This window comes from Loxodonta africana, chromosome 21 (genome assembly GCF_030014295.1).
Source record: "Loxodonta africana isolate mLoxAfr1 chromosome 21, mLoxAfr1.hap2, whole genome shotgun sequence".
Classification (NCBI taxonomy): Eukaryota; Metazoa; Chordata; class Mammalia; order Proboscidea; family Elephantidae; genus Loxodonta; species Loxodonta africana.
The window spans coordinates 71,082,097-71,226,275 of record NC_087362.1 but is presented as its reverse complement, the minus strand read 5'-3'; positions in this window follow the sequence as shown (position 1 = coordinate 71,226,275).

The following is a 144,179-nucleotide window of genomic DNA, read 5'->3' as shown; positions in this document are numbered from 1 at the left end:
TTGTCCTGCAGATTCCAAATTTGTGGTCAGCTTCTGCATCTGTGACCCCCCCCAGCGGTCTCTGGGGTAAGCTGGGGTGACTCACTCTTAGCTCTGAGTTCTGGGTGGGAGGCTCCCTGGCCACCCTGGTTATGACCCAGCTGGCTCTGAGCAAGCTTTGGCTTTTGAAGCCTTGGTCACACCTGTAACTCTGGACCTGTGGGCCAAGTTACCCAGGCTCTCCGCTACAGCCCAGCCTAGAGCCTACAGCATGCCAGATATTGCGGTACTAAGACGGTGAAGTGATTGCCGTGCAAGATAGATACTTGCTCTATTTGGGGCCATGGCCACTTCTAGCCTGTGCCCCAATATGGCTTAAACAAAAGCCGTACATGTTTCTCTTGTATGTCCACCCTTATGAGTGGCCCCCTACTGGGCCATTTGCACACATAATGTGGCCTTGAGGAATATTGACCTCATTTAACAGGCCTGCACTTTCCACTATAATGCAAGACCTCTCCTCTCCAGGGAGACCATCCTGTGTGGTGCTGGCCCTGCCTCACTGTGAAGCCTTTCTAATCTTTCAACAAAAGTCAAATGACAACCCGCTGTGTCCCTTCAACAAGACTGGGAGTTGGGGACGTCACAGAGTCCTGCTATCTTGAGGCCTATAGCTCATTGTAAGACAGACAACTAGGCATATTTTTTTAAAAAAGACCACCATTGGTAGTGAAAAGGTCCATGAAGGAAATAAGAGAGAGTAGTGGGAACTAGAAGGAACCCTGGTGACACAGGGGTTAAGTCCTTGGCTTTGGTGGTTCAAACCCACCAGCCCCTCCGCAGGAGAAGGATGTGGCAGTCAGCCTCTGTAAAGATTACAGCCTTGGAAACCCTATGGGGCAGTTCTACTCAATCCCGTAGGGTCATTATGGATCGGAATAGTCTTGATGTCAATTTTTTTTTGTTTGTTTTTTTTGATTAGTAGGAACTGGTATTGGGGGTGCAGACATCATCTGGGTGAGTAGGTAACACTAAGCAATGGGCAGGGGAAGCAGCTAGTACCAAGGTGGAAGGTGGGACTGGGAGTGGTCCCTGCGGTGGGTGCAGAGAGCTGGGGGAAGAGCCTCGGAGTTGGGGTCCGGAGGCAGGCAGAGGCCAGATCAGAGATCAAGGCAAGGGGACTGGACTGCCATGGGATGGCTGTGTAGTCATGACCTGCTTCACCGGGAGTGAACCCCGTCACAATTCGGAAAACACACATTTGGCCCAGGCCTGTGCCAGCAGGGACCAAACCCAAATTAAAGCTCATTGCCATCCTGTTGATTCTGACTCACAGCGGCCCTATAGAACAGAGTAGAACTGCCCCACAGTGTCTCCATGGAGTGGCCTGTGATTCAAGCTGCAGACCTTTTGGTTAGCAGCCGAGCTCTTAACCACTGCGCCAATGGGACTCCGCCAGCAGGGACCAGGGGAATATTATTTTCTCAGAAGGATAAGTTTTTAATTAACAGGTTTTGTTTACCAAAGCCGTGTTTTCTCTTGCTCACACAGTCCCACGTAAGAGCATTTTAAATTAGCAGCTTTTATTTATCACGAGACTGTCTCCCTGGCAGGGGCACCTCTGTGTTGTTCTCCACCCTGGCCAGAGGCAGCAGAGGGAAGGAGAAGCCTGCAGGTCAAACCAAGGTCCACTGCTACCCTGAGCCTGGGTCTTGGGAGACACAGCCCTGAACCTGGGCTTCCCTTCCAGATGGCCACAGGCTGTCTTCACCGCAACCCCCCCGCCACCTCTTCCTCCTGCAGATGGTGGGGCAGGGAGGGGACAGTCACCCTTTCGGATGTGGTTTGCCAAAGCAGTGTCTGAATTAAATCTACCAGTTAAATCCTCCCTACCGCGGTGCCTCTGGTCCAGAGAGCTAGGGTCGAGCAGGAGACATTGCGGGCTTTGGTGCCCTCGCTAATTCCATTCTGCTGCTTTCAGTGTCGCTCTGTTTAAATCCCTGTCAGAAAGCCCTTAAGGACAGCCAGTTTTATTTACTGTCAATATAACTGTTCCTTTGCTTAACACTAGCCTAAACGCCATCAGGGAAGGAACAGACTCCGCTCCTAAACTGGACGTCCACGCCGCTGAAGGGACAAAGTGGGCTGCCTCCTCTCCTTGGCATGTGTGCGTATTAAAGCATCAGTTGAGCACACTTTAACATTCTTTGACTAATGGGAGGATTTTAAGACCTTCCCGAGTATGGTAGTAGTCAATTCTGGTTCATATTTCACCCAAATATTCAAAAGAAAAATACCTGTTGATGGAGGGAGGAGAATCACCTGGCCCATACCTTCGGTTTCGGTGTCTCAATTCCCAGCAACAACAACAACAGAAAAAACTGCATTGTAGCGATCAGCCCCCTAATGAGCCTCTAACTTGGTTTCTACCTTATCCCAAAGGTAGAGGGAATGGCACTGCTTTTTTTTCTTTTTTTTTTTAAATATCAAGAAAACATCATTTGCTCTAAAATGTCCCTAAAAGCAGGTCTAAATTGCCAATAAAGGCTAGGTAATTGTATCAGCATGGATCAGAAAGCATTTCTCAGGCCCGATGAAAGAGTTGGCAGGGCTGAAGTACTGGAAAGCTATGCCGACTCCATCCTTGAGCAACAGCCCACCCCGGCCAGGCCAAGGGAGAGATTTTCAACCCAATGCAATTTCCCTCTTAAAGCCAAACTGCCTTCATGCCCCCTCTCCTCATCTTATTCTAATTTGTTAAATTTCATTTCTTCAGAGAAGTTGTCTGTAATCTCAGGTTAAATCAGAAAAACTTTCTGGCTGGTCATTCTTGAGAAGCTGACTTTTCTTCTTGCCCTCTTTTAAGCCTCCGGTTCTGAATCGTTAATTATTTCTCTCCTCATCCAGGTTAATGGCAAAGGCGCTGAAAACGCAGGATACCTGGGTGGTTTGGCTTCTTAGCAACAGGACCAGCCTCGCCCTCCACCTCAGAGCTCTATAATCACTTGACTAGCAAACACATATACAGTATAAATATTTAAGAAAAAGTAAATTCCATTAAGCTGCTGCGTGATAGATGCAGTGGTAGGTACTTATCTTTGAAATATTAAACTCGAGACATTTATATCCATACAAAAAAGAGTTTCCTGCCATTTGATGAGAATTATGTGCCTGGCACTAATAAAATATTAAACTCCAATTTAAAAGATAAGTATCTTATCCACGTTTTTCATAATAAAACATTTTACAGTGCTCACGAAAGCCAATATGCACCCGAATTTCCATACAATACTGTATTTACAAACTTTCATGAAAGTTTTGTGTCTGCATTTATCAGTGGCTAGTTAAAAAAAAAATTTTTTTTTTTTTCCTAGTTGTAATACTGGAATCCTGATTATCCTCCCTAATGACATGGTGCATTTCAATAATGCATGATAGGAGGTGTACAAACAGCCTTGGGTTTTGTGTACGGCAATTCCATATTTTTGGTTAGTGGCTCTCGCTGTCAGTTAATTAAATGGAGGTGGTCACTAAGATTGCATTATCCTTTTCGGTCCCCATTATATAAATTAATGTCAAACTGATGCAATGTTTCATGTTTAAAACAATAGCTACAAGTGTTAAAAATTACAGCCTGCAGTTTTCCTATCTGACAATGCATTATTTTCAGCAGCAAATGTCAGTTTCTAAGCCCTGCCAAGAATATTGTGGAGACGGCAATGAGTAATAAGTGTTAGTTATCAAATTTAGTGCCTTTTGAAATTTCCCCGGTGTCACCAGGGTGGGGGTGGGGAAGCAGTCAACACACATGTGTGAATTTATGGAGGTTTTTTTTTTCTCTACTCACACTCCTTTCCCGAGCCCCACGGAGTAAGACAGGGATTGAGCAGTCTCACTACCCTTTCCACAGCCAAGCGGTGCCTTCCACTACAGCGTCCTGGCTCTGGCAAAGGCCTGGGAGGGCCAGCCATGGGTGGTGTCCCAAGTGTTTCTGGGGCTAAGGATATTTCAAAGCATAGAATAGCTAAAATGAAGTGACTACCTGAAGCGTAAAATATCTTCAAATGGCCTCACCTAATTTAACTTCATAAGCCTCGGTCTTCTCATTAAAACATGGCATCGGTGACTGCCAATTTGAAATCTCCCCTTTAGCCTGGATGTTGTTGAGCTGGCCTTGACCATTGCTGGAATGTTCTTGACACCTCAACACCATCTTCTCCTAACATGGGAGTCAGATGTGGAAAAGTCCCTTTTCCTGTAGATTGACTTTGACAAAGGATTTCTGTTGGCAGCCTCCTCCTTTTCCCTCTTTGTTGTGATAGCTGTCAAAAGACAATTCTGCCTTAAGAAATGCAATTACTCAAGAGAATGATTGGAGGTAAAAACCCACGAGAGGTAAATAGCATGCTATTTTAAATAAACAAAAATCAATGTGAGGCAAACCTTGACCCTCAGGTTTGGGATTGAGAAGTGAAATGGACATGCCAAGGCTGTGTCAATAAGCTCACGAGCAAGGAAAATATTTGGGGTGATACGTGTAGAGTTACCAGTAACCAGTTGCCATGAAGTCGATTCTGACTCGTGGTGACTCCTGTGTGTCAGAGTAGAACTGGACTCCATACGGTTTTCCGTGGCTGATTTTTTGGAAGTATGTCTTTCTTCTGAGGTGCCTCTGACTGAACTGGAACTGCCGACTTTTTGGTTAGCAACTGAATGGGTTGATTGTTTGCACTACCCAGGGACTCCAAGTGTAGAACTAGTTAAGCGCTTCTAACGTACATCCAAAGACACTTTCAGTTCTCAGAGTGACATCCAATACCGGAAGCCATGTTCCACCAGAAGAGACCTTTGCTAATTGTGAACTCCAAGGTCTGAGGAAATATTGGCTGACAGAGGAAGGACAGCATGGGGCTGCTGCCCCTCTGCAGACCAATCTCTGCTTGATCAATGGTTGCCAAATTGTCCTAGGAACATCACCAATTCAATACCTCAGAGAAAAGCGCTGCCAAATTTTAGCAAAGAGAGCGGAGGTATCTATCCACAGAGATTTGAAAACAATAAACATCTCGTGGCCAAAAGGACAGCGAATTGCAAGGCTTCTTTTCATGGGTGTGCGTCCTGACGAAGTAGACTTGTTGTTAGTTACCACTGAGTAGAGTCACTCGTGGCAACCCCATGTGTGCACAATAGAGCTGCTTCCTGGGGTTCTCAAGGCTGTGGCCTTTCAGAAAGCAGGTCATCAGTCCTGCCTTCTGAGGCACCTCTGGATGAGCTGGCACTGCCAACCTTTCAGTTTGTCGTTGAGTGCTTCAACTTTTGCACCACCCAGAGACTCCACGATGAAGTAGGCAGAAGCATGTTTTATTTTGTCCTGAGAATGTTAGCCAGAGTGGTCATTTTTGCAGATGTGAGGGGCCGTTGGCAGCAGTGACGAGTGTTTGTCGCATTGTTTGGTTGTAGACAGCAGCCCATTCCTGAGCAGGAGCGGCTCCAACTCTCCCCTGCCCATCCAGGATATGAATGGCAGGAGAGTTCCTTTTTCTTCTGTAAATTCCTGTAGAAACAATGGGCTGCAATTATCATCACATGTGAAAAGCATCTACTAATTACACTCAGGATAAACTGCACTTAGCATCTATGATATCTATTATGAGCGAGTCAGTGTGATGTCCTAGCATGCACAGACCCCTTTATCTCCCAATATTTGGTTGAAGTAATTGCTCTGTGAAAATTCCTTAAAAGCCTGGCCTGCTGGGGTTCTCCTCTGCAAGTTGTTTCAAGGGCTAGAGTCTTGGAGGGGTGGCATGACTTACACCTCTTCTTTTTTTTGGTGGGGGGAGCTTCAGCACAGCAGTGTCCTACCTCCACTGCTCACTCGCTGTGTGGTCTCAGGTACGTTTTCTAACCTCTCTGTACCATACTGTGCCACTGTTTCCTTCTCCAAACTGGGGAAGAAACTAGTACTTATGTCATAGGTTATTATGTGGATTAAATATGTCAATACACCTAAAGCATTTAGAAGAGCGTGCAGTCCAGAGAAAATGCTCCAAAAATGTTAAATATTGTTATTCTGCTGTGTGACTTAGAGGCTCCTGGAGGCTTGGGCCTGGAACGTTTCCCTGAATAGCCTTTCGTACTAAGTGATGCTGTTGCGTGAAGGCAGTGCTGTCTGGGTTGGGATTTGGGGTCAGGTCAGACCCTCAGCAGCAGAGTAACTCTGGGCTCAGGGGCATCCTTTGGAAGACTGTGGCCATTTTTTTGCTCAGCCCAAGACTGTTTGGGAAAGAGACCTGGATTCTGTTGCTATGCCTTCCCATCTGTGATCTGTGGAGCTGGAATCAGGATGCTGCTCCCCAGCCTTACTGGGAGACTTGAATGATGCAAATCACATTCAAAAGGGTTAAAAAGTGAACTGCATGAAAAATGAGATACCTATAAAAAACACTGTATTATTAAAAATGGCCCGAATGTACTTCTTATTTAGCACCATATGTCTCCTTCTCTCCAGCCCACTGTCTTGGCCTTAGATGAGACCTGGCCCCAGGCTTCTAGCCGACCCTCTGAACTGTGTTCCGTCTCATGGAGAGAACAACCCTCCGACTATGAAAATGACCACACAGCACCTTGTGTGAAACTCTTAGTAGGTTCCTCATTGTCCCAGGATAAGTTTGAGCTCCTTGACACAGCTCCATTCTCTAGCCCTGACTATCTCTCCAGCCCCACTTCTACTCATTTAGCCTTTTCCCTTCATGTTCCAGCCAGGTGGAACCATTTTCAGCTCCTGGAAAATCCTCTCTCCCCTCCTGTCTTTGCAGGGCATTGAGTTGTTGAGGGCAAGAACTCTGGATAGAGACTCCTCAGGTCCAAATCCCTGTCCATCACTCAGAAACTGTGTGGCCTTGGACAAGTTACTCAACTTCCCTGAGCCTCACTTTTCCCATCAGTGGGAAATGAGAATTAGTTAGTTAAAAATATAAAAAGTGCTGGGGGCTTTGTTCTCCAGAGGCAGGTCCTAGGAAAGGGTGATTGCAGTGCGAGTTTTAAAGATTAGTCTTCGGAGCCTCCCTTACCGAGGCAACCAAGAGACTGGGGAGACCTCTCCCTTTTCTACACGTGGACCCTTGAAGGCTTAGGTTTACCCACTCGCCCCTTTCCCAGAAAGCCTCTTCTGTTCTCCATCCCACACTGACCTCTCCTCTCCCCCAAGCACCTGTCTTCAACCCCCACATGTTTTAGCTCTGCAGTGTTCACATTTGTCATCGCCTCCATCTGCCAAAGCCCCTGCCACCCCAGCCCCCTGTCCTGCAGGATATGCGCAGCAATGGCCCCTCCACCAGAGACTCTTCTCACATTTCCTAGCCTCCTTGAGAGCATCTCTGTCCTCTGCTCAAGTCGGCCAGACCCCCAGGCACAGAATTACCTAACAGCTAATGTTACAATCCTTGAACACTGGGGATGGAGGGACAGAGAGGCAAGAGATACCTGAGGGAAGGGTAGGACTGGGCCTTGCTGCAAAACCTGCCCATTTCAGAAGTCTACCCTGAGCTTCCCACAAGGTCATGTCTCCTAGGATGTGGTCCTTGTAGGGCTTTAAAAAGGCAGAGAAGCCCAAAGCAAAACTGGTGCGTGTAATTTCCAGGCCTGGTCTTTTTCATTACTGATGAACCATCATTGTATTTATTCAAATAACCTATTATGTGACTGGAGCATCGCCCTAAGAAATGTTTTGTCTTGCTCACATGCTCCTTTTGCTTGGAGAAAACATACGAAGTGGGGAGAAGGGGTATAGTTCTTTACAATATGACTCTTAATTAAGAAAAGTTACCTAGAAGAAGAGGAAGGTGAAGGAGAAGAAGGAGGAGAAGGAGAAAGAAGGAGAAATGCAAGAGAGAGAGAGAGGGAGGGAGAGAGAGAAAGGAAGGAAGGAAGAATAAGCGGTGGCCTCTCACATGGCTTTCCTGGACCCTAGGGTGCACAGGGAAGAGCCACCAGTTCACTCTCTTCCATGTAACTTGATGCTGATTTCATGGAAAATGTGATGCTTCGAATCTGAACTCTCTGTTCCATGTGACAGGGACGGGGTGGGCAGTTTCTGTCTGCAATTTAAGGTAAAATTAACCCATATGCTTCTTCAGTATTTTCACAGTATAAGACTTCCAGCCAAATGTGAGTGTTTCCACACACTTCCTTCTTGAGAAGGCAGATTCGCATATGCATTAAGACCATTTTATCAGAATGCGCACACAGAGGAATGACACATCTCATTGACAGCACCCAGGTGACGGAAAACTCCACACAAAACATACCTTTGAGAGAAAACTAGGAGAAGGAATAGAATTGAAGGCCAGTGTGCGAGCAGCATCACGCTTTGAGCAAGGAACCACAGACTGGATTGCCTGACTCACTTCCCCTTCTACATGAGTCAGGTGACAACAGGTGTTCCATATCTACTTGCTCTCTGAGGAGGGGCTGCTGCCTTGGATGTTGTCTGATCTCATTGCTGAGGTGCACAGTGGACCCTACTTGGCCTGTGGCACCCATGGTCTGGCCCCTGATAGCCTCTGCATCTCACCTCTTCCCTTGTCACATGGGCAGGGCCTCTGGACATGCTGAGCCCACTGCCCAGAATGTTCTTCCAACAAATTGTCACATGGCGGGCTCAGAGGAGAATTCACCTGAAGCTCATGCAGCTTAAGTTTTGGGACCCTCACTGGCTGGCAGGGTCTTGTGAGTACCAGGAGAGGTGGAGGCTGCAGGTGGGAGGGAGTCCAGCTTGCCTTCAGGAAGCATCTCCATATAAGCATTTCTGGTGAACACCCAAATAGCTCTCAGAAGGGCCCTGGTCTCCAAGGCCCTAGTAATTGCTTGTAATTTCTTTTCACGTTCTTAACAAATATTCATTTTCCATATGAATATTTTTCTTAAAGAAAACAAAAAACCAAACCCATTGCTGTCAAGTAGATTCCGACTCATAGCGACCCTATAGGACAGAGTAGAACTGCCCCACAGAGTTTCTAAGGAGCATCTGATGGATTTGAACTGCTGACCTTTTGGTCGGAAGCTATAGCACTTAATCAGCACACCACCAGGGTTTCCTTTCTTGAGGAGGGTCCCCAAATTGTGAAAACTTTAGGACATTTTTACCTTAACAAAAATGTCACCTTCTCGGAGAGACCTTTCATAATATTAATCCCACCCTGAGTGACTCAACCATTTCACAATGGTTTATAGAACTTAGAACTTCATTCATTCATTCACTCTTTCATTCATTCATACTTTTCTTGTTTGCCTCTGCTGCCCATTTAGACTGTCCATGAGCTCAGGGTCTGGTCGGGTTACTTAACGTAATGGCTCTACTCCTAGAACACCACCAGTAGGTATGTAGTATAAATGGTAGTTGGATGAATGAATGGCTGCCCAGCCTGCCCATAGCTTTCTCTGCTACTTCGTTTACTTCTCTGGAATTACATGCTTCCTTACGAAATTGATCAGTCCATGCCTTCTATGTCTCAGAAGCTGTGCCATGTCCTGTGATCCGGAACCTGGGGTGCAGTCTCTGTCTTCTTGGAGAATGCCATTTTATAGAAGACACAAATGCTGAACGGAAAGTCACAGTTATTTCACAAGAATTGTGATGGATGATTTGAAGACACAAGTGAGAGAGTATAAAAGGGAATCCAGGCAACATCAGCAATTCTGCTGAGGAACAGCTAGACGGTTGCCAAGGCCCTGTCCACACCTAGCATGTGCTCTTGGGGCTGTTGACCAACAATGGGCTGGAAAGTGGGCACACTCAGAGGGGGTACCATGCCCTTTTGGCTCAATGAGGGCCTCAACCTCTCCCTTCCCTGAGAGGTGGAAGAGGTTTCCTGGTACCCCATCACCTCTCTCATCACACACATCACAGAGTCCAAGTATCCTTGGAGCCCCCGCTCAGGCACCCATGTTACCAGATAAGGGAGGCATTTTCTTCTTTCATTTTCCAGCTGAGTGATCACTTCCAGCAATTATGAGAAAATGGGCATGAACAGGAAAGTGGGTGACCTATTGCCAAAAGTGGGGAATGTAAAGTTGGTTGTTAGAAACCTTGGTACCGACTTAGTCTTCACAGTTATAGTCATGTGGGATGATGATGACTCTTTTATTATTAAATCCCTACTCTGTGCCCTTCTCTCTTTCTCTCTTTGTATATACATGATATGGATATAGATATTGTTGTTGTTGTGTGCCATCGAGTTGCCTCTGACTCTTAGGTGCCTAAGAGACAGAGTAGAACTGCCCTGCAGGGTTTCCAAGGCTGTAATCTTGGAATCCGACTGCCACATCTTTCTCCTGTGGAGCAGCTAGTGGGTTTGAACCACTGACCTTTAGGTTAGTGGCTAGCGTTTAACCACTGAGCCACCAGGGAGCCTTAAATATAGACAGACAGTAGACAGATAGACAGAGAGACAGACAGATAGACAGACAGATAGACAGACAGATAGATAGATGATGGATGGATGGATAGATAGACAGACAGGTATAGTGTTGTTGACAACTCAGTCAACTGGACATGGTCCACATGTTAGTGAAGTGGATGGCTGGAAGTTTATGTCCACTATGGACATTTATTCAGCTTTTGATATTGAAATGCAGCTGCAGGCAGGCACAGCCATGCCCATACATACACTGTTCCTAAGTCAACCACTGTGGGAACAAATAATGCAATTTGGGGGGACACCTTAAAGAATTATATGCAATTAAGCAAATTGGCCTTCTAAGTAGTTATATAAGCCTGTATCAGGAATTACTATGACCCAGAACTCACCAATCCTTTTTAACTGTTTTCATGATGCAGATGCTGCCAGTCAGAGTCTGTGACTGTTTCCAATTCTGTCTCCGTCTTGCTCTTCAAGCCATCACTTGACTGAGGCATTTGGCTAACAGAAGTAAGACAGGAGCCCCCACAGATCTCCAAGGGTAATATGTGAGGGGGCAAAAGAGCTGAATGCATTTAACGCTATTGTCAGTGGTTAAGACTCATGAAATGACAGGTGTATCCAAAACACAAGATATCAGAACTGTTTGCTGTTGAATTCCCAGACTAGAACTCTATTATTTCACTAAGCATTTGTAGCAAACTCAAGATGTTCTCTATTAAGTGTCTCTCTGGGTGCTAAGTCTATCATTGTTGCAATATATTAATTTTTTTTTCTATTGAAGACATTGATGATGCCTCACATTTTCACTCTCTCCAACCTGATAGCTTCCCTGTATCTTTAGGAGAGAACCTGTAATTGTTGGAATATTCTTGGCCATCCTTCGTTTGGAATTTATGTGGTAATTTCAGCAAAATCGAGACCTGTGCAGCAGTTTTCATCTTTTTCAAGGCTGCCTCTATTTCTTGAGATGCTGGAGAGTTTCCAATTATTCCTTCTGGTCTCTTTGGATGTGAATTGTAACAGACCAGCTGAGAGTCACAGTTCAACATTGTTAAGTTTATCAATATAAATATAATGTTAAACCCCTTTTAGATAATTGGAGCTATGTGTGAAAATGTGACCAATCTGTGCATAAATTGGTCCTACACTTCTTTCTGGCAAAGACAGAGAGAGAGAGGGAAAGAGAGACCAGCCATATGTGAGGCCGGTTTGCTTCTTCTGAAGGACTTTTCTACACCTTGAATCCATGAGCTAGCTAGCTTCATGGCTGCTGACAGTTGAAAACCTGCACAGGTTGTGTAAAACCATAAGGTCCTTTGCCCTATTGAACCAAATTCTTCCATGCTGTGGGCTGTAGAGAGAATATCAACAAGGCACTTAACATTGCACCAGTGGGGAGGTTGCAAACAGTCTTGAGAAATAAGTGCCTCTGCTTGGACAGCTACCAAACTGAAACAACCAAATAGAAAGACTGACACCCATGGACAGGGGAAAGAGAGAGAGCCGGGGGAAACCCTGGAACTAACTCATCCCGTTTGCAAAACTTGCTGTCATGTCACTTAGGGATTCTGGAAAAGCTCGTATTCTTCTGGACTCTCTTTTCTGTCTAGGGCGAGAGGAGTCCGTTTCTCCAGTGACAGATCCCCCGGAGCAGGCTAGGAGGCATGAGATGGTTATTATAAAAGAGTCAACAGCATTTTATAGCTTAAGAAGAATGTTTAACAAAAGCAATCCTTCCAACAATTCCGAGCTAAACATTGTTATCCAAATTCTACTACAAATGAAGAAATTTAGGTTCTCAGAAGATTCAAAACCAAACCAAACCAAACCAAAAAAAAAAAAAAAAAAAAGCTGTTTAAGGATACACAGGACAACTTCTGAAATCTACTACGTAGTCTGTAAAGTTTTAGGACATTTGTTTCTTCACCTGCAAGGAAGCTGCCATAGAAGTAGAGAGAAGGGCAAGATAGTTGAGGCTCACCCAGTGTACTGAATCTCTTGGTGGGTTGGCTGGCCAGACCATGGAGATGGCAACTGGTCTCCATGAATTGACTGGCAAAGGTGGCACTGAAGCTGGAGGCATCCAGGTGGGGGCAGGGGCTCTACCCTTCTGATCTTGAGTTGTGTTCCGAGCCTCCTTTCAAGACCCAGAACAACACTCCCACTCAGATATAACAGAAGTGTGGGAAAAAAAGGAGCCAGGCTATCAGAAGCCTCTCCTGCCCCCACCCTCAGATACTGGAAAAGTCCCCTTTGCCTCCCCTGCTGAACAGAGCTGAACCTGGCAAGGAAACAGAGCTCTCATTCCTCTACCTCAGCTCACTGGGAAAACTCAGCACCTGCCTGCAAGCCCCATGGGTTTGACCTCTGACTCTTGGGATGCTCAGGGTGGGAGGGCCTAAAACTGTCTCCTGAAACCAGAAAAGTTCCCAAAGGCCCTTTACTCTGGAAAGACTTATTTCCTAAATAAACCAAAGACTGCTGTTTAAACCCATGATTTCCAAATGAACCCCAAGATTTAGTGATCACAAGGATTTCCTCTACTGCTCATCATGTCCTCTTAATTTAGGGAAAAGGGAGAGTGTAAAGGGGTTTCTTGGACATCAGATGCTCTGTTAAAGCAGCAAGATGAGTTAAGCAGACATGAATCAGAAAACATATGGATTCAATGTTGGTTTAAAAAATTAATAGGAACACACATTGTCATCAAACTCAAAACAATGAAAAATATTTTTTAAGCAGATGAGAAATCCAAAATACAGCTATATTTGCCCAGCTTTGCACAGGTTCCTAGAGCCCATGATCTTCTTCCCTGGTTTGCAAAAATCACAAGTTGAGCAGCAGGGTGTGGAGTAAATTAAGGCAGCCCAGGTTAGGCATTGGCTCCATCGGTGGACCACGCAGGACAAGGAACTTAGAGGGTATTGTTAATGTTTTACGACCCGACTCTCTGGTGGTGGGAACTGACTGGCAGGCCATGTGGATGGAAGAGGTACCCAGAAAGTACCAGAGTGAAGACAGCCCAGACTTGTCTGTAACAGATGAGTTAGGCTAATCCACTGACCAAGAGTCTCAGACAGCAGAAAAGAGAAAAACAAGCCAAAGTGAAGCTCACCTCTGTCATTCACTGGATGTGGCCTGGACCTAGGAGAACAATTTATCCACGGGGCACAATTCCAACCAATACTTCTTCCCCTGATAAAACTCACCTTTCTCCTTCCTACAGTCCTCCTCTTTGTGAAATCCTGGTCATTTTGAGTTGCCTCACTGGATGGCTCCTCTGGACTAAAGCTGTTCTGTAATGTTCTAGCAAGTCCTGCTAAAGGACCAAGAATGAGGCCGTCTATCAATGGAAAGGAAGGGCAATTAAGGTGAAGTCTAAAATGTCCCTCAATGGATATTCAGGCAACCTCGCTGGAGCTTCTAAGTTGTTTCCAGTCTTCCTGGCTGATGACCATCCTGCATTCCACTCTCCTCAAACTCCTGAGCCACCTCTCTCACCTCGTGCTTCCTTTCAGCAACAGAAGAAGATTGTGTTGCTTACTTTAAGGACAGAACAAAAGTTGCCATTTGAGAGCTCCCTGAACTTCTCTCCCCACACCTACCACTCACTCACATCAAAACCTATCCTTTTGCCTTCTCCCCTGTGTCACAGGAAGAGAGGGGACCCTCCACCTGTCCAAAGCTAATCCCTCCAGCTGTGTGCTGGGTCCCAGCCCTTTTGCCGTCTCTGGGACCCTGGTTGAAGTCCCTGGGGGACATAATTAAGAGTTTAACTACTAACTGAAAGGTTAGCTGTTTGAATCCACCCAGAGGTGTCTTGGAGGAAAGCCCTGATGATCTGCTTCTGAAAGGTCCCAGCTTTGAAAATCCTGTGGAGCATAGTTCTACTCTGACACACGTGAAGTCGCCATGAGTCAAAATCAACTGGATGACAGTTTGTTTGGTTTGGAACCCTGATTATCTCTACTCTGCTCTTAGAATGCTCACTTCCACTTGAGGGTGTCTTCGGCACGGCTTTTACATGCACTGCCTAAGAGCCAGACCACCTGGTGCTGTAATCTAGGGTGGCACCTTGCTCCCTGTGCCTATCGTCCCCATCTTTGAAATGGATTTAATAATATTTCCCACCTAATGGGCTTCTTTTGAAGATTAAAAGAGTTAATACATATGAAACACCTAGAGTAGTGGCTAGCACTTCATAAGCATAAAATAAATTTGGGGTATCTTATTTTTCCTGCTTCCTTGTTGCCAACATTTGAATGTGCTGAAGTCTCTCATATCTAAGAAGGAATTCTTCCTCAACCTCTTGCCCACCTCCAACTATTGTCCTCTCTGTAAATTCTCCTTTGCTGGCAAATCACTTGGAAGAGTCGCATACACATGTTTTCTCTTTATCAGCTCTTTCTCTCTCTGATTCCTAGAGTGGTCATGCTTCCTCAGTGCTCTTCACTAGAGCTGCTCTCACCACATACCTCCTTGACACTGAATCCAAAGGACAAGGTTTACTCATGTCACTCGACCTCTTTGCGCCTTTGGTGACCTTTCTGCCTTCCTCCAACACTACCCCCTTGGCTTTCATACCCCACCCTGAGGCAGATCCTCTTTAGCACCTCTTCCTTACTGATTATGTAAATATGGATGTCCTTTAGAAGCCCAATCTCATCCAGCCCCTGGTTGCAAACTCCCCTTGCACTCTCCAGCCCAGTCCTTTTTTCTGAGCCCCACTGAGAGTGCATACTCAGATGCCTCCCAGACATCTCCAATTCAGCCCCTCCCTTTTCCTCCACAAGATCATCCTCTCCAAGCGAACAAACAAACAAAAAAAACCAAACCGTTTGCCCTCAAGTCGATTCTGACTCACAGCAACCCTATAGGACAGAGTAGAACCACTGAACTTTCCTTTAGCAGCCAAGCACGTTAACCACTGCGCTCCAGGAGTCCCTGTATCTCTGAAGTGTGTCACCATGCACCCTTTGTACAAGCCAATGGTCTAGGGGGTTATTCTTAAGCCATTCCTCTTCCTCACATTGATGATGTTCAGATCCCTGGCATCCCTCCAGCTCCACAGCGATCGCTCTAACTCATACTACCACTATCCCTCCTCTGGATCCCTCCTCTGGATTACTCCAAGTTCCTATCAAATGCCTTATATCCTCCATCTATTCTCTCCTCCAATCCATTCTCCACACATTTATCAGGAAGGTCTCTCCTGGTGTTCCTTTTACTTCACTGCCCTACTGAAATCTCTTTAAGAGTTTCCCATAGTCCCTAGGATAAAGTCCAAACTCCTTAACTTGGTTTTGAAAGACCTTGATATCCTGGTGCTTGCCAAAATGGCTGGAGGAATTTCTCCACTTTTCCTTTTATACTGTAAGGTCTAGTCGTACAGAATTTAGTGGGCATTTGTCATGTATTGGTTGCTCAGCATCTTTGTTTTGGTTTGGGGAAATTCTCTAATATGAATCCACACTCATAATCCCTTTCCCTGCTCACTGGCAGGTAGTATGAGATCATGTGACTTAGGCTTGGTGAGTCAGGTCCCCAGTGATGGTGGCACCAGTGCCAATGTCCTAATAAGCCTTTTTTTTTATGGTGTAGTCTTGACTGGGATCTTGGCAACCCAGCTTCCCTTGGCTCTTGCCTGGTTCCTCAATCATCCTGCCCTTTGATAAGTATCTAATATTTTTCCAGTAAATTCCTTTCTCTGTGAAGTTATCCTGAGTCATTACAGGGGATTTCTTGCAGACTCTCAAGCATATGTATGTATGGTTCTGTCTTAGTCATCTAGTGCTGCTAGAACAGAAATACCAGAAGTGGGTGGCTTTAACAAAGAGAAATTTATTCCCTCATAGTCTAGTAGGCTAGAAGTCCAAATTCAGTGTACCAGCTCCAGGGAAAGACTTTCTCTCTCTTTCGGCTTGGAGGAAGGTGTTTCTCATCAATCTTACCCTGGACTAGGAGCTTCTCCGTGTAGGAAGCCCAGGTCCAAAGGATGTGCTCTGCTCCCAGTGCTGCTTATTCGTGGTATGAGGTCTCCCTCTCTGCTCGTTTCCCTCTCCTTTGATCTCTTGTAAGATAAAAGGTGGTGCAGTCCACACCCCAGGGAAACCTCCCTTACATTGGATCAGGAATGAAACCCGAGCAAGAGTGTTACATCTCACTCCAATTCTCTTCAACATTATCCAATCTTTCCTCATTAACCACAAGTGGAGATTAGGATTTACAACAAAGAGGAAAATTGTATCAATCACGAAATGGAAGACTTCCACATAATACTGGGAATCATGGCCTAATCAAGTTGACACAAAGTTTGGGGGGACACATTTCAATCCATGACAGGTATCCTCTGTACACACTTCATGTAGCTTACTCCTACTTGTTCCTCAGATTCCGATTTAAAAATAACTTCTCCCATGGACCTTTACCCAACCTTCCTCACTTAGACCAGGTTAATGACCCTTTGGAATATTCCTGCAATACCCTGCTTTTCCTCTATCATAGAGTGCATAACTCTTAAATGTGATTGTTGGCTAAGTCGTTACCCCCACTGGATGTCAAGGTGTTCAAGAACCTCACCTGAATTGCTTACTTTTGTTTTCCCAGGGCCGCAGTATCCCACATAGCATCTGTCACATAGTATTGATGTTGATGCTGATGGCAACCGATGTACTACACAATGAAACATTGTCTGGTCCCATGCTATTGCCACAATCATTGGCGGGCTTGAGCCTATTGTTGCCGCCATGTGTAGTACCTTCAAACTTAGAGGGCTCATCTTCCAACACTGCATCAGACAATATTCTTTTGTGATCCATAGGTTTTTCATTGTCTAATTATTGCAAGTATATCATCAGGCTTTTCTTTCTAGTCTGTCTTAGTCTACAAGCTCTGCTGCAACCTTTCTATCTTGTTAACCCTGCTAGTATTTGAAACACTGGTGGCATGGCTTCCAGCATCATAGCAGCATGAAAGTCACCACAATACAACAAACTGACAGATGGATGTTGGTATCACATAGTAGCTCTCAACAAATATTTGCTGAATAAGTGAAGGCCTTGCAGCCTCATTCCAGTCCCTGATGCTGTGTTCCCTGAATTGTCCTTTAAATTAAAAAGTCCTTGGAGGCCATAGCTCCTGACACTCTGGTGTGAACTGATTGCCCTACTCTTCTTTAAGTCCCTTTTCCTAGACCTCTCTACCCACTCTTCTTTGTATAAGCACACAACTGTGGTCACACTCACAAACATGGAATCTGTCCTTGAAGGAGCAGGATCTTTGGTATGTGTGCATGAGGTTCCACAAAGGCACTTCACTTAGAACTAGCTAGCATGAAACATTCTTCCAGAGGCATTGGAAGGAGAGGTGTTGTGTGGGGTCAGCAGGAGCATAGGAGAGAGGACTCATAAAAGGATCAAAGATGGACAGATATCAATCACCCCCACTAGAATGTTAGTTCTATGTGAACAGGGTCGTTTTTTTCCTCTACTGCTATATCCCCAGACCTAGAAGAGTGCACGATGAGTACTCAATAAACATTGGTTGACTGATTAAATGCATATTACTTACATAAAATGGTATCAAACATATATGCAATCATCTTATATAATTCAAGGTTAGGGGATTCCGAAAAGATTCCAGAAAGCAATGCATGTAAATGGCAAGGAATTGTCCAGTACCCATTATCACTAATTGAATATGAGCATATGTTTTTGTAATGATACTATTTAGATAATACCAGGAATATTGAGTATAAAAAAATTTATGTTTTCACTTAGGCACTTGGTGTTCTCTCTTTTTCCCCAGAAAGTTTTAATTCATTGTTCATAAATTCTCCTGATTTGGGGTTTATGTCTCACAGGCATGTTCTTCAGAGGAAACAATGGAGTACTGCACTCTTTCATCTCTATGCATAGTTCCCGTTCACGTAAACATCCTCTGCTGTTCCTTCCAGTCCCTTCTTCGTTCACTGCTTTCACTGCTGCTCTACCCAAATCCTACTCCAATGTTTCCCTCAAGTGGGATCTCTTCTGAGAAACTTCTCATTACTCCAGCCCATCCCAGTCTCCATTCTCTGGATTCTATATTATATTGACTAGCACTGCCCTGTGCTTGTCATTTGTGAGTTAAGCCTGTCAAAGACAAATCTAAATCTGAGACAAAATTAACAAAGTCTGTGTATTCGTAAACACGTGGCAAGGGAACCCATCTGCCGCCACTTTTATGGGCATGGGTTCAAGGGTGTTAGAAAGGAGAGTATGTTTTTTATGCAAAAAAGAGGAAATACTGAGATAGTCTCTGGGTTAGCAAATGTTTTATTAAGGTGGGATTTTTGAAGCCAGGGGAGACTTTCTAATTGGTCTTCAGATATGTTTGGCAGTCTTTGGTTGGCTGCAAGAGGGCATTCGAATAGTTTAGGTACATTTCAAGAGAGGAAGGATTGTTCAATATTGGGGTGAAGGATTTTCTATGGCTGGCCATGTCCTGGAATGAGAGGGGGCAAAGGAATTGGCTGCCATGGTGGGCAGTCTTTCAAGTCTGATGATGTAGCTATGGGCTGCCACAGGCAGAAATCATGTCTCACACGTTCCTTGTATGTGCTTCACATCTTGGCATACAGCCAGCATTCAGTCCTACTTCCAGATTTAACATGAGGACTTGTTGAATCGGCTTTGGGGAAGGAAAGGTAACTATAGAGTATTTGTGAAGCCCTGGTGGTACAGTGGCTAAGAGCTTTGGCAGCTAACCAAGAGGCTGGCAGTTCAAATCCACCAGCCACTCCTTGGAAGCCCTATGGGACAGTTCTACTCTGTCTTGCTGGGTTGCTATGAGTCGAAATCAACTCAACATCAATGATTTTTCCTTTGTTTGTTTCGTGTATTTGTGCCTGTGTGTGTGTAAATTCTCATATCTGGAAGATGTGGTGAAGACTGGTACAATGTCCCCCCCCAAAAAAAAAATTGATTATTGACTCTGTGTGTCCTCAGTGTCTTGCTGGTTTTGAGGGGACTGGGCATACTGAGGCTTTGAGAAAGCACCCACAGGAGACAAGTGACATCCTACAGAAGACCATCCTAAAGTTCCCTCCCCCAGGATATATGGAGCTAGTCAACATTTATCAGAAAGGAGGTGTTCCAATAGAGATGCGAGTTGAACGGAAGCTTCGGGTGACCAGAAATGATGCATAGACAGGCAGCATTTCCACAGGGCTGCTTGTGTTGGTGAAAAAGGAAATGTTACACTGGGAGTCTACAGCCCAATGCACTACTGCTCCATTGGAAACATTATCATGGAACGGAATTCGGGAGGTAGAACCCACAGAGAACAAGATGACTTTTGGAAAGTAGGTACTAGGAAGCATCATTGACTGATGTTAAATGAATGCGTATTCTGAAAGGTAAGTGTAGATCATTTCACTCTACCATCTCTGTGGCCACTGCTGCTGGCACCTCTGTGCATTTTGATCACACTCTTGGTGTGGGGAGTAATGACAGCATAGGGAGGACAAGTGAGGAATGGTCTGTGATGTCACATGGCCAGGCCTGGCAAAGCTCTGAGAACTCAGGGAGACAAGTCAACAGCTAACATAACTGAACTATCTCCTGTTTAATGACTTGGGGGTGGGAGGAGAGCACCCGTGGGCTTGGATGGCACTGAACTTGGCTGCCTCTGCAAAGAGAACACATACCCAGCAAAAAATCTCTGTAGTTACTGGCTATGATTTTGTATCTCTCTGTTGAACTTTTTGTCTCCAAAATTAAATGACAGAGTCATTGTGTGCTCAGAGTTTCCATTGTATAAAACCAGTGGTCAGTCTTTTGATAAATAGACTTTGAAATGCTCCACATATGCCTACAACAAGCTTTTATCCATTTGGCTAATTTTATTCTTTGTAAGCCACAGAAGATGGGAAAATGGCCCTGTGATTAGATCTGGCTCTTTGGCTAGGGAGGAGAAGGGGAATCTGAGCTGCCCTGCAAAGCTGAGCAAAGCATACCGTATACCAAAGGTGAAATTGAGCATCAGAGAATTTTGGGGCTGGCAGGATGTTACAGTCTTCCAGACCTGTGGTCCCAACACTACCCCTCCAGCCTGGCACTCAGGATTGGTTGGAGAAGTTTTGTAGTCCTCATATGGCTACTGGGCCACATTTATCAGAATCCCTGGTCAAGGGTCCTGGACACGTGTATTTTTAAAAGCTTCCCATGGGTTGGAGGTGGGTTGGGTGGGGAGTACCATAAAGCAGGCTTTGATGCTATAACACCAGGTTCAAATCTAAGCTCCACCCTTGATCTGTGTCTCTATTTCTCCTCTTATGAAATGATGGAAAGTAGTCTATATCTCATGGCTCATTGTGACTGGTACATGTGGTCATCCCTGTAGTGTTTGTAGAGCAGGGTCTAACAGTAAATGTAACCACTATAGAGATCAGGACATGGAGTAAGGGCAGAGTTGGTAAACCACTTTCCCAACCCAGCTGCTCTCCTAGTCCAGAAGTGCCTTCCTCCTTGTTTCTCGGGGTGTCACATTCTCTGGGAAATCTTGATATTAGAAATTGTATCCTGATCTGATGTTATCTAGCCTCTGGGGACAGTTGCTGGCTCATTCTGTTTTTGTTCTCATGGTGGCTGTTGTACAGGTCCTGAGTTGTCTTGGGCTTGGCTCTGGATCTTCCAGGCTCACTCACTGAATGCTCCCTAGGGGACTGTGACTGATGGTCTCACCACATTTCACTCTTCCCCTGAGGGAGAGCTCAGGCAGCAGGTCCTTCTGGACTACTGTGGACAGCAATTTGTTACAGCAAGGCCTAGTAGACCTCAGTGCCAAATTTTGCAGGGTCCTCTGAGAACAAACAAATCTATTTTGGAAGAAGTACAGCCGGAATGCTCATTAGAAGCAAGGATGGTAAGAGTCTGTCTCACATATTTCAGACATATTTCCGACATGTTATCAAGGGGCACCAGTCCCTGGAGAAGAATAGAGGGTAGTGAAAAAGAGGAAGACCCTCAACAAGGTGGATTGACACAATGGCTGCAATAATGGGCTCAAACATAGCAATGATTGTGAGGATGGCACAGGACTGGACGATGTTTTCTTCTGTTGTACATAGGGTCGCTATGAGTCGGAACTGACTTGATGGCACCTAACAACAACAACTCACGTTTACTGGTAAGGGCTCCTTCTCAGCCTGGTGGCTTAATCGGGGATCCTCTACCTCCCTGAGCTGCACTGGAGCAAGTGATGCCCCACGAGTTAGTGTGGATGAGCACTGACTGTGTGATGCAGGCCCCTGACCAGCAGTGTGCATGTCTGCTGCGAACTAAGACATGAAACAATGGCAAGGGTTTGATTAGAAGCACCATGCCAGTGCCTGTGATTGTTGGCTAATTCAACCAACAATTAAGATATGCACTGAGTACAAGCCACAGAGCTAGGCATGAGGGGGAGGCAGTGTTGGTGTGGCCAGCATAGATGGAGAAAACAGGGATCGCCATGGTGGTAGTGCTAGCAGAAGGGTTGAGGGTGAAGTTCCGTCATGGATTGGGTGTATCCTGGAGAGATTTAATCAGGGCCATCTACATGGGCCCCACATGTGCAGAGTCCCAGGCCTCAGGCTCGTTAGGACTAACACTTGGTTGAAAGCCCTGCTGTTTTTGTCCGTAGCCCTGGTGGCACAGTAGTTAAGCACTCAAGCCACCAACCAAAAGATTCACAGCTCAAATCCATCAGCTGCTCCTTAGAAACTCTATGAGGCAGTTCTACTCTGTCCTGCAGGGTTGCTGTGAGTCAGAATCGACTCAACAGCAACAGGTTTGTGTGCCTTTTTCTGGAAATTTTTAATAAATCTTGAACAATGGGTTCTGCATTTTCCTTTTGCACTGCAAATTATGTAGCTGGTCTTGAATTTAACTGTAAATGTACATGGCCCACCAAAACCAACAGTACAGTTCCCCCTTCTTCTTCCTTCCTATCGCCCAAGGCCTCATGTCCCGCCTGGCTCTGAGGATGGGTTAACAAGAGCACCTGACCATCCCTAGAACCTTAACCCCTCCCAGATCCTTGTTGTTAGAGGTATGCCATTTTACTGCACTCACCCCCAAATGGCCCAGGAAGATTTCCGAGTCCCATGTACACACACATGCACATGTGCACACCCCAATGTTAATGAGTTTCTTGCATAGCTCACGCAGTTCATACACTGGCCAGGAGGAGACTGTTTTTCCTGTGTCCTCAGCTACTCTAAGAGGGTCAGGAAGCTTTGTTCAGTACTTTTGGAGAAAAACCAGGATGAGTCAGCTGTTTCTCGAGTCTCACCTCCCTGAAGTCTAGTTGAAACCAGCTACTTGGTTGTGGCATACAGGAGCTTGGGCATGACTGTTCACCATTCAACAAGAATCTGTTCTTTGCTCTACAGGCAAGACAATATAATTATACACATTTTATGGAGTAGAAAACTGAGGCTTTGAAAATAAGTTATTGCTGACATTTCCCAGTACTTTCCTTGGCTGAAGTTTGAGTGAAAGGAATGAGAAACCCCATCCACAGTTTGTCATGGTTGTCTTTTTAATGCTATTCTCAGGTGGAGCACTATGCTACATATCCACCTCTGGAAGAAATCACCTGATTTTAAGTAGAAGTCTGCTCACTGCCAAGGGGGGTGGGGCATAGCTCTGGAAAAGAATGAGAAGACTCAGCCTCCTGCAAGGAATCTCTGTTGGAACATCTCTCCCACAGACTCTGGAAAGAAAAATGATTCTTAAAGTATCTTCAGGTCAGGATGCCTGGGATCACCAATCCTTTCCTTCACTCCTTCCTAACAAGCATGCTTTCCAAAGTTCTTAAATCATTAACAGACAAAACCAGACACCTCTAGGGACCATAGGAAAGGCAGAGGGAGTATTAGAATCTCATTGTCATAGAGATTCAAGGGGATGCTGGACCAAACACTCTCATCAACTCTGTGGTTGTACAGGTGAGCAGGCTGAGGCCTAGGGACAAGGCTGGGTGGGCCCCTTGACAACTCCCTGCCCACCCAAAGTGCACATGACCTGAAGGCTCTGCTGGAAGGTGGGTCCTGACTTCAACCAGTGCCCTGTGGCTTGTACTAGTCACATAATGCCTTATCCTAGCAGGCCTTCCACAGTCTTTCTCCAAGACTTTGAAATCAGAACCAGATTCCAGATGGTTGGTTAAAACTCTGAGACCATGAAAAGCGTAGCCTGACCCTCTTTCACCACATGCATGTTGAAGGAGACAAAAGTCATCTGCGAAGGGAAAAGATGGAAGCTAGAAGGAGAGCCTGTCGCCCCTGCAGAGGCAGAGAGTGCTCTGTCCTGGTTCCTTCTGCTTTGAGGTGTCTCATTCCACTGACCTATAGTCTCCCAGGCTGCTTGGGTACATACCATGCCTTGCACAAGCCCAGGGGGCACCAGCGGTGACTCAGCTCCTCTGGGCTTTTGCAACCTCACCTGCAACTTCCTGACTCCATTTTGTATTGCTCTGACCCAGACACTAAATTGAATTCATACCCTTTCATTAATTTCCACAACAAATTACTCACATAAGAACATTCTGCGTCACTGAATTGCTGAAATCATTTGGAAGAGTTAATATGTGGGCAGCGCAGGACAACACCAAGAGCAAAACGTTCAACGCTAATAGCCTTGTCCTTAAATGAGACATGACCATTTTATCAAGTACATCCCCACCACCCACCATCTCCCTCCCCCAGGTACCTGATTACCCAAGGTCAAAGGTGGAGATATCTTCCATGCTGTCTTTTTTCCCAGCACTCCAGCACCTCAGAGTCTCATCTTCCACACTGAGTTTTATCAAAGAACTTTGAACCTAATGGTTCAATCTAAGAGGAATTGCAACAGAGAGGGTGAGCCAGGCTGTTTTCACCCCAGCATCCCTGGCTGCTATGCAGCTCTCGTGTGCTGCTCTGCAACGCTGCTGCACAGAACCTCATTCAAAACCCCAAACCCCACAAAGCAGGCCCGGTGCCTGGCATCCAGCATATTGATATTTTCATTGTATCTGGATGCACTTTTTGTGCAGCTTGATTGAGATATAAAATACCACAAAATTTACCCATTTTAAGTGTACAGTTTCATGAGTTTTAGTACATATGTATAGTCATGCAACTATAACAATCAAGACTTTTAAAGCTTCCAGCACCCCCAAAGAGTTCCACTGGGTAACTTTGAAGTCAATCCCACCCTACCCCTGGCCCTGCACAACCACAGTCTGTTTTCTGTTGTTGTAGAGTTTCCTATAAACAAAATTAGACAGTATGTAGTGTTTTCTATCTGACTTCTGTCCCTCAGCATAATCCTTTTGAGGTTCAGCCATGTCATAGCATGGATGAGTACTTTTTTTTTGTTTTTTTAAATTTATTGCTGGATAGTATTCCATTGTATGGATATACCATAATTTATTTATTCATTCACAAGTTGGTGGACATTTGGGTTGTTTCCTGTGTTTGACTATTACGAATAAAACTACTAAGAAAGTTTATGTACAAGTCTTTGCATGGACACGTGTTTTCATTTCTCTTGGGTAGATAACCCGTGAGTGTATGTTCACTCTTATAAGAAACTGCCAATTTTTTTCCAAGTGGCTGTACCATTTTGCATTCCTACCCTCAATGACGTTGTGCTTGGTAAAGTAGAAGTTCAGTGAAAAAAGAGGAAGATGCTCAACTAGATGGATTGACCCAATGACTGCAACGATGGGCTCAAGTAAAACAATGATTGTGAGGATGGCACAGGACTGGGCAGTGTTTCATTCTGTTGTACAAGGGAAGGGATGGTTTTGAGTCAGAACCGACTCAACAGCACCTGACAATGACAACACCCTCAATATGTGAGAGCTACAGTTTTCCCACATTTTCATCATCACTTGGTATTGTCAGTCTTTTTAATGTTAGTGATTTTAGTGGGTATATAGTGGTATCTTATTCTGCTTTTAATTTGAACTTCCTGAGTAACCAGTGATGTTGAACCTTTTTTTTTCATGTCTTAATTTGCCTGTCTTTGTTGAATTGTTCAAATCTTTTGCCTATTTTTTTTAATAGAGTTATCTTTTCTTGAGTTGTAAGAGTTTTTTTTTTTTTTTTTTTTTTTTTACTAATGTATTTTTGCCTTTTACTTTCCTGATGGTGTTTTTCAATGAGAAAATATTTTAATTTTGAAAGAGTTGAATTTATCTTTTTTTTTTTCTTTTATAGTTTGTTCCTTTTGTGTCCTATCAAAGAATTCTTTGCCTGGCCCATGTCACAGAAATTTTCTCCCGTGGGTTTATTTACCTAATTTTGTTGTTGTTATTGGTAGATGTTTTATGGTTTTAGCCCTTACATTTAGGTCTATAATTCATTTTCAATTACTTTTTTATATGGTGCAAAGAAACAGTCAAGGCTCCATTTTTCCAGATAGCTAGCTATCCAGTTACTCAAGCACCATTTATTGAAAACAAGATCATTTCTCCATCAGTGAAAATAAGGGAAGGACTCAATGAAACGGATTGACACAAAAGCCTAAACAATGTATTCGAACATTGTAATGATCAAGAAGATGGTGTAGGACTGGGCAAAGTTTTGTTCTCTTATACTTGTGGTCACCGTGAGTCAGAGCCAACTCCACAGAAGCTAATAATACAACGATTTCTTCCATTGAATTACCCTGGTAGATGAATCTTAGTTAGTGGTCAATCGAAGCAGCCACAAAAGACCACCTTCCCCAAGGTAAATGGGAAGCGGGAGAGGGGAAATGAGACTTTCCTTCTGAAGTGGAGGCCAAGTGTCCATTACTTGGGGCCCAGGTCACAAATAGTCAGAGATACTTTTGCTAAAAATATTGCTTTCCACAGCTTGATATCATCTTGCCTTTCTTCTTCCTTCTTTTCCTCTTCTTTCATCCTTCTGAGGGCTCTTGTTGTCATGGTTAGAGGGTGAAATAATTTACAAGAGCCCAAGTAAAAAAACTTAGAATCTTTGAAAATCAGAACTAGAAGGAACCAATCATACTATGAAGCACAAACCCCGGTGTTGGTAGAATCAAGGAAGAGAGGTTCAGAAAGGTTGAGTGACTTTCCAATGCCACACAGCAAGGAAATGGTAGAGATGTGGCCAGATCCTAGGCTTCCCAACTGCCCACTGGTGCCTGCTGGTTGTCTTCCATATACCACTTTCTTCCTAGTGATTTCTCTGAAGACCGGTGGTTCATCATGTACTGGAACTTTTCAGATCCATCTGGAGGAGGAGTGTTCTCAAGCCAAGTTTGAAGACAAAAAGGCAGGAGGCTTCAGTTAATTGCACCAGCCCCTTTCCACCATGGTCATCTGAAACTGCTCAGATACCTTCTAATTGCACCCAAACTGTTCCATGTTTCAAGCTTCTGGGGCTTTCTCATTATCCAGATTTCAGCCAGCCCTGGACTAGCTGGTGGGCCAGTAGGTGGTCACCCTCAGGGTTAGAGTATGTAGCAGGTATGGACACATTGCAGCAGTAGGGGGGCTAGACACTGTCCCCACCGGCTTCAGAGTCTTCTTGGTCTGAAGAGCAAACATAAGGCTGGGCTTGCGGAGTCTCCCAGGGTGAAGGCAGCACACAATAGTCAATTCCAAATCATAGTGACTCTATAGGAGAGAGTAGAGCTGTGGCTGGTGGATTCAAACTGCTGACCCTTTGGTTAGCAGCTGAGCTCTTAAACACTGTGCCACCAGGGGTCCACTTGGAATATAGGACATGACAAACCATGGTGTCTACAACCTTCCTTTACAGATGGGGAAACTGAATCCTAGAGAGACTATGCTGTGTTTCCAACATTATACAGCAAAGTTGCATAGCACAGACTTTAACCTACTGAAACTCAACTCTATACACCATTAATTCTTTTCTTCTGTCTTATGAAACTTAAAACAAAAATTATATTTTGTATGTTTACTGTCTTTTATATTCCGCACGATAGTGTTGGCATTTATACATTCAAATTACCGAATACTGTTATCTCCACAAGTTCTTGCACATTATGCTTTATGGACAATTTATGGTATATGCACCCAAACTAACCCTTGGAATTTGATTTTCATCTTACATCGTATCTCAGAAGCTACCCAAAGATGCAACTTCAATGTGTAGCTATTTAATTTTGAGTGGAGAGGGGATCCCAACTCTGCTCCTGCTTAAACCCTCTTTTCCTAGCACAGCCCTGCCTTTACCTTTCAGGAATATGCCCAATTGTTGTCTGAGTTTGCCCTTCCCCCAAACAAAAGGTGGGTAGTAGTTTTGCCAGATGAAGGAAAATGTACACAGTAAATATCCGTGGAGCAGAGTTTCTAAGTGACTGAACAATAAGGTTTCAATTTGCAAAGTCCCCCTCCCACCACCTTGCAGCCCACCGTCTCTCAGCCTAGCTTCCTGGGGCTGAGAGCAGCCTGCTCCATGTCCCTGGAATGCTAGGTATACCTCTGGGTCCTTCGTCTTTCTGGAAGTGACTGTGTATAGGGAGAATGTAATTGGCAGGCTGTGACACTCCTGTCTGCAAGTGTCTCTCTAAGTAGAGCGCATTTCAGCCTTTATCTGGTGATGGCTGCTACCTGAGAAAAGCCCTGGGCCATCTCAAAGGGCTTGTAGCAGCTAATTGTGCCTGTTAGGACCAGCAATTAGCCGAGGATCTCTGGACTTCGAAGCTCCAACACCCACCAGCTTTCAGCTCATTCACTCCCTTTCACTTAACTAGCTGAGTCTAATAGCAGCAGTGAAGGACAGGCAGGTGAGGCACACACACGGCAAGGAAGGTGGAGGCTGCTGGGTCCTCTTCCCTAGCACCGTCTCTAGATCCAGCACCCCCTCTTCCCTGCCCAAGAGAAGCAGCAAAAAGTAAACAAGCACCAGATGCTGGCCACATACTGTAAATATACCCTGTTTATTGCAGGACCAAGGCTGAAGGCTTATTACTTGGTATTGGGAGTCAGGCTGCCCCTGTTTGCACATGGGGTTGGAAGATGACAATAAAAAACTAATTAGGCACAGGTCATAAAGGATATCACACATGCGCCATGTCTGCTGTTTACTATGGGCACACAATGGTTTCGGTGGAAACATGAGGCAGAACATCTGAAAATTAAGACAATAATTCAGTTCCATTGAACAAAAGCCATGCGTTTACCCATTAATTAAGGATAATGGTATCCTATAAGCTTTTGTGTACCATAAGTAATTTGTTACACTTTACCATAATAACATACGTTGGAAATGAACAATTCAGTATACCCAACGGTAATGAGTTAGTACTGCTCTTCCTCTAGTTCTAGAAAGAGCTAAAGGTTCATTTGTTAGCCTGGTTCAGGCTCACATGGTCTGTTTTTGTCCAGTGACTCAGTCTGAATTGTTCGGTGTTCCTCTCTCCTGGCTTCGCAATTAGAGCACCTTCCACAGCCAGAATGCTCAACAGAAGCAAGGATGGTGAGACTTCGTCTCACATACTGTGGACATATTATCAGGAGGTGCCAGTCTCTGGAGGGCATCATGCTGGGTAAAGTAGAGGGTCATCGAAAAAAGAGGAAGACCCTCAATGAGATGGAGCAACACAATGGCTACAACAATGGGCTCAAGCATAACAGCAATTGTGAGGGTGGCACGGGACAGAGCAGTCTTTCGTTCTGTTGTACATGGGGTCACTATGAGTTGGAACCAACTCGATGGCACTTAACATGCACTCATTTACTATCTATTCCTGGTTATCTTACTACTGTGGTTCTCAACTGGTGTGATTTCCCCCCAGGGAAGTTTGGTAATATCTAGAGACAATTTTGGTTGCCACAGTGAAGGAGGAGAACGATTGATAGTGATAACTAGTGGGCTGTTGTTAGCCACTGTTGAGTTGATGCCCAACTCATGGCAACCTCATGGACAATGGAATAAAATGCTGTGCAGTCCCAAGCCATCCCCGTGGTCTGTTGTACATTGGACCATTGTGATCCATAGAGTTTTCATTCCCTGATTTTCAGAAGTAGATCACCAGGCCTTTTTTTCTAGTCTAGCTTAGTGTGGAAGTTCCACTGAAACCTGTTCAGCATCACAGCACCACACGAGCCTCCACTGACAGATGGGTGGTGGCTGCACTTGAGGTGCATTGGCCAGGAATTAAACTCTGGTCTCCCACATGGAAGGCAAGAATTCTATCACTGAACCCCCAACTAGTGGACTGAGGCCAGGAATGCTGCTAAACATCCTACAGTATACGGCAAAGGCCCCTACAACAAATAATATATGGCCCAAAATGCCAACAGTGCTGATGCTGAGAAACCCTGCACCAGAGATTACCACTTGCAGCCTTGTCTTGCCAAAATCTAATGTCAGTTTGGTGACATTACACACTTTCCAGAAAATGCAATAGAACATTTTATCTCCTTTGCCTACTTCCAAATCCAATGGTCTTCAAGCCAGGCATTCTTGATACATTCTAACCCCCACAAGACATCCTTGTTACTGTTTGATGCTGGCAGTACTCACTTAGATTTATCGAGCACTCTTTATTCCTTCCTGCTTCTCTGACCTTCCATCTGAACTCTTTTCCTTCTGCTTAAAGAACTGCCTCATTTACCCTCTAGTGCGGGTCTGCTGGGGACAGAAGACCTCAGTTTTTGCTTGGCTGAAATGTCTGTTTCACTTCATTTTTGTTTTGTTCAGATTAAAGTATGTTTATTGACAGCTATATGGAAAACCCTGCTCCCCTAAGAATAAAAGCATTCTTCTACACAACCACAATGCCACTATCTACTTAAGAGAATCACCACTGATTCAATGATATCAGAGTCAATATTGGAATTTGCACAGTTGCCCCCAATATGGCTCTTACAGCTGAATCCTTTAAAAAAATAATTCACCTAGTTGTTACAGCCTTTTAGTCTTTTTCAGCCTAGACTACCTTCTATTCTTTTAAAAATTGTTTTCATTTCTTTTGTTCTTTCATGAATGACAACCTTGCTTGCTGAAAGTGAAGAGGACTTGAAGTACTTGCTAATGAAGATCAAACACCACAGCCTTCTGTATGGATTGCACCTCAACATAAAAAAAAACGAAAATCCTCACAACTGGACCAATAAGCAACATCATGATAAATGGAGAAAAGATTGAAGTTGTGAAGGGTTTCATTTTACTTGGATCCACGATCAACACCCATAGAAGCAGCAGTCAAGAGATCAAACAATGCATTGCATTGGGTAAATCTGCTGCAAAGGACCTCTTTAAAGTGTTGAAGAGCAAAGATGTCACCTTGAAGACTAAGGTGCGCCTGACCCAAGCCATGGTATTTTCAATCGCATCATATGCACGTGAAAGCTGGACAATGAACGAGGAAGACCAAAGAAGAGTTGACACCTTTGAAATGCAGTGTTGGTGAAGAATATTGAACATACCATGGACTGCCAAAAGAACAAACAAATCTGTCTTGGAAGAACTGCAAACAGAATGCTCCTTAGAAGCAAGGATGGTGAGACTGCGTCTTACATACTTTGGACATATTGTCAGGAGGGATCAGTCCCTGGAGAAGGACACCGGGGACTTTTCAGGGGAAAAGAGGAAGACCCTCAACGATGTGGATTGACACAGTGGTTGCAACAATGAGCTCAAGCATAACAATGATGTAAGGATGTTGCAGGACCAGGCAGTGTTTCGTTCTGTTGTGCATAGCGTTGCTATGAGTCGGAACCAACTTGACAGCACCTAACAACAAGAACAACAGGCCAGTTTTCTGGCAGAATATCTCACATGCTGTCAGATTTTTCTGATTCTTTCCTCTTGATTCGATTTTGGTTCAATACTTTTGGAAAGAATATTACATGTGGGATGTATATGCTTCTGATTGTCATATATCAGGAGACACATCATATCAGGTTGCCCTACTACAGACAGTCACCTGGTTAAGGCGGTGACTGCCTCATCTCTTCGGTGCAAAGGTACAATTCCCTTTAGTAGTATGGTATAGCAGGAAATACGTTCCCTTGTGTAATTGGTGAAAGACCTCCCACATTGAGAATGTGACACATCACCATCCCCGGCTATGTTTCCCCCAGGGTTTTCAGAATCCATTGATGATTCTTTCATGAAACAGTTATTGCACCAAGAATTGCAAATGGTGGTTGTTATGGATTGAATTATGTCCCCCCAAAATGTGTGTCAACTTGGTTAGGCCATGATTCCCAGTATTGTATGGCTACCCACCACCATTTGGTGATCACATGTGACTATCCTATGTGTTGTAAATCCTAACCTCTATGATGTTAATTGACCATCATGATAAATGGAGAAAAGATTGAGGTTGTCAAGGGTTTCATTTTACTTGGATCCACAATCAATGCCCATGGAAGCAGCAGTCAAAAAATCAAAAGACACTTTGCATTGGGCAAATCAGCAACAAAAGGCCTCTTTAAATAAGCGTTGAAAAGCAAAGATGTCACCTTGGGCACTAAGGTGCATCTGACCCAAGCCATGGTGATTTCTATCGCCTCAAAGGCATGCAAAAGCCTATGAGGCGATAGAAAGGAAGACCGAAGAATTGATGCCTTTGAATTTTGGTGTTGGTGAAGAATTTTGAATATACCATGGACTGCCAGAAGACGAACAAATCTGTCTTGGAAGAAGTACAACCAGAATGCTCCTTAGAAGCATGGATGATGAGACTACATCTCGCATAATTTGGGCATGTTATCAGGAGGGATTATTCCCTGGAGTAGGACATCACCCCTGGTAAGACAGAAGGTCAGCAAAGAAGAGGAAGACCCTCAACAAGATGGATTGACACAGTGGCTGCAACAATGGGCTCAAGCATAGCAACAGTTGTGAGGACCAGGCAGTGTTTCATTCTGTTGTGCGTAGAGTCACTATGAGTTGGAACCAACTCAACGGCACTTAACAACAACATGATGTTAATGAGGCAGAATTAGAGGCAGCTATGCGTTTATGAGGCAGGACTCACTCCACAGGATTAGGTTGTATCTTGAGTCAATGTATCTTGAGATATAAAAGAGAGAATCAAGCAGAGAGGAGATAGGGATCTCCTATCATCAAAAATGAAGAACCAGGAGGGGAGTGCATACTTTGGACCTGGGATCCCTATGCTAAGAAGCTCCTAAGACCAGGGGAAGATTGATAAAAAGGACATTCCCCCAAAGCCGACAGAGAGAGAAAGACTTCTCTGGGAGTTGTCACCCTGAATTTGGACTTCTAGCTTCCTAGACTGTGAGAGAATACATTTCTTTTTGTTGAAGCCATCCACTTGTGGTATTTCTGTTATAGCAGCACTAGCTACCTAAGATAGTGGTTTTCTAATTTTATTATCCTGTCTGTATTGATTAATTAGCATTTTACTTGTAAATATGAAGTTTGAGCACTATCTTGATTTCTGGAAAAACAAAATATTCCACTTTGTACTTTCCATGTACCAGATCTGTAATCAGCCACTTTTGAATGGTTTCTGAAAATTTCTTTAGTGAGAATGGTGTCTAGAAACCAAGATCTGGGCTCTAGATGTTTCTCATATTACCTGGACGTCATTGCTTCAAATCTCTTCTAAGGGAAAGAATTAGGATTTTTTTAAAATCCTGCATTCATATAAGTAACCTCCAATTCAATGGCAAATTGATTCTGTATTTTTATTTTTTTCACACAGTAAGAACCCTAGTTCATAGCAACATATTTACACATTATTCTTATTTCACAATGTACAAAATAGTTTTAGAATTGCAGAATACCACTACCAACAGCAAACCTCCTAAATAAAGGTTGAGATTTCTTCGCAGTTTTTTTTTTTTTTAACTTTAGAATACGTTTATGTAGAAATGAGTGATTACTGTGTTCAAAAGTTACTTAACTCTTCTCTCTGTGGCTGTGTTATCAATTTGAAGTACAATTTGATTCATTTGCTTCTGTGCTTATATATATTATTACATTTGATTTTTACCCTTTTTGATGTAATTTTATTTTTGCATATGTTAAAAATTTACATGGTTCGATATTCAAAGCTATACAAAAAGAGATACTTAGGAAAGTCTCACTCATATAACCATGCCTTATCCCATTTCTGGAAACCCTGGTGGCATAGTGGTTAAGTGCTACAGCTGCTAACCCAAGGGTCGGAGCTCCTTGGAAACTCTATGGGGCAGTTCTACTCTGTCTTATAGGGTCGCTATGAGTCAGAATTGACTCGACGGCGCTGGGTTTGGTTTTGGTTTTATTCCACTTCTACCCAACACCATAGAAAAAAATCTTCATTAGTTTCTGGGCATATTCTTTCCCTCTGTGCATACATATGTGTATATATATATATATAGAGAGAGAGAGATCGCTTTTTCAGTTAATAAAATATTCAGAAAAATCACTCCAGAGTTTATAGAGATATTCCTCATTGCTTTTTTTTAATAGCTGAATATTATTATTCTATTTGTGGATACATAGAAGTTTATTCAAACAGTCTTCAGTAGATAAGTGCTTGGGTTGTTATTGCTTTGTATTACTTGGGGGTAAATTCCTAACAGTGGGATTGCATTGCTTTTATTTTCCTATTTTCACAAGTTTATTTTTCCATACAAACTTTAAAAGCCTTATCCAGGTCCTGGAAAAAAAAAAGTATTGGTATTTTTATTGAGACCTTTACACATTTATGTATTAACTTCAGCAGAGGACTTCTTTATGATGTTAATATGTTCCGTACAAGAACAAAAAAGACATTTCCGTTTGTTCAGGTCTACTTTTGAGTTTCAGAGTGTTTTCACATTTTCGTCATGTAGGATTTGCACATTTTTTGTTACATTTATTTGCAACCATTTGCCTTTTTTTGTTGTTACTGTAACCAGTTTTCTCTTCCATTACATCTTCTAATTGGTTACTGCTTGTATATGTAGAGGCTACTGATTTTTATACTAATTTTATTTCCTTCTACCTTACTGAATTCCGTGTATTTGTATGTCTCTCTGCGTGTAAGCTGGTTTTAGCATTAATTTATTGGATTTTCTAGGTACACTATTATATCATATACAAATAGAGAAAATTTTACTTCTTTTCCAGTTCTTCTGCTTCTTAGGAAACCCGGGTGACATAGTGGTTAAGAGCTACATCTGCTAACCAAAAGGTTGGCAGTTTGAATCCACCAGGTGCTCCTTGGGAACTCTATGGGGGAGCTCTACTCTGTCCTATAGGGTTGCCATGGATCAGAATTGACTCTACGGCAATGGGTTTGGTTTTTGGTTTGGTATTCCTCTTATTACTTAAAGTATTAGTCAGTCAAATCAAACAAGAGAAAAAAGGCACATAGCAATAGTAGAAGGGACAATGACAATCACTGCCTTTTTCTGGGTCTTCCAGGGAATGCTTCTAATGTTAATCCATTAAATAAAATTCTAATTTGGGGGCTGAATAATAAACATTTTATCATTAAGATGGTATCCATAAATTCTAGTTTTATTAAATGTTTCAGCAGGAATAAATGCTGACTTTTTGCTGCTAAATTTACCCTATGTTTGGATAATAGACACAACTAGAAACTCATTGTGAGATTTTTTTTCTGACATATTCTCATTCTTCTTTTGAGTGTTTCCATCTTTTTTAATTGTGTTCACCTTATATTTTTTTTCACCTTATATATTTTCCATCCTTTTACATTCAACTTATCTGTGTCTTTATATTTTAAGAGCATCTGTTATAGACTATATATTGTTTATTCTTACTTTTTTGTCCTTTATGAAAATCCCTGAATTTTATTTGGAGTGTTTAGTCCTTTACATTTAATGTAATTTATAAATTCACTTGGATGACTAGTAATTTTAGATCTTCTTTTATTTGTTTTTTGGATTTTCCCTTCTGCTTTTCGTTTCATGGGTTCTGTTTTTCCTGACTTCTTTTGGTTTAGTTGAATATTTTTGATTTATTCATTGGGTTATTAGGTACATTTCTTCAATTTTGTTTGTAATAGTTGCTCTACGTATTAAGATATGCATTCTTAATTTGTCATGGTTTACTTAGAGTTAGGTCAGTTTGCCCCCACCTCCCCCATCCTTCATGTTATAGTTGTCATATTTATTACAGTTATGTAATTTATAAATCCCACAGTATAATGTATTATGTGTATGTATATATTGCTTTAAATAGTCTTATGAGTTTTTTTTAAAGAGAAAATTTTGCATTTACCCACATATTTACTATTTATGGACTCTTCATTCTTTCCTGAAAATCCAGATTTCCATCTGGTGTGATTTACCTTTGACCTGAAGAACTGAAGAATTTCTCTTAGCATCCTTGAATTGTTGGTCTTCAGTTAACCAATTATTTTAGTTTTAATTTATCTAAAAATATTTTTATTCCACTTCCACGATTGAAGGATATTTTTATTGGTTATAGAATTCTCCACTGACTTTTTTTTTTTTTTGTCTTTTCAGTATTTTAGAGATGTCATTCAACTGTCTTCTGGCTTATATCACTTTTTCTCCTGGCTGCTTTCAAGATTTTCTCTTTATTTTAGGTTTGCAGCAGTTTAAGTATGGTGTGCATACATGGGGTTTTCTTTGTATTGCTCTTGCTTTGGGTTTGGTGGGCTCCTAGAATCTACAAATCTGTTTTTGACTAAATTTGGAAAATCCGAGGGTATTATTTTTTAAAATATATTTCCTGTCACATTTTCTGTCTCCTCTTCTTCTGGCATTCTGATTATGTATATTACACCTTTTGGCATGGTTCCACAAATCAATGAGCCTCTGTTATTTTAAGTCCTTTTATTCTTGTCCTTTAGATTAGATAATTTCTATTGACATAGATCTTCAAGTTCAATGGCTCTCTCATCTGGTGTTACTTGCATGCTGTCCAGCATTATTATTTTTTTTTTTAATTTTCTCTGTTTTTCTTTATAGATGTTATTTATGAGAAAATTCGTCCAATAGAAATTACTCCACCATTAAAACCGAAAACCAAACCCACTGCCGTTGAGTTGATTCCGACTCATAGCGACCATATAGCGCAGAGTAGAATTACCCCATAGGGTTTCCAAGGAGCACTTGGTGTATTTGAACTGCCAGAGTTTTAGTTAGCAGCTGTAGCTCTTAGCCACTATGCCACCAGGGTTTCCACTCCACCATTGGTAGGATCGATGTTCTTCTGAAAACTCTGATGTATTATTTTTAATGCATTACTCTTTTACCCTGAAGGATATTTTGAGGATAGGATTCTTGTTTGACAGTTACTATCTTCCAGCACACACAAATTATGTATATTATTTTACTGTCTTTTGGTTCCCATTTTTTTCTATTCAGAAATCAGTCTATCCTATACTAGTTAGCCCCATTGCTGCTCCTCTGAAGATAATCTGTTGTTTTATATGGCTTTTAAAGTTTTTTTTCCTCCCTTTGGCTTTATTATTAGGTTCATAAGTATGAATTTCTTTTTTATTTATCCCCTCTGGCATTTCTTTGGCTTCTTCAACCTGTGTTTGATGTCTGCCATCAGTTCTAGAAAATTCTCAGCCATTATCTTTTCTCTCTTCTTTCTTTTTGAAACACCAATTAAATGTTTATTAGACTTCTCACTGTATCATCTTTCTCTTACCTCCCTTCTACTTTTTTTTAAAATTTCCTATCATTTTGTTTCTCCATGCTTCATTCTGTTTATTTCTTTTGATATATCCTTCATTGTACTAATTTTCTTTTTTGCTGTAAATGATTTTCTGTAAAAACCTACTCAGAGTTCTTAATTTCAGTTGTATTTACAGTTCTAGATGTCCTTTTTAAAATCTTTTTTTTAAAGAAATTCCTACTTTAAAAAAAAATTCAATCTTGTTTTTTTTTCTTTGAACATAGAAAGTATAATTATTTTCAATAACTATTTTAAAGTCTGTGTCTGATGTTTTCATTATCTAGGGTTTCAGTGGATCAGTTTTGACTGTCTTGTTTCTGTTACTTTTTTTCATCTTGTTTTGCCCAGCAATAAAACACAACCAATCTCTTCTCTCTTCCCTATGCTAGGCACCCTACTGGACAATACTCATTATCACATTTGATATCCACTTCAACTGTATTAACACCCCCATTTTGCAAATGAGAAAACTGATGCTCAAAGACTTTGAGTAGCTTCTCAAAACTACAGATACAAGTAGATTCCCTGGAATTCAAACCCATATATGTTTGCCTTTAAAGTCAAAGGTTCAGCCTTCAGACCTGACTACTTGGGAGAGGTTGAGCTGATGAGACTGCACTGTCCCAAATTACAAACTAAATCGTTGACAAGGCTGGATGTAGCAATCAACTCCAATGCTATCTCCTATCTCTTCTCCCAACTTCCCTTTCACACTGAGTCTGCAAAAGTGTCCTGGCTGTGAGCTGTCTTTAGTCTGTGACCTGGACACATTCTTATATGCCTTGTTTCCTCACTTGGAGAAAAAAAAATATATATATATATGTATACATAAATATAGCTACCAGCATCACAGCAACACACAAGTGTCTGTCAGTTTGTCGAACTGTGAGGGCTTGTGTGTTGTTGTGATGCTGGAAGCTATGCCACCAGTATTCAGATACCAGCAGGGTCACCCATGGAGGACAGATTTCAGCTGAGCTTCCAGACTAAGACAGACTAGGAAGAAGGACCTGGCAGTCTACTTCTGAAAAGCATTAGCCAGTGAAAACCTTATGAATAGCAGCGGAATATTGTCTGATATAGTGCTGGAAGATGAGCCCCCCAGGTTGGAAGGCGCTCAAAAGATGACTGGGGAAGAGCTGCCTCCTCAAAGTAGAGTCGACCTTAATGACGTGGATGGAGTAAAGCTTTCGGGATCTTCATTTGCTCATGTGGCACAACTCAAAATGAGGAGAAACAGCTGCAAACATCCATTAATAATCAGAACCTGGAATGTATGAAGTATGAATCTAGGAAAATTGGAAATCATCTAAAATGAAATGGAACACATAAACATCAATATCCTAGGCATTAGTGAGCTGAAATGGACTGGTATTGGCCATTTTGAATCAGACAGTCATATAGCCTACTATTCTGGGAATGACAACTGGAAGAGGAATGGTGTTGCATTCATTGTCAGAAAGAACATTTCAAGATCTATCCTGAAGTACAGTGCTGTCAGTGATAGGATAATATCCATACGCCTACAAGAAAGATCAGTAAATACGAATATTATTCAAATTTACACACCAACCACTAGGACCAAAGATGAAGAAATTGAAGATTTTTATCAGCTTCTGCAGTCTGAAATTGATACAACATGCAATCAAGATGCATTGATAATTACTGGTGATTGGAATGTGAAAGTTTGAAACAAAGAAGAAGGATCAGTAGTTGGAAAATATGGCCTTGGTGATAGAAACAATGCTGGAGATTGAATGATAGAATTTTGCAAGACCAACTACTTCTTCATTGCAAATATATTCTTTCACCAACATAAACGGTGACTATACACATGGACCTCGCCAGAAGGAACACACAGAAATCAAATCGACTACATCTGTGGAAAGAGATGATGGAAAAGCTCAATATCATCAGTCAGAACAAGGCCGGGGGCTGACTGGAACAGACCATCAATTCCTCGTATGCAAGTTCAAGCTGAAACTGAAGAAAATCAGAGCAAGTCCACAAGAGCCAAAATATGACCTTGAGTATATCCCACCTGAATTTAGAGACCATCTTAAGAATAGACTTGACCCATTGAACACTAGTGACTGAAGACCAGACGAGTTGTGGAATGACATCAAGGACATCATCCATGAAGAAAACAAGAGGTCACTGAAAAGACAGGAAAGAAAGAAAAGGCCAGGATGGATGTCAGAGGAGACTCTGAAACTTGCTCTTGAGCATCGAGCAGCTAAAGCAAAAGGAAAAATTGATGAAGTGAAAGAACTGAAGATTTCAAAGGGCCTCTCGAGAAGACAAAATAAAGTATTATAATGACATGCGCAAAGAGCTGGAGATGGAAAACCAAAAGGGAAGAACACACTCGGTGTTTCTCAAGCTGAAAGAACTGAAGAAAAATTCAAGCCTCAAGTTGAAATAGTGAAGGATTCCATGGGGAAAATATTAAATGACGCAGGAAGCATCCAAAGAAGATGGAAGGAATACACAGAGTCATTATACCAAAAAGAATTAGTCGATGTTCAACCATTTCAAGAGGTGGCATATGATCAGGAACCGATGGTACTGAAGGAAGAAATCCAAGCTGCTCTGAAGGCACTGGCGAAAAACAAGTCTCCAGGAAGTGATGGAATATCAATTGAGATGTTTCAACAAACGGATGCAGTGCTGGAGGTACTTACTCGTCTATGCCAAGAAATATGGGAGACAGCTTCCTGGGCAACTGACTGGAAGAGATCCATATTTATGCCCATTCCCAACAAAGGTGATCTAACTGAATGTGGAAATTATAGAACAATATCGTTAATATCACATGCAAGGAAAATTTTGCTAAAGATCACTCAAAAACGGCTGTAGCAGTATATTGACAGGGAATTGCTAGAAATTCAGGCCGGTTTCAGAAGAGGACGTGGAACTGGGGATATCATTGCTGATGTCAGATGGATCCTGGCTGAAAGCAGAGAATACCAGAAGGATGTTTACCTGTAGAGGCATTCGACTGTGCGGATCATAACAAACTATGGACAACACTGCGAAGAATGGGAATTCCAGAACACTTAATTGTGCTCATGAGGAACCTTTACATAAATCAAGAGGCAGTTGTTTGGACAGAACAAGGGGATACTGATTGGTTTAAAGTCACAAAAGGTGTGCATCAAGGTTGTATTCTTTCACCATACCTAGTTAATCTGTATGCTGAGCAAATAATCCAAGAAGCTGGACTATATGAAGAAGAACGGGGCATCAAGATTGGAGGAAGACTCATTAACAACCTGCATTATGCAGATGACACAACCTTGCTTGCTGAAAGTGAGGACGATTTGAAACACTTACTAATGAATATCAAAGACCACAGCCTTCAGTATGGATTATACCTCAACACAAAGAAAACAAAAATCCTCACAACCGGACCAATGAGCAACATCATGATAAACAGATAATTTTACTGGGATCCACAATCAACAGCCATGGAAGCAGCAGTCAAGAAATCAAAACAGTCATTGCGTTGGGCAAATCTGCTGCAAAGGACCCCTTCAAAGTGATGAAGAGCAAAGATGTCACCCTGAAGACCAAGGTGCACCTGACCCAAGCCATGGTATTTTCAATCACATCATATGCTGGACAATGAATAAGGAAGACCAAAGAAGAGTTGACTCCTTTGAATCGTGGTGTTGGTGAAGAATATTGAATATATCATGGACTGCCAAAAGAGCGAACAAGTCTGTCTTGGAAGAAGTGTGGCCAGAATGCTCCTTAGAGGCAAGGATGGCAAGACTGCATCTTACATACTTTGGACATGTTGTCAGGAGGGGTCAGTCCCTGGAGAAGGACATCATGCTTGGCAGGGTACAGGGTCAGCGGAAAAGAGGAAGACCCTCAACGAAGTAGATTGACACAGTGGATGCAACAATGAGCTCAAGCATAACAACGGTTGTAAGGATGGAGCAGGACCGGGCACTGTTTCATTCTGTTGTGCATATAGGGTCGCTATGAGTCAGAACCAACTCTCTGACTCATAGCGACCCTATATCGACAACAACAACATATATAAATATGGTTCATTTTATATATGTGTTTTCTGTATTTTAATTCTCGTGTACTGGAGCTAGACAGCTGGCTCCCTGAATGATGAGCTGGATTGAAGAGAAGCTGCAGCTTTATGATCAGATTAGGGAGTGAAGCAACCTCTGAGATTTAGAGTTGGGCAGTGATAAGACGCCCATCACCTTCTGCCAAGACAGAAGGCAGCCAGAAACAGCCAGTATAACACACCCCAGGGCTTTCTTTACTACCACACATTTCAAATTCTGTCTATACAGGCTCTTGTCATAAAAGAATAACAACAATCGCTAACACTCATTGAACACTAACTGTGTGCTCATCTCTGTTCAGAACTTTACATTTATTAACACATTTAGTTCTCATAACAATCCAATGAGTTAGATTGTATTATTATTCACATTTTACAGATGAAGAAACTGAGGCACAGAGAGGTTATGTATCTTGCCTGCAGTTGTCCAAAATGACACAGCAATTTAGAGTTAGACATGGGTCGGGAGTCTCATTCATATAGTCTCACCCCAGAGCCCACATTCTTAACCAGTAATTTACTATATGGTTAATTAGTTTTCTTTTGAGTTAGTGGCCCTACAGTGAGTAGAAAAGTGCAAAACTTACCTAGAAATAAAAACAAAAATTGTGAATGTTGGCTCTGGCAGAGGCAAGTCTTGGGTCAATAGAGAGCCAAGAACCAGAAGCTCGAGGTCAGTGGTGAGTGGGACTTCCTAGGGAGTGGGCTGTGGTGGTGAATATATGGCCATAGAAGACTGTACCCCAGCCTTAAGAGGAACACAAAAATGTCCAGCAGCAAAGGCCATGGCTGAAGTGGCGTGAGATTGCATCCAACGCCACCCACGGGGATTGAGTCCAAATTTCTGCTTAGCTACTACAGATACGGAAACCCTAGTGGCATAGTGGTTAAGAGCTGTGGCTGCTAAGGTCAGCAGTTCGAATCCACCAGGCACTCCTTGGAAACACTATGGGGCAGTTCTACTCTGTCCTGTAGGGTCACTATGAGTAGAAATTGACTTCACTGAAAGGGTTCTTTTTTTTTTTTTTTTGGTTTTCTACCGATAAGAATGTGTCTCTTCAAAGTTATCTTTTACTACAGTTTTAAATATACTTTCTAAATAAAAATTAATGCTTTCATTCAGAATTTCTTAGGCAACAATTTCTCCATATGTAGACAAATGTGTCAGAATAGATTCAAGTGTTTTATTTGTAAAGAATCTCAGGGTCTTGGCAATTTTTCCCCTTCTAAAAGACGTTACTTTATAATTGAGTCATCATTTTTCCCTAATTTCCCATTTGCCTTTTCTTTTTGGCTATTTTTGTATTGGCTTGCCTACTACCTTGGTTTCCTTTCAGTTGATAATTGCCGCCAAGTGTTAATTACATTGATTTCTGAAAGCAAGGGGCCTAGCCTGACTCTTGGGTAATAGTAAAAAATATCCAGTGGATCAGCTGAGCCCAGCTGGGGCCAGTAGCCCAGTGTGTATGGAGATCTGAAGGCAGTGTCTTTGCCCAGAGCCAGCAGATGGAATTGGTGGCCAGGATCTTACAGAGGGTACTACTCCACTTGGGATCACCTGGTCTACTTGGCTCTGTCATGGAGAAGCTTAAGAGGGGCCTTGGCCTGGTTAATGGGAAATCCAAGCAATTTCAGCTTTCTCAGGCTCTATTGTCCATGGCCCTGACAGCCTTTGGAGTCAGAGATTAGCATAAAACTAGGTTAAGTTCCGGTCCTAGCTCTCAGGCTTCTTACTCTCATGGACATACCTGAATGCCAGATAAGAACATGCCAGGAAACCTAAGCTGTGTGTCCTACAATTTTGGAGCTTTGCTGGTTGAAGACTTCTTTCCCAGCTCTAAGTTAAGCAAGTTGTTGTGTAGCCATGGAGGGTCCAAATAGCAGAAAGAAGAAAATCAGTGAGGTTAAGCAGAAGGAGCCCTCATCTGGGAATCAGGAGGTGCAAGTATTAGCTCGCCCCTGAACTCATTACAGAACTATTGAGCTAGCTACTAATCACTGAAACCTCCATCACATCTTAATATCTTGCTACATGAGGAGACAGCAACATGCAACAAAAAGGGCACATGACTTAGAGTCCAACAGACTTGGATCCTCACAAGACTGTGCCCATTACTCACCCTGTGACTTTGGCCAAATAGCATTCATGTCTTCATACATGAAATGGAGCTGCTGATGCCTGATCTATACCCAGGGCCACCCAACCAGGGACCCAATACTCCTCTGAGCTTCAAGCGTGATGTTAATGCAGACATGGGCTTCCATGCATCATCCTGAAGTGGTGACATAAAATAAAAACAAGTAGGAATGTGGACCAAACACCAGCTATACATCCTGCTCACTCCTCACAACAACCCTGGGGGCAGGCATCAACCCCAACTTCCAGGTGAGAAAACTGAGAGTATATCAGGCTGTGAGCTCCATCAGGTCAGAAAGCATTTTTCCAAATCTCATGTCTAGCACACAGTAGAGTCTCAATATACCCTTTTTGAATGAAAGAAGCAATGTGATGACCCCACTCAACCTGTATTTCACTGAGTCAGCAGCCCCACCCTCTTCTGTCCCCCCTTTTATGCAAGGAGTCTTTGTTCTGAAGTCACTCTACATGAGGAGGTGGGAGGCGCCCCCATCTCTGACCTCCCAAGACTCCACAGTCACTGATATGAAAAGTAATCCTTTGGTGCATCTCTCTCTGGCAGGTGGGGACTGATGCCTTTTACCGTTTATGAAAAAAAAAATGTAAATGGAGACAAAAGCTATTTTTATAATGTTTTTATCTGTTCTGTGACTGACATCAATAACACATAACGGTTTCATTGACATTGTATCGCACCCAATGGGCCCAGTGACCTGATTCAATGTCAGTGGAAAAGCCTCGTACATCATCTCCGTGGTGGAATTGCAACAGATCCATTATCAACGCTTCAACCCCAGAAATGCCCAAACTTGATGCCAAGTCCATTTCAAGGGTTTGCTGCTTTCCTTTTTCATAACTTTCCCAGCTCTCTAACCATGGATAAAGCCTTTAGCTCACCATCTTCAATTGTTTCACCTCCAAACTTACCTTTAGATTTGAAAGTTCTTGAGAACTGTGACTAGGTTTGCACATCTGGCCCTTAGCTTGGCACATAGCAAACCAATTGCCAAAAAGTCAATTCTAGCCCTTGGTGATCCCATGTGTGTCAGGGTAGCACTGTGCACTATAGGGTTGTCTGTGGCTTATATTTTGGAAAGTAGATCACCAGGGCTTTGTTCCAAGGCATCTCTGAATGGACTGTCAACATTTTGGTTGGCACATTAGCTATTTGAACCACCCAGGAACTCCTGGCATATAGTGGAACTCAATTTATGACTGAATAAGAGAAGGAGGGAAGTTGGTGTCTTAGTTATCTAGTGCTGCTATAATATAAATACCACAAGTGGTTGGCTTCAATTAAGAGAAATTAATTTTCTCACAGTCTAGTAGCTAGAAGTCCAAATTCAGGGGAAGGCTTTCTCACTCTGTCCACTCTGGAGGAAGGTCCTTGTCATCAATCTTCCCCTGGTCAAGGAGCTTCTTAGGCATAGGGACCCCAGGTCCAAAGGATGCACTCTGCTCCCAGTGCTGCTTTCTTGGTGGTATGAGGTCACCATGTCTCTCTACTCACTTCTCTCTTTTATATCTCAAAGGAGATTAGCTTAAGACACTATCTAATCTTGTAGATCTCATCCATATAACTGCCACTAATCCATCTGATTACATCATAGTGATAGGATTTACAGCACATAGGGAAACCACATCAGATGACAACATGGTAGACAATCATACAATACTGGGAATTATGACCTAGCCAAGTTGACAGATATATTTTGGGTGGACACTATTCAATCCATGACAGGTGAGAAAGGAGAGAGGATGGAAAGTGCGCTGCACCTCAACTACAGTTACTCTAAGCACACAACTCCACACTCCCCACAGCACCAAAGACTGGGCTGGATCATCAGTGGGCACCTCAGTAGGTTCCTTTGAGGAGTGAAAGTTGCTCTTATCTCAGCAAGTGATATTGGTGGGGAAGGGTTAGGAGAAGAAAATAGCAAAAGCTTTAGAATACTTTTGTAAAAAGAAAACTTGTCCAAGCCAACCCTCTGCCCCTGACCTTGGTCGCAGAGACTGGGAGCCAGGAAGATGGGGAAGAAACAAACTGCATCTTCTCACTGAGAAAAGTGCACCCACCATGCCCACTCTTGGTTCTCCTCACCTTCTCAGCTGTGCAAAATTGGAACTAACATTGACTACACAGTCTTACATGGGTTTAAGTGAGCTCTTGCTAATATTGCAATATATTTGTCATTTGTCTCACTGGTAAGGCTGTTTAGCAGTCAAAACTGTAGAAAATTGAATATATACTTACTGTATAAAAATGATATGCTTGGTTAGTGATAGTTTGGAAGAAATAAGTACATCTATCATAGAAGAGCAGGCTGTCAGCTCTTTATATGTAAGAAAAATATTGAACACAAATGTGATAAATGTTGGGTGCCATTTATAAAAGTTGTCCAACAAAGTTGATTCACAATAAGTTCTTCCAAGCAAAGAGGAAGATGAAAGGAAGAGAGAAAGAGAGAGAATAGGAGGAGGAAAACAAGAGGAAAGGAGAGTAGGAGAGAAAAAGAGAGCGAGCTAGCAAGAAGGGACAGGGTTCTAACATAATCAAAGAACTACAGGCCTAAGACGCTGCCCTCACTGACTCCGCCACAGACCCTGCCTGCTGAGGCATTCCTTCAGAAAACTTCCTTCAGCAGCTCAGACAGAGGAGAGAAAATGTGCTGCAGAAGATCCCACATCAAGGAGGAGAGCTGAAGAACACTTGGTGGTCCCTTCTGATGCCACCAGGAAAGGTGGCTGGGATGGTTCTCACTGCGACAGGTGAGAAGACAAAGATGAGCAATTTGAAAGCATGATAAACTGTAGAACCTCAGGAGTAGATCCATGAGTAAGAAAGCTCCATGTGTCTGACTGAGACTGAAGGACCCTGGAGGTCATGGTCCTTGGACCTTCTTTTAGCCCAAGACTTAAAACCACTCCCAAAGCCAACTCTTCAGACAGGGATTGGGCTGGACTATAAGACAGAAAACGATACTGGTGAGCAGTGAGATCCTTGGCTCAAGTAGACACATGAGACTATGTGGGTAGCTCCTGTTGGAGGCAAGATGAGAAAGCAGAGGGGGATGGGAGCTGGCCGAATGGACATGGAAATACAGGGTGGAGAGGAGGAGTGTGCTGTCTCATTAGGGAGAGAGCAACCAGGAGTACATAGCAAGGTGTATATAAGTTTTTGTATGACAGACTGACTCGATTTGTAAACTTTCACTTAAAGCACAATAAGAAAAGAAAGAAAGAAAGCTCCAGGTGGGGAGAAGATTCAGAAAGAATTCTGAATGTCATAGGTGAGGAGTTTGGGTACCCAGGGGGATGCCTGTGGTGAGGGGCTTGAAACAAGGCAGCTTCTCCAGAAAGGGCCCTTGCAGTGACAGGCCTGGTGGAAACAGGAGGAAAAACTCCCCAGCGCTGTGAGGGCTGCAGCAGGAGAACATTCTCTATGCTAGGCTGTGGGCAGAGCTGTGGAAGGAAGATGACAGATGTGACAAAGGGAGGCTCCTCATCTGGGAAGGAAGAGAGGTGTGGGCATGGGAACAATGAGGGAGCCACAAAGGCCACAGGTGTCGACCACAAGGAGCCTGGGAGGACAGTGGCCACAGAGGAAGAGGACAGAGGAGGCAGCAGGCCCTTTTCAGAGAGGCCTCGGCGTCTCTGGGAGAAATGGAGTGTGATTGGGCTTGAGTCATGAGCAGGCAGGCAGTGCTTCCTGTGGGGGAAGAGCCCGAGGTGCAGGGTGTCTGTCTGTATTTGGCTGAGCAGAGGGAGAGTGCCTTTGGAGGCAGAGGCTGCAGTGTAAGTGTGGGGATGACCCCCAAAAAACAAAACTTGTAGCGATGGAATCAACTGCAATTCATAGCGACCCTATAGGGCAGAGTAGAACTGCCCCATAGGGCTTCCAAGGAGCGACTGATGGATTCAAACTGCCGATCTTTTGGTTAGAAGCTGAGCTCTTAACCACTGTACCATCAGGGCTCTGGGAATGGCTAGTTGGATTTTTATCTTGATGTCGTGGTGGTGTGGGGTGGGTGTGGATGCTTTAATCAAATTTAAACTGCCCCTCCCAGGATTTAATAAATAAAGGGGAGTCGCTGAGGGTTTTTGAGCTGAACAAAGTCAGGGAGAGAGTGTAAGAATGGGGTATAGAGGCATCAATAGGGACACGATAGTACCTAAGGAAGGGGAGGAAGGAGGTGCCCTTACTCTACGAAGGTCTTTGGCTCCCAAAAGAGTGGAATGCCAGCTTCTAGCACCCTCCTTCCCCTACCTCACATGGCACCTGCACCTGCCCTGTCTGTGCTTGATCTGCATAAGGGCTGGCCTTCTAACCAAAGCCTGTGGCTGCTGGGTAAGGCAGAAGAGCACAGGGCAGTGCTGAGAAGAAGGGATGGAATGGGGTGGGGTCGGGGGGAGCGATGGCAAGTGAGGGCAGATGAGCATCTCCTCTGCCCATACGCCTGTTCAGCTTAGGAAAATGAGCAGATGAGTCCCTGGAGTTGTATGACTGCTCTACCTCTTCCTTAATTTCCTGGTAAATATATATATATATCAAAAAACCAAACCCAGTGCCGTCGAATCAATTCCTACTCACGGCGACCCTATAGGACAGAGTAGAACTGCCTCGTAGAGTTTCCAAGGAGCACCTGGTGGATTCGAACTGCCGACCTTTTGGTTAGCAGCCGTAGCACTTAACCACTATGACGCCACCAGGGTTCCCATATATATATATATATATATATATATGTGTGTATATATATATGTGTGTATATATATGTGTGTATATATATATGTGTGTATATATATGTGTGTATATATATATGTGTGTGTATATATATGTGTGTGTATATATATGTATGTATATATGTATATATATATATATACGTATACACACACACACACACACCCACACATGCATAGATATGCATATGGAGTCCTGGTGGTGCAGTGGTTAAAGCAATTAACTGCTAACTGAAATGTCGGTGGTTCAAAACCACCAGCAGCTTTTGGCAGGAGAAAGATGTGACAGTCTGCTTCCATAGAGATTTATAGCCTTGGAAAACCTATGAGGTGGTTACAAGGTGGAGTCGACTCAATGGCAGTGTGTTTTTGGTTTATGTATTGTCTTAGTTATCTAGTGTTGCTATAACAGAAATACCACAAGTACATAGCTTTTACAAAGAGAAATTTTTCTCTCAGAGTCTAGGAGGCTAGAAGTCTGAATTCAGGGTGCCAGCTCCAGGAGAAGACTTTCTCTCTTTGTCGGCTCTGGGGGAAGGTCCTTGTCATCAATCTTCTCAGTCTCGGAGTTTCTCAAGGCAGGGACCCTGAATCCAAAGGACCCGCAGTTCTCCTGGCTCTTGTTTCTCAGTGTTATAAGGTCCCCATGTCTCTCTGCTTGCTTCTTTCTTTCATATCTTGAAAGAGATTGACTTAAAACACAATCTAATCTTGTAGATTGAGTCCTGCCTTATTAACATAACTGCCTCTAATCCCACTTCATTAACATATAGAGGTAGGATTTACAACATACAGGAAAATCACATCAGATGGCAAAATGGTGGACACAATCGCACTATACTAGGAATCATGAACTAGCCAAGCTGACGTACATTTTTCTGGGGGGACACAATTCAATCCACTATATGTTTATACATGCTTATACATATATATATATATATACGCACACACACATATATGTATTTCATATATGTGTGTGTACATATATATATACTTTTTTAGTTTAACCAACATTTAGAATTTAAGTAGTACTCACTACCTTTCAGGAAATGTTCCCTAAACATTTTATAGATATTAACTCATTTAATCTCCATAGAAGGAGCCCTGGTGGCACAATGGTTAAGTGCTGGGCTGCTAATTGAAAGATTGGCAGTTCGAACCTATCAGCAGATCTTTGGGAGAAAGGACCTAGTGATCTGCTCCCATAAAGATTACAGCCTAGGAAAACCTGTGGAGCAGTTCTGCTCTGACCTATAGGGTCGCTATGAGTTGGAATTGACTTGATGACACACAACTACAACAATCTTCATAACAACTCTATACTAGATAGGCACTATTATTATTCCTATTTTATATACAAGGAAACTGAGGCAGACAAGAGGTTAAGCAATGTGTGTGAGCCACCCAGCAATAAATGGCAGAGATAGAATTTGAACCCAGGCTGTCTGGTTCCACAGTCAATGCTCTACACTTTGCTGCCTTGGTGTACTTCCCCCACCTCCTCTTACTCCCTTCTACCCCACAAGCCACCCATTAAGGAAATGCCAGGAATTCTCTGGAGAGGACCTATGTGTCCAGGGGGAGCATTTTGACTATTTTTTCTTTCAGGAGCTTGCCCTTATTGTAGCTAGGAAGTGAGTGGGGCAGGTGGAGTGGTGTTAGGTTCAGTAAAGGAGGGCTTTTCCAAAGGGAGACAAGAAGGTTGGGCCTTCACACAGCTCTGCAGCCCAAAACTTTGTAACTCTGGGTTTGTAAACTCACTGCTCTCATCTCCACTTTTCTCCTTATTTTTAGAGAAGAATTCTTCATGGAACAGTGAAGATGCGGCCAGTTGGGCCAGATGCCCATGGTCACCATAACTTTGGACCCAGAGAAAAGGTCTCCTGGATTTAAACCTGGAAAGGGTCAATGAGTTATTTAAATAAAATCCATATTTTACAGAGTGAGTGAAACCTGAGGACTTCTTTTGAGCCTCTGGATCCAGCTATGCCTGAAATTTATACCTTTTGATTTCCTTTTTAACATATAAAAATATGAAACTTTTTTTTTTTCTCCTTAGATATAACCAACTCACATCATGTGGTACCTTGTGTGTGAAGTCCTGTCTGATGGCCCTCTCTGGAAGGAGTCCAGCATGGTTTTAATGACAGTAAATCTTAATGACCAGAAGATAACAATGGATTACTTCCCTGGCAAATGAGGTGGAAGATGCTTGCTTAGATGAGTGAGAGGAAGGGAGTTGCTATCTACTATATGGTTGCTATGAGTTGGAATCCACTCCATGGCAATGGTTTTTTGTTTTGTTTTGTTTTGTTTATAGTTTGACTATTGGCACTCCAATTCCATGGAGTATTGGAATTGCTTCTTGAGAAGATGGCAGTTGAGGCTTCTTGATCCTAAGTGGACCTCAGGGATCAGTGAGCTGAGAGTATATATATCCCATGTATATACATGCATATAGACATGTAGCACAAGGTCAAGTGACTTCATTCTTTGAGTGTTGAGAGGGCAAAAGGAAATGATCATCTGCCTTTTTGGCACTTTAAATGCTTTAACTCCATGGAAGAACTAATGGTGGAATGGCAGGCATGTTGTTAAGCAAGATAAATAATTTTGGAACTGAGAGAAGTCTTCAGGCCTGGGCCCAGCACAGGTATGAGTTGCTTCTTCTTGGTGTTTTCTTGGCAGCCTTAGAATACAAACTCATTCTTGGTACATAATGATTCACCCAGGATGCTCCTGTCTGGGACTTGGTGGCACAGACTTGTAAGTACACCACAGGGCTGGGGCCTGTCTGCAGGATTCTCAAGGGGAGGACAAAGATGGTGCTGGTCCTAGTGACACTATCCAATGATGGACTCCCAGCCCATTCCCGCCCAGGTCTGAGAGCCTGTGCTAGTGGGTCAGGGTCCCTACAGGTGAGGTTCAGATGCTGGATGACAAGTCCTACTTGTGCTCACTTCAGACTCAGCCAGGTTTGACACAGAAAAAGAGTGCTTGCTAACTGGCAAACCAAATCAGCTTGGAAGCTTGTAGAGGCAACTTCTACAGCATCTTTAAGATGTAGGTCTGTCTGCCTTGCCTGTTGCAATATCCATGATGCCTCAAAAGCCAAAGAAGTTTGAATTTGGGAGCAGTGTTTTAAAGGTGTGAGAGGCCCCCAAGGTGATTCATTTTATTCAGTCATGGAATCTCCTTCATTTTGTTTGTAAGTTTAGATTTTGTTTGGATGAGATTTTTTTAAAGCAGGGCTGATACTGGTCATTAGTGAAGGATGGTGAGTTCCTGACTGGGCTTGAAGGAGGAAGAGAAGGGAAGGCGGTCTCTTCTGGATGAATTCACACTTTGCAAGCACAGGTACTCTAGAGACTGAGGGTCAGAACTAGGCAATCCTCAAATTCATGAAGCCCAAATCCCCACCTTTCAGCTGCAAGTTCTGAGGACCATCAGAGGTTGCTCAGTGGGTCAGGCCAATGCCACCTGGAGATCAGCAGTGGCAGAGGTCCCCACACGTCTGTGCACAAATGCCATTTGATCACACTCAGTTTATTCCTCAGTGAGGCTTCTCCACAGTGGGTTCCCTCTGGGCCAAGCCCTCCCTGCCCCCATTTTGAGAGCTCAGCAGAGGAGGTAAGATGAAAGGGGGGAAAGGCGAATGTCCTGCAGCAAACCTACAGCAGCCAAAGCAAACAGGAAGGCCACTGCAGTGTCCATGACTCTGGGCAGCTGAGGGTACTGAGTGGTCCAGGGTGGAAACTGCCCCTGGACACCCACTCACCTGCAGGGCACCAAGAAGAAGGCTGGGAAGAAGGTTGTCCTCACTTTGCGTGAGAGGACACAGAGGCTGAGAAGAGGACAGAGTTCAAGGTGGGCAGTGGCCCAGCCTGGAAAGCCATCTCCAGAGTCTCTGTGCAGGATCCTTCTACCACCGTTGCAACAGACCAGACTGCACATCTGATCGCCCCAGGCAGCATCCTTCTTACGGATCTGCAACGAGCACATCCTGCTGGCTGTCTGGTCTGCCTGCACACTGTCCATCCCTCGGGGACCTCTTCTCAGCCCATTGCCCCTTCCATCACCACTCCCTATTTTCCCACAATGGGTGAAGAGTGCTGCTTGAAGCAATTCTGCCAGTTAGGCAGGAAATTAACTTCTGGCTACCCTCCACCCCACCCGCTCCCCTTGCCTTTATGGAGTCAGAGGAGTTCTGGTGGCACAGTGGGTAAGAACTATGACCGCTAACCAAAAGGTCGGCAGTTCAAATCCACCAGCCACTGCTTGGAAACCCTGTGGGGGCAGTTCTACTCTGTCCTATAGCGTCACTATGAGTCAGAATCAACTCAACGGCAACAGGTTTGGTTTTTGTTTTTTATGGAGTCGGGGTCTTGACTTGTCCCCAAGAGGAGGGCATTGCCCACCACTCAGGCCTGCTGCAGGTGCCCATTGTCTGGTCCCATTTTGGAACACACAGAGCCCGGGCCACTGTGCTCGAGTTCCTTACTTTTCTCCGGATTGTTGCTCTGCCACAGACCTCCTCATTCTTCAGCTTGACTGGAAACCAGTTCTCCTTTCCATCCTCCAACCCCACAGTTGTTCCAAAATTGGCCACATTCTTCTCCTCTCTTATCTTTTCTGACTTGTAGAGATTGTTTACAAAATCTGGATAATAACCCTTTGTCAGTTAAATATGTTTTCATTACACGGTCCATTATTTTAATTTTGCCAGTGATTTTTATATTTTTGTGGTTCAGAGTTTAAAAAAAAAAAGTTTCATTTATTCATTCAACAAATATTTATTGAGTATACAAGGAGGTCAAATTATCAGACTTTGAAGTACTTTTTTTTTTTTTTTAAAGACCTTTATTATTCTAAGGTCATAAAGCTTTTCTCCTATTTCTGTAGTAGTTTTTTTTTTAAGTTTATATTGTTTATATTCTATAATCCATATATTTATTTTTTCAAATCATACGAGGTGGGAATTTAAATATATAATTTCAAATGTATACTGCATTTCAATGGCTCTCCTGTCTCCACTCTTTTCTAAGTTCTTTTACATACTACTCAGGTCTGTTTTTGGATTCACTTCTCTATTCCACTGCTGTATTTGTCTACTCCAGTCCAGGTTCACACACTTTTTAAGGCAAAATGAGATTAAGATATATTTTGGACAAACCCTTCTCCTCCTCTTTTATTCTGGGATTAGGACATGTTTTGGACAATACCCTCCTCCTTCTCTTTTATTTTTTGTATTTTCTTGGCATTCTTACACACAGATTCTACTGTTAAATACTAAAACCAGCTTCTCAATTTCTATAAAATATCTTATTGATCTTTTGATAAATTCTAGGCTGAATTTGTAGATTTATTTTGAGAAAATTGATTCATTTCCAAAGCTGAGTCTTTCCATTCATGCACAGTCTATGTCTCCATGACTCAAGTCTCTAGCTCACTTCCTCAGAGCTTTCCTAGGGAAGGTCCACCTTCTAGAGATCTATTTCTGCATCCCTGACTCATTATTATCTTACTATCTTATCTCTAGCTATTGTTATTTCTACGTGACAGGGGAGGATGCAGACACCAAGAGAAAATTAATGGCCCACTTATGGCCAAGACCAGAACTCAGGCCACCTGACATTTTCCCCAACCTCATGCCCAGTCTATAGTTGTCGAACTACCAGATCTCTGTGGCTACACCTTGACCATCCTCACCCCAAACCCCTGTCTGGCCTTACAGAGGATATAACACTGCTACTTTATATGCAAATGGATGGCCACTAGGTAAGGGCATCCATTCCCGCATGTACTAAATGCTTACCGAATGCCAAGTCCAACGTTATATGCTGGATACACGAAAACAAATAGGACAAGACCCCGTGGCATTCACAAGGGAATCAGATGTGTGCACTCAGGTTACAGATGTCACAGATGTGAAAGGGTTATATGGGGGTATCTAATGAGCAGTGAGTGAATATGCATTGATTTACAAGGTAGTTTTTGACTGGCAAGAGCGTTGTTTGCAAGGGAGCCACAAAGGAAGCTTGATGCAAGCTCAGATAATAGCTGGGCCAGCCCAGCCCTTTCCTATGGACTCACAGCTGAATGCTTTGGAGAAAGGGGCTATAACAAGAGCCAAAGGTACTGTTGTCCTGAAGCCACAGAGGTGCTCAGGGCCCAAGGGGTACCTCTGAGAAGCCAGACAAAAAGAGTAGTGGGCTAAAAAATCTTTAATCAGTAAAGCCTCCAAGGATCATAGCCACCATATGACTTAGCAGCCATGCACATGGCACCCTGGGCACCAGCTTTCATATTCTGAGGGAAGCTGTGAGTGAGCAACTGCAGTAGTATGGAGGCCCCATTTCAAGGGACTTCAATGCCTCTGAAAGAAAACATTCAGGTTTGAGTCCTTAGTAAAACAATAAAAGTTACCTGCTATTATTGTTGTTGTTAGGTGCCATTGAGTTGGCTCCGAGTCATAGCAACCCCATGTACAACAGAACAAAACCCTCCCTGGCCCGGCACTATGCCCACAGTTGTTGTTGTGCTTGAGCCCATTGTTGTAGCCACTGTGTCAATCCATCTCATTAAGGGTCTTCCTCTTTTATATTGACCCTGTACTTCACCAAGCATGACGTGCTTCTCCAGGGACTGATCTCTCCTGACAACATGTCCAAAGTATGTAAGACTTAGTCTTGGCATCCTTGCTTCTAAGGAGCATTCTGGTTGTATTTCCTCCAAGACAGATTTGTTCATTCCCTTGGTAGTCCATGGTATATTCAACATTCTTCGCCAACACCACAATTCAAAGACATCAATTCTACTTCTGTCTTCCTTACACATTGTCCAGGTTTTGCATGCATATGATGCTATTTAAAATACCATGGCTTCGGTCAGGTGTACCTGAGTCTTCAGAGTGCCATCTTTGCTTTTCAGCACTTTAAAGAGGTCTTTTGCAGCAGATTTGCCCAATGCAATGCGTCTTTTGATTTTTTGACTGCTGCTTCCATAGGTGTTGATTGTGAATCCAAGTAAAATGAAATCCTTGACAACTTCAAACTTTTTTCCATTTATACTGATGTTGATTCTTGGTCCAGTTATGAGGATTTTTGTTTTCTTTACGTTGAGATCTAATCCATACTGAAGGCTGTGGTCCTTTGATCTTCATCAGTGTTTCAAGTCCTCTTCACTTTCAGCAAGCAAGGTTGTGTCATTTGCATAATGCAGGTTGTTAATGAGTCTGTCTCCAATCCTGACGCCCCATTCTTCTTCATATAGTCCAGCTTCTCGGATTATTTCCTCAGCATACAGATTAAATAGGTATGGTGAAAGAATACAACCCTGACGCACACCTGTCCTGAATTTAAACCAATCAGTATCCCCTTGTTCTGTCTGAACAACTGCCTCTTGATCTATGTAAAGTTTCCTCATGAGCACAAATAAGTGTTCTGGAAGTCCCATTCTTCACAATGTTATCCATAATTTGTTATGATCCACACAGTCGAATGCTTTTGCAGAGTCAGTAAGACACAGGTAAACATCTTTCTGGTATTCTCTGCTTTCAGCCAGGATCCATCTAACATCAGCAGTGATGTCCCCGGTTCTATGCCCTCTTGTGAATTCAGCCTCAATTTCTGGAAGTTCCCTGTTGATATGTTGCTGCAGCCACTTTTGAATGATCTTCAGCAAAATTTTACTTGCATGTGATATTAATGATATTGTTCGACAATTTCTTCATTCAGTTGGATCACCTTTCTTGGGAATAGGTGTAAATGTGGATCTCTTCCAATCAGTTGGCCGGGTAGCTGTCTTCCAAACTTCTTGGTCTAGGCAAGTGAGCACTTCCAGCACTGCATCCATTTGTTGAAACATCTCGATTGATATTCTATCAATTCCTGGAGCCTTGTTTTTCACCAATGCCTTCAGTGTCACTTGAACTTCTTCCTTCAGTACCATTGGTTCCTGATTATATGCTACCTCTTGAAAAGGTTGAACATCTACCAATTCTTTTTGGTATAATGATTCTGTGTATTCCTTCCATCTTCTTTTGATGCTTCCTGCATCATTTAATATTTTCCCCATAGATCTTTCACTATTGCAACTCGAGGCCTGAATTTTTTCTTCAATTCTTTCAGGTTGAGAAATGCCTAGCTTGTTCTTTCTTTTTGGTTTTCTATCTCCAGCTCTTTGCATATGCAATTATAATACTTTATCTTCTCAAGCCACCCTTTGAAATCTTCTGTTCAGTTCTTTTACTTTATCATTTCTTCCTTTTGCTTTAGCTACTCAATGTTCAAAACCAAGTTTCAGAGTCTCTTCTCACGTTCATTTTGGTCTTTTTTCTTTCTTTCATGTCTTTTTAATGGCCTCTTGCTTTCTTCATGTATGATGTCCTTGATGTTATTCCACAACTTGTCCAGTCTTTGATCATTAGTGTTCAAAGCATTGAACGTATTCTTGAGATGGTCTTTAAATTCAGATGGAATATAATCAAGGTCATACTTTTGCTCTAGTGGATTTATTCTAATTTTCTTCAGTTTCAACTTGCACTGGAGTATAAGCAATTGATGGTCTGTCCCTCAGTCAGCTCCTGGCCTTGCTCTGACTGATGATATTGAGCTTTTCCATAGTCTCTTCTCACAGATGTAGTCAGTTTGATTCCTGTGTACTCCATCTGGCAAGGCCCATGTGTATAGTCACCATTTATGTTGGTGAAAAAAGGTATTTGCAATGGAGAAGTCATTGGTCTTATGAAATTCTATCATGCAATCTCAGGTATTATTTCTATCACCAAGGCCACATTTTCCAACTACTGATCCTTCTTCTTTGTCTCCAACTTTCACATTCCAATCACCAGTAATTATCAATGCATCCTGATTGCATGTGGTCAAGCAGATAACAATAAATATGCAAAAAGAAAAAGTCAAAAGGGGATCAGGATAGAAAGTAGTTGAGAATACTTGGGAAGGAGGAACCTACAGTGCTCAGAGGAGGAATCCATGAGGAAGGTGAGACTCTACATGGGCTTAGCACATACCAAGGCCTGGAGGTAGAAATAGAAAGTCAGTGAAGCAAGAGCACAGTGAAAGAGGGAAGGAAAGTAGGGGATGCAGTTAGAAAGGTAGGCAGGAGCCAGATCAGAAAGAGCTTTGAGACAAGTACAGAACTGATGGAGATGAGGTGAGAGTGAAAGAAATCACAGAATCAGTGAAGACCCATGTGTTTGACCTCATCAACTGAGTGAATGATGGTGCCAATATCTGAGATGCTAGAGACTGGGAGAGGGGTGGGTTTGGGAGAGAGCAGAATCACAAGAATTTGGTTTGGAACATGCAAAGTTTGATTTTTTTTTTTAATCCAATAGGAGGGACAAGATGAAATAATCTCATTCCTCTTATACCTAAAAAATCGTGGACATAACACACACACACACACACACACACAATAAAACTGAGAAAGGTAGAAAGGAGAAGAACTCCCTAGGGACATTTGGACTTGAGAAACAACACGTAGGCATAAGGATACATATTTAAGAAGTTGAACAAACTTTGAACAGGATAAATCTAAAGAAATACATGCTAATATACATCATAATGAAACTTCTCAAAAGTAAGGTCAAAGAAAAAATATTGAAACAAAGAGGCTAGAGAAAAATGATGTATTACCTACAGGAAAACACCAATTTGAATTACAACAGATTTTTCATCTAAAACCATGGAAACTAGAAGGAAGTGGCACAACATTTCTCAAATGCTGAAATAAATAACTGTCAACTGTTTATTCTTAAATCAGGCAAAAATATCTTTCAGGAATAATGGGGAAATAAAGACATTCTCAAACAAAGGAAAACTAAGAGAATCTGTCACTGAGGGAAGGAAGAAGAACAGATCTATTCTTAATGAATGGCCAGAAGAAATCCTTTAAACTGAAGAAAAACTATAATAGAGGAAGATGTGGAATTCAGGAAAGAAAAGAAAAACAACAGATGGGGTAAAAATAGTATAGTCTATTAAATATAGTAGGTTATTTTTATCTTCCTGAGTTTCTTAAAAATTACTTGATGGTTGAAGCAAAAAATATGTCATCTGATATTGTGCTCAATATAAGTAGAGGGAATATTTAAGAAAATAATATTTAACATGAAGGGAGGTTACCAAACCAAAACCAAACCCATTGCCATCAAGTGGATTCCCACTCATAGTGACCTGATAGGACAGAGTAGAACTTCCCCTGAGGGTTTCCAAGAAGTGGCTGGTGGATTTGGACTGCTGATCTTTTGGTTAACAGCTGAAATCTTAACCACTGTGTCATCACGTACCTAAATAAAGTAAGATTTCTATATATCACTCAAAGTGATATAATGTTTATATTAGTAACTGTGCTGCTATATATGTATATTGTAATACCTACAGAAATCGCTTAAAAAAAAAAACTGTATAAAGCAATATCCCCCAAAATGGTAAAAGTAAACCCAATTTAATTCTAAAGAAAGTATTCGAGTAACCTACAGGAAAACAATAAAAGAAAAATAGAGCAATAAAAAACAGAACAAATAGAAAACAAAATATAAAATGGCAGACTTAAACTCTAACATATCAACAATTACTTTGAATGAAAAGGCCTTAATATAGCAATTAAATGAGAAGTTGGTACAGTGAATAAGAAAATTATGTGCTCTCTACAAGAAACTCGCTTCACACATAACACCATAGATAGGTTGAAAGCAAAATGATGGAAAAAGATACTTCATGCAATCATTAATCAGCAATGGCTATATTAATATTATAAAATGGACATCAGATCAAAGAAAATTACTAGGACCAAAGAGGAATATTACATGATGATATTCCTTGTTCTTGCTTGTTTTTTCCTGCTCCTCCAAGTAGACGTAGTGATCCTATATGTGTATGCATCAAACAACAAAGCTTCGAAATACACAAAGCAGAAACTAATAGAGCTGAAGGAGGAATAGAAAAACCCACAATTATAGTTGGAGACTTCAACACCACAGTATCAGCAAATGATAGATCTACTACACCAAAAATCAGCAAGGTTATAGAGGAACTGTGCAATATCATCAATCTACAGGATTTAATTAATATTTATAGACCGCTTCACCCAACAACATCACAACATACAAGGTCTCTATAAGTGAGTTTGGTAAGGCTACAGATACAAGATTAATATCCAAAATGTAATTGCATTTTCACACAGTAGATATGAGCAAATTGAAAAGGAAATTAATAAAAATTTAATTTATAATAGCATCCAAAAGAATCAGATACCTACGAACAATTTTAACTAAAAAAAAAGGGCAAATCTTTTACAAAATATTGTGGAAAGAAATGAGAGAAGACCTAAATAAATGAAAGACATTTCATGTTCATGAAGTGGAAGCCTCAATATTGCTAAGAGGGCAATACTCCCTAAATTGATCTACAAATGCAACATAATCCTAGTTTACTTCTTTGCAGTAATTGATAAGCTGGTCCTAAAATTCATATGATAATTTAAGGGACAGGAAATATCCAAAGTGATTTTGAAAGTGAAGAACAAAGTTGGAGAACTCATATTACCTGCTTATAAAGCTACAGTAATCAGAACAGTGTGGTTATCCAGTGATGGAGGATAGACATACAGATCATTAAATATAATTGAGACTCCAGAAATAAACACTCATATTTACCATCAATTAATTTTTGACAATGGTACCAGGACAATTCAATAGGAAGAGAATAGTCTCTTCAATAAATGGTGCTGAGACAACTGAATAGCCAAATGCCAAAGAAAAAAATTGAACCCTACCTCATACCATATACAAAAATGAACTCAACATGGATCAAATACCTAAATATATGAGATAAAACTATAAAAGTCTTGAGAAAAAAACATAAAGGCAGATTTTTATGACCTTAGGTTTTGCAATGGATTCTTAGATATGACACCTAAAGAACAACAAAAGAAATAAATTGGACTTCTTTAAAATTAAAGATTTTTGTACATCAAAAGACACTATGAAGAAAGTGAAAAGATAAGCCACAGAATGAGAGAAAATACTGCCATTCATATACCTGATAAGAATCTAAGAACTCTCATAACTCAACAACAAAAAGAAACAACTCAATTTTTAAAAAATCGGCAACAGACTTGAATACATTTCTCCAAATAAGATATACAAATGACTAAGACACAAATGCAAAGATGTGAACATCATTATTGTTGTTAAAAAAAAAAAAAAATAGGTGCTGTCAAGTAGATTTTTGACTTACAGTGGCCACAGGTGACAGAGTAGAACTCCTCCAAAAGATTTTATAGGCCGTCATCTTTGTGGAAGCAGATCGTGAGGTCTTTCCACATAGCCATTCGGTGAGTTCAAACTGCCAACCTTTCAGTTAGCAGTCTTTTGCTTAACCATCGTGCTACCAGGACTCCTTGCAACATTAGGAAATATATATCAAAACCCCAGTGAGATACAATTTTAAACCCACTAGGAGCACTGATACATGCTACAGCATCCATGAACCTCAAAAACATGCTGCTAAGGAAGCCAGACATAATAGGTCACAGAATCCGTTTACATAAATGATTCAATTTATATGAAATTTTCAAATAGGCAAATCCATAGAGATAGGAAGCAGGTAAATAGTTGCCAGGGGCTGAAGTTAGGGGGAATGTGACTACTTAATGCTCATGGGTATCCTTTTGGCTATGAAAATATTTTGGAACCAGACAGAGATGACAGTTGCACAATATTGTGAACGGACTAAATGCCACTGAATCGTATACTTTAAAATGGTGAATTTTATGTTATATAAATTTCAACTAAAAAAAAAAAAAAAGCTAAGTATGCCTTTATTAAATGATTCAACAATTACACTCTTGGGCATTTATACCAGAAAAATGTAATTTTATGTTCACACAAAAACCTGTATATGAATGTTCACAGCAAATTTACCCATAATAGCCAAAAATTGGAAATAATCCAAATGACTTTTAATTTTAAAAGGTTAAGCAAATTGTGGCATAACCATTCCATTCTATACTGTACAGTATTTAAAATAAATGAGCTACGATACAACTTGGAGAGATCTCAAGGGAAATATACCGAAGGAAAAAAGTAAATTTCAAAAGGCTACATACTGTATGATTCCATTTATACAACATTTATAAAATAGCAATAGTATAGAGGTGGAGAATTGATTACTGTTTTCTAGGAGTAAGGAATGAGGGAAAGGGGTGGATGGATATAGCTATAAAGGAATGGCACAAGGGAGTTTTGTGGTGATGGGATAGCTCTGTATGTAGAGTAGTGGTTACAAGAATCTAGGCATGTAATAAAATTGCATAGAACCACACGCACACACACACACACACACACACACACACGCAGGTGCATGTAAATCTGGTGAAATTCAAATAAACTCCACAGATTATACCAGTGGCAGTTTCCTGGTTTCAATATAGTAATAGATTTATGCAAGATATTACTATTGGGGCAATTGGATGAAGAGTATACAGACTTTTCCTATGTAGTTTTTTTTTTTTTTTTTTTTTGGCAACTTCCTGTGAATCTATAGTTAATTCAAAACACAAAGATATTAAAAATCTAAGAGGAGACTGAGAAGATAATTGTATTGACTTGAAGCGGCTCTAGGAGATTTACAGATTGAGAAGTCATCAATATATGGTTTTATTTTAAATGAAGGAACCAGAGAAGATCACCCTGAGAGTCCATGGAAAGACTTTGTACTTCGACTAAGTTTAAATGGTAGGTAGAGGGGCAGGGCCAGGCTAAGAAGATTAAGAGGTAAAGTGTGGTATCCCAGACCCAGAAAGTGTGGTATAAGGGAGAAAAAAAAAGGAAGGCAGAGTCCTATCAGCCAAGAGAAGAAATTCTTTCAGGAATAAATGACTGTGGACTGTGCAGATGCAGATAAGACATCCAGTAAGTTGGAGAGAAACTACTGTTGTGTTTAGCAAGATGGTGGCTGATGACCTTAATGAGCTGTGTCAGAGGGATGACATAGCTGTAAGTCCTGGTGGGGTGGTTTGACGCAAAAAATGGAACTGAGAACAAGATGGGGAAAATAGTTTTCAAAGTTCTCTAGAAACTGATACCTTGAAAGCCTGGGGGTGGTGGGAACTGGATCACATGAGTAATATCTTAGATTTGGGAACCTGAGTGATCCTGGGGAAGGCGCTCCTTATAGAAAGTATTTGGGATATGACCAGATGATGGCCATGCCTTCATCTTTCAACCATGCTCCAGGTATGTGGGCCCCTGGAATGCCCTGCCTGAGTGGTCTTGAGCCCACCTTCAGGACTGCTCTGCTTCTTTGAGTTCAACTTCATGAAGGCAGACCATACACTCCCTTGGAGTTACAACCAAGGATCTGCTGTTTGCCAATGGCGTAGACAGAACTTGAACACGCATGCTTGGTGTTCATATTGTAAAAGGGAGTTCCTTTGTGATGCGGGAGAGAGCAGATGGAGGAAGAGAAGGAGGGTGGCTCACAGGGGGCGGGTACCTGGGATGTATGCTCTCCCTGTGCATCCAGAACCAGAACACCAAGATGATTGTGAATTCTAAACTCAAGCTTGAATTCTAAACTCAAAATTGACCTTCTAGGCTGATATGAAGCTGTATTTGCCAGTGTAGGAGGGTATAACATGTTTTACTTAACAGTTTGTAACTTGACTTGTAACATTTAAAATATAGACTTTTTATATGAGGCCTCCATTTGTACTCTTTTTTGCAGGGCCTTTTAGTTGTTAGAATTAGGACTGTGATGGAATGTCCTCTTTTGATCATGCGCAGTTTTGAGATATATCTTCTTTTGATCATGTGCAGTTTTGGGGGGGAGAGGGAACCTAGATCCACTGCCCTCCTTCTACAGAAGCAGCAGAAGCCTTTTGAATCCCTTTCTACCAGTCTTCCTTTCCCCATCCTTCTAATGCCAAGGAGCAGGAGTGTGAGTTAAAGTCAATCAATCATTTTATATCTTCCTGGACTTGAGATTCGGGTAAAATGCCACTGGATAAAATAAACTTTAGGTGTTGTTCATTTTATCAGGGGTGCCTCCTGGGGTTAAGTGGTAACTTCTCTAGCTCCGGTTTTGATGCTCAGCCTCATACTCCAGCCCCTGTCCTATAGGTTCTGCAAGCTCTTTGATATTCCCTTTTGTGGTTAATTTGGCCAGTTGGTGTCTGTTGCTTATCACCAGTGAATCTTGTGAATATTTTAGGACTTCTGATTTCTGTTTCATCCACTACCTCAAAGGATTCTTTTACCTCTGATGCTCAGTTATCCATGCTGCAGAAGCTATAGAAACTACTCAGCTTTCTTCAAATGATGAGCTACTACTTGTGGGTGGGAGGTTTTTCAGCTACTGATGCCCAAACAGCATGGCTTGAGCAGAGCTGGTGGGCAGGAGAATGAGTAGGATATAGCACTGGGCCTGAGGGAAAGCAGATGGGTCTGAGGCTCTGAGGTCGACTTCTACCGAAAGGTAACTCTGTTCTACATTGCTTAATGGACCTGGATGACCCTAAACCGTTCGGTTCACAGGGCAGGAGACTCCAACTCCAGCTACAAATTTTTATTTGACTATTCAGTTCAGGCCAATATAGTGAGTTCGAATTGGTGCCAGATGAATGTCCCGAAGGTCACTTAACTCTTGCAAATCGGCCTGAAACAGCATCTTCCCTCAAGGACGGCACAGAACATCCACTGTCTTTGATAGGCCTCCCTAATACCATCTCTTCCTTTGTCTTCTTCTACTTTTTCTGAGCAAGAGCACATTTGCACCAACTGGCAGAGGCTGAGATTTACAACATGTATATCTTAAGAATTCAAACAAATTATATCTGATATTTTAGAATTCATATAATTTAAGAACTATAGCTTTCTGCCCATCTTCAGCCTCCTCCTTTATATATATAATGGGTGATTCAATATAATTTCAGTTGGCCGAGGCTACAGTTGTGTCTAAAATACTTCTCTGGACTGATGACAGACAAACCCTCTTTGATATTCAGATTGGAGGGCGTGTTACTGGATTGCAAAGTGGTGGTGCTTGTGTTACCCTCCTAGTTCTTAACATTGCGAAGCTCTGGCAGTGGGTGTTGAGGGGAGGGGCATATGGGGACTTGATGAGTTTGTTCCTTCATCTACAGCTCACTCTGCTCCTAGCCCCCTTTGAAGATGTCAGGAGGTGCTAGACAGTAGAAAGTAAGATGTGTGGTGATGCAGGCAGAAACTCGATATGGTGTAATCACTGCACATTAAAATAGATGGAATTTGGATATAAAAGAAGAAAATATCTTACGTGGTGCTAGAAAGGAGGCATCACCCCACACTGCATGTACATGTGCCTGGAAGAGCATTCCAGTCTCTGAAAATGGCACAAGGTCCAAAAAGTCCCAATAAACACCTCATTTCTGGGAGTGGAAGGGGGAGGAGGATCTCACCAAGGCAGATGAGACTAGTTGTGAATCAGAAACTACAATCCTATAAGCCACCTTTTCATTTAAGCTTTTAGTTAAACATGGGGAATTGCATTTCTCTTATCAGAACTACACTAAGGCCATGCCAACTCTTTATTTGGTTGGAGAACACAAGAAACCAAGACGTTAGTGAACAACTGATGCCAGGCTAGGTCAAGGAGGAATAGGAGGAAGATACAGCATGCCCCGAGGAGTTTACTAGTTTATTTGGTAATTTAAGGGGTAATACAAATAATTTTTTAAAAAAAATACAGTGTAATACTGACTATTATTATGCATAGTTTAACTAGGGATGCTAAGGAGTAGAGGAATCAATGATTTGTTAAAAAAAAAAAAACTTCATTGAGAAGGAAATACTTGAACTTAAAGAGTGGAGTGGACTCAGCTAGCCTGGAAGAATGGAGTGGACTCAACTAGACAAATATAAGGAACACGTACCATCTGGTTTGGGGTGGAAGAATAGCATGAGAAATGGCATAGAGGTGAGTACTGAGATGGTATAGTCACGCATAGATGGGGGTGAAAAAGAGAGGACACGGTGGGTGGCCTAAGGAAAAGGGAATCCAAATGCTGGATAGGGTTTTGACTAGAATCCAAAACATCATGAGGATTTTTGAAAATCCTCATATCTGGACCAATTAGCAATATTGGGATAAATGGAAGAAAGATTGAAGTTGTCAAGGATTTCATTTTACTTGGATCCACAATCAACAGCCATGGAAGCAGCAGTCAAATCAAACGACATGTTGCATTGGGTAAACCTGCTGCAAAGGACCTCTTTAAAGTGTTGAAGAGCAAAGATGTCACCTTGAAGACTAAGGTGCGCCTGACCCAAGCCATGGTATTTTCAATCGCATCATATGCACGTGAAAGCTGGACAATGAATAAGGAAGACCAAAGAATTGACACCTTTGAATTGTGGAGCTGGCGAAGAATATTGAATATACCATGGACTGCCAAAAGAACAAAAAAATCTGTCTTGGAAGAAGTGCAACCAGAATACTCCTTAGAAGCAAGGAAGGTGAGACTGCGTCTTACATACTTCAGATAAGTTTTCGGGAGGGGTCAGTCCCTGGAGAAGGACATCATGCTTGGCAAAGCACAAGGTCAACAGAAAGAAGAAGACCCTCAACGAGGTGGTTTGACACAGTGGCTGCAACAATAAGCTCAAGCATAACAATGATTATAAGGATGTTGCAGGGCCAGGCGGTGTTTCGTTCTGTTGTGCATAGGGTCGCTATGAGTCAGAACCGACTTGACGGCACCTAACAACAACAACAACCAGAACATCATTACTGCCCTTGCCAACCCTGAGTCTCTGATCATGAAATACTGGGATAAAATAATGGGGCAAACTTTAGAGGGTGTGAGGGAGCCAGGTTAAGTGATGCATGATAATATATTATTGGGGAGGGTGTCATAATAGAAATTTTGATCCTCAGGTTTTGATTTGGTTTTAACTTTCTTTTTGTTAGTCAGTTAGTTGCACGACCTCAGCCAATAGGAAGAAAGAATGAAGCAGGCTTAGCTTCTCTGTGAAAAAAAAAAAGCATTATTAAATTTTTAGGAAGGAAGACCTCATGCTGGGTGTCCTGCCCACCAGACTGCTGGCTTCCTCCAGGCTGAATGCTGAATTTCCTGACCTCTTTTCTAAGTGGCAGAGCACACACAGCTGCAACCCCCGAGACACACCTGTTAGGGTGATTTTCTGTCACTGCTCTTAAAATACATTTAAGTATATGAAAGTCACTCCTGGAGGTAAACCCATTTACAAGCAAAGTGATCATCAGATCCCTTGTAATCATATTTTTTATACTTCCTTCTCGGAGCCGGGAAAATATAGGGCAACTAGTTAATCACCAGCACCTATGAGTTGAGATAATCATAGATCATGTGTTTATACTTGTGTTCCGCCTCCCAGGCAAGCCCCTCACTCTTCCTCACTCCACCTCACTGAGGTCTCTGCCATTTTTGACTCACAGGATAAGAATAAGCAGGGACTCCACATGGCAGCCTTCCTGTTCAAAAATGGTGTCTGATTAGAAGACCATGATTTAGCTTCCCCACCACACACACACACACACACTTCTGCCAAAGTACCAAAAACATGTTACCTTCGAGTAGGTTCCAACACATAGCGACCCTGTAGGACAGAGTAGAACTGCCCCATATGGTTTCCAAGGAGTGGCTGGTGGATTCAAACTGCCAACCTTTTGGTTAGCTGGCGAGTTCTTAATCACTGCATCAACACGGCCAAAGTACCAAAGATGATAAATGAGGAAGAAGAAAACTCACACCATCACCCAAAATAGGGTGCGACAGACATTAATGCCAGCAGGTACAAGGAATTTTCTATAGCAACAATGTCTTTATAAAGAGGAATCAGCAAAAACACAATAGCAATGACATCCTTTAATTTGCTTTGCTTTGTCTTTGACATATCAGATAAGAGTAGAAGATTGAACAATATATTTTACCTTATAGAGAATACCCTTTACTTTCTAAAAAAAAATTTTTTTTCTAGCACCCATTTAATATTTATTTTAAAGTTGATCTTATATTAGTCAGCAAAAAAGTACTAATGCATTTCAGAAACTCAGAAAGTTATGTCTCACATCCAAAACAAATTATAATTAAAGTAATTATTAATGAAAGGTATTTAAGCAACAATGACCCTTAGTGGTGCAACAGTTAAGCGCTCAGCTGCTAAATGAAAGCTTGGCAGTTTTAACCCACCCAGAGGCTATGTGAGAGAAAGACCTGATGATCTGCTTCAGTAAAGATTAGAAGACCAAAACTTGATGCCATCGAGTTGATTCTGACTCATAGCGACGCCATAGGGCAGAATAGATCTGCCCCATAGGGTTTCAAAGGAGCTGCTGGTAAATTCAAACTGCCGACTTTTCATCAGCTGCTGGGCTCTTAACCATTGTATCACAAGGGCTCCCAGTTAAGATTACAGCCCAGAAAACTCTATGGGGCACTTCTGCTCTGTCCTATTGGGTGACTACGAGTCAGAATCAATTTGACAGCAACCCACAACAACGATAGTGACCATCAGGGCTTTAAGTAATACTTTGCCAGATAAAATTTTCAATATTAATTATATATTTCATGTATGAAAAAAAAACCAAACTCATTGCCGTCGAGTCGATTCTGACCCGTAGTGACCCTATAGGACAGAGTAGAACTGCCCCATAGAGTTTCCAAGGAGTGCCTGGTGGATTCAAACTGCTGACCCTTTGGTTATAGAAAGGCTATTTCAACAATAGTGAAAAATTATCTCAGATAAATATGTAAAATATTACATATTTTTATTATTTAACAAAAATTTTAATGAACAAAAAGCATTAATTCATAGGCTTAGGAATATAACAACAAAAAATTTTACAGAAAAGCAGAAGGGAATATCAAAGAGTTACGACCGTAATCTAAATGAATTAGAAAAGTAAAGGAGTAGAATATATGTGTGTATATACATATTGACTTTTTTTCTGGATGGCCTATACATTGTAAAAATTAAGAAAACTGCATGAATGGTATACATATCGGAGAAATGCGAACAAAATTGTTATTATTTATAGTTAATTGGGTTGTCTTCCCTTAAATGCTAAGACAACTGAACAATAACTAAAACTAATAAGAAACATGATTAGAACTAATTACAGAATTAATTTTGAAATGTAGTGAAATAATTTTACAGTATGTGGAAGAATCAACAGGTAAAATGTTCAGGATGAAATTTATATACAGTGATTCAGGAAAGTCTTGCTCTATACACATTATAAAGCTACAATAATAAAATGAGTATGGTTTGGTTACCTGTGACAAACCAGTGGATCAGAGGAGAAAACACAGAAGCACGCCTAGGTTTACGTAATAGGGAATTAAAAAATCTGAGGATGAAAGATAAATTACTCGTTTAATTGTGTGAGGACAATGACCAACCATTTTCAAAAAGAAATTTAAACAATATTTCATACCATATATCACAGTAAGTTCCACGTGAATAAAATATTTCAATGTAAATAATGAAACAATTAAATTGGCATTTTTAAGCCTCCCATTTTTTATCTGTAAAATAAAATTAATAACATTATCTTCTTTATTGGAATGTCCTGAGATTAAATCAATTAGAACACTTAATACACTAAGAACAGTAGTTGGCAAATTTAAGCATTATATACTACTTTCCCCCACTCCTCTGTCAGTTTGTCATACAGTGGGGGGCCTGTGTGTTGCTGGAGACTATGCCACCGGTATTCAAATGCCAGCAGGGTCATCCATGGTTAACAAGTTTCAGCTGAGCTTACAGACTAAGACAGACTAGGAGGAAGGAACCAATGGTCTATTTCTGAAAAGAACTATCCTTTGGAAACCTTATGAATAGCAGCTGAACATTGTCTGATACAGTGCCTGAAGATGAGCCCCCCGGGTTGGAAGGCACTCAAAAGAGGACTGGGGAAGAACTGCCTTCTATAAAAGAGTCAACCTTAATGACATGGATGGAGTCAAGCTTTCGGGACCTTAATTTGCTGATGTGGCATGATTCAAAAAGAGAAGACACGGGTGTAAACACCAATTAATAATTGAAATCTGGAATGTATGAAGTATGAATCTAGGAAAATTGGAAATTGTCAACAAGGAAATGGAATGCATAAACATTGATGTCCTAGACACTAGTGACCTGAAATGGACTGGTACTGGTCGTTTTGAATTGGACAATCACATGGTCTACTATGCTGGAAATGACAGCTTGAAGAGGAATGGCGTTGCATTTGTTGCCAAAAAGAACATTTCAAGATCTACCCTAAAGTACAACACTGTCAGTAACAGGATAATATCCACATGCCTACAAGGAAGGCCAGTTAATACAATTATTGTTCAAATTTATACACCAACCACTAAGGCCAAAGATGAGGAAATTGAAGATTTTTACCAACTTCTGCAGTCTGAAATTGATCAAACATGCAATCAGAATGCACTGATAATTACTGGTGATCGGAATGTGAAAATTGGAAATGAAGAAGCATCGGTAGTTGGAAAATATGGCCTTGGTCATAGAAACAATGCCGGAGATCACATGATTGAATTTTACAACACTAATGACTCCCTTGCCAATACCTTTTCTCAACAACATAAACAGTGACTATACACATGGACCTTCCCAGATGGAATACACAGGAATCTAAATGACTACATCTGTGGAAAGAGATGATGGAAAAGCTCAATATCATTAGTCAGAACAAGGCCAGGGGCTGACTGTGGATCAGACCGTCAATTAGTCAAATGCAAGTTCCAATTGAAACTGAAGAAAATCAGAGCAAGTCCATGAGAGCCAAAATATGACCTTGAGTTTATCCCACCTGAATTTAGAGACCATCTCAAGAACAGATTTGATGCATTGAATACTAATGACCGAAGACCAAAGGAGTTGTGGAAAGACATCAAGGACATCATACATGAGGAAAGCAAGAGATCATTAAAAAGACAGGAGAGAAAGAAAAGACCCAAATGGATGTCAGAAGAGACTCTGAAACTTACTCTTGAGCATTGAGTAGCTAAAGCAAAAGGAAAAAATGATAAAGTAAAAGAGCTGAGCAAAAGATTTCAAAGCGTGGCTTGAGAAGACAAAGAAAGTATTATGAAGACATGTGCAAAGAGCTGGAGCTAGAAAACCAAAAGGGAAGAACACACTCGGCATTTCTCAAGCTGAAAGAACTGAAGAAAAAATTCAAGGCTCGAGTTGCAATACTGAAGGATTCTACTGGGAAAATTTTAAAGGACACAGGAAGCATCAAAAGAAGATAGAAGGAATACACAGAGTCGCTATACCAACAAGAATTGGTCAACGTTCAACCATTTCAGGAGGTAACATATGGTCAGGAACTGATGGTACTAAGGGAAGAAGTCCAAGCTGCACTGAGGGCATTGGTGAAAAACCAGCCTCTGGGAATTGATGGAACACCAACTAAGATGTTTTAACAAATGGATGCAATTCTGGAAGTACCCACTCGTCTATGCCAAGAAATCTGGAAGACAGCTACCTGGCCAACCTACTGGAAGAGATTCATATTTATGCCTATTCCCAAGAAAGGTTATCCTACCAAATGTTTAAATTATTGAACAATATCATTAGTATCACATGCAAGCAAAATTTTGCTGAAGATCATTCAAAAGTGGCTGCAGCATATCAACAGGAAACTTCCAGAAATTCAAGCTGGATTAAGGAGAGGACATGGAACGAGGGGCATCATAGCTGATGTCAGATGGATTCTGGCTGAAAGCACAGAATACCAGAAAGATGTTTACCTGTGTTTTATTGACTATGTAAAGGCATTCAACTGTGTGGACCATAACAAATTATGGATAACATTGTGGAGAATGGGAATTCTAGAACACTTAATTGTGCTCATGAGGAATCTGTACATGGATCAAGAGGCAGTCATTCCAACTGAACAAGGGAATACTGCATGCATTAAAGTCAGGAAGAGTGTGTGTCAGGAATGTATCCTTTCACCATACCTACTCAATGTGTATGCTGAGCAAATAATCCAAGAAGCTGAACTATGTGAAAAAGAACTGAGTATCAGGACTGGAGGAAAATTTATTAAACCTGCATTATGCAGATGACACAACCTTGCTTGCTGAAAGTGAAGAGGACTTGAAGCACTTACTGATAAAGATCAAAGACCACAGCCTTCAATATGGATTACACCTCAACATAAAGAAAACAAAAATCTTCACAACTGGACCAATAAGCAACATCATGATGAACAGAGAAAAGATTGAGATTGTCAAGGATTTCATTTTACTTGGATCCAAAATTAACACCCAGGCAAGCAGCAGTCAAAAAATCAAAAGATGCATTGCATTGGGTAAATCTGCTCCAAAAGATCTGTTTAAAGTGTTGAAAAGCAAAGATATCACCTTGAGGACTAACGTGTGCCTGACCCAAGGCATGGTGTTTTCAGTCGCCTCATATGCATGCGAAAGCTGGACAAAGAATAAGGAAGATCAAAGAAGAATTGATGCCTTTGAATTGTGGTGTTGGCGAAGAATATTGAATATACCACGGACTACCAAAAAAAGGAACAAATCTGTCTTGGAAGAAGTACAACAAGAACACTTCTCAGAAGCAAGGATGATGAGACTAAGTCTCACATACTTTACACATGTTATCAGGACAAATTAGTCCCTAGAGAAGGACATCATACTCGGCAAAGCAGAAGGTCCCTGGAAAAGAGGAAGACCCTCAGTGAGACGGATTGACACAGTGGCTGCAACAGCGGGTACAAGCATAGCAACAATTTTGAGGTCGGCACAGGATCTCACAGTGTTTCATTCTGTTGTGCATGGATTTGCTATGAGTTGGAATGGACTCGATGGCGCCTAACAACAGAAATAACATAGTGCTTTTATGAATATTAAAATAATAGACATGGGAAGGTTAGTGAAAAAAATACAGATGGCCAAAAATACTCTAAAATTATTTTGCATTTATTTTTGTTAAAGAAATTTAAATTTAAACATGAATTACTTAATAGTTTTTACCAATAAGATTGGCAAAGACCTAAGATATTGATTTCCAAAGTTAACAGATTTGCAGAGAAATAAACACTCTATAAATTGGTATCAAAATTAGTACAGAAAGCTTGAAAAACCTGCTAAAATATTAACAATGTATGGTTTTTAGTCTAGCAATTTCACTTTGGGAATAGATTTTACAGAAATTATTATCTGTGAACAAATATTCAGCTACAAAGATATCCTTCCCAGCATTTAGAGAATTGGTATCATTTCTTTCTAAATTTTTGGTAGAATTCACCAGTGAAACCATTTGGGCCTGGTGCTTCTTTTTTGAACGGTTATTAATTATTGATGTAATTTCTTTAATAGATACAGACCTATTCAATTTATCTGTTTCTCCTGTGTGAGTTTTAACAGTGTGCGCTTTTCTAGGAAATTGCCCATTTCATCTAAGTTACCAATTTGTGGGCATGGGGTTATTCATAATATTCCTTTATTAGACTTATAAGGTGCCTGGAATCAGTAGTGATGGGCCATCTTCCATATTAGTAATTCATGGTATTCTCCCTCTGTCTCTTTTTTCAGGTTAGCCTGGTTAGAAGTTTATCAATTTTGTAGGTCTTTTCAAATAACAAACTTTTGGCTTCTCTGATTTTGCCTATTGATTTACTTTTTTCAATTTAATGAATTTTTGCTCTTTTTTTTCTTCTTCTTACTTTGGATTTAATTTACTCTTTTTTTTTATTTTTCCCTCATCTCCTAAGGAGAAAGCCTAGGTTATTTATTTTAGTTCTTTCTTCTTTTCTAACGTATGTATTCAATGTCATTAATTTCCATCTAAACGCTGTTTTTGCTGCATCCACCATTTTTGATATATTGCATTTTTATTTTCATTATTTCAAGATATTTTTAAATTAAAAAAATAAAATTTCTCTTGAAACTTCTTTGACCCATATTTATTGCTTAATTTCCAAATATTTGGGAATTTATAAGCTATCTTTCTGCTGCTGATTTCCAGTTTAATTCCATTTTGGTCTGAAAGTGTATTTTGTATGATTCTGGGAGTCTTTAATGACCTTTTTATCCATGGTAGTTTTCCTTGCTCAGATGTCTGCTTTGTCTGAAATTTATATAGATGGTCAAGCTTTCTTTTGATTTGTGTTAGCATGGCATACCTTTCTCTGTCACATTACTTCTAATGTATCTGTGTTTTTATACTAAAAGTGGATGTCTTGTGTACAATATAGAATTGGGTGTTTTTTAAAAATTCATTCTACCAGTCTCTTAATTGGTGCATTTAGATCATTCACATCTAAAATGACTATTGATATAGTTGGATTAATATCTACCATACCTGTAACTTTTCTATTCATTGCCCTTGTTATTTTATTTAGTTTATTATTTATTTATTGTCTTCCACTGTTTTTCTTCCTTCTCTGGTTTTAATTAAGCATTTTATATAAACCAATTTTCACTCTTCTCTTGGTATATCAGTTAAATTCGTATTTAAAAAAATTTGTTTATAGGTTGCACTATACATTTACAACGAATCTAAGTACACTTTCATGTAACAATATACCACTTTGCAGGTAGTACAGGTACCTTATAATAGAGTATTCTCAATTTTTACTTCCTATACCTTGTAACATTGCTGTCATTAATTTCTCTTATCCATAAGCTATAATAACCCAATATATTGTTGCTGTTATTACTTTGAACAGTTATCTGATAGATCTATTAAGAATAAGAAAAATAGAAAGACCAGATAGTTGGCCTCCTGGAAAGTATATAAGCCCTAGAACCTAGAAAAAAGCAACCCATAAATTAGGGGTGAGAGAAGATCTCACGTTTGCTGAAGTTAAATTTTTATAATCTTGGTAAAATAATTTCTCAGAATGGATGTTAATTGAGTCACAAAAAAAAAAGCTATATTTATTAAACACTTGAGCTTAAGGACTAAGATTCCTATTTGATATTTTTATGGTAAGCTTAGCCCCAGGCTTCCCTGGGGTGGGAGAATGAGGAGAAGAAAAAGTATAGACAACCATCATAAGCTGTTGAGTCTGCAAAGGGTTAAGGCAGGCCATTTCTTAACGAAACTTAGAAAGCTAGCAGCCCTAACTGTAAATAAGGAATTAATGAGTGCATCAAAGACAATGCCGAGATTGCATAAAAAATGAGCAGTTCACACCTTTTTTCAAAGTTAACTTTTTTTCAGCTTAAAAACCTGATAAATGATTTCAATTAACAGTTACAGAAAAAGAAAATTATATTGCAAATTCATGCAAAATCTTCCTTCGAAATCACTTGCCTAATTACACAAATGAATTCTTCAGACTGAGAATCCAGCTCCAAAATAGAAAGTATGAATGTTTCAGAAGCAGTTGGGTGAGTAAGGTGGGAATCTCAGGGGTGTCTGGCTTCTATTCCGTAAGGACAAAACGAGTGAGACCATAGAAACCTAGTGTTTTGGAATCCAGGGTCGCTCCATTAAGAACTCAGCAATGTGCCTAGTACATCAAAGGCCTAAGGAGGTGTTCCATGTCTAATTCTGTCTCCTCTTCAGGCGAAATGGATAACAAATCTCTTCGGCTAGGGCAAGTAATAGAATATGTTAGATCCAGTGCCACTGATAGTTGCCAAGCAGTAGCAAACAGGTGAATGCTCTCAATTATACCATGATCCAGATAAATTATCACATCATCATTTCAGAACCTCGCGTTCATTTGGATGGGCCCTGATGTGATAGAAAAGAAATTGGGGCTGGAAGGTCTGGATGCTAATTGACTCAGCTTTTACCTGGTTTAATTTTGGCTGGATACTTCCCTGCTCCAGGCCTCAATGCACGTGTAAATGACTGCATAGTCTACCTGAGCGCTCAGGGCCTGTCTTCCCGGCATTCTCTATTGTCTCATACTTTACTTTCATTTCTCCTGGATATGGAAAATCCTTGAGGGCAGAGACTTTGTCATTTTCTTTGCATTATTTCTTAGCAGTTCAGTCTGTGCCTGGCTTAGATTACGTCCCTAACACTGGCCAGCTAATTTGAATTACCACCACCCATCTGTCAGTTTGTTGTACTGTGGTGGCTTGTGTGTTGCTATGATTCTAGAAGCTATGCCACTGATACTTCAAATACCAGCAGGCTCACCCATGGCGGACAGGCTTTAGTGGAGCTTCCAGATGAAGGCAAACTAGGAAGAAAGGCCGGTGATCAACTTCTGAAAAGTAGCCAGTAAAAACCTGGTGGACCACAATAGACTATTGCCTTATACAGTGCTAGAAGATGAGCCGCTAGGTAGAAAGGCACTCAAAATGCACAGTGGCAGCAACAATGGCCTCCAGCACACCAGTGATTCTAAAGATGGTGCAGGATGGGGCAACTTTTTGTTCTGCTGTACATGGGGTCGCCATGAGTCGAAGCCGACTCAATGACAACTGACAACAAAAATGTAAGTTGGAGTTTGGGGGGCGGGGCCGTGGGGAAAGACAGAAGAGGCAGTAATATGCACCGTCCATTTAGATATGTTTGTTCCCCTCACCTCCCATTCCCAGCCCCTGAGTTGTGGAGGCCAGGAGCTTTGTTCTCAAATCCTGCCAAACACATGAGACTGTTTTTCCTTGCATTTGACAACCCTACAGCCATTCATTTCCCCCAAAGAACTAGAGGTTGCTTTTATGTTTTATTCCTGAATCTTGGCTGTCACTTACAAGTGGACTTCTGGTTGATTCTCAGTGAGCGTTCTACCCCACCAGGTCTGCATCATTAACCCCATGAATAACAAAAATTTGAATCTAAGACAGGTTTTCCTTGGTTGATTCCTACTCCTAGTCATAGGTAACATTTTAGGCTCCAGCTAAACAAACGCAGGCATCTGCCTATATACATGCCTGTCTCTACACACTGCACATGCAGACAGGCTGTGCCTCCAACTTCCAGGCAGCTAAAAGACTGCTAGGAATGAGATGCATAGACCCACTGGCATCAACCACTCTGTGGGTGCTACATTCACCTGTGATCAAGCTGAACACGTGGACACTTACAGTGTTGGCAAATTGAAAGCCATTATTGTTTATAGAAAGTAAACAATAAACAGTAATAACAGATTCCCAAAGAAGAAACTCTTAACCAAAAAAAAAAAAAATACCCTCCTCCAAACTACCGATGTCTTTTTTTATTCTTACGTTGCTGGGCAGGCGCGCCGTGGTTCAAATCGATGTTGCGTTCACGTTACCACTGCCTGCGGCTACCACTACGCTGATCAGAGGACCTGGGTGGCTCCTGAGGGTTCTGCTGCTGATGGGCCTTGCTGACCTCTGCTGCCAGATCCCAGCATGCCACCCCTGCCTGTGAGGCTCTCTTGCTGCTGTGCTACCTAGGTCCTGTTACCCAGGGAGGGGGAGGCTTGCAGTCCCTACCTGAGGTACGCTCAGGCCTCTGCACTGCACAAGAAAGTGTTACAGTTTTTTAGGTTCACTTGGCAAAGCTTCTGCCCAGAGGAATCCAGCTCTACCCTGCTGTAGGAAGACCTGTACATAGGATCCTCCAAAGAAACCCCATACACAGGGCATACTCAGGCCTCTGCCCTGCGTGGGCAAGTGTTACAGCTTTTTTAGCTCCACCAGCAAGCCTCCTGCTTGAAGGCGCTCGGCTCTTGCTCCATGAGATAGCAAGTCCAACACAGCTGCCCTGCTCCATGGGCCAGCAAGCCCACAGCAGCCACCTCACTCCGTTGGCCAGCAAGCCCACTGCCACTGTCTCTTGCCATCTCAAACCAACAACAACAAATCAAGGAGTACAGGAGAAAGGAAAAGGAAGGAAATTTCTTACAGCATCCCTGGCTGGGGGAAGCTACAGCATCTGAGCATAAACCTTGGTCCTTAACTTCCAGGGATACCAGTAAATAGAGGAAACAGATGCAGGGTTTTAGAGCAACATCATAGCAGAACATGGGGAAAATTCATTTCCTGGTTATGGGTTTCTACATCAATTGATTTGTAAAATGCACTAGTAATAAAATGAGTAAGAGTTTTCTATATAAACTGTTGCTGCATAACAAATGATCCCAGTTTAAGACATTAACAGAGGCCTGATGGAGCAGTGGTTAAGAATTTGACTGCTAACCCAAAGGATGAGAGTTTGAATCCACCAGGTGCTTGTTGGAAACCCTATGGGGCAGTTCTACTCTGTCTTATAGGGTTGCTATGAGTCAGAATTGACTCAATGGCAGTGGGTTGGCTTTTTGGTTTAATGGCTTGACATACAACCATTTATTATTTTTCTTTTTCTTTAGTTCATAGGTCAACTGTTTTACTGATCTGGGCTGAGACCAAGTAATCTCAGCTAGAGTAACTCATCATCTGTGGTCATCTGGTGGATCAGCTGGGTTAGGCTGGTATACGGTGGTTCCAGCAGGCACAGCTTTTCTCTGCCTCATATGGCCTCTCATCCTCCAGCAAGCTAGCCTGAGCTCATTCACATGACTACAGGGTTCCAAAAAAAGACTGGAAAAGTACACGAGGTCTTTTCGGGGGCTAGCCTCAGAACTGGCACAGAATTGCCTCTCCAGCATTCTCTTGGTTAAAGGGAGTCACAAAGACAGCCCAGAGGGGTGGGCCAATAGACTCTACTTTTTTTTTTTTTTAATAGTTTTTATTGTGCTTTTTTTAAGTGAAAGTTTACGAATCAAGTTTTGTTGAAAACTGCATATTTTTGATATCATAATGTGGCAACTCTGAAAATCAGATTTTTTTCCTTCCCAGAGTTTGCTTTTGCTGCTTTTTATAGTAGTTGTTTGTTTTGTGACTTTTCTAAACTAATTCTGTAAAGTCTATATTCTTTGCTGCATGTGACTGCTGAAGTCTTCTATGTTGTCTTCATGGGAGAAAGGTGTGGCAGTCTGCCTCTGTAAAGATTACAGCCGTGGAAACCCTATGGGGTTATAGTCTGTCCTACAGGGTCACTATGAGTAGGAATCGACCTTGTGGAAATGGGTATGGATATCTCATTCCTCTGCTTTATCCTTTAAGAATCTTGGTTAGTCTATTGTTTTTTTCCAACTGATATCCTTCACTTCAGGCAGCCACAATGTAAAAAAACTTGACTGTAATTTTGTTGACACACAGGGGGGAGGTCTTTGCACTGGTGAACCCCAAATCAGGTGAAATAAAGACAAATCTTTCAAATAGGGTCTTCCTGGTAACCACCAGACAGACCAAGCGATAACAATGATTTGGTCCTTTGCTCCCTCCTGTACTGGGCATGTGGACTGATATATTCAAGGCTATTCTTGAGCTGAGGAGTTGGGGATGGAACTACAGGAAGTTAAAATACCACAAGTTTGCTCTTTTTACTGAGATTCAGCCACATTTCTTGAATAAATGTTCCTTGGGATGTTGCAAGACTTTGGTTAATTTCTTGAGTTCTGACAAACTATCACAATTTTTGCTGCATTTTTCATGGTCTTATGGAAAGCGTACTTTTCAAAAGTCTTTATTCCACCATCTTCTCTGACATTACCCAATTCTATGAATTTTTACTTCACATATTTTGTAGCTCTGTTGTTTGGTACTTACACATTTAGGATCATTATGAATTTTTGGTGAGTGACTTATTTTCCTTTATTTAAAATGCCCTTCTCCCAGTAATTTTTTTTGCTCTGAGGTACACTTTACATAATACTAGGAAAGCTACTCCTACTTTTTTTAAATTAATGTTAGCAATATATATCTTTTTTCATGCTTTTACTTTCACTCTACAAATATCATATGTTTGAAGTGAATTTCTTATAGGTAACATATGTTGTTGTCATTAGGTACCATTGAGTCAATTCTGACTCATAGCAAACCTATGTACAACAGAACAAAAACAGTGCCAGTCCTGAGCCATCCTCATGGTCATTGTTATGCTTGAGCCCATTGTTGCAGCCACTGTGTCAATCCATCTCATTGAGGGTCTTCCTCTGTTTTGCTGACCCTCTATTTTACCAAGCATGATGTTTTCTCCAGGGACTGATCCCTCCTGACATGTCCAAAGTATGTAAGACGTAGTCTCTCTATTCTTACTTCTAAGTAGGATTCTGGCTGTACTTTTTCCAGGACAGATTTGTTCATTCTTTTGGCAGTCCATGGTATATTCAATATCTTTGCCAACACCATAACATATAGTTGACCATATTTTTTAATTCATTCTGCCCATCTCTTTGTTTTAATTAGTATATTAGACCATTTATATTTAATGTAATTATTGATATGTTAAAGCTTGGTTCTTCTATTTCATTTTTTGTTTTCTGTTTATTCTGTCTTTTTTCTCTTTTTTATTTCCCCTTCCTTCTATTAGGTTACCTGAACATTTTTTAGAAATTCATTTTAATCTATAGTATTGTTGAGTGTACTTTTTTGTGTAGCTTTTCTTGTGGTTATTTTATTTTATTTTTTTAAATAATTTTTATTGTGCTTTAAATGAAAGTTTAAAAATCAAGTCAGTCTGTCACACATAAGCCTATATACACCTTACTACATACTCCTATTTACTCTCCCCCTAATGAGTCAGCCTGCTCGCTCCCTCCAGTCTCTCCTTTCATGACCATTTTGCCAGTTTCTAACCCTCTCTACCCTCCCATCTCCCCTCCAGACAGGAGATGCCAACACAGTCTCAAGTGTCCACCTGATACAAGTAGCTCACTCTTCATCAGCATCTCTCTCCAATACATTGTCCAGTCCCTTCCATGTCTGATGAGTTATCTTCGGGAATGGTTCCTGTCCTGGGCCAACAGAAGGTTTGGGGACCATGACCACCGGGATTCCTCTAGTCTCAGTCAGACCATTAAGTCTGGTCTTTTTATGAGAATTTGGGGTCTGCATCCCACTGTTCTGCTCCCTCACAGGTTCTCTGTTGTGCTTCCTGTCAGGGCAGTCATCGGTTGTGGCCGGGCACCATCTAGTTCTTCTGGTCTCAGGATGATGTACTCTCTAGTTCATGTGGCCCTTTCTATGTCTTGGGCTCATAGTTATCGTGTGACCTTGGTGTTCTTCATTCTCCTTTGATCCAGGTGGGTTGAGACCAATTGATGCATCTTAGATGGCTGCTTGTTAGCATTTAAGACCCCAGACCCCACACTTCAAAGTGGGATGCAGAATGTTTTCATAATAGAATTTATTTTGCCAATTCACTTAGAAGTCCCCTTAAGCCATAGTCCCCAAACCCCCACCCTTGCTCCACTGACCTTCGAAGCATTCGTTTTCTCCTGGAAGCTTCTTTGCTTTTCTTGTGGTTATTTTTGATATATAAACTATCCAAGTGTACCAGTGTCTACATTTTACTAGTTCAAATGAAGTGTGTAAGTCTTGCCTTTTTTTTTACATCCCTTTTACCCTCCCCATTTATAATTGCCTTAATGTTCCCTTTATATACATTAATAATCACATTATACTGTGTAATATATAACCAAAAGTTTGGCAGTTCAAATTCACCAGCCACTCCTTGAAAACCCTATGGAGCACTTCTACTCTGTCCTGTAAGATCTCAATGGTCAGAATAGACTCAACAGCAATGGGTTTATATATATGTATATACCCTTATCTATATATATTGCATATAGAGATATAAAACAGTAATATATTGTGCTTTATAGATATTGCATTTTTTACAAATTGAAGGTTTCTGGCAGCTCTGCATACAGCAAGTTTATTGGTGCCATTTTTCCAACAGCATGTGCTTACTTCATGTCTCCGCAACCCATTTGGTAATTATCTCAGTATTTCAAACTTTTTCATTATTAAATTATATCTGTTATGGACCTCTGGTGGCGTAGTGGTTAAGAGCTTGGCTATTAACCAAAAGGTTGATAGTTCAAATCCATCAGCAGTTTTTTAGAAAACTTATGGGGTAGTTCTGTTCTGTTCTATAGGGTCACTATAAGTCAGAACAACTTGACATCACCTAACAACAAAAATATGGTAATCTATGATCAGTGATCTTTCATGTTACTATTGCAATTGTTTTGGGGCACCATGAACTGTGCCCATGTAAGACAGCAAACTTAATTGATAAATTTTTTGTGTGTTCTGAGTGCTTCACCAACTAGCCATTCTCTCATCCTTATATTGGAAGAAGATGTCAGCTAGGACTTTCATAGCTAGAGAGGAGAAGTTAATGCCTGATTCAAACTTCAAAGGACAGGCTGGCTCTCTTGTTAAGGGCTAATGCAGTTGGTGACTTTAGGTTGAAGCCTATGCTCATTTACCATTCCAAAAATCCTAGGGCTCTTAAGAATTATGCTAAATCTACTCTGCCTGTACTCTATAAGTGGAACAACAAAGGCTGGATGACAGCAGATCTGTTTACAACATGGTTTACTGAATATTTTAAGCCCACTGTTGAGAACTACTGCTCAGAAAAAAAGATTTCTTTCAAAATATTACTGTTTATTGACAATGCACCTGGTCACCCAAGAGCTCTAATGGAGATGTACAAGGAGATTAATGACATTTCCATGCCTGCTAATACAACATCCATTCTGCAGCCCATGGATCAAGAAGTAATTTTGACTTTCAAGGCTTATTATTTAAGAAATACATTTTATAAAGTTATGGATTCCATAGATAGTGATTCCTGTGATGGATATGGGTAAAGTAAATAGAAAACTTTCTGGAAAGGATTCACCATTCCAGATGCCATTAAGAAATTACTGGTTAATGGGAGGAGGTCAAATAGGAACATTAACAGGAGTTCAGAAGAACTTGATCCCAACCCTCATGGATAACTTTGAGGAGTTCAAGACTTCAGTGAAGGAAATAACTGCAGATGTGGTGGAAATAGCAAGAGAACTGGAAGTGAAAACTGAAGGTGTTGCTGAATTGCTGCAAACTCAGGATAAAACTTGAACAAATGAGGAGTTGCTTCTTATGGATGAGCTAAGAATGTGATTTCTTGAGATGGAATCTACTCTTGGTGAAGATGCTGTGAACACTGTTGACGTGACAACAGAGGATTTAGAATATTACATACACTTAGTTGATAAAGCAGAGGCAGAGTCTGAGAGGATTGACTCCAATTTTGAAAGAAGTTCTACTGTGGATAAAATGCTATCAAACTGCATCATATACTACAGAGAAATCTTTTGTGAAAGGAAGAGTCAATTGATACAGCAAACTTCACTGTTGTCTTATATTAAAAAATTGTCACAGCCACCCCAACCTTCAGCAACACCACCCTAATCAGTCACCAGCCATCAACATTGAGGCAAGACCCTCCACCAGCAAAAAGATTACGACTGTCTGAAGGCTTACATGGTGGTTAGCATTTTTTAACCATAAATGTTTTAATTAAGCTATGTACTTTTTTTAGACATAATGCTGTTGCACATTTAATAGACTACCGTATATAGTATAAACAAAACTTTTATATGCACTGGGAAACCAAAAAATCCTTATGACTCATTTTATTGTGATATTTGCTTTATTGGGGTCTGGAGCCAAACCCACAATATCTCTGAGCTATGCTTTTATGCACACACACACACATATGTTTCAAACATCATTTAGAAAACTCAAGAAAAGTAAATTCTATTGTGTTGAACCATATTTTTGCTCTTACCACTTCCTTCCTTCCTGATGTTTGAAGATTTCTTTCATTATTTTATTTCTTTTTAGAGAATTTCCTTTAGCCATTTGTTTAGAGAGGGTCTGCAGACAACCAATTCTCTTATTTTTTATTAATCTGAGAATTTTTTATTTTTTTTCAACATTTGAAAAATATTGTGCCACTTTCTTCTGATCTCTATAGTTTCTGATGAGAAATCTACTGTCATGCTGTCATTTGATTTTTTTTTTTTTTTCTGTAAGTAATCAAAAGGAGTCCCTGGATGTTGCAAATGGTTAAGTGCTTGCCTACTTACCAAAAGATGGGAATCCCAGAGGCATCCTGGAAGAAAGTCCTGGCCAGCTGCTCCCAAAAGGACATAGTCATTGAAATCTCTATGGATTGCAGTTCTACTCTGCAACACATGGAGTCACCATGAGTCAGAGTCAACTCAAAGGCAACCATTTTTGTTGTTGTTGTGTTTTTAATAAAGAATGAATTGAGACTTTCTCGCTGGTTTCAAATTTTTTGCTCTGTCTTTAGTTCTCACAAGGTTAATGGTTATGTGTCTTCACATAGATTTCTTTGGGTTTACCTTGTTTAAAGTTTGATTAGCTTCTTCAGTGTGTAGGTTAATATTTTATGCCAAATTTCGGAAATTTTCAGCTGCTATTTTTTCTAATAACTTCTAAGCATTTCTCTCATTACCAGACAAAAATGCCAGTGCCTTCAATGCAGCTTGAAACCCTTACTCAGTACCATCGGTTCCTGATCATATGCTACCTCCCAAAATGGTTGTATGTCCACCAATTGCTTTTGGAATAAGGACTCTATGTATTCCTTCCACCTTCTTTTGATGCTTCCTGCATCATTTAATATTTTCCCCATAGAATGCTTCAAAATTGCAATTCAAGGCTTGAATTTTTTCTTCAATTCTTTCAGCTTGAGAAATGCTGAGCGTATTCTTCTTTTTTGGTTTTCTAACTTCAGGTCTTTGCACACGTCACTATAATACTTTACTTTGTCTTCTTGAGCCACCCTTTGAAACCTTCTGTTCAGCTCTTCTACTTCCTCATTTCTTTCATTTGCTTTAGCTACTAGACATTCAAGAGCAAGTTTCAGAGTCTCTTCTGACATCCATTTTGGTTTTTCTCTTTCCTGTCTTTTTAATGACCTCTTCTTTCTTTGTATATAATGTCCTCAATGTCGTTCCACAACTCTCATCTGGTCTTTGGTCATTAGTGTTCAATGCATCAAATCTATATCAAGAGGGTCTCTAAATTCATGTGGGATATACCTAAAGTCGTAGTTTTGCTCTTGTGGACTTGTTCTAATTTTCTTCAGTTTTAGCTTGAACTTGCATAGGAGCAAGTGATGGTCTGTTCCACAGTCAGCTCCAGGCCTTGTTCTGACTGATGATATTGAGCTTTTCCATTGTATCTTTCCATGGATGTAGCTGATTTGATTCCTGTATGTTCCATCTGGCAAGGTCCATGTGTAAAGTTACCATTTATGTTGTTGAAACAAGGTATTTGCAATGGAGAAGTCGCTGGTCTTGCAAAATTCTATCATGTGATTCCGGCATCATTTCTATCATGAGGCCATCTTTTCCAGCTACCAGTCCTTCTTTGTTTCCATCTTTTGCATTACAATCACCAGTAATTATCAATGTATTCTGATTGCACGTTCAATCAATTTCAGACTGCACAAGTTGGTGAAAATCTTCAATTTCTTCATCTTTGTCTGTCTAATGCTTAAATTTGAATGCTAGTCGTATTAACTGGTCTTCCTTGTAAGCATCTGAATTTTATCCTATCACTGATAGCGTTGTACTTCAGGATAGATCTTGAAATGTTCCTTTTGATTATAAACGCAATGCCATTCTTCTTCAAGTTGTCGTTCTGGGCATTGGTGAAAAACAAGTCTCCAGGAATTGACGGAATACCAATTGAGATGTTCCAACAACGCAGAGCTGGAAGTTCTCGCTCATCTATGCCAAGAAATTTGTAAGACAGCCACTTGGACAACTGACTGGAAGAGACCCATATTTATGCCTCTTTCAAAGAGAGGTGACCCAACCAAATATGGAAATTACCAAATAATATCATTAATATCACTCCCAAGTAAAAATTTTTTGAAGATCATTCAAAAGTGGCTGTAGCAGCACATGGACAGAGAACTGCCAGAAATTCAAGCTGATTTATAAGAGAACATGGAACCAGGGTTATCATTGCTGATGTCAGATGGATCCTGGCTTAAAGCAGAGAATACCAGAGATATGTTTACCTATGTTTTATTGACTATAAAAAGGCATCTGACAATGTGAATCATAACAAATTATGGATAACATTGTGAAGGATGGGAGTTCCAGAACACCTAATTGTGCTCATGAGAAACCTTTACGTAGATCAAGAGGCAGTAGTTCAAATAGAACGAGGGGATACTGCCTGGTTTAAAGTCAGGAAGGTACGTGTCAGGGTTGTATCCTTTCACTGTACCTGTTCAATCTGTATGCTAAGCATATAATCTGAGAAGCTGGGCTCTATGAAGAACAGGGCATCAAGATGGAAGGAAGACTAATTAACAACCTGCATTATGCAGATGACACATCTTTCTTTGCTGAAAGTTAAGAGGACTTGAAGCACTTACTGATGAAGATCAAAGACCACAGCCTTCAGTATGGATTACACCTCAGCATAAAGAAAACAAAAATTCTCACCACTGGACCAGTAGGCAACATCATGATAAATGGAGAAAAGATTGAGGTTGTCAAGGATTTCATTTTACTTGAATCCACAATCAACACCCATGAAAGCAGCAGTCAACAAATCAAAAGACACATTGCATTGGGCAAATCTGCTGCAAAAGACCTCTTTAAAGTGTTGAAAAGCAAAGATGTCACCTTGAGGACTAAGGTGAGCCTGACCCAAGCCTTGGTGTTTTCTATTGCCTCATATGCATGGGAAAGCTGTAGGATGAGTAAAGAAGACCAAAGAAAAATTGATGCCTTTGAATTTTGGTGTTTGGTGAAGAATATTGAATATACCATGGACTGCCAAAAGAGTGAACAAATCTGTCTTGGAAGAAGTGCAACAAGAACACTCCTTAGAAGTGAGGATGGCAAGACTATGTCTCATGCACTTTGGACATGTTGTCAGGAGCAATCAGTCCCTGGAGAAGGGCATCATGATTGGTAAAGTAGAGTGTCAGCAAAAAAGAGGAAGGCCCTCAAGGAGATGGATTGACACAGTGGCTGCAAAGATGGGCTCAACCATAACAATGATTGAGAGGATGGTGTAGGACCAGGCAGTGTTTCTGTTGTCCATAGGGTTGCTATGAGTCAGAATTGACTCAACAGCAGGTAAAAACAACACAACCAGACTCCAATGACACAAATGTTAGTTCTCCTCCCCCCACATCTGTTTTCTCTCAGTTGTTCTTTCCTCAATTTCACTAACACTTTCATCTTATTCATTCTTCTTTTGAGCCCATTCATTGAGTTTTTGATTTTATTTCGGTTGTTGTGTATGTTTTTTTACCTCCAGAACTCTCAACTTATTCTTCTCATATTTTCTGTTTATTTCTGAAACTTTCTATTTTATTGCTGAGTTATTCTGTTTTTTTTCATTGTTTTAAATGTGTGTGATTGCTCGTTTAATCCGTTTTATGATGATTCCTTTAAAATTCTTGTCAGATAATTCTAACATCTGTGTCATCTTGGTGTTGAAGTCTATTAATTGTCTTTTGCGTTCAGTTTGAAATTTTCCTTATTTATTTATTTTTTGGAATGGTGAATGACTTTCAATTGAAATTTATATATTTTGGATATGATGTTATATGACTGGATCTTATTTATATCTTGTTTCAGCAGGTCTTCACTGTTTCTGCTCCAGTGGGTGAAAAAGGACAGAATCTCATTATTGCCATAAAGATGAAATTTCAGTTTTTCCACTCTATTGACACTGGGGTGGGTGAGCCTGGGACTCCTTATTTCTGCTAGGTGGACATGGGAGTTTAAGATTCCCACTAGGCCTCTGCAGTTTCCTTGTTGTTTTTCTAGTTCCCACCTTCCATTCACTCCCAAAACCAGCAATACATATTTAACATTTTTGTTATGGTAGCACTCTACTTTCAGGTACCAATTTCTGTACCCTGTAACTCTTGATGCATAAAACTATCCCAAAATGCCATGGCTTAAAGCAACCGATTATAATTTATCATGAATCTAGGTGTCAGGTGGGTGTTCTCAGTGATTTTCAGCTGGGTCTGTTTATGTGTCTGTGGTCAGCTAGAAAGTCAACCAGGACAGTCTGGTATAGAATAGCTTCTGCTGGAATAACTTGACTGACTTGGCTGTGTTCTATGTATTCTCTCATCCACCATCAGGATAGCCTAGATTTACTCTCATGGTGGTGGCAGGGTTCCAAGAAAGACTTGAAGTACACAAGTCCTCTTAAGGCCTGTGTTTGCGACTCACACACTGCCCCATTTGCTGCACTCTATTGGCCAAAACAAGTCATAAGGTCAGTCCACAGTCAAGAGGTGAAGAAATAGACTCTATCTCTTCACAGAAGGAACTAGCTATAAAATCAATACACATTATAAAATAAAGTCTCACCTCTCTCCCCCCCCCCACCCCAAATGAAGCCCACAATACTTCCACATGTGACTGAATCTTAAGGAAGGACAAGGGCTTAATGTTGAAATCAAGTTCTGGAAGGCAAATTCTTGGAACTTGAAGGTGGTATGTGGATATCTTAGAGGTTCCTTTGAAAGCATAGAACAAAGACCCAAACTGCAACATTTGGGGATTCCCCTGATTTAGTTTATTCACTTGTAATTTTATTTAAATAGCAGGTTTAAAACTTATAGCATTTTTTGGTTTCATTTTGCAGTCCTGGCTCTCTCTAGATGAAATAATCAAAGAAGCTCAGAGAGCAAGAATAGGAAGAACAGAAATAGAAGGAATAATAAGAGGCCAGCAACAAGGGAATGGGCTAGGGTAGGAAGTTGAAGCCCTGGAGTGCAGAAGAGAGTGTGGTAGAAGCCCTAATATGTTAGCATCCTGTTGAAATGCATGGTTGCTGTGGCCTTATTAAAGTTTTCATTCTTCGTCATCACATAGGGCTGAAGTGCATTTGAAATGTGCCTGGTAATACTTTCTGAAAATATATTATACCACCTCCTGCTGGGAGCCTGGAGCCAACAGTACTTCACAAGGTTCCACAGGAATCAGGAATTCCAACAGGTTTCTCTGGCTGATAAGTGAGGCTGGAAGAGTCATGAAATTCACCTAAACCAGGTGCCCAGAGATGATGTTATTGTCTTTTGAGATGAATAGAGAGCCCTTCACTAGAGGACACACAGAGCGAACATAGATGGTACTCAGTGAGTCTGCATCCATGGGAATTACGTGGTCATGGCAAATGCAATGTATCTGGGCCCAAGGAACCCCAAAATCTTAAAGAAAGAGCTTTATTCGTTATGGGAATTCATTCCAGCCTTTTCTGGATTTTCTCAGTATCAACACATGCACTGAGATGCCCTGACCCATTGTCAGGTGGCTATTAGAACTCATTTTCTTATCGTACTCTGAGCCCTGATAGCTCACTGGAAACTATCTGGAGCTACATGATAGCTGGAATGCCTTTGCCCAAATGAGTTCCTCAGAATATTTGTACCACTGGCTTGAGTTATGCAGCTTCACGCAATGGCCTTCGACAAGCTGGGGGTTGGTTGTTCCTTTTGCAGAGTCTCAGAGATAAAAGAAACATGCAGAAATCTTAGCAGGCACATTCAGGATGGGACTGGGCATCAGGGCCTTGGAGCAGGGATGTTCAGCTCAAGGCAGTGAGCCTCCTGAGCCACCATCCTACAAGCACATCATGTCCTTCTTTCTTTTCCTTTAATTCTTCTTTTTTTTTTAATGAGATTGGGTCATCGCCTCTGCACTGCTTTCAAAGACTGACACTTCCAGTGTGGATGAAACTAATGATGAGAGACAATATTTTAATGTTAATTAGATATTCCATGTGTCTTAGTTCATCAGAGAACGATTGCTCTTTTATGTATCAGACGAAAGCAGAGCTCTTGCTTGGAGGAAAACAGAGTACACAGAAAAGAAAGTATTTTCAGTTTTGTAATTATTCAAATTATTGTTGCCTTTTAGAAAAAATCAGAAGACATTGAGAGGGCAGGAGGATGCTTAGCAATAACACAACTGCATGGCAGGAAGCCACAGCAGAGCTTCTAAGACCCTCTTCTCTCCCTTTCAGAAAACACTGTTAAAAGCTGTAATCTCCAGTTAGGAAACAGCCTCTCAGGGAGTCGCTCAGTGGTCTCATTAGATAAACAAGAGACAGGAGGACCAAGCCCCTTTCTCAACAGATCTACCCAGGGGAAAGGGGCCAAGAGCACACAGAAAGCCCCCTGGTGCCCTTTGGGTCCTGTAATGTGCCAACACACAGGTTGGGAGAAAGACACTGGGCATACAAGGGATGAGTAAATGCTATTGTAAGGCCATCTGAAAACAATGATTGAGAAAGAACACAGATCGTTCCATCCCCTCTCTGAGCTTCACTTTTCCCATCTGTAAAATGAAGGTAATAGCCTAGTTCAGGGATTCTAAATAAAGGCTTTAGGCCTACTTCTTGTCTAACCTCCAGGGTATAAAACAAAGTTGTAGGCTCAGATTTGGGTACTTTTCAAATTACATATATGAGCCTCTGTTACAGATGGGAATATGTTTTATTCTTTTGGTGGGTTGAGGTAGAAAACCAGTGGACTGGGTTATCTAATTATCCTGCCAACTCTTTAATTCTCTAATTAGTAAATTTGCAGGCCCAATTTCACAGACGAATAAATGAGTGGATAAATAAGTGACACTTCTGAATAAAACATTTATGTGTTTATTACTTTTAATTTTTATTTAAAAAAAATTTATTGTGCTTGAAGTGAAAGTTTACAAATCAAGTCAGTCTTTCATACGAAAATTTGTACACACCTTGCTATATACTCCTAATTGCTCTCCCCCTAATGAGACAGCACACTCCTACTCTTGATTCTCTATTTTTGTGTCCATTTGGCCAGCTTCTGGCCCCCGCTGCCCTTTCATCTCCCCTCCAGACAGGAGGTGCCAATATAGTCTCATGTGTCTATTTGATCCAAGAAACTCATTCTTCACCAGTATCATTTTCTGTCCCATAGTCCAGTCCAATCCCTGTCTGAAGAGTTGGCTTCCGGAATGGTTCCTGTCTTGGGCTAACAGCTCTGCGAACCTTAACCTCCAGGTCCTTCTAGTCTCCATCAGACCATTAAGTCTGGTCTCTGTATGAGAATTTGGGGTCAGCATCCCACTGCTCTCCTGCTCCCTCAGGGGCTCTCCATTGCACTCCCTGTCGGGGCAGTCATTGGTTGTAGCCAGGCACCTGATCTAGCTTTTCTGGTCTCGGGCCAATGCAGTTTCTGGTTTATGCGGTCCTTCTGTCTCTTGGGCTCATAATTACCTTGTGTCTTTGGTGTTTTTCATTCTCCTTTGCTCCAGGTGGGTTGAGACCCACTGATGCATCTTAGATGGCTGCTTGCTAGGGTTTAAGACCCCAGAAGCCACTCTCCAAAGTGGGATGCAGAATGTTTTCTTAATAGATTTTATTATGCCAATTGACTTAGACGTCCCCTGAAACCATGGTCCCCTGAAACCATGGTCCCCAAACCCCTGCCCCTGCTACGCTGGCCTTCGAAGCATTCATTTTATTCAGGAAACTTCTTTGCTTTTAGTTTAATCCAGTCTTGTTGACCTCGCCTGCATTGTGTGTTGTCTTTCCCGTCACCCAAAATAATTTCTATCCATTATCTAATCAATGAAAACCCCTCTCCCTTCCTCCCTCCCTCCCCACCTCATAACCATCAAAGAATATTTTCTTCTCTGTTTAAACAATTTCTGCAGTTATTATAATAGTGGTCTTATACAACATTTGTCCTTTTGCAACTGACTAATTTCACTCAGCATAATGCCTTCCAGGCTCCTCCATGTTATGAAATGTTTCACAGATTCCTCACTGTTCTTTATCGATGTGTAGTATTCAATTGTGTGAATATACAATAATTTATTTATCCATTCATCTGTTGATGGGCACCTTGGTTGCTTCCATCTTTTTGCTATTGTAAACAGTGCTGCAATGAGCATGGGTGTGCATATATCTTTTTGTGTAAAGACTCTTAATTCTCTAAGATATATTCCAAGGAGTAGGATTGCTGGATTGTATGGTAATTCTATTTCTAGCTTTTTAAGGAAGTGCCAAATTGATTTCCACCAGCAGTGTATGAGTGTTCTAGTCTCTCCACAACCTTTCCAGCATTTATTATTTTGTGTTTTTGGGATTAATGCCAGCCTTGTTGGAGTGAGATGGAATCTCGTTGTAGTTTTGATTTGCATTTCTCTAATGGCTAAAGATCGTGAGCTTTTCTTCATGTATCTATTAGCTACCTGAGTATCTTCTTTAGTGAAGTGCCTGTTCATATTCTTTGCCTACTTTTTAATTGGGTTATTTATCTTTTTATAGTTGAGTTTTTGCAGTGTCATGCAGATTTTAGAGATCAGGTGCTGATCTGAAATGTCATAGCTAAAAACTTTTCCCCAATCTGTAGGTAATCTTTTTACTCTTTCGGTGAGGTCTTTGGATGAGCATAGGTGCTTGATTTTTAGGAGCTCCCAGCTATCTAGTTTCTCTTCTGCATTGTTAGTAATGTTTTGTGTAATGTTTATGCCATGTTCTAGGGCTCTTAGCATTGTCCCTGGTTTTCCTTCCACGGTCTTTATTGCTTAAGATTTTATATTTAGGTCTTTGATCCATTTTCAGTTCGTTTTTGTGCATGGCGTGAGGTATGGGTCTTGTTTCATTTTTTTGCAGGCGGATATCCAGTTATGCCAGCACCATTTGGTAAACAGATTACCTTTTCCCCATTTAACTGACTTTGGGCTTTTGTCAAATATCAGCTGCTTGTATGTGGATGGATTTATGTCTGGATTCTCAATTCCGCTCCATTGGTCCATGTATCTGTTGTTGTACCACTACCACGCTGTTTTGACTACTGTGGTGGTATAATAGGTTCTTCAAATCAGGTAGAGTCAGGCCTTCCACTTTGTTCTTTTTCAGTAATGCTTTAATTATCCAGAGCCTCTTTCCCTTCCATATGAATTTGGTGTTTTGTTTCTCCATCTCATTAAAAAATGTTGTTGGAATTTGAATTGGAATTGCATTAAATCTATAGATGGCTTTTGGTAGAACAGACATTTTTACAATGTTAAATCTTCCTATCCAAGAGCAAGGTATGTTTTTCCACTTATGCACATCTCTTTTCGTTTCTTGCAGTAATATCTTGTAGTTTTCTTTGTAGAGGCCTTTTACATCTCTGGTAAGATTTATTCCTAAGTATTTTACCTTCTTGGGGGCTACTGTAAATGGTATTGATTAGGTGATTTCCTCCTCAATGTTCTTTTTGTTGGCAGAGAGAAATCGAACTGATTTTTGTGTGTTTATCTTGAATCCTGATACTCTGCTGAACTCTTCTATTACTTTCAGAAGTTTTTTTTGAGGATTCTTTAGGGTTTTTTGTTATAAGATCATGTTATCTGCAAATAGAGATACTTTTACTTCTTCCTTACCAATCTGGATGCCCTTTATTTCTTTATTTAGCCCAATTGCTCTGGCTAGGACCTCCAGCACAATGTTGAATAAGAGCAGTGATAAAGGGCATCCTTGTCTGGTTCCCAATCTCAAGGGGAATGCTTTCAGACCCTCTCTATTTAGGATGATGTTGGTTGTTGGCTTCGTATAAATGCCCTTTATTATGCTGAAGAATTTTCCTTCTATTCCTATTTTGCTGAAAGTTTTTATCATGAATGGGTGTTGGACTTTGTCAAATGCCTTTTCTGCATCAATTGATAAAATCATGTGGTTCTTGTCTTTGGTTTTATTTATGTGGTGGATTACATTAATTGTTTTTCTAATGTTGAACCATCCCTGCATACCTGGTATGAATCCCACTTGGTCATGGTGAATTATTTTTTGATTTGTTTTTGCATTCTATTGGCTAGAATTTTGCTGGGGTATTTTTGCATCTAAGTTCATGAGGGATATAGGTCTCTAATTTTCTTTTTTTGTGGTGTCTTTACCTGGCTCTGGTATCAGGGATACGGTAACTTTATAGAATGAGTTTGGGAGTATTCCGTCCTTTTCTATGCTCTGAAATACCTTTAGTAGTAGCGATGTTAACTCTTCTCTGAAAGTTTGGTAGAACTCTGCAGTGAAGCCGTCTGGACCAGGGCTTTTTTTGGCTGTTTTTTTTTTTTTTTTTTTTTTTACCTTTTCAATCTCTTTTTTTGTTATGGGTCTATTTAGTTGTTCTATCTCTGTTTGTGTTAATTTAGGCAGGTAGTGCATTTCTAGGAATTCATCCATTTCTTCCAGGTTTTCAAATTTGTTAGAGTACAATTTTTTGTAGTAATCTGATATAATTCTTTTAATTTCAGTTGGGTCTGTTGTAGTATCACCATTCTTATTTCTTATTCAGGTTAGTTGCTTCCTCCCCTGTTTTTCTTTTGTTAGTCTGGCCAATGGTTTATCAATTTTGTTAATTTTTTCAAAGAAACAGCTTTCAGTCTTGTTAACTCTTTCAATTCTTTTTCTGTTTTCTATTTCATTTAATTCTGCTCTAATTTTTATTATTTGTTTTCTTCTTGTGCCTGTGGGTTTCTTTTGTTGCTTTCTTTCTATTTGTTCAAGTTGTAGGGATAATTCTTTGATTTTGGCCCTTTGTTCTTTTTGGATGTGTGCATTTATTGAAATAAATTGACCAGTGAGCACTGCTTTTGCTGTGTCCCAAAGGTTCTGATAAGAAGTGTTTTCATTCTCATTGGATTCAATGAATTTCTTTATTCTATCCTTAATGTCTTCTATAATCCAGTCGTTTTTGAGTAGGGTATTGTTCAGTTTCCAAGCGTTGGATTTCTTTTCCCTGATTTTTCTGTTTGATTTCTACTTTTATGGCCTTATGGTCAGAGAAGATGCTTTGTACTATTTCGATGTTTTGGATTCTGTTAAGCTTGCCTTATTACCTAATATTTGGTCTATTCTAGAGAGTGTTCCATGTGCACTAGAAAAGAAAGTATAGTTGGCTGCTGTTGTGTGGAGTCTTCTGTATATGTCTATGAGGCCAAATTGGTTGATTGTGGCATTTAGATCTTCTGCATCTTTATTGAGCTTTCCGGATGTCCTGTCCTTCACAGAAAGTGGTATGTTGAAGTCTCCTACTATAATTGTGGAGCTGTCTATCTCACTTTTCAATGCTGTTAGAGTTTGTTTTATGTATCTTGCAGCCGTGTCATTGGATGCATAAATATTTAGTATGGTTATATCCTCCCAGTATATTAACCGTTTAATCATTATATAGTGTCCCTCCTCGTCCTTTGTGGTGGATTTAACTTTAAAGTCTATTTTGTTGGAAATTAATACTGCCACTCCGGCTCTTTTTTGATAGTTTGCTTGGTATTTTTTTTTTCCATCCCTTGGGTTTTTATTTGTGTCTCTAAGTATAAGGTGTATCTCTTGTAGGCAGCATATAGAAGGATCGTGTTTGTTTATCCATTGTGCCACTCTCTCTTTATTGGTGCATTTAGTCCATTTACATTCAGCGTAAATATAGATAGGTATGAGTTTAGTGCTGTCATTTTGATGTCTTTTTTTGTGTGTTTTTGACAGTTTCTTTTTCCCACTTGATTATTTGTGCTGAGTAGTTTATCTTTATATATTGCCTTTTCCTCTTATTCATTGTTGTTGATTTTGCATCTGCTGAGTCTCTATTTTTTTTCTTGTATTTTGTTTTGCTGAGTAGGATAGTTAGTCTCCTTTGTGGTTACCTTGATATTTACCCCTATTTTTCTAAGCTTAATCCTAACTATTATTTCTTTATATCACCTTGTCTTCCTCTCCATATGAAAGATCTATGCCTACATTTCTTAGTCTCTCTTTATTGTTTTAATTTTGTCTTCTTTTACATAATAACATCTGTTTCCCTGTTTTGAGCACTTTTTTAAATCTTGATTTATTTTTGTGATTTCCCTGTCTTGGTTGACCTATGATTGCTCTGTCCAGTGTTCTAGTCTTTGGTTGATACTTGATATTATTGATCTTCTAACCAAAGAACTCCCTTTAGTATTTCTTGTAGTTTTGGTTTGGTTTTTATGAAGTCCCTAAACTTTTGTTTATCTGGAAATGTCCTAATTTCACCTTCATATTTGAGAGACAGTTTTGCTGGATATATGATTCTTGGCTGGCAATTTTTTTTCCATCAGTGCTTTATATAAGGCATCCCATTGCCTTCTTGCCTGCGTGGTTTCTGCCAAGTAGTCCAAGCTTATTCTTATTGACTCTCCTTTGTAGGTGACTTTTCATTTATCCCTAGCTGCTCTTAAAATTCTCTCTTTCTTTATCTTTGGTTTTGGCAAGTTTGATTATAATATATCTTGGTGTCTTTCTTTTAAAATCTACCTTATGTGGGGTTCAAAGAGCATCTTGGATAGATGTCTTCTTATCTTTCACAATATCAGGGAAGTTTTCTGCTTCAAGTATATTGGTGCCACGTACTTTATCTTCAAGCTAGCCAACTCCGCCTTCCACTTGCACAATTCTAGTCCTCTGAGTTTCTATTAAGTTGTCTAATTCTGTAATTGTATTGTTAATCTTCTGAACTTCTGATTGCTGTCTCTCTATGGATTCTTGCAGCGTATTAAATTTTTCATTATGTTCTTGAATAACCTTTTTAATTTCTTCAACTACTTTATCTATGTGTTCCTTGGCTTGTTCTGTGTATTAGCTGATCTCCTTCCTAATCTCATTCCTGATGTCTAAAAATTCTGTATATTAATCTTTTGAATACCGTATCCAGTAATTCCAGGAAGACACTGTCATCTAGAAGATCCGTTGATTCTTTGTTTTGAGAGCTTGTTGAGGTTATCATGGTCTGTTTCTTTATGTGACTTGATATTGCCTGGTGTCTCTGAGCCATCTCTAAGTTATTGTATTAGTTTATTTTACGTTTGGTTACTGTATCCTAGCTTATTGCTTTGTTTTTTTTTTGATATGCCCAAATGGTTTGGTTCAGTGAGCTAGCTTGATTATTTTCACCTTTGAAGCTCTGATGTCCTGTCACCAGATGGCTAGAGCGGTTATCAGTATATCAGTCTAGGAGTCCATTCACTTTTCTTGTATCAACTTAGCTCAGGTGTCCAGGTAGCTAATTATCAAGTGTGTGGTAAAGGCTCTGTCCTACAGTCTTAGAGGGGCAGGGGTGATTGGTGTAGGTACCGGTATCTGATTGCAGCAGGGTGTCAGGCTCTGAACAAGGCAGGTGGCTGAGAACCATCCCCTGAGTGTCTGTGAGGAAAGTGTGTCCCTATTCTCTAGAGTGTACAGGTGGGTGGGTTCTGTACACAGACCAAGGGCACCCAATGATTTTGTTTGCAAGGTCTGGGAGGTACCAGTTATCCTTGAACCCCTGTCACAGGTGGCTGGGTGACCTGAGTAGAGCCACCAGTCCTTAGGCCCCTGATGTGGGTAGGTGAAAAAACCCTGTTTAATAGGCAAAGCAGTGTCAAATATCAAACACACACTCTTCACCATACAGCTGAAACATTTGCTGTCTGTCAACAAGGGGCTATTCTCCTGAAATAGGCCCACACAGGTCCATGTGTTGGGGAAAGGCATTCAAAGTCCACAGACCATTATGCCTGTACAGGAGCCACTTCTGGCCTGTGCTCCCCCAGTTAGTGGAGCTGACAAATTATCTTTTCCCCCAATTGTGAATTTATTCCTACTCCAAGGCCAGGAAGATGGCTCTGAGTGCTAAACAAGGCCTATCTCAGGCCCAGGAAAACCAACAGCCTCTGAAGCTGGCTTGGGGGCAGGGAACACAATAAAATATATGCAAGTACTTAGCTTTTGCCGAGAGTGCTGTTCTTCTCTTGTTCCAGAGATGTGAGTAGGCTATGTGGCTGGCTGCTTCTCCCTGAGGAAATTGTGGCTGAATGCTACTACCAGTCCACTGCACCAGCTTCTGGGAATGATGCCTGAGGGCTTCCAGGAATTCAGGTCCAGTAACTTCTCTCTGCTTCTGAACTGTCTCTTCCTCCCCCTGTCACTCAGTCCATTTTCTAACTTTGCCTTTCACGTTCAGGGCTCCTAGCTTGTCATAAATATAACTGTTTCACTTCTTTTTTCTGGTCTTTGTTGTAAGAGGGATCGCAGGAAGCATCTGTCTAGTCTGCCTTCTTGGCCCCACCTCTTAATTTTTACTTTTGAATTATTATTTCTTAAATTTTGAAATAATTTTAGATTTACAAAAATCTTACAAAAGGAGTCCCCATATACCCTTAACTCACTTTTCCCTTTGTTTACATATTACATAACTATGGTACATTTGTCAAAACATCAATCATTGCTTTTAACTAAACTCCGTGTTCTATTTTTTTTGCTAGTTTTTTTCCCACTTTTTCTATTCCAGAATCTAATCCGGGATACTACATTGCATTTAGGAAATATTTATTTATAAATTTTTTTACCAAGTTTTGCATCAAGGAATGATTCATGTTCCCCACTCTAAAGAAACAATTGTAAGGATGGCGCAGGACTGGGCAACGTTTCTGTTGTGCATAGGGTCACTATGAGTCGGAACCGACTCGATGGCACCTAACAACAACACTCTAAAGAAGTTCACAGATCCAGAAGACAAAATCACATATGGAGAAATGTTCATGTGTCCTTGTCATTAGATCTTTAAAACGTAACACACAAGGTTTGGAGACAGATCAGGCCAGTGATGTTCCATGTGCTGACTGCCTTGAAATGTGGTTGGTAGGCAGGAATTCTTCCTCCCAACCTAGGGAGGCTTTGACCAAGATCAGTAAGTGCATTGGGTAAGAGTAAAGTTTGAGAAACCCCAAGAACACATCCACTTCTGATACCAACTGTAGGTTTGAAGGTCCCCAAGACTATCCTCAGTCCTGACATTAACTGTAAATATGACAGATCTTCAGGACCACACTCAGCTTTTATAATTTGCTATATGGACTCACAGGGCTCAGAAACGCCATTAAGCTCACGGTTATGGTTTATTACAGGGAAAGATTACAAACTAAAATCAGCCATGAAAGAAGCACATAGGGCAGGATCCAGGAGAGTTCTAAGAGCACATTTCCAATTGTCCCTTCTCAGCAAAGTCCTTTAGACACTGCTAACTTCTCCCATTAATGATGCATGACAACAAGCATGGAATATTGTCAATCAAGAAGCTCACTTGAGCCTTGGTGTCCAGAGTTTTTACTTGTGATTGGTCGCATAGACATAGTTGATTGCCCGAATGGATGACCTTAGCCTCCAGCCCCTGCAAAGGTCTAACTGATTCTGGGTGGCCCAAAGCACCCACTTTGAATCTCTTTGTTAGCATAGACTATCTGGCATTACTGGAGTTCCCCAGGTTAGCAAAAAAAAGCCTTATCAAGTAGTACAACCAAAGGGTTTAGAGGTTATCTCCCACAAGCTGTGGGGAAAGGCCAAACCTTTCCTTGGAAAGGTTAACCCTTGTCCACTTACTGAAAAATACAGTAAACAAGTTACTTTATATCATGTACTCAATGCTTTATTTTTCTTCTGATTCTTTGGCATTATGCAGATTCAACTTGAGGAGTGTAGATAATTATTCATCAGAAAGAATAATAAAATACAGTTAGCAAAACTTTTTTTTAAACAGCTAACACAGGCTATGATGAGAGTGTGGGAAAATGGTCATTCCAATGAACCGCCAGTGGGGAAGTGAACTGATGGAACCTTCACGTTTATCAGAGTATTGGTTTCATGTCTTCAAAATATTCACAACCACTGACTCAGCCAAATGATATTCAGCACAGTGATGCTTTTAATTATAAAAATTAAAAGCAATATAAACGTTTGGCCAAAACTGTCTAGAATAATTATAAAACATATATGCAAAATAATATTCATCTTTAAAAAATAACATTGTAGAAGAACATTTAATGACAGACAGATATTTATGTAATACTACTGCAAAGAAAAATATTACAAATGGTTGGTAGAGTATGATCCATTTGCGTTTTAATATATTTATATCCTGAAAAGTAGTTTTACTAACTACCTCTGGGAAATGAGGATTTTTTAACAGCTTTTTTGAGATTCATGTTCTGTGGAACTAACCCAGTTAAAATATACAATTCAGTGTTTTTAGTACATTCACAGAATTGTGCAACTATCACCATAATCTAATTTTAGAACATCTTTACACAACCCCCCCACCCCCAACAAAACCCTGTACCCATTAACAGTGCCTCCCCATTCTATCTTCCTCCAGCCTCTGGCGACCACTAAATCTACTTTCTGTCCCTATAGGTTTGCCTGTTCTGCACATTTTATATAAGTGGAATCATATAATATGTAGTTTTATGATTGGTTTCTTTTATTTAGTAGACTGTCCTTGGGTTACCAATGTCCAACTTACCTACAACCCATAATTATAAACCAATCCCATAAAGCCTACTATATTAAAAACTCAAGGTACATACAATGGCTTCTAATAAAAAACGGGTGTTTGCAATGAACATAAAAACATTGTTATTATTACTATATTACTATGTTAAAGATGTTTTAGTGTATCTGGAAGTGTTTCTTTAATGTTTTTTATGCATAGGGACATACACTATATACTATATACTAAGAGAAACATTTGACTAAGTGACATTAGTAAGAACCGTACCTAACTGTTCTGACTTACGTACAAATTCAACTTAAAGACAGGCTTAGGAGTGGAACTCTATTATAATCTGGGGAGTGCCTGTATAATGTCTTTAAGGTTCATCCATGTTGTAGAATATATCAATATTTATTTCTTTATATTGCTGGATTAATTTTATTCAACTGTATGGACATACCACACTTTATTTAGCCATTCATGAAATGGTGGACTTTTGGTATTTCCATTTTCGTATTGAACAATGCTACCACAAACGTGAAACCCTGGTGGCATAGTAGTTAAGTACTATGGCTGCTAACCAAGAGCTCGGCAGTTCTAACGTACCAGGCGCTCCTTGGAAACTCTATGGGGTGGTTCTACTCTGTCCTATAGGGTTGCTATGAGTCAGAATCAACTCGATGACAGTGGGTTTGGTTTGACTATAAACATTTGATCATGTATACATTCTTGGGTGGATATATGTTTTTTAATTCTTTGATATATACCAAAGAGTGACTCTATGTTTAACTTTTTGAGAAACAATCTCTTTTTCAAAATGGCCCACCCATTTTATATTCCTACAAGCAATGTGTAAGGGTTTCGATTTCTCCACATCTTCACCAACAGTTGTTATCGCCTGTCTTTTTTTATCATAGCCATTGTAGTGGGTGTGAAAGGTATCTTTTTGTAGTTTTGAAATGCATCTCCTTAATGACTAATGATGCTCAGTACCACTTCATCTATATTTTGCACATTTGAATATCTTTTATGGAGAACTGTTTATTTGGATCTTTTAACCAATTTTGAAATGGATTTTTTATCTTTGTTAAGATTAGGTTGTATGAGTTTTCTTTATATACTCTGGATATAAGACTCTTGTCAAATGTATTACTTTTAAACATTTTCACCCATTCTGTAGGTCATCTTTTCTTTTTCTTTATTCTATTATTTCCATAACAGAAGTTTTTCATTTTTGTGAAGTCCAACTTATCTTTTTTTTCCTTCTGTTTCTTGTAATTTTGGTGTCAAATCTAAGAGATTATTACCTAACGTAGGCCACAAAGCTTCACTCTTAGGTTTTCTCCTTAAAGTTTTACAGTTTTATCTCTTGCATTTAAAATTAGTATCCACATTGAGTTAATGTTTTTCTGTGGTCCAAGGTATCTTCTACATGTAGATCTCCAGTTGTTCCAGTGCCATTTATTGAAAGATTTTCTTTTCCCCATTGAATTGTCTTGGTGCTCATGTAAAAAAAAAAAAAAAATCAATTGACCCTAAATGTAAGGTTTTGTTTTCTGGACTCTTAATCCTATTTCTTATGGCAGTACTACACCATGTTAATAACTGCAGATTTGAAATAAGTGTGAGATCACAAAGTGTGAGTCCTGTAATTCTATTCTTTTCCGAGCTTGTTTTGGCTAACCTGTGTCCCTTGCATTTCCATATGAATTTTATGACCATCTTGTCAATTTCTGCAATAAAGGAACCTAGATTTTGATAGGGATTGCGTTGAATATGTAGATAAATTTGGGGAGTATGGTCATCTTAGAATATTAAATTTTCCTGTCCATGACCATGGGTTATATTTCTATTTAGATCTTCTTTTAATTTCTTTCAACAATGTTTCTACAACTCTTGTATTTCTTTAGTTGAACTTACTTATTTTCATTAAATTTTATTCTTTCTGATGCTATTGTAAAGGGAATTGTTCTCTTAATTTTATTTTTGGATTGTTTATTACAAATTAATAGAAATACAACTAATTTTAGTATATTGATCTTGTATACTGCAATCTTGCTGAACTACTTTATTAGTTGTAGCAAATTTTTAAGGGTATTCCTTCTATATACAAGATTATATCATATGCAAATAGAGGTAGTTGCACTTTTCCTTTTCAATCTGGATGCCTTTTTTTTTTTCTCTTGCCTAATTATTACTGCTAGAACCTCCAGCACAATGTTGTAGAGAAGTCGTGGAAGTGTACATTCTTATCATATTCTTGACTTCGGGTGGTGAGAGCTTTTAGGCTTTCACCACTAATTTTGATATTTGCAACCTTTTAAAATAAAATATTCTTCTTTTTTATATGTTTTTGTTAAATTTTGCACATGTACAAATAGCATTTGTAGTATAAAATTTAGTAAAGAAAAAAAGAAAGAAATGTCCAAGACCATAGCAGCTAGTGCTAATGTAATGGTGGGAGTGAGGAATATGGGGGACAGGTCTGAACTATCTACTGTAGTCATGGAAGAGTATGTGCTCAGTGTTTCACATTTCAGATTCCCTACTGATCCAAGGCAGTCAGCTAACCAAGGAAGCAGAAGAGTAAAGAGGGGCAGAAGCTATTCATGAACTTGAGAACCAGAAAGTAATCTCAAAGGCATGAAAACCTAGGAAGATATGGCTCCAGTGTAAAGAAATCTAGAGTCCCAAAATAAATGGTTCTAAGCAGTGAGATTGGGTGATGTCTTAGACGGGTTTTACCAAAAAGTAGACTCTGGGATGGGGATTGAGGTGCAAGTCCTCTATTGGGGAACTGATTCCAGGAAGCACCAGTGGTGGAAAGAGAAGTGACACTGGGAAGGGAAGGAAGCCAACGCAGAGTGTTTTAATTCATAAGATACTATGGTGGGAAACTGTGTAGAACACACCTCAGTACTATAACACTGAGAAACAAGGAAGTTGGGGTGTTTATCTTCAACTATCACTTGTCTTTTATTGAGAAATGTGGGGCATACCTTGCCCAGTACATCTGGTTTATTTCTTGTGGGGGGACCACTACACTCCTATAGTCAGAGAAACCCCATATGTACAGTTGCAGGTGCTGGCAATAGAAAGTTATATTCATGTTTGAGAATTGTAAGTGCTGAGGGAGTATGGGTGAACCACCAATGGCATGTGCTAAGAGGGTAAACTATTTCTATATAGAAGTCTTTTCCGGGTCTCCTTAGTACAGCTGACTTTTTTATGAATTTAAGATGTAATGGGATTTCAACAGTTAGTATTAGCATGCTTTTCAACAAAATATGAGCCTTCAAGGAAGGAAACCATTTCTTATCCAGTTCTTGTCTCCCCTCCCCCAACTCTCTGCATTTTGCATAGGGTTAGGAATAGAATGGGGCCTCCATACTATTTTTGTAGAATTGACCAAGGGAATGCAATGTTTCCAGATCACACCTTTGTAGTTGACAAATGCATGTCTGTGCCAAGTTGAGACTAATGGGAAAGGTTTAAATTGAACCAAGCCCAAGCACAGTGTCCTTGCTGCTGGGCTGGGGCAGAGGGCAAGTGGGGCACAGGCCTTTCCAGCCTCTTAATAAACAACACAGTCCTGTGGCATGCTCTGTGGAAGACCACTGGGGAGCCACTCTTGGTATTCATCAGGGCTTTTTTGGGAAGAGAACCTTAACCCAAACTCTTTTAAAAGAAAAGCTATTGGTTCATTTAATTGGAAGATTCAAGGGATGCCCACACAACTCATTCTATTTTAGAGTCATAAGCAAAGTCAGTGGGACCCAGTCTCTCTCTCTCTTTTGGTTCTGCTTTTTTTTGTGTTGGCTTCATTCTTGGGCAGTATTTCTCCAGGTAGTGTCTTCTTGCAAGTCTAGAACTGTACATCATAAGTTTCTCAACCTCATATGAAAGACTGTCTTTCTCATTAATTCTAACAGAAGTTCAGTGTTATGTCGCCTTAGCCTATCTCAAGCCATGAGCCATTTCTTCACCAATCACTGTAGCCACAGGGCCCATGGTCTGAGCGTATAGGTCAAAGTTATGTGTCTACCCCTGTAGGTAGGCACGAGGTCAGCTCTTCCCAAGCCACAGAGACTGAGAACAGAAGAGGCTTCTTCAAAGGAAAATTGGAGAGCTGGTACCAGATGCAGTGGTGACGTCAGACGAGTGAAAATCACTGACGTCTCTCACAACCAAAGCTAGCAGACTCTCTACCTGTGGGCATAATCTTCTGCTTTAAGAGCCATTTACTTCATTTATCTCTTCTTTCATTCACCCACTATGTATGTGTGTGTGTGTATAAATGAATAAATATATTTTAATACATTTATAGAAGTATAATTATATATACATACATAAAAAGATAATCTGTTGTGTTGAGTTGACCTTATAAGACAGAGTAGAACTGCCCTATAGGATTCCCAAGGAGCGGCTGGTGGATTTGAACTGCCAATCTCTTAACCAATTTGGTTAACAGCCAAGCGCTTAACCACTGTGCCACCAGGGAACCATATAAAAAGATATACATATATAATCATAAAAATTTATAAATAGATTTATATAGGTACATATGGGGAGTGTGTGTGTGTTTAAACTTATTAACCACCAGGTGTTAGGCTAACCAGAAAGATATACAGGGAAGCTCTCTTGGAGGCTACAACATACTGGAAGATGACAACTATCAATCAAATAATCATATGGCTAATTGTATATTTAAATGCAAATAATGTGTTGACACCAGCAAGAAGCGAAATGTCTGATCCCAGGAGTTCTTTCCTGGTTGCCTATTAGTGATCTAGCTAGTACCAGGCTGTCCTACCTCCAGCAAGAGGTCTTGCACTCAAACTCAACTTCCCATGGACCAAAGGTCCCCAAGGCGTTCTATGGCTGGGCAGCTGACATTTCCTAGCCAACACCCTAAATAATATAACATAAATAATCTAAAAAATTGTTTCCAATAGTTTGATCAATATACAATCATAGTAAGCTGTTTTGTAGAACTCCATAATTGTAAAGAAAGTAACTAAGATCTCAAAGATATAGGGTATTTAAACATAATCGATAAGTTTGCTTAATGGACAGATATAGAGAGAAGCTAGTACCCAAGAATTAGAGAAAACAGTATTTTCAAGCACATATAAAACACAAATAAAAATTAACACATTCCAGTCCATAAAGTTTGTCTCAAAAGATGCCAAAATGTTAATGTTATGGAGACAACATTCTCTTAACTCCAGGAAATTAGTTTGAAAATCAATAGCAAAAAATAATGTTTCAAAGCTCGCACAGTTTTAGTAGAAAATACATATTCCTAAATAATTCATGGGTCAAAAAAAGAAACAGTGACGGGAATCTGAAAATATTTAAAATTGAACAAAAATAAAAATGCTACACATCAAGGCAGTTCTTAGAGCAAAATATATACCCTTAAATATTTGTGTTAAAGAAAGAAGCCTGAAAAATTATGAGCCAAGCACTATACTGAGAAAGTTAGAAAATGAACAACAAAGTAAATCAAAGAATATAGAAAGAAGAAACTAATACAGGTGAGAGAAAAGATTAACGAAACAGAAAACAAAGAACCGATAAAGAAAACCAACTCTTCTTTTTTTGAAAAGGCTATTAAAACAGACAAGCCCCTGGCAAGACTGAGCAAGGCAAAAAGAGATTAGGCACAAATAGTTTTAGGAGTGAAAAAGGAGACATAAGTACAGATAAGAAGTCCCTGGAATAAATGGTTAACCACTGGCCTATTAGTTGAAAGGTTAGCCATTCAAGCCCATCCAGAGACACCTTGGAAGACAGGCCTGGCAATCTACTTCTGAAAGGTTACAGCCTTAAAAACCCTATCGAACAGTTCTGCTCTGTACACATGGGGTCTCCATGAGCCAGAATCGACTTGACGGCAATTAATGAAAGTATTAACCCATTGCCGTTGAGTCGATTTCGACTTATAGCAACCTGATATGACACAATAGAAATGCTCTATAGGGTTTCCAAGGCAGAAAATCTTTATGGAAGCAGATCACCACATTTTTCTCCTGTGGAGCAGCTCATGGGTTCAAACCACCAGCCTTCTGATTAGCAGCCAAGTACTTTAACCACTGAGCCACCAGAGCTCCTTAACAACGATAAAAACAGCAAGTATATAAATGGCATATATGTAAAAAATAGAGAATATTTCAAAACTTCATGCCTATAAATTTGAAAACCTATGCAAAATAATATTTTATAGGGAAAAAAAGGAACTTCTGAAAACTGACTCAAGATGGGGGAAAATCTTTATAGTATCTATACCTGACAAAGGACTATTGTATAGAATATATAAAAGAACTTACAATTATTGAATAAGAAGACAAATTAATTTTTTAAAAAATGGGCAAAAGACTTGAACAGGTACTTCACAAAAGAATACCAAAAACCCAAACCCACTGCCGTCGAGTCGATTCTGACTCATAGTAAACCCTGATGGCATAGTGTTTAAGTGCTATGGCTGCTAACCAAGAGGTCAGCTGTTCAAATCCACCAGGCGCTCCTTGTAAACTCTATGGGGCAGTTCTACTCTGTTCTATGGAGTTGCTGTGAGTCACAAAAGAATACATAAATTGCTAATAAGCAATCACAGATGAAATGCAAATCAATACAACAATGAAATACCATTTTACGCCGAGTAGAATGGCTATGATTAAAGTTATTCACCTAACAACAACAACAGCAGAATGGCTGTAATTAAAGTTCCAAGAGCACCTGAAGTGTTGGTGAGGATGAGGAGCAACCAGAACTCTGATACATTGCTGACGGTATGTAAAATGACAAACTGCTTTGGAAAACTATTCAGCAGTCTCTTATAAAGGTAGTCATGTACATGCTATGTTGTTGTTGTTGTTAGGTGCCCCCGAGTCAGTTCCAACTCCTAGCAACACCGTGTACAACGGAATGAGACACCACCTGGTTCACCATGCCATCCTCACAATCGTTATGCTTGAGTCCACTGTTGCAGCCAATGTGCAGCAATGCTGTAGACCGCCTCATTGAGGGTCTTTCTCTTTTTCGCTGACCCTCTACTCTACCAAGCATGATGTTTTTCTCCAGAGGCTGGTCCCTCCTAATAACATGTCCAAAGTATGTGAGATGTAGTCCTGCCGTTCTCATTTCTAAGAAGGATTCTGGCTATACTTCTTCCAAGACAGATTTGCTCATTCTTCTGGCAGTTCATGGTATGTTCGATATTCTTTGCCAACACCATAATTCAAAGGCATCAATCCTTTCAGTCTTCCTTATTGATTGTCCAGCTTTTGCATGTGATTGAAAACACCATGGCTAGGGTCAGGTACACCTTAGTCCTCAAACTGACATCTTTGCTTTTTAACGCTTTAAAGAGGTCTTTTGCAGCAGATTTGCCCAATGTAATACATCATTTGATTTCTTGACTACTGCTTCCACGGGCGTTGATTGTGGATTCAAGTAAAATTTCCATGTTTTCTCCACTTATCATGATGTTACTTATTGGTCCATTAGTGAGGATTTTTGTTTTCTTTATGTTGATGTGCAATCTGTACTGAAGGCGATAGCCTTTGTTCTTCGTAAGTGCTTGTTATTCTTTATAAGTAATTCGACTCCAATATATTGACCCAAATAATCATATGCCAAAAAAATAAATAAATAATGTTCATAGCAAATGTACTTAAAATAGTCCAAAACTGGAAACAACCTGAATGTTCATCAACAAGTGAGTGGGTAAACTGTGGTATAGCCATACGATGCACTACTACCATGTGGTAGGAAGGAATAAACTATTGATGCACCAGCAGCATGGATTAATCTCAACAAAAATTATTTTGAGCAAGAGAAGTCAGGCACACTGCACTACATGATTCTTTTAGTATGCATACTATATGATTCCTTTTAAGTAATATTCTAGAAGAGACGAACTAATCTGTAATGAAAGAGATCACAGCCATGGGTGCCTGAGGAGAGGATGAGTGAGTGTTGTGTGGAAGGATGCATGAAGGATTTTTCTGGAATGATGGAAATGGTCTATATCTTCATAGGAGTGTGAGTTACACGGTGTGTGCCTTTGTCAAAACTCATCAAATTATACACTTAAGATTCATGCATTGTATAATAGGTACATTATTCCTCATTAAAATACTGTAAAAACAGGCACAACAAAAGATAACTTGAATATATTCATAATCATTAATGAAAATGAACCAGTGATTAGATATCTGCACACACGCACATACACACACACATGCAACTAGCAAATGGGATTGCATGTCTTTATAGACAAGTTGTAGGAAACACTGAAGGGATAGATATACTCAATCTTGCTGATTCCACACAGGGAGAGACTTTTCTCCACATTCATAGTAGGAGCTCACCTCCTCCTCAGCATGTTGGATGGATGTGGTGTAGGAAGTCTATTGGGACATAGCGAGGAAAGGCGAGAGTGGAATGAAGTGATTGAGATTGCAGGGCAGCCATGACCGTTACTGGCAGGTCCTAGAGGCATATGTGGCAGACATTGTTGGTTGATGCCTAAAGAGTCACATTCCCTTGATGTCTCTTCTTTCTTGCTAATGCAACCCTAATTTTGTTCAGGTTAGAGGCAAACTTGAGATTCAGGGTAAGTTGAGGCCTACTTCAATCCCAGGAAATGAACCTTCACTAGTCTAACCATTGGAAATGCCATTTTCCTTGTCATGATTGGTTTTAGGGATGATCAGGTGACAATGGGCTGATAACGGAGTCAGCTAGTGGAGGGGCAGGAGCGGGCAAAGAAGCCTTCAAAAAGGTTTCCCAGACTTTATAAAGGGAAAAATACAAGGGACATTGTGTCTTCAGACCTTGGGCACTGCTATGTGCTTGGGTTTCTCTCAGACATCTTTGACCCTGCTGGACTAGCATGAAGGGAAAAGTCAACATTGTAGGATGCTAAGAGAGCTGAAGGAAGCTACACAATTGGTGATATTCTTGGGCCCCCAAATTAACAAAACCTAGACATTTCTTACCTCTGGTCTTTTTATGCAATAAACCCTCTCGTTTAAATCATTTTGAGTTGATTCTGTTACTCTGTATTACTTGTCCTAAACACCATAAATAATTCCTCCATATTAAAGATTTGAGTATTTATTGTAAGAGCAAAATTCAAGAAAGGGATGGGTTTGACATGCTCAGGTTATGGTTGAAAATGATAACTCTGCCTGGACAGTGAAGAGTAGATTGAGGGAAAAGGAAAGAGTCAATGATGGGGAGAAATAAGGAGGCAATTGAACTAGTCCATGGGAGAGAAGACATCTTGGACACAGTGGTGGAGGTGATGCTGGAGAGAAATGAATGTATTCACAGGATACCTAGAAAGAAAAGCCTCTTATGTCACTTCCTCCAGAAAACCCTCTCTGATTTTCTCAGCTGGTCCTGGCTTTGAATTCTCAATCCTTTAAACCCCGGTATTATCCAGGGTTCTTCAGAGAAACAAAACCAAATATATACACAAAATAAAATATATATAAGCACACACACACACACACACACACACATATATAGAGAGAGAGAGAGAGGGAGACACAGAGAGGGCCTAGATTGTGCAAGCAGTTTGCAACTGACTGCTGACCATAAGTTCGGAGGTTTGAATCCACTCAATGGCTCCATGGAAGAAAAGGCCTGGCAGTCTGCTTTCATGAAGATTACAGCCAAGAAAACTCTACGGAGCAGTTCTACTCTGTCACATGGGGTCACTATGAATTGACTCAACAGCAGCAAACAACAACAATATGATATATATCTATATATAGAGATATATATGAAGGAGGCCTAGTGGTGCAGTGGTTAAAGCATTTGACTGCCAACTGTAAGGTCAGCAGTTTGAAACCACCAGTGGCTCCGTGGGAGAAAGTCGTGCCAGTTTGATTCCATAGAGGTTTACAGCCTTGGAAACACTATGAGGTTGCCATGAGCCAGAATCGACTTGATGGCAGTGGGTTTTGGTTATATATGTATGTGTGCATGTGTGTGTATAAGTATAGGTATGTATGTGTATGTATATATATATATATACATATATATATATATATTTTTTTTTTTTCTAAAGAGAGATTTTTAGAAATTGATTCGCACAGTTGTGGAGCCTGGCAAGTTCGAAATCCATAAGGCAGACAGTAGGCTGGAAACTCTGGCAGGATATCTGTGTTACAGACTTGAGGCACTATTCCTTCTTCTCTTGGAAACCTCAGTTTTTGCTTTTAAAGTCTTCAGCTGACTGACTGAGGCCCACCCACACTACCAAAGGCGATCTCCTTTACTCAGAGTCAACTGATTGTAGTAGTCTCATCTACAAAATATCTTCGCAGCAACATCTAGAGTTTGACCAAACAATGGGGCCCCATAGCCTACCCAAGTCTATACATACGTTTAACCGCCACACACTCCAAAGAACTTTGAGTGGCCTTCTCTTTGGGCCCCGTTTCTGTCTTGTATCATTGTCATACGTGTTCATACATGTCCCTCCTAGAAAACTGTGAGCTCTCTGAGGACTGAGATAGTCTAGCCTGTCCATCACTCCTACGAGTGCCCGACACTTTGCCTGGTACACAGGGGCCACTCAGCAATGTGTGAAAAGCTGAATTGCCTGTCTTGACTGGAAGAAAACAGGCCCTGTGACAGCCTCTCTCTGGTTGGCAGGCAAGTTTACCTTTAGTTCTCATCCACCCACCCATCCATCTGTGCTCACCCACAGGGAACCTGACAGTCTGAGGCGTGAAACCAACCCAATTCAGGGAGGTCCATGAGAGATCATCAGCTCTCAATGCATGGTTCCAAATGGTGACACCAGACCTGCCTCTGCTACCTTGGGAAAACTGCCACTCTCCTCTGGGCCCCACTCTACCCCTCTGTAAAATGGGTGATGACAAAGTGGCTGATTTCCAAGGACCGACCCTGGGGTTAAGAGTGGCCTGGCATCCACAACAAGCTCCCAACAATTTCCTTTCTTCCTAGGAATTAAGTTCCACTGCATAAAACTGGGAGGGGTGGAATCAGGGACCCACTCAGAGAGATGACGAAACAAGGCTTTGCATAGTCAGTTTTTCTTTTTCTTTCTCTTCAAATTCCCGCTTTGTGCTGTCTGTGAGAAGTAGAAAGCAGGGCTGTTGGCTTTTGAGGGTTGTTTATTTCAAGCAAGAGGTAGATGATGGGGATGGTGGCTGCTCCATTCACTGCCAAGAGCAACTGTTTGTGGTCAGAGTGCAGACAGGGCTGCAATTCCGTCCTTGGCTTCCCCTTGGGTCCCTCTCCACCTGGGAAGCCAGGGTGGCCAGAGCCTTTGCAGGTTGCCCGTCTCTAAGACATACCAGAAGGACATAAATAATCAGTGACCGGTTCTTCAGCCCGACTATAAAAAGCGTGCATATGCTCTGCGCAGGTTTTCTTAAGGTAAGGGACAGAGCCTGGGCAAAGCTAAGCTTCTGGAACTGCCCATATGGGGAGGCGGTCTTTCACCGATGATTCTGCACACAGAAATTGCCCATCTGCAGTGTTTGCAGGTGTTTTGAATGATTATATTATTAGCTCTGTCTGTTCAACTTTGCTTTTTTATGGTGGCTTTAGTATTGCAGTATTGAGAAAAAAATGAAGAAGAAGAAAGAAAAAAGAAATATAAAGGTGGCCATCTGGTTCCTGATTTGTGACGGCACTCTCTGTTAGGAAGGAGGGAAGAGGCACCCAGGGCCATCTTGGGAGTGGGGAAGACACTGGACAGCCCCCAATTCTGCCATTTTCTGAGAGAGTTGGATTTGGGGGAAGGCAAAATCTTTAATTTTCCCCAAAGAAGCTGGTTTATTTCCTCCTTGCCCTTCCCTTTACCTCCTTGCTGCTTTGTTGCTGCCTTGGAGCTCAGCTGGGGTGCTGGAATTGATGATCAACATGCCCCCATCTCCCAGCCTGGCTGGGAGAACTGGCTGTGCATGTCAGGGTGGCCCCCGGGAGCCCCAACTGAGCTGTCCATCCCACCCATGACTGGGGCCTTCATTTGATCTGTACTGTGACCTGCGACACTTTGCAGGACATTCCGCCTGCAGGTAGCAAGACAGAGATTTATTTGATTATCTGTGCATGGGTAATTTTTCAGGGAAATGTTCTCTGTGTCGGATGGCATAGAAACAGGGGTTATTTAGGGTGGTGCAGTGCATACAGGGCTGGGAAGACGCCAGGAGCCACCAACCCAGCAAAGTAATGATGCCGCCACACCACAAGAGATGCCAGGCAGATTCTGAACCACGCCTGAGCAGAGGGTGTCATCCGGCCTTTTATTCATTTGGTTTAAACGAATAGATTTCTGTACACTTTTCTCCTCAAAGAGCATAAAGAACGCTCTGATGTATCTGAAGAAGCAAAAAGGACAATCTGGCACCCAATCATCTGTCCTCCTCAGGTACTCCAGGGCCAGACTAATCTCACAGTAAAAAAAAGTTTAAAAGTCATAAAAACTGCCACCGTGCCTGTCTGCTCCAACATACGAACATGCTGCAGGTGGTGACACGTGCTCTATTTGTCATTTAAATGGAAGGGGCAGCATTGGACCATGAGATTCTGGGAGGCCCAGAAGGAGGAGGTTTGGAGGAAGCCCCCAGAGAGGAAAGAAAAGAGCCCCTGAAACCACACAGCACTGCACTGATTGTAGAACTGTTTGGGTTTGGTGCTTTTGATTTAATAAACAGAAACCCACCCAAACATGCACCAGTAAAGGAGGCTTATTGAGTGTCCCATTGGGGTGGGGGGGGGGGGAGTGGTCGTTCAGTTGTAGAATTATGATTCCTGGCCCGTGCCCCTCATGCACAGCCACTACTAGTCTGTCAGTGGAGCTTCCAGACTAAGATGGAGTTTGAAGAAAGGGCTGGCAATCTATTTCTGAAATCAGCCAATGGAAACCTTTAGATCACAATGGCTTGATCTGCAACCAATCATGGGGATGGTGTGGGACTGGGCAGCATTTCATTCCATTGTGCGTGAGGTCACCATGGATTGCCATGAGTCAGGGGTTGACTCGATGGCAGCTGGCAACAATGACAACATTGGGATCAGAACTGGATTCTGTTCTTTGTACTTTTGGCCCTCCACTAGTCCAAGAAGCAAGCCAGGTGATTCGTGATTCCCTCTGTTGGGTGCATTTGTAGAGCTTGATGCAGAAGCTGGGCATGATCCCTCTTCTTTGTTAATGAAAGTCCAAATCACTGAGGAGTATGTCCACAACCCAGAAGGACTGAAGGTGGAGAGGAGCTCGGAAAGCACTAGAGGGAGAGAGATTGTCCATCAGTTCTCCTGGGTGGACAACAGAAGTTGGTGGTCCTCAGGGTGGCCAGCTTTCTCCCCTTGCTCCTTGACAGTGCCTGGAGATGACAGGACTTTGGAAGGAAGGCTTCATGGTGCACATGGAGTGAACACACCCACGCCCTGCTGCCCCAACTTTGGCAATGGCACCTATGCTCCCATGGGTCAAGGGAGCCACAGAGATTACAGACCTCACAGGTCTATGTACAAATGACAACCGGCATCTTAGGGGTAACCATGATGGAAAGAAGAAAGGAAGCCCCTTCCACAGACTTTTTGCTCTGTATAACATCTCAGAGCTTTACCTGAGGGAGCGGGTAAAGTAGGGAGCCCTCAAAATGCCTGAAATGGTGACTTCCTATTGAATGAAGTGATTGTAAATTAAGAGACTAATATCCTCGGTTAAAATGATATTTAGAAATGAAGCACTCCTGGCATCATTGAGCTCGTAGCTGCAAATTCATATTATAGAGGTACTTGTGAGGTGTCCAGGAAAATTCCAGGAAAACACAAGATCAGGTGCCACAAGAGTCTGGAGCTGGAAGATAAATCCAGGAAGCCCTGAGGGACTCAGCAGTAGAGGTATATGGGGTTTGGCTTTGTGTTGGAAGTGATATGCATAGTACTAGGTTGGACCAGATAGAATTGCTGTTATTGTGGGTCAAATCAGCCAAACATTTACAATTTTATAATGTTCAAAATAATAGTTGAGAATTCATCCTTGAGATTCAGACTACCTGAGTTTGAATTTTATCTCTGCTGTTTATTAGCTATGTAACCATGTCAAAGTACTTAATCTTCCTCTAGCTCTCTTTTGCCTCAGTTTCCTCATCTGCTTATTGGGGTTGCTATAGTAGCACCTGCATAGTGGATTACTACAGATGCTGCATACAAAGCTGTTGCACATGGTGAGTGCTTAATAGACATTAGCCGTAATCATTAGGATTGTCATTATTCTCTGTGTATCTGCTTCTCTCTTTTTCTCTGCTGAGAAGCTTGTCTTCTGTGTAGAGATACTAGAACAAAAACTGAGCCCACACAGCCAAGATTCAAATCAAAATGTGTTATTACTTCATTTTATTAACATCATCATCATCACCATTAATAAATGGCTCCTCTACCCTCTGATCTATGTCTTTACTCTTTTAAGAACAGCTTGCCTTTAGCTGGTAACCTTTGACCCTCCTCCCCACTGCTGCCAAGAATCTTATTTTTTAACTTCTTGCTCCACACCCCACCGCCTGCTAGGATGGGCCTGAAGAACATTCTTCCAGGCCATCTCACCAGAACCCAGTAGAGAAGGCTACAGCCCCTCCTGGGCTTGGTCTTTGGAGGGGAATGCTGATGTGGAGATGCATTCCCTGCTCTGAATCTGTCAGCAGGGGCTCTTTTAGGTGTACAGGTTCCACTTAACACTTTCATTCTCAAATTCTTCCCAGTGGCCCCTTGCCTGGCTCACAAGCCTCTCCCCAACTCTCCCAGGATCTTCTCATTTGCACAGGAATTTTGCCCTGGTCCCCCAGCAGCGGGGATTGTGTATGGCACACCCAGGTCAGCCTTAGGTCAGCCCTCCCCACCCCACCACTCTCAACTGTGTCCTCAACTCACTCTCACTGCCGTGGCTATAGGAGTATACCCATGGCGCCACTGCCCTTTTTTGTTTGTTCTCTCTGTCTCACCACTATCTTTTGGGACCTCTACATATTCCCTTGAAGTCACTGATTTCGATTATAATTAGCACCCAAAACTGCTTTATAACCTGTTCCACCTCAAAATTCTCCCTCAGATCAATTCTACGCACTCAGCAATTTTCACTTTTTTGACTTCACATTCCCAAGGTAGACAATCAGATTGACCCAACTCATCTATTCAGTTGCCTGCTCTGATCCCCTCATCTGCATCTAGGGGAGGAGGTTCATGGAACAGAAGAGGCTACCTCAGCATGCCAGTTCAGCAGGGTTGCTGAGTGGGAAATTGTCTCGGGCTGAGTATGCATAGGGCTCTCTCTCTGGTCCCACTGCAAGCCATGAGCTTAATATTTATCTTTTTCACATACAGAAAACAAAAAAAAAAGCTTCTTTCCAAAGGCTTGAAGTCAAGTGGTGGTACACTGTGTGAACTTAGCCACACAGAGTCAAAACTGATTCAGACTCCTACCCTTGCCTCAGTGTTCAGAAAGTTCACACCTCTTTTGTGTACGGAGAACCCTAAGAGTCCTGGAGCTGTTTGCAGCCAGTTTTCAGAGTCAAAATAGTGGCCACAAGCTCAAATGTCCTTTGTGAAGCTTTCTCTAACTCCTACCCCAGGACAGGTTTCATTTTTATTATGCTGTCTTATAGCCATGATCCTTTCTCTAAGATCTCAAACGGGTTTGTGATTATGCATTTATTTATCCAATCTTTCTTTCACTCAATACATATGTGTCGAGAGTCCAGTATTTGCTCTTCTTCTGTCCTCTGTTCCACTTCTTCATGAAGTTTTTACCCCAATGGAGGGGAAGAGTGAAGAAAGGACAACAAATCCTACAGCGTGAAGGGGGACGGAGGGCATGAGGAAAAGGGTACTATTTAATGAAGTGTAGTCAGCCAGGCCTCTCTGACAAGGTGACGTTGCAGCAGAGACCTGAATGCAGTGAGGGTGTGATCCAGGAGGTTATTTGAGGAAAGGATATTCTAGGCAGAAGGAAGAGAAGCTCCAAAAGCCTTGAGTCAAGGGCTCTTCTGGCATGTTGGAGAAACAGCAATGAGGCCAGTATGGTGGAAGCTGGCTGTGTGAAGCGCGACTGCAAGCCAGGTAATTTAGAGCCACAGCGGATTCTACTCTGAATGAGGTGGAAGGAGGGACCTGACATAGGAGCGTATACTTCAGTCTTAAAGACATCACTTTGGCTTCAATGTTGAGGAAACTAGTTAGGAGGCTACTGAGAAAATCCATGTAGGAAACAATTATAACTTGAATTTGGCGGCAGCAGTGGGGTAGTGGGTATCCTATTCTGAGGGCAGAGACTAATCCACCTCCCCTCATAAGTCAATCATTGGCTTTGGGCCATATACTGGAGGGAGAGTATAACCTCTTGTGTGTTTCAGGTAAGGGCTTCTATCAGTTAAGACAGTGGTTTTCAACTATTGGCGAATTTGCTCCCCAAAGAATATTTATTGGCAATGCCTGGAGACATGTGTCAATGCTGGGGGACAGCTGGGGAGGGGTACTACTGGCATCTAGTGGGTAGAGGCCAGGGGTCCTGCTAAATATCATACAATGCACAGAGCAGCCTCTCACAACAAAGAATTATCTGGACCAAAATGTCAATAGTTCCAAATATGAGAAACTGTGAGCTAAAGGCACCTCTCAGGAGAATTTAGCTATGAGCTGTGGAGAGCCACACTCACAGAATTTGGGATATGATTGCACAGACTGGGTGCCACAGAAGAGGAAATAGGATTGGTGAGCATCTAGCTAATCCTTTGACCCACTACTCTGCTCCAGTTCTAGAATAGTGCCTTGCATGGTGTCAGTACTTGATGAATATTTGAGTGAACGTGGCCTAACTTTTCCTGGATCCCAGACTGGTACAACTTTTGAGCTGGTATGTAGCTCCAAAAAGAGATGTCTAGGCAAATATCTCTGATTAAGGCAGCCTGCTGGGAGAAGTTCCTCTAGCAGCCAGGGTCTCTGATTTTCCTGCATGATTCCTTTTTCAATCTTGGAAATTTTGACAGCAAGTGGCATGTAATTGGGGCTGCTTTGGACTTCTGGGAGGGGCACTGGATTTGGTTGCTGAGACGTAGATTCTGCCACTATTCTTTGCACGCCAGGTCTCTTCCTTTTCAGGTCCTTGGGTGCTTCAGGAACAAGGTGTGCTTCAATGTTTTTTCAACTGCATTCTGAAAAGTCTTGGATTCCCTTGGGCCTCTAAGGATACTTCTTGGGGAAGTGAGGCAGACGCAAATGGCTGGATATCCTTGATTCTGTCCCTGCTTAAACCAAAAATTTGGATTGAGTCATATATTAGGATTCCACATAAGATTTGAATTCTATTGTTAAAATTTGAAAAGCTTTGGATTTGATTGGCAAAAAGGTTCAAGAACACTCTCACACCTCTGTGTGTGTGTGTGTGTGTGTGTGTGTGTGTGTGTGTGTGTGTTTGGGGAAAGACCGGAGTGACTGGTATGGGATGGGAGAATTATCCTCAAGATAATTTAATGCAGATTTTAAAAAATGATGGGAAAGCTGGTCTCTCTCCTTCAGGGGGCCAAGTAGTAGGCAAAAATTTTGTCTCTTTTTCAAAATGAAAACTTGGAATCTCCTAGAGGATGCAAAGGGAACAGGACAGTGACAGCAGAAACCTGGGGAGTATGAACCTGAATTCAATGGAGGTCACGTCCTTCATGGTGGACCCAGGGCCCTCCACACAGAAGCAGTCCACTGTGCCCCCATTCAGATTTAAAGTCTATTTAAGCTATGGTCACTCTACAAGATCCGCATTCCTCTATTCTTCCCCACACCCTGACCTCCCAAGCTGTGGGTAAGATTTGTAAGTGACTGCATCTGGTCTATCAGAGCAATAGAATGACCAGAGGTTGGGGTCTTGCTCCTTTTGGTTGCAGTTGTTTTGACCTCTGATGTCTTCCTTGGAAGAGGGAGCAGGATAATTCCTCTGAATCACTGTTCTTTGAAACTTGAGTTATTTAAGGGACACTGGCATGCGGGAGACATACTAGATAAAAACTGTGTCTTCTGGCTGTCAGCCCCATCTCAACACCCTTTATCTGAGTGATAGTGGTAATTCTATGAGCTCTCCCAAAATCTCCCATAGTTGGGCAGGGACCATTATTTAATTTCTACAGATGAGGAAACTGAGGCATGGAGGAGGATTATAAAAATTTCTGTAAGTTTTCTGAAAGTTGTACACTACAGTGAAAAAGGCCCTATACCATACAATTCGCAAAGGAGTTGACTAAAATATAATGTAGATTGCAAATTTTAGACCATGCCTAGCATGTGATCATGACTATGATGGGTCTTGGTTTGGACTCTTGATAAGAAAGGACCTTCCCTACAGGTGAAGAGAGCCGGATGACATCACAGGAAAGGTTCTTTTGAGCTGCCTTGCCAAGTCACATCCCTGCAGAGGCTTGGAAGTTACTCAAAGACCCCGGGCATACACTTTGTTCCAATTCTCAGAACCTTCATGATGGCTCCACAAGTCAATACACATTCACAATGGCAGTCTGAGATACTGTGTACTGCTTTCCCCATGTGGGTTGTCTTGGTATGAATATTTGTGCACACTCTTAGCATCTCTTTCAAGATGGCAGTTTAGGTACAGTTTCTAAGAAACCAGACCATAGGATAAGTGGTTAGGAAACAGCAACAGGTAGTAGTTCCAACTTCCCACACCATGTCACCAATTAACACCCATGGCTTTTTAATTTGATTTTTGGAGTCCTCTTATTGGGCGCAGTGTACAAATCAATTACTTAAAAACTTACTGAATGGATATTCTGAAATCTACCTTTAGGCAATAGATTCTAAAAGTAGACTATGGCTTTTTCTGTTGTTGTTTAAAATTTGTAATTTGCTTTTTATTCTACCATAACTCACACTTCCCCAGGAACAGACCTTTGGGAGCATCTGAGAGTGTGTGATTTGGCAGCTACTTTTTGGTAAAGATCTTGAGAATAGGATGGAAGAATCTTTAATGCTGAAGGTTTCAATAGTAAGCCCCACCACAGAAAACTTTCTTTCCTCAGTTATAGGCAATTCTGGGGCCCAGGACCCAGCCTCTGGGAGGATCCTAACAGGGTCTGTAGCCAGGACCCACTTCCCACCCCCTCTCTGCCCTGGAGCCCCAGCTTGACATTGTGAAGGTGATGTCCTGTTGGGAAAACCCTAATACTGCTGCTGTTAGAGAACTCTCGCCACGCAGACCCTCAGCCAACCCTGGAAACACAACAGATGAGAATATTGCTGCTGTTAGCACTTGCAGCTGTCGGATTGCACAAAGGTGCAGAGCTCGGTGATTTCTAAATTGTCCTTGGGACCACACCCAGGCAGTGGGAATTTCTAGAACCCTGATGGGCAGAGTCAAGAAAATTGAAGATTCACTGTCATCTTTCCCAGGGTCCTTCAGGTTGAAAGCAGGAAAAGTCATGATATCAACCATTTACATTAGCTTCTTTCATACAATTTTATACAATTAACAAAAGCTGTATAAATTAGTAAAAAATATTCTGTAACAGTAGCTATGGCTTTTGATGTAAAACGTAATTAAAAAAAAAATTCATTCATAACTCTGTGGTTTACCCACTCAAGCACTCATGGAATCAGCAGACATTGGCAGAGCATAATGACACGAATGTCACAGGGGGAATAGAGAGGTGACATCTGCCCTTAAGGAAAGCACACAAATGCATCCACCACTGGGCATAATGCAAGGTGGGGGGAGCGAGAGACTAATCAAGAAATGCAAGCAGATTTGCTCCTCGGTTAATGGAGTTATTTTCATATTTTCATTTCAATCAGGAGCATAGATTCAGCTGTGATAGTTTGGAAAATTAAGAATTAACGAGTGTGATACCATGCAGCTTTGACATAGAATGCTTATTTCTCCTCTGACTATCCTTTTGTTTTTTTTAATATTGGAGGGCAGGGAGTGGCAAGAGAGATTTGATCAGTCTTTCTCTATTTCTTGCCCTTGCAAGCCCTGAACTTAAGACTCGATAAAAACAAAGCCTGATTTCCTGCAGTTCCTTAAACTCACTATGAGTTGAACCTCCAGGATGCTGTTGGCCCTAAAATGGAAGCCCCATTCTCTGTCACTAACGGCAGGAAGGGAAGTATACACGCAAAGAACCATTTTTCCCTGGAGGCTGCTTTGGTCAGCAAGGGCTTCTGGTCCTCACTGCCTTGTCTGAACACTTCAAAGTCACCATATTCTGGGGGTGCCAAGAAAGAACCAAAGAGGTGCTCATTTCAGCTGAAGCTAGGCTTGAGAAAGCTGCCACTTAGGATGTAGGCTCAGGATTGGACTTTGCCATTCCAAATAAAAACAACAGAAAAGAAGAAATAGATTAAAGCACTTTATGGTTTATGTTAAAATTGTTGAACTGAAGCCATGAGACAGACATTGTCTAGTAAGCAGACTCTTTGGGTCTGCCTTAAATTATACAACCTAATATCCTAAAATAAGCCCAGAGTTAGGACCCAATCCTCCTTGGTCTCTCTCTCTTTTCTTCTCTCTTTCACTCTTCCTCTCTCTTTATTGAAATATAGGTTCAACTGAAAAGCATGTTATTTTGAAAATGGAAAGGAGAAGCAGTCTGGCTATCTTTGGACCTTAATACGATATCAAAAGTAAAGACTGTGATATTAGCAGGGAACAGTTTGAAAGTCTCCACCTCCCTGCCTGTACTAATCCTGTGCCTGCCAGTGTGGTTCAAGACTCTACTCTGTCTAACCTCCACAGTGGTAAAGGTGAGAGAACTCAGGCTTAGGATCTGGCATGTCTGAGCTCTGACATTTATTCACAGTGAGACTTCCACAGTGTTTGATAGCACATCTAAGACTCAGTTTCGTTTTCCATAAATGTGTATAATAAAGCCTACCTCAGTAGATTTCTATGAAAATGAAAACAGGATAGTTCTTAGGTACCACCACGGTGCCTGCTTGGGAAGTGTTATAGACTGTCCCTCCCAACACCCACACCTTCCCCTTTGCCCCGTGCAGTCTTATTACTCAGCCACAAGGAAAAATGAATTTCTGGTACATGCTACATCATGGATAAACCTAGAATATATTATGCAGAGTCAAACAAGTCAGCCACAAAAGGATAAATACTGTAGGATCTCACTTTTTGGAATAGGCAAATACATAGAAACCAAAGATTACTAATGATTACCAGGAGAGGGAGGGGGAAAGGGACAGTCTTTAATTGGGGAACATTGAGTTTATGATAATGGTGGTAGAATATTTTGGAAAAGGATAGGGATAATTACAACACAGCACGAAAACCTTAAAGTCATTGATTTGTAAATGTGGAAGTTGTATTGGTAAATGTTTTGGTGTTAATTTTCACCACTATGAAAAAAAAATACAGAAAAACCTGCAGTGTGGTTTCTACCTAACCTAGTCCTACACAGTCTTTCAAGCTCTACACCTGCAGTATTCCCCATGTTCTAGATTAAGTTTCAACATTGGCCAGTGACTGGGCTGGACATCCTGGGCAGCATCTACCATGTGCCAGGTAGTTTATTCATTTCACTTTATTTGGTCCTTAGAAGTATTAGCTGGGTTTATTTTTCCCCACTTTCTAGATGAGAAGCAGAGACTTAGAGAGGTTAAGTAACACCTTTAAGGTCACATAGCTAATAGGTTCTGAAACATGGTCAAGATTCTTCTCAATTTTTTTTTTCTAAATAGAGGTTCTAAGATTCATCCATATATTAAATAATTCTTTTATCATTTGTTGAGCACCAAATGAGCATCTCATCCCCATTGACACCCAACCCATCTTTCTAGACTCATTTCCCAGGCACCTTTTTCAGATAAGAAATGAATTTCTATCGTCACAACTTCAGTTTGAGCCTCTTTGGTGCTGGCTCAATCCATCTAGTGTGAAAATCTTTGTCTACTTGTCTCATCACCCACTGGCCCCTAAGTTCCCTGGAGGCCAGTGCTGTGTTCCCCATGTTTAATGTGGCACCGTGCATTCTGTAGAGCTCCATTAATGACGGTTAAACTATGCTGTTTTGATTAAACCATTTGAAGTTGTTGGTATCTGACAACTCTTATCTGGAAATCACTCTGAACTCTATATATTGCAATTTGCTGATGTAGTATGTTCAAGATGTTTTCAAATCATAGCATCCGATTAACATGGGAGCATAGGTTCTTCTTTTAGTTTCTTTTTTTTTATGTTAAAGTGTTATAGTCATACATAAATGTAAAGAGAGAAGCATAATGAAGACAGACCCAACTACTCCTCATCCAGTTTTAACAGTCATCAAATTTATGGCCACTGTTGTTTCACCTCTATGCTACCTACTCTCTCCCTCCCCCATTTTACATGTTGTAAAGCAGCTCAGAGACGTCAAGTCACCAAGTTACTGGAAAATAGTTCAACAAGTGTTTCTAAAAGATGAGGAGTTTTTTTTTTTTTTAACACTACTAAAATACCTTAAAAATAAATTAACAGTGATTTCTTAACATTATCAAAGATTTAGTGTACAAACATACATACACACACACATAGATGTATAGACGAATAGGTGGATAGATAGGTATATATATAGAGAGATAGATAAAACTACATATATAGCTACATCTATCTATCTATCTGTACAAGAATACCTGAAAGATGTTTACCTGTGTTGTATTGACTATGTTAAGGCATTTAACTATGTGGATCATAACAAATCATGAATAACATTGCAAAGAAGGGGAATTCCAGAACACTTAATTGTGCTCATGAGGAATCAGTATATGGATCAAGAGGCAGTCATTCGAACAGAACAAGGGGTTGCTGCAAGGTTTAAAGTCAAGAAAGCCGTATGTCAGGATTGTATCCTTTCACCATGCCTATTCAATCTATATGCTGAGCAAATAATCTGAGAAACTGGACTATATGAAGAAGAACAGGGCATCAGTATTGGAGGAAGACTCATTAACAACTTGTGTTATGCAGATTCACAACCTTGCTTGCTGAAAGTGAAGAGGACTTGAAGCACTTACTGATGAAGATCAAAGATCACAGCCTTCAGTACGGATTACACCTCAACATTAAGAAAATAAAAATCCTCCCAACTGGACCAATAAACAACATCATGATAAATGGAGAAAAGTTTGAGGTTGTCAAGGATTTCATTTTACTTGGATCCACAATCAACATTCATGGAAGCAGCAGTCATTGAACAAATCCACTGCAAGAGATCTCTTTTAAAGTGTTAAAAAGCAAAGATGTCACCTTGAAAACTAAGGTGCCCCTGACCCAACCCATGGTGTTTTCAATTGCCTCATATGCTTGTAAAAGCTGGATAATGAATAAGGAAGACAGAAGAAGAATTAACACCTTTGAATTGTGGTGCTGGCGAAGAACATTGAATATACCATGGAATGCCAAAAGAAAGAACAAATCTGTCTTGGAAGAAGTACAACCAGGATTCTCCTTAGAAGCAAGGATGGCGAGATTACATGTCACATGCTTTGGACATGTTATCAGGAGTGATCAGTTCCTGAAGAAGGACAACATGCTTGGTAAAATAGAGGGCCAGGGAAAAAGAGGAAGACCCTCAATGAGATAGATTGACACAGTGGCTGAAACAATGGCTCAAATATAACAATGATTGTGAGGATGACTCAGAACCGGACAGTGTTTCATTCTGTTGTACATAGCGTCACTATGAGTTGGAACCGACTTGATGGCGCCTAACAACAACATCTATTATAAAATCACACAAACTATAGTCAAACAAAAATGTCTGGCATAAGAAGAGACAAAGAAGAAGGAGATCCTAAAGACACAAGAATTCATAGGAGGAAGAAAGGAGGAAAGAAAAGGAGTAAAGGAAGTAAGAAAGGCAAAAAAGTGAGGGGAAGGGAGGGGCAGGGACAGAAGAGGGTATGTGATGATGAATGGGGAATGTAGACAAAACAGCCAGAGATGGCCTCAGGATCCCTGGTCAGGGTGGATGGCTCTGAAACAGTTTATTTGTCAGCAAGCATTTCCAGAAATGCTCCTTTAATTGGGCACTCCACAAAAAGCGTGAGAAGCAATTTTTTGAAAATTGTTTTTGTTTTAATTTCATCACAATCAGCAGGAAAGTCTCCAGAGGACTTGCCACTTGTCCTGATTAATGGACCCCAGACCTTTCTGTGTCCCTAGGACTACTACTTTGATGTGGGTTGTGAAGGATCCTAATGCCACCACCTGCAGGACCAATGTTCATGGGTGGGGCCTCCCAGGTGTCACCAGCCCAGATCAGCATAGGGCTTGGACTACTCCCATGGGCCAGGCACTAGGTTGGGTCATGAAGACAGGGCAGAGAACAAGATAGGCAGGGCCTCCACTCCTAGGGGGCGCACGCAGGACAAAGTAGTTTTCCTGGTGGAGCAGTGTGGAAAGAGGGGCAGCTGATCATTCTCAATAACATGCCGGCATTGGACATGGTACAGGTGACTTGGTTTGGGGGTCTCTCAAAACAGACCCTGAGACAAGGCTCTGGGGGCAAGTATTTTACATGGGAGGTGACCCAAAGAAGCTCAGTGAGAGTGAAGAGAAATGAGATGGGGAACGGAAAAAGCCAATATGGTTGTGGGACAGAGCAACATTTATTCCGTTACATGTGGGGTTATTATGAGTCAGACCAGACTGTCGGTACCTAACAACAGCAACAACAATGAGGGCATTACTGCTGTGGGCAATAGAGGCTCAACAACACTGGGATTTCTGATACTTCGAGTATGTCTTGGGATGGTCCTGTAGAGAGATAAGGAGCTGAGGTGAGAATCTACCATCCTGTCTCTTGTTGATTAAGGGCGGCTCCTGGAGGTGTCGGCTCCCCAGCTCTCTGGTCCTCCCTCCCTGATCATGCTTCATTGGCCTAAGAACACCCTCAGGTGGGAAGCTATTGACTTAAATGAGAGTTGCCTTCAGGTAGTCTCCAGAGTGGGCCTAGAAGATCTGGACAGGGTGCCCGCAGGATCTCTATGCTAGTACCGTCTTAAGCACCAACACTTCCCCAGGTGACCAGGCTGGAGCTTGGTTGGTGGAGGATGGTGTGCCAAGTAGCAGAGGCCAGGAGGTGTACTTCTCTGGGCAAGAGATCAGGCATGGCCCTGCACAAACCAAGCACTTATAGGCCCAGCCCCCACTCAAGGGACCACTGCTTCCTGGACTCCAGCCTCTTCTGCCCAGAGAACAGGAAAGTCCCTTTGCTATGGGCTTTGGATGGTGTGGATCAAGTTCACAGCTAATTAGAAATAAATGTGAAGCACAATTACATATGACTTTTCAGTGGCCAAGTTTGTGAAAGGAACAGCAGGTATTATGTTTTCCTGCTGTAGAATTTTAATAAACAAGTGGTATCAACATCTATTATTTCTTTCCTTTCAACTGCAGTAAATAGTTTCAGTGACAAATACCAAATTTCTGTATTTATAGAAAACCACCACATGTGTAGATAATGGCATCGCTTAGTATTTCCTGTATGAAGTGTTGACTTGTTTTTCTTTAATATAGAAATTTGGTAATTATCACAATAACTATTCACTGAAAAGTGAAAAGTAGATAAATAACGAATTGATAGGCCATTTATTTTGTGCTCCCAGAAGAACCAGCCAGCTTCTCTTTAGGGATTCTGGCTCTGTAGATTTGGAAAATTTACCTCTGTCAAGGTGAGTAACCTGGACATAGTACCTCCTAGATGCAGGGCAGATGACCAGTGAGAAGATTTTGACAAATGCTTATTGGTTAACAAAGCCACTGAGAACAGACTTTGTTGTTAAATCCTTCAGTCAGGGTTGAAATCACACCAGGGAGTCTTTGCCACAGGTATGTTCGCTCCATCATTGCCAGATGATAAAATGAAGCCTTGCCTGACAGTAATCATTCGATTGCCTCTTTAACTTGGCAAAAATCTTGAGCGGAATTGCTGAAAAAAGGAGTGTGCAGGATTGAAGGTAAATAAATGCACAATGGCATAAGAAAATCCACCAAGCCAGCAGAGAAACAATAGTTCTTGTACCAGGGCCTCTCAGTCTTTGAGAAATGTACCTTTCACATCATTCATTCATTCAGTTATTCATCCATCCATTCTGATGGAATCGACCGCAGGATGTTGAGGAGGCAATGATGGTTTATATTCAGCCATGTCCTCCGGAGATCCAGGGCTTAGAGGCAACACAGAACCGCAGAGGAACCTCTGAGCAACCAGGATGGCAACAGAGTCTGAAGCAATCACTGCAGATAAGCAGAGGAGGGAGGGGCTGTAAAGACCTCGAACTGTCCTAAGAGTTGGGTCGTTCTTCTTCTTTTACATAACATGTGTCATGGATTGAACTGTATCCTCCCAAAATATGTGTGCACTTGGTCAGGATGTGATTTCTAGTATTGTGTGATTGTCCTCCATTTTGTGATTATACTTTTATGGTAAAGAGGATTAGGGTGGGATTGTTACACCCTTACTAAGGTCACATCCCTGATTCAATCAATGTAAAGGGAGTTTCTCTGAAGTATGGCCTAAACTGGCTTTTATCTCACAAGAGATAAAGGAAAGGGAAGTAAGTGTGTGGGGAGTAACCTCATACCACCAAGAAAGAAGTACCGGCAGCAGAGAGTGTCCTCCTTCCCACATGGAGAAGCTTGTAGTGCAGGGGAAGATTGAGGAAAAGGACTTTCCTCCAGAGCCAACATATAGAGAAAGCCTTCCCCTGGAGCTGATGCCCTGAATTTGGACTTCTAGCCTACTGCCCAAAAAACTGTGATAAAATAAATTTCTCTTTGTTAAAGCCATCCTTTTGTGGTATTTCTGTTATAGCAGCATTAGATGACTAAGACAACGTGCATGTACCAAGTGCAGCCCAGTGCAGGGGGACACAGGTGGAAGCCAATATGACGTGTGCTAAAATGGTTTCACCAGTTTCGTGAGTCCAGGAATAACTCACACACCCTTCATTACAGGTAATTCCTCTTGAATCCAGTAAGAAAAAATTGCTATATCCTGCCAAGTTCCTGGATTAAACCCTACGTCTCCCACTTTTTTTACATTTGCAAATAAATTAAAAAAGTATAACACACTTCTTAGAGAACTAAACCAGTTGTACCTTTCTGTGACGGTTAAGGTTGTGTGTCAACTTGGCTGGTCCATGATCCTCAGTGCTTTGGCAGTTATAATGTAGTTTGGCTTTTTAATAATATAATCACCTCCATAATGAGATCTAATATAATGTGATCACCTCATAATGAGATCTGTTGTGAGCAGCCAGTCATTTGAAGGGAGTTTCCTTGAGGCTGTGGCCCACATTCAATATAGGTGGACTTTCTAGCAAGACTCATTGACTTTTGCTCACCCTGGATCCCGCAGCTGGCTCCTCTGCATTCGACCTACAGTTCTTGGGACTTGAGATAGAAGTTTACCTGCTGTTCTTGGAACTTGTTGGCCTCTACAGCCTATGAGCCAGAGGGTTTTCTAACCTTTCAATCTTGGATTCATCATCACCTGCGGCTACGTGAGTCAGGAGAAGCCTCCAGCCTGACCCATGAACGTGACACTTTCCAACTTCTACAACTTCATGAGTGATTTCCTTTATATAAATCTCTCTTTATACATATTTATACTCTGCACTGATTTTGCTTCTCCTAGAGAACCCAGCCTAAGGCATTTTCCTATCTTGGAAAGAAAAGTGGGCCTTCTGAAACCTTTCCACCACAATTACCTCAACAGCATACCCTCACTTTCCTCCTTACTTTCTAGGAACAAAGATCTATCATCTCACAAAAGGAAAGGGAAGAGTGAGGTTTGGAAGGGGAACTGGCTGGGCCAACAGATTTGGCCCCTTATTTCCCAGGATCTGGCCTGACATACTTAGAGAGCAAGAGTCCTTGGGGCCCAGGGTAGGCCTGCCCGTGGTTGTACAGCTCCTTGGGATACGAGCCCAGGACCGACAATAGCCTTTTAAATGGACCCAGGAGCTTCACCTTGGACCTGCTCCTAAAAATTAGGCTCTTGGATTTTTTTTTTTTTTTTTTTTTGGAGCAGCTGGTTTTAATGACTACTTGAGTTTTTCTTCCTGGTAGCTAGCATTCCCAAGCACTCTAAAAACCAATTTTACACTTAATAAAGTTTAACTATTGAATATTTTTCATTTTAAAACTAAATAACAGACATTTAAAAGAATATTTCTTTTTTAATGACACTCATGCCACTATTTTATAAAGCTGAATGACAACTGTGCATTCCTACCCCCTTAACTGGCATATACTCCATTAGTCGAGTTTGTTCATATTCACAAGGATTTTTTTTTTTTTTTTGGATGTTTTACTGCTATCAGAAGATCTAACATCTGTTTCTCCAGGGATTCTCTGTGTGTTCTGTAGTTTATAACAATTGAAACCACTGTTTTCGAAATACATTTGGCTTCAACTCAATGTACTTAGGCTGGATTTCACAGGAGCCCTGTACATACATCTGGGGTTTTCTCTCTTGTAATTTTTCCGAATGGTGAGGTATTCACTCCGGATTTAGGTGGGTGACATCGATTTAGGTGGAGCGCACGTGTAAAATAACGTCGTCAAAGACGCCGAGTGCAGGGAGTGGTTGTGGGCGTCTCCGTCTCTGTGGGAGAACACCGTGGGAGGGTCTTCCTTTGATTTCGCTCCTTTAGGGACCCCAGCAACAGGAGCACATCCAGCTTATCTCCCTGCCTCCAGGCAGGAGATAGGGGCCTGTCTGGCAGTTTATGAATAGCAACAAAAACAAACCAGTTGCCCATGGAGTTGATTCCAACTCAAGGCGAGCCCATGTTTGTCAGAGCAGAACTGTGCTCCATAGGGTTTTCAATGGCTGATTTTTCCAAAGCAGGTCAACAGGTCTTTCTTCTGAGGCCCCTTTGGTTGACTCAAATCTCCAAACTTTCAGTTAGCAACGGAGTGTGTTGAACATCTGCACCATGCAGGGATGCCTTTATCTACAACCATGCTGCTCAATAGATCTTTCAGTGATGATGGAAATGCCCTGTATCAGCACAGTCGGATATAAGGTTGCCACTAGAGCCATGTGACTACTGAGCACTTGAAATGTGGTCAGTGAGATTCTTCTTAATTTAATTTTTGAATTTAAGTTTAAAAATCCATATATGGCTTAACCTGTTGCCATTGAGTCGATTTCTACTCATAGTGACCCTCTAGAACAGGGTAGAATTGCCCCATAGGGCTTCCAAGGAGTGGCTGGTGGATTCAAACTGCTGACCTTTTGGTTAGCAGCTGAGCTGTTAACCACTGTGCCACCAGGGCTCCATATGTGGCCAGTGGCTACCATATTAGACAATGCAGATCTGGATGCCTCAGATGGTCCAAGGCAGGCCATTTGTTGAGGGGTCTACACTGAAGCTTCTCTGATTTTTTCAGACTACCAGTTTCTCCCACTCATGCACTCTTTCACTGGTTACTGAATAAATTGCACCGTTTGCCCCAAATTATCTACTAATGTGCCCAGTACCAAGCCGTGTTCCACTGCTGTGCAGATTAGAAAGGGGAGGAACCTTCCTCAAGGCATTTTTATCTAGTGTGTTAGAAAGTGTCATTATAATATCCAAATCTACTCTGTAAGCCTGTGGAGTGTGTACAGCCTGCCCAGCTGTGTGTGGTGTTACAACCCCGCTCTCCATGTGGTTCCAGATACCTGAGTGGGGGCACAGCGTGTGACTGCCAGGTCCCCTCTCCACACCAGCACCACAGCAACAAAAGGAGCTTGAACAAAGGGGCTTGGTAAGAAGGTGATCCTGTGCTAACCACCTTCTCCCTAACACAGAAGCCCGTCATTGTTATTATTAGTTGTCCTCAAGTTGATTCCAGATCATGGTAACCCCATGTATACAGAATTGAACTGCTCCATACAGTTTTCAAGGCTGTGATTGTTCCAAAGCAGATTGCCAGGCCTGTCTTCCAAGGCATCTCTGGATAGATTCGAACTGCCAACCTTTCAGCTAGTAGTCAAGTGCTTAACTGTTTTTACCAACCAGGAAGTCCTCACAGAAGCCCATTTTCTGGTATTCTCACTTTTGTGGGGATGGAAAATCACCACTCTTTCCAAATTTTTGGAGAGAGTTACAAATAACTGCTCCAACTTTCTTTTCTTTGGACAAAATAGTCCAAACTCTATTAAACCTTTCTCTTGGGTCCTGTTTTAGGCTGGGTTCTCTAGAGAAGCAAAACGAGTGAAATGTGTATATATACTGCAGTTCATGGGTACATATTCAGACCTGAAGGATGAGAAAGCCAATGATGTAAATAGAATCAGTACAGAAGGAAATCCTTGGAAAGAAGAAAAGGTTGGCTTTCTAAAGGAGTCCTGAGGAAATGTGTGGCCCACAAAAACAAGGGAGGAAAGGAGCCCACAGGGGCTGTAGGTCTCCACATATGCTGTTGTATAAAGCCAAACCCAGAGCAAGCCTGGGGATTTCTCACGCGGGATCAGTGTGGGCCCAGCTGCCTCCTATCACTGCCCAGTTGAAATACGTACACTGAAATATTGATGCTTGAGTAATCAAAATGGGAGGAGTGTGAAGACAGAGAGGAACCATTGCAAGATGGCATTCTGAGCCAATGGGTGGATCATTGAGGACTCTTCCCCACATAAGATAAATATGCGCCCCCTACCCTCCGCCTGGAGCCCTGGTGCTGCAATGGTTAAGAGCTACCACTGCTGACCAAAAGGTTGGCAGTTAAGATCCACCAGCTGCTTCTTGGAAACCCTGTGGGGCAATTGAACTCTGTCCTATAGGGTTGCTATGAGTAGGGATAGACTCAACAGCATTGGGTTTCATTTCATACCTTCTCCCTAGAAAAAAGAAAAACACTGGGAAAGGTCATGAAGCCAAGCTATTGCCAGGATGAGGCAAGCTGTGGTTTGCTGAGACAGTCCTGGCTGATACCCACTGCAGCGGTGTAATCAATAATAGCGTCCTACTTCACTCTCACAAGTGGCACGGCTTGGTTGATAAACTATACAGTCTTCCTACTAGCTTCCTAAAAACTCAGGGTCATGGCCACAAATGTTTGTAACGCCTCCAGATTGTGGCGATTTTACAACCCTATGTGAGTTGTAAGCATAACAAGGTCAAATTAAGAAAAAATAGAGCAGACGTACATATGTATGAGGGAAAAGATTACTGATGTGTTTAATTAAGTATCAAGTCTTTATTACTTTAAATCAACACAAATTTAAATGACAATTTTGGAAACTATTCTATATCTGACAAAGTATATATATATATATGATATAAAATTAGGAGAGAGTTTATATATCAATACAGAAGAAGATGTCAATTGAAAATGAGTGAATGTCACAATCAGGTCATTCACTAAGCATGGATACAAATAACTAATAAATGTCTAAAAAGTTCAGTCTCATTCATAATAAAAAAAATTAATGCACCAATGAGGTATAATTTTTTGCCTATGGTATTGACAAAATCGAAAAATAATAATAATACCCAGTGCTGGAGAGGATGCAGAGAAATAAGTACTGATACCCTCCCGGTAGCATAGATTTTTTGCCAAATTGTGCTCCAGAAACCTTGAATGCACAGGTAGCCAAAATCCTGAAAACATTCATGTACTTTTGACTCAGCAATTCTTTTACTACAAAAATAATCAGTAGGTAAAGATGAATACATAAGGATGTTTATTTTGTTTATGTATAAAAGTAAAAAAATGGAATTTGATATTTTATTCATGTGCTGTGCAGTTGATTCTGATTCATAGAGACCCTGTATGACAGGGTAGAATGGCCCCACAGAGTCTCCTAGGCAGTAATCTTTACAAGAAGGAGCCCTGGTTGCTCAGTGGTTAAAGAACTATGCTGTTAACCAAAAGGCCTGGGGTTCAAACCCATCAGCTGCTCCACAAGAGAAAGACGTGGCAGCCTACTTCCATAAAGATTATAGCCTTGGAAACCCTGTGGGGGACGTTCTACTCTATCTTAAAAAGTCATGAGTTGGAACTGATTTGATGGCAACAGGGAGGTGGGGGGTCTTTACAGGAGCAGATCACAGATTAAAGTCTGGTATATCTTCTCCATAGAGCAGTACGTAGCAGTAGAAGTGAAGATGTAGGTCTCATCTTTCTATCAGCATGAAAACATTATTATAAAGTAAAATAATGAGGAAGTAGATCACAGATCAAAGTATTTAGTGTTAATCTGTTATGTAGCTTTATACCATGGGGCAGCCATAGTATAATTATTAAGAGATTTTGAAGCCTGGTCTGAGTAACTTTGAGCAGGTCACGCAGACTTTTAGTACTTTTATTGTTCTGTACAGTGCTGTAAAACGGAAATAACAATAATGTTGCCACAGTGGTAGGTGCCGCCAAGTGAGCTCCAACTCCTAGCGACCCTATGTGCAACAGAATGAAACACTGCCCAGTCCTGCACCATCCTGACTATCTTTGCTATTTTTGAGCCCATTGTTACAGCCACTGTGTCAGTCCATCTCATTGAAGATCTCCTCTCTTTCGGTGACCCTCTGCCAAGCATGATGCCCTTCTCCAGGGACTGGTCCTTCCTGCTAACATGTCCAAAGTAGGTGGAGGAAGCCTGGCCACCCTTGCTTACAAGGAGCACTGATGTTGTATTTCTCCCAAGACAGACTTGTTCTTTCTTCTGGCAGTCCATGGCATATTCAGTATTCTTCACCAACACCGTAATTCAAAGGCATCAATTCTTCTTCAGTCTTCCTTATTCACTGTCCACCTTTCACATGCATGAGATGATTAACAATAATAATAATAATAGCTCCTATTTCGTAGGCTTGTTGTAAAGATTAAAAGAGTCAATACAAGTCAAATACATAGAAAACTGTCTGGTATATAGTAAGTGTTCTATAAACATTAGCTATTATGATGCGAAAAATGTATACATATTTAACAGACAATCACCACCATCACAGAAAGCATTTCTTGCTCCCATGTCTGGGGTCAGTTAGGGGGTGGCTAGTTGGCTTTGCTGGTTTTGGCAGGACTTACTCACATGCCTGGGGTCAGTTGATCATGGGATGAACCGGGAAGGCTCCTTCTGGGGGATTAGGGTGACTAGCTCCAGCATGCTCTCATGGGGGAGGCCAAGACAAAACAGTGCAAGCCAAGCTTGAGGCCTCAGCACTGACATATCATCACCTGTGCCTTGGGTTTTAGTCAAAGCAAGTCATGCCACTGGGTAGAGAAATTCACCTTGACTTTAAGGAAGGAACTTCAAAGTTGCATGGCAGAATGGACAAAGACAGGAGGCAGAGAGAAGTGAAGAACTAGGCCATTAACACAACCCATCCACCACAAATTCTAAAATGACATAACCCAACATGTGACTAGTGATGACCTTTTAGTGGTGAAAACATGAGTGATTCTTTTTTTCTTTGCCTTGCCTATGTCTTTTTTTTTTTTTTTTTATGTTTTCAAATTACAGAAAAGGCATATTTTAATGTTAGTAAGGGGAATCCAAAAAAACAGAAAACAAAACAAAACAAACCCACTGCCTTTGATTCTTCATATGTCAATAATGATGACAAGAAGTCCTGGGACCTGTGGTTGTTCCACAAATGCCTCATACTGACCCCATACGGTTTCCAAGGCTGTATGTAAATCTTTATAGAAGTACAAATCTTTCTCCCACAGAGCCACTGGAGGTTTTGAACTTCTGACCTTTCAGTTAGCAGTCAAGTGCTTTAATCACTATGCCACAAGGCCTCCTGTTGTGGATTGAATAGTGTCCCCCTAAAATGTGTATCAACTTGGCTAGGCTATAGTTTCCAGTGTTGTATGGTTGTCCTCCATTTTGTGATCTGACGAGATTTTCCTATGTGTTGTAATTCCTACCTCTATGATGTTAATGAAGCAAGATTAGAGGAAATTATGTTAATGAGGCAGGAATCAATCTACTGAATTAGGTTGGATGTTGAGTCAATCTCTTTTGAGATATAAAAGAGAGAATCGAGAAGACAGGAGAGGGACCTCATACCACCAAGAGAGTAGTGCCAGGAGTAGAGCACTTCCTTTGGACCTGGGATCCCTGCACTGAGAAGCTCCTAGGCTAGGGGAAGATTGATGATAAGGACCTCCCCCCCAGAGCTGACAGAGAAAGAAGGCCTTCCCCTGGCACTGGCGCCCTGAATTTGGACTTCTAGCCTACTAGACTGTGAGAGAATAAACTTCTGCTTGTTAAAGCCATCCACCTGTGGTATTTCTGTTACAGCAGCACTGGATAACTGAGACAGCTCCCTAATAAGGGGAATACAATCATGAAAATTATTTGGAAAATACAAAAAAAAAAGTAGAAAGAAAAAAATATCACCCAAACCATTTTTCAACAGGAAGGTTACTAGCATTGTAAGTGAGACGCTTCTTCCTGCGTCACATGGATTGCAGGTATGTGTAACTCTTTGTCTCCTACATATTCAATGCCAATAGTGGCTTGCAATCATTCTGGCAACCCCTCACCTACCACCTACATTTCCAAATTAACTCTGAAGTTCTCCCACCTTGTGAAACACTGAAGACTTTTCAAACATTTTATGGTTCTCCTTGGCTTTTCTGTGCACAACATGTACTTGTTTATTGACTTATTCATTTATTGATATGGATATATTATCCTCTACGTGGATAGTTTTCAATGCACTTTTTTTTTTCATTTAACTTAATGGTGTACATATGTTCCTACATGTATCCTAAAGGCTCCAAGTCCTTTGGCCTTCTAAAGTCATCTTTCCTTTAATGAGACAATTAAAGAACAAGAATGGTACTCAGTTGGTTGCAGGAAGTTCATTGCTTTCCCAAATACTTTTTATGGGTTTCTAGGGGATGAGGGAGCGGTATCTACATTTTCTTCATGGCTGAGGTTAGCCCTTCAGTTGGCTCTCCCACCATCATCCTAGCACCTGTGCTTATGTCTTCCCTATACCTGCTACCTTCTTTCGCCATCACTTTTCATGGGCATTTCTCCTCTCCTCATTTATTTCCCAAGGAATTTCTTGCTCAAGGCACTTCTGGTAATAGAATTTTACTACAAGTTTGGTGATAATGGAAGATGACTACTGCATGAAGCTGGGAACAACCTCAAAGTGCATATCAGAAATTACAGCTGCTAAAGTTCATTGGCCATTATGTGTTTTAGTGCACACTTGGGGTTTGCAGGGAGTACTTAATCATACCCATCTTGGCTGCAAGTTTTGAGCCAATTGATAATCAAAGGCAAACTCTAGTGAGGTAACAAGATATTAGCCAAATTACTGGAGAACATAGCTTGGATCTATAGCCAAAATCAGCATTCTATTACTTTCCTCCAAGTTTAGACCTTAGGAACTCTTACCCAGCCAGAAGCATGGGGAATTACTGTCCATTTTTCAGGAAAGGCTAGATACAGAGACCACACACAATAAGTTCCCTTAACACATTAATCCCGCCTAAATTTTAATAAAAATAAATTTTTTTTTTTTTTAATAGTAAGCTCTGGTGGCACAGTGGTTAAGAGCTTGGCTACTAACCAAAAAGTCGGCAGTTCGAATCCACCAGCCACTCCTAGAAACCCCCTAGGACATTTCTACTCTGTCCTATAGGGTCACTATGAGTTGGAATAGACTCAAGGGCAACAGGTATGGTTATAATAGATAAATACAGACCAGTAGAAGTTAGAGTCTTCCCCTCCCCTATCAAATGAGTCCCTTCCCTTTATTGAGTGACAAGAAGGAGGGTACAGGTCCTCTACAATAATCTCTTGTTGGTCCAGACTTTTCTTTGGCCCAAACTCATTGCTAGGCTGCCTCCCCCTTTTGCTTCATCTCCTCTCCAAGACCTAGTCAACAAGATCCCCTTTTTTCCCTGTGGCCACCAGGAAAACCAAATCATCTATTGCTTTGAAAGTTACCTCCAACCCGATCCTGAGCTATCATTATACCTTAAAGGAATCCCTATGAAAGAGAGAAATTCTTCCAAAAGTAAAACCAAAAACTACCAAACCTATTGTCGTCAAGTCGGTTCCAACTCACAGCAACCCCACAGGACAGAGTATAACTGCCCTGTGGGGTTTCCAAGGCTGTAATCTTAACAGAGGCAGACTGCCACATCTTTCTCTCCTGGAACGGCTAGTGGGTTCAAACCATTGACCTTTTGGTTAGGAGTTGAGTGCTTAACCACTGTACCACCAGGGCATCTTCTTCCATAAATAAACCTATGAAAATGTGAAAAAAAAAAAACCACTATTAAAATAATTATAATTGACAAAGCATTTTAACCAAAAAGTCCATTGTGTTTCCTTATTCTGGTATATGGAGACACCTTAAAAAAATGCATAAAATATGAACAAAATTACAAAAATGGTTCAAGCAGAGAAAAAACAAACAATTGAACAATCAGGGTATGACAAAGGCCTGTGTGTACTACCAACACCATTCAATAACTGAGATTTTGTGCTAAAGATGAATTATGAAAACAGAATAGGAACAAACCACTCCGCCCTAATTCCCTTAAAGTAATAGAAAAATAACCTTAAAGAAAATTAATAGAGAAGAAATACATATCAGTACTGCAAATCAAGAAAACATGCCATCATCAGACCAGAACGCGTGAGGCATTCCTAGAAGACAGAAAGCAGATGGGACTGGAGTGACAAGAATAGATGAATCTATAGCCAAAAATCACAAGCAGCCCACAAATACTGAGGGTAAAAACAAATCCAGAGAAATCCCAAAGCCCAGGAGAGGGGCCTGGGGCAATCAACAGGAAACTTAATCAGGAGAATGCATTCAGAACAGCCGCCAGGGTGTTCCCTCTCCATCCCCCACCCCACCTTCTACACATCCCTAAACACAGCACCCATCAACTGAATCCAAAATATGCCCTCTAAGAAATACAAACCTTGTGTCCGGGGTTACTACAGGGGCTTATGGAAGTAGCCCCAGGATATAAAGGAAGTCCCTGGGTGGTACGGTTAATGCACTTGGCTGCTGACTAAAAGGCTGGAGGTTGGAGTCCACTCAGGGGCCTCAGAAGAAAGGCCTGATGATCTACTTGGGAAAAATAAACCATTAAAAGCCATACGAAGCACAGACCTACTCTTACAAGCATGTGGTCGCCATGAATTAGATCGACTTGACGATAACTGTTTTGTTTTGGTTATTTTTTTCTGGTAGGATATAAAGTATTTTCAAGATTAGTAATGTAGCGGCACCTTTTCATATGCTTGTTATTCATTTGGATTTCTCTTTGCACGTGTGTGTGTAGAAATCATTTGTTTGCTGCATGTGTTACAAATATGGTCTCCCACTTTGTGGCTTGTCTTCTAACTTGTTTATGGTATTTTTAATGTGATCAACTTTATGAATTTCTTTCCTTTATAGTTAGTGTATTTTGTGTCTGTGTAAGAAATCTGTTCCTATACCAAACGTCATGAACCTATGCTTCTATGTTATTTTCTAGAAGCTTTAAAGTTTTACTTTTCCATATTTAGCTCTATAATCCACCTAGAGTTGAATTTTGTGGATGGTATGAGCTAGGGGCCCAATGTCAATGTGTATTTCAGTATGAATGCCCAATTGTTCTAGAATCATTGACTGGAGAACCTACCTCTCCCCACTGCCTGCAGTCACATCTCTGCCATAGATCAAGTGCTCATACCTACATTCACCTGTTTGTGGATCTTCCAACTCTTAAAGACTTACTATAAAGGTAGTCTGACATTGGTCATGGGTAGGTAAATGTCTCAAGTCCTCTAATCATGTTCTTCTCCTTCAATAGTACTCTCAAAGAGTTTTTGCGCTCTACTTTTCCATTTAAATTTCAAATCACCTTGTCAAGTTCCACAAAAGTAAACAAACAAAAATATTGAGATTTTAATTTCAATTACAATGAATTCATGGATCAATTACAATGAATTCATGGATCAATCTGAGGGAAAATAACATTTAAAAAATACTGAGTCTTCAAAACCGCAAACATCATCTCTATTTTACAAGTTTTAAGTATGGTATGATTTAACAAACAGCATAGAATTACATTTTGTTTTTTAATCCTGAGGGTTTTCGGTCTTCACTCTAGTGACTCCAGTAACTGATGGAATTCAGTCCATATACCTTTAGCAAAGGCACTGGTATACTTGATTTTATCCTCTCCCTGGGTGGTGCAATAATTAAGGCACTCAACTGCTAACTGAAAGACTGGAAGTTTGAGTCCACCCAGAGGTGGCTTGGAAGAAAGGCCTGGAATTCTACTTCCAAAAAATCAGCCATTGAAAATCCTGTGGAGCAGAGTTCTACTCTGACACACGTGGAGTCGCCATGAATCGAAGTCAACTCGATAGCAACTTGTTGGGTTTATCTAACTTTATGTTCATTGCTCATTGCACACTGTGGTGTCCTTTGTTTCCTTTTCCTTATTTTTCTTGCTTGATTATGATGCTATTCATTCTGCTTATGTTTTTGCTATTAAACAGATCCACAGCACTTTCCCTTTACATTCATAGCTAATTTCCCTCCCCTGCTCTCTCATTCAGGCCATCATTTGAAAGTAAGTGGCAACTGTTAGCTGTTGTTGTTAGGTGCCATGGAGTCTGTTCTGGCTCATAGTGACCCCATGTACAACAGAACAAAACACTACCCTGTCCTGCGCCATCCTCACAATCATTAGGCTTGAGCCCATTAGTGGTTCAATCCATCTCACCGAGGGTCTTCCTCTTTTCCAATGACCCTCTACTATACCAAGCATGACGTCCTTCTCCAGGAATTGATTCCTCCTGATAACATACTCAAAGTATATGAGAAGAAGTCGCACCATCCTTGCTTTTAATGAGCATTCTGGCTGTACTTCTTCCAAGACAGATTTGTTCATTCTTCTGGCAGTCCACGCTATATTCAATATTCTTCACCAACACCATAATTCAAAGGTGTCAATTCTTCTTCAGGCTTACTTATTCATTGTCTAGCTTTGGCACGCATACGAGGTGATTGAAAACACCAAAGCCTGGGTCAGGTGCACCTAAGTCCTTAAAGTGACACCTTTGCTTTTTAATACTTTAAAGACGTCTTTTGCAGCAGATTTGCTCAATGCAATATGTCATTTGATTTCTTGACTGCTGCTTCCATGAGCGTTGATTGTGGATCCAAGTGGCAACTCTTTATCCACAAAGATGCACTGCTTCTTCCACCATGATGTTCTAATTACTTAATAAGATAAAAGCCATTGAGGAATTTCACTTCCTTTCACTCTTTCCTTGCCTTCTTCTTGCTCCTTATATGATCTTTGATATACTTTTCCTTCCCTTCTCCACCTATCATTCTCACTTGCAGAGTTTATTGAAATAGTTTACTATTAAAAATTCTCTTACCTTGTTTTTTTATTTTGAATTTTTATAAATATAGTATGTGTGTATCTGTGTGTGAGATGTTTGATACATTTCATATATTAGCCTGCTTCATTGCTAATCACTTGTTCATTTCTCTTTCATCCTCCTCCAGGTTTTTCATTACAGTCTTTTTTTAGTATTCTTTTCAAAAGGGGCACTTAAGTGATATACTTTCTAAATTCCTGTACATACCTTTATAATATTTTTGCTTGACATAGAAATTTCAGGCTGTAGGCATTTTCTCTCACACATATATGTAGATATAATTCCACTGTCTCCTAGCTTTTAGTATTGCAGATGAGAAGTCTGATGTCACTAACTTGTGCTTTCTACTTGGAATCATGAACACATTTTTCTTCTGTAAAATTCAAGAATTTTTACCAAATATTCTAGGTATATGCTTATGTGTCTATACATTTTCTCATAAATTTAGCCCAAATTTTTTAAACATTTTAAACATGCAGACTTTTCACAGCTTTGAAAATTTATGTATTTTTTCTATTTTATGTTTAATGATTGCCTGTTGTGTATCTGCTTTCCCCCCTCCCCCCAATTCTCTGTCATTCATATGTTTGGTCTCCTGGATTTACTCTTAAGCCTCTTATCTTTTCCATCAAGTTTACAATCTTGTTTTACTGATTTTGCCTGAACTTTTAAATATTTTTTTTCTTAGTCTGTGGCAGCACTAATTAAATTTTAATAGTGCTAATTCTCTCCTCTAATTTATTTACTAATTTTATTAGCTTAAAAATCATATTTTAAGTCACCAAATTATTTTATACTGAAAATTAATTTCCTTAAATCTCATACTTAATTTTTTTAATCCAGATATTCATCAGCCTCCTCCAACAGCCTCCTTTACTGAGTTTGCATACTAGTTGTTCTATCTGATCCTTTTGGCTAACGTTTCTGGCTGTCTTAAATGGGACATTATTGTTTTATACAGCTAACTTAGTTGAGGCTGTTGTAGTCTTCTAAACTGCAAGAATTGTGTTGATGGAAAAGTACATGGTGGTCCCTGGCCTTGAGATCCTGGAATTGGCAATTGTTATTTACCTCTAAACCACCTGGAAGGAGCCCTATGGTGCAACAATTAAGTGCTTGGCTGCTAACTGAAAGGTTGGCAGTTCAAACCCAGTGGCTTTGTGGGAGAAAGACTAGTTGACCTGCTTCCATAGAGATTACAGCCAAGAAAATAATATGGGGCAGTTCTGCTGTGTCACATGGGACTGCTGTGAGTTGAAAATCAGCTAACGATAACAAGGCACCTGAAAAGATCTCTTACTCTTTGATGCCCCTACTCTCTCCCAGCCTCAGGAGCAGAGAAGTATCAGGCCACCCACTCAGCTTACACTTTGTGTTTCAAGAATATCCATATATCAAGCTCTTTCCAGGTCACACCACTCTCCTGTCCTCCTGAGCTCCAACACTGCTCTTCAGTCACTTATCCAGCACCTATGGTCCCTGCCAGGTCCATCAGACTTGAAAGATACTGCCAAGCTGACTCCTGTAGGTCTCAGCAGCCCTGTGATTGAAGAGAGTCCAGTAGCTTGGATTAGGAAGTGGAGTAAAGGTAAGGGAGCTTGGTGCACTACGTCTGCAGAGTCACATTCCCAATAATGCTTCATTAGAAACACTGAAGGTAAGTATTCAATGGAACAATGTCTACAGATTCTGTAAGGAAAAAAAAAAAATTGAACCTAGAAATCATTCACCTGGGAGGGCACAATGAAGACGCTATCATCTAATTCCGTTTATCTTAAAATTGTGCAGATAACATAGGAGAAAATATTAATGACCTTGGGTTAGGCAAAGGGTCTTTAGACATCGTAAACATAATCCATAAAAAATTTAATCATTTGAACTTCATCAAAATTAAAACTTTTACCCTGAGAAAATGTTAGAAGAGTGAAAATACAAGCTACAAAATATTTGAAAATAACATATTCAATAAATGAAATGACTCGTATTCAGAATTCATAAAGAGCTCTCAAAACATAACAATAAGAAAATAATCTAATTTAAAACATGAGCAAAAGTCTTGAATAGGCACTTCACCGGTAAGGCTATATAGACGACACATAAACACACAAAAAATGTTCGACATCGTCAGCCATGAGCAAAATGTGAATTAAAATCACAATAATAGTACTATACATCTATTTAAAAAAAAAAACAAAACAGTGCCTTCGAGTCGATTCCGACTCATAGCGACCCTAGAGGACGGAGTAGAACTGCCCCATAGAGTTTCCAAGGAGCGCCTGGCAGATATGAACCGCTGACCCCTTGGTTAGCAGCCGTAGCACTTAACCACTATGCCACCAGAGTTTCCATACATCTATTAGAATGTCCAAAAAAAAAAAAAAAATTAACCATGGCACGTTCTGGTGAAGATGAGGAGCAATCAGGGACAGACTACCCAATAAGCAAGGTACACAAATCCACATGGGTTTCCCATGCATACCTTGTTTACTGTAAACAAATGTGTACCATGTTTGCTGGTTAATCAGCCCCAGAAGCAACTAGAGTTCTCATGTATTACTAGTGTTAGAGAAAGGCCTAGCAATCCGCTGCCACAAAATCAGCCACTGAAACAAGCTATTGCGCATACTTCTACTCTGATGCACGGGGCCACCATGAGTCAGAGTCAATTCGATGGGCAACTGGTTTGATATTACCTACCCTAAGTGAGTTAATATGTACAAAGAACGTAAAATAGTGTCTGGCACACAGTAAGCATTATATCTGTTTGCTACAAATTCAAAGATGAATTATAGATATATTGATGAGTGATGTAAGTTTGTTGGGGAGAAGGGTATAGAAACACTGGCTATAATGTAGTTGAACAAACCTTCATTCAAATGTAGCAAAAAGTTAGTAGATAATGTCTATTGTTGCTGTTAGTTGCTGTCTAGTTGATTCCGACATGTGGTGACCCCACGTGCACAGAGTAGAACTACTCCATAGGGATTTCAAGGCTGTGACTTTTTGGAAGCAGATTTTCAGGCCTGCCTCCTGAGGTACCTCTTGTGTGGATTCAAACTGTCAATCTTTGGGCTAGTAGTCGAGCCCTTAACCATTTGCACCACCTAAAGATCCTAGATAACGTCTAAAAAATATATATATATATATTTTTTTAATGTCTACATCCAATAAATCAAAAATGATTTAAAGGTATGAAGATAGAAATAAGATTTAAAAGAGAGAAACAGACAAAAGATATCACTTCTGGCAAATTAGCCTGGGGCTGGGATTGTGGGTTTCAGAGATTTTGCTTATAAGGGTAAGGTCTTCTGAACCAAATGATTATTCAACCTTGCGCATGCATTATCTTGACCATTTTTTTCATTAAAAATATATGGATAAATGAATAATATAAATAAGATATCTAACTTGTAAATTATTTCTGTGATGAAATTGAGCAGAGGAAACTTAACAAAATACAATAAATAAATACAAACACAAAGGCATAGTAAATGGGAAATATAAAATCAGGTGAGGTGACAGGAGTTAATCTAAGTATTTGAATAATAACAATCACTATGAATGACCCTACATGCTGGCCATGAAAACACATCTCTCACATCTTCTGCTGCCCCTCAGGATCCACCACCCCATTTGCTCGGAGGCCACTCTTGCACCAGGAGGCTCTCAGGGGGACCGTGAGGTCTAATTTTTGCAGGGCATAAGGCTCTTCTACCAGACGTTTTTGGCTCCAGGACTTCGCATCTACCAGGCTGGAACTTTCTTGGACCTTCGCTGCCATGTGAGGCTCTTCCTCACCAATTTTCCATCCTTTGCTGTTTCTACAGGGGTCAGGCCTGCTTCACTGTTTAAAGGCACTCCCTGCCTTCTCCTGCTTTGGCCCCTTATTCTTCACCATCACTCCCCCAAAAAACATTGTAATATTGTGCACACCTAATTGGGTTAATTCCTTCTTGTCATTTCCTCCTTGAAGAATCTGAACTGACATGCCTTATCAGAAGACAGGGTTGTCAGATTTAGTAAATCCAACATGTCAAACAAAACCCATCATGGAGCTCTTCACAGAGACACACCTAACAAAATGACACAGAACAGCTAAAGTTAAAGGGGTGGAAAAAGTACTGAAGATAGATACCTGCAAAACAAACAAAAAAAGCACATCAAGATAAGTGGTTATAAATATTTTTTCAAAAGATGAAGCAATGTTGATATGTGAACAAATAGAGAAATTGCCAGATTCACAGCTACAGAGGTGGAGTTTAACACAATTCTGAGAAAAGACAGATCAAGTCAACAGAAAACATGTGAGGATATGAAGAGTTTGTGCAACACAAATAACAAGCTTTTCTCTTATCCCCAAACTTTTTAACACCCATGGAACATTTATAAAACCGAATACCATATAAAGCAAAAATTAAAATAAATCACAAAACAAGAAGAAATAATTGAGCCCATTCTTCTCTGGCCATAATGAAACTGAGTAAGAAATTAATAACCAGGGAGGCAAGTATCTGGGGTAGGGGGTGGGAGGAAGCAATAATCTACTTTGAAAAAAATATTTAAGCAAGTCTTGATTTAAAGAAAACAAAATCTCCAATTATGAATAAGTTATAAATGAACAACAATAAAAACTCTACACTTCCCAACTGGTGGGATATGACTGAAGTATTACTCAGGGGAAAAAAAAAAAAAGTTATACATATATGTATGTATATTAGAAAACAAAACAAAACAAAAATTTGAAACTAAAACAAGCTAGGCATAAAAAAGAAAAATACACTCAAAGAAAGTAAAAAAGGCAATAAAAATGAGAAAGTAATGAAGTAGAAGAGCAACATAAAAAGTAGGCCTCAAGGAATCCAAAAGCTGATTCTTGATGTGACGATAACGACGACAACAAGAGGTCCTGGGACCTGTGGTTGTTCCACAAATGCCTGAGGTGACTTACTTGGAGTAACCTCTGTCACCATCCACTAGCAATATGAATGTCTCATGGATGTCTACGATTTTGGTGACACTGATCCCTTTGTTTTTACATTGTTAGTTTCTCTTTTTGAATAATGGTGGTTCAATTATTTGTCCTTTCAATAAGTGTCTATTTAATACCTACCATATTTTAAGCCATATTTGAGGAACTGGATATCTGAATTAACGTCTTGTGTGGTATGACTGTTTTTTATCACATTCAAAAATATTTATCATAGCAGTCATATTATTATTTAGATTCCTATTGAAATTGGTATTTTTTATTTAGAAATACATTTTTTATTGCTTTTTATTGAGGTATAACTCAATTCAATAAAAATCATCATTTTTAGGTCTAAGGGGCACTGTAAAACACCATGTACACTGTTGTGTAACCACTGTCATTGTTGTCCATTCTGACTCAGAGATGTGTAAGAGAGATTAGAACTGCCCGGAAGGGTTTCCTAGGCTGTAATCTTTATAGGAGAAGATTTCTAGGTCTTTTCTCCCTTGGATCCACTGGTGGGTTTGAACTGGGGACCATCTGGTTAGCAGCCAAGTGCTTAACTATTGCCACCATGGCACCTTTGTGTAACCACTACACTGTCAAGATATAGAACATTTTCTTCAGCTTCCAAAAATTTCTTCATGTCTTTTTCAGTCAATCTCTAC